This window comes from Lacerta agilis, chromosome 3, assembly GCF_009819535.1.
Source record: "Lacerta agilis isolate rLacAgi1 chromosome 3, rLacAgi1.pri, whole genome shotgun sequence".
Taxonomy (NCBI): Eukaryota; Metazoa; Chordata; class Lepidosauria; order Squamata; family Lacertidae; genus Lacerta; species Lacerta agilis.
In genome coordinates this window covers 65300923-65445101 of record NC_046314.1, presented here as the reverse complement: position 1 = coordinate 65445101, position 144179 = coordinate 65300923, and positions in this window count along the sequence as shown.

Below are 144179 nucleotides of genomic sequence, written 5' to 3'. Positions count from 1 at the left end.
GTGAATTCTGTTCTGACACTCTAGAATACATTGACACTGAATTTTTAGCTTGTTCACAATTGTCCCTTCAGGCTGAAGTGATATTTCTCTCTTCATTGTGAAATGTTGCTTGGTCAGTGAAAGTGAAACTTCAGCCTGAAGTGACAGTTGTGAATGAATTACAAATTCAGTGTGTAGAGTATCAGAACAAAATTTCACTACTGCAGCAAGACATCATTAATGCTTTAAATTCAATGATCATGTGGAGTTCATACAGATAACACAATAACCACTGGGGGGGGGGGGATCTCCCGAATAGAGAGGGAGATAAAAGTAAACATAAATGCCAGATATAGGTTTCTGGTCTCATAAATATTGTGAAGCTGTGTTCGCTAGTCACTTCATACACTATTCTTAGGGGAGTTTTAATCAGCACATGTTGTGCAGTGGCCCATACAAAATGCATTTAGCCTGGGGAATGTTCAGCTGATCAAGCCTTTTCTGTTGACATTCTCTCCCACACAGTAGATACAGTGAAAGAAGGGAAGATACAATCATCTCATAATATCAAAGCAATCAAACTGGAATTGTGCTGAATTTTAGGGATGCTTACTGTAAACTGCTAAAGGCCATGTAAATTAATTGACAAAAAAGTGCACTACCTCTAGCAGGGACCTCCTCTCACTTCAAGGGACATTGCATTTGATTGCAGTCATCAGAAACGTAAACCCAAAGTCCCCCCTCCCATCCTAGTCTCATATTTCCCAGCTTTGGAAATCCCCCAAAGAGTGATTTAGGCCCATAGCTGCTACAACGTCACTCATTGTGAAAGTGAAGAAGACAAAAAAGCCAGGCTGGGTGTATTATTGTTTTATCTGATGGAAGAAATAATCTGAGTGGCAGCCACCTATAGAGGAGGGATGGAGAACCTGTGGCCTTCTAGATGTCCAACTCCAATTCCCATATTCCCCAACCATTGACCAGCCTGGTTGGAGCTGATGGGAGTTGGAGTCCAACAGCGTCTGGAGGGCCACAGTTCTCCATTCCTGATCCAAATGAAAAAGCAGATTTATTATATATAAGCCAGCTCCAGGAGGCTTCTGTTTGTAGGAGAAACTACATATGAACCTGGGGAGATGGATTAGCCTTTTAAAGAATTAGTTGTAATTTGTATTTTGCATGTTCGGAATGAAGGGGTCTTTGGCATGTGGTTCAGAAGCTTTCCAGACAGGGATCTGTCCCACACAAATTCTTAAACTGTTTCCCTAGACCGAGAGCCAGTGTGGTGTAGTGGTTAAGACTGGTAGACTTGTAATCTGGTGAACCGGGTTCGTGTCTCCGCTCCTCCACATGCAGCTGCTGGGTGACATTGGGCTAGCTAGTCACACTTCTTTGAAGTCTCTCAGCCCCACTCACCTCACAGAGTGTTTGTTGTGGGGGAGGAAGGGAAAGGAGAATGTTAGCTGCTTAGAGACTCCTTCAGGTAGTGATAAAGCGGGATATCAAATCCAAACTCTTCTAAATGAATTCAGGGGGAGCAAAATGGACTGCTGTTCATAGAATCGTAGAATCTTAGAGTTGAAACGGACCCAATGGTCATCTAGTCTAACCCCTGCAATGCAAGAATCTCAGTGCTGTTGAAAGCACTGAAAGCACACACTACTACAGCGGCAAGAATGTTACTTGCCCCAAAATGGAAAGAAGCAGAAGTCCCAGCAAAGGAAGAATGGATACAAAAACTTATGGAATAGGCAGAAATGGCAAAACTTACTGGGAGAATAAGAAATCAAGATAACAATTTTTTTTTTACAAAAGAATGGAAATCGTTTATTGAATATTTACAGATAAATTATAAACAGATAAAAACATTGGCAGTATTATTGTAATTAGCTGCAGCTTTATAAGAGTATATATTTAAAGAAGATGAATAAATGAGTAAATTAAGTTAATATGGATATGCAGAAGATCTTAAAAATAAATTAAAGGAACCACAGAGAGAGGGGGAAGGAAGTCAAGTTTTGAAATGTCAAAACGATTGTAAAATTAGTGAAATGTATAATCTTGAAAAGTATAAATAAATAAAAGGGGGGAATGAAAGCACTGAAGACAGTGAAGATTTCTTCCTGGTTATTGGCTGAAATCTCAGAGTTATGGACAAAAGATATTAAAAGAAGCAGGAGGCTAAGAAGTAGTTCCTTGTTCAGCGAAGTCTCAGTGAGCTGAAAACCAATGAGCTGAGATCCAGTGGCAAAAGCTGGGCAAATGGCCTGAAGAAAGAAGGCAACAGAGACAGGATAATATACGCAGAACTGCCTTTTTTTTGTTAAACAACAGCAGAACTCTTCACCCTGGAATGGTTTTAAAGCTCCAGATTAGAACCCTGGGCTGTGCTCTCAAGCACATTCAGGACTGGCTGACTTCTTCAACCAGAATTTGCTGGAACTCAGTTCTGGCACCCCTCAGGTGGGCACCATTGCCATGCTAAGAGAACGAGGTGAGTTCTGACACCTCTTTCTATAAAAATAGCCCTGGCTGACATACTGCAAAAGCAGTCAGACTGCTGATATACAACAGCAGCTTCCTTCTTTAAAAAAAAGAAAAGAAAAGAAAAAGTTGCAGACCCTAGTCTGGAAACATCTGGAAACATATTATAATGCGGTTTCACATTGAAGTGTGATCGATTTTCTACATTTTCTCAGTAAATGTTGGTTGGCAAAAGAGTCAAATGAGCAGATTAAGGCATTTGCTTAACTAGACCAACTGTGTAGCTCGGATCTAAGGCGTGCAACATCTCCTTTCAGTGTCTTAGATGTGGGCAATCTAGCAGCTCAAATTTAGCAAAATAAAAGTAGCATGCTCTGAGGCGTGTAGCGTGCAGCTAACTTTGTTTCAGAGGGCTTTACTCTGACCTAATGAATTTAGCCCAGCACCATTTGCTTGAGGGCAGGCTTATCCCCCCCTTTATTTATTTATTTATCATCAAATATTTACATTACATCAAACAAAAACTCCAAAATCCACAAATCAATACATAAATCACGTTAACATGCTACGATAAGATATCATATATATCCCCTCCCTCCCACCTTACCCCCTCAGCTTCTCCTCCCCATGCGTGATCTTATGCTTACAATTTTAAGTTCCTATTACATTTCCAGTTGCATTAATTTTTAATAAAATTTTAATAAATCTATCATTTTTTTAAATTAATCTCTTATCTTTCTTTTCCCTTGCGCTTTTCACATCTCATTCTACTACAATTTTAATTCAGAGCAGTACTTCCCAATGTATTCTTTCAGTCCTTCCCATTCTTTAATTAAGTCTTGATTTGAGCAGCCTGTAATGTTTGCTGTTATTTTGGCCATCTCAACAAACTCTAATAGTTTGCACCTCCATTCTGCTAATGTCGGCATCTTTTCACCTTTACAATTCTTTGTGATCAGCAATCTTGCTGCCGCTGTAGAATATAGTAATATATTTGTCTTATTTTTTGGGATGCTTTCTGGTACTAGTCCCAACAAAAACAGATCTGGTTTTTTATTAAAAGATATTTCCAGAATTTTCTTTAGTTGTTCATATATTTCATTCCAGAAGGACTTTATTATTTTACATTCCCACCATACATGAAGGAAAGTACCGATCTCTTTTCTACATCTCCAACATATATTCATTTGATTTTTATAAATCTTGGATAACTTTTCTGGTGTAATATACCAATGATAAAACATTTTTATCATATTTTCTTTTATCGTGGAACATGCAGTAAAGTTCATTTAAATCCTCCATAGTTTTCCCATTTCTCTAATTCAATCACCTGGCTTAATTCTCTTGCCCACTTTATCAAAACCTCTTTTGTTGTTTCCTCTTTTAGTTCCCATTCCAACAAGAGATTATATACTTTAGAGATGGTCTTTTTCCTAGGCATTATCAGTTCTGTTTGAAATTTAGATGTTCCTGATTCAAAACCTTCCTTTTTGTCTTGCCTAAATCTTTGTGCCAATTGATGATATTGTATCCAAGTGGTGCATACATTTTTAACTCCTCATATGGTTCTAAATTGATATCATTCTCTTCAATTGTTGTTAATTCATAATATGTGGGCCATTTTATCTCTGTATTTTGCTTCTTTATAGCTATTGCTTCCAAGGGTGACATCCATTTTGGTACTTTTGGTTCAAGCAGCCATTTGTACTTTCCCCATATTTTATACAATGGTTTTCTTATAACATGGGCAGGCTTATTTTAATTGACAGTTACTGTACACTGCCTAGGAAAGCACAGTGAATATAAAATTGACCAAAGGAATAACAAAACTATTTTTTTATCATATTTATAAAACCGGGTGTTTCCTGCACAAGCAGGTGAGTTGGTAGGTCAATTTGCTTTGCACGTCTCACGAGTCCCTCAGCCTCATGGCAGAGAAGTGAAAACAACTGCTGGTTCATTAAAACAAGAGGAAATGTGCAACCCATCTCATTCTGCTGGATTTAGGGGGGAGTATCTTGTATCTATAGAAGACCAGTGCTTGCAGTTTCAAACAATGGGAGATGGCAGACAAGTGTTATTTTCATCCCCCTATATATGGAGCAAACCCCTGGTTGGGAGTTGGTGTGATGTTCATTAGTGATTTTTCTGACTTGCAAGCAGAAATGTCTTTGAAACTGTGTGGCTTGGCAGGAAGCAGCTCCAGAATGGCTCACTTATTTCAGGACAATTGATGCCCGGCTCTTCAGGGAGCAGGAATAAACGATACGTCTCTGAAACCTTCATGCTGTCTAATTTTTCAAAGCTGTAGTAAAGTACCATATGTTTCTTAATCTTGACATGCTTTTGTCATGAAAGAAATGATGACGCGAAGGGTGGAACAGCACAATGGACATTAATGCCTGTAGAAAATGCCAGTGAGGGCTGACATGAGGCAGGATAGAGGGACACCTACTGGGATATTATTGGATCAAATGGATTGCACGTGGATTAATACAAAGATGATCCTGTCTGACTAATCTCATAGCATTTTTATTTTTAGGCAAGAGGACAAAGGAGCAAACAGGAGGGGTCTACAAATATTATTTACCTAGCCAGTGTGATATTTTCACAGCAATGGTAAATTTTAAAAAGCTAATCGGCAGGGACAGCTGTATGGTACAGAAGGTGAACATGCTTGAATGGTTCAGGAAGTGGCTTAGATATTGATCACAGAAAGTGCTGGTGGGTGACAAAGCTTCAGTGCAGATTTAGGTGACAAACAGAGCTAACAGCTGAATGAGAATTGAGACCAAGTTTCTTCCTTTTATCTCTATTGCACATACAAGATTTGAGGAAACAGGGAAGAATAATGCAATAAAACAATAATTGTTATGTCCACCAGTTAAAACATATTGGCATAAGTGCATGGCTAGATTGTTGACTATTTGATTTACAAAGCAATCTCACATACGCTTCCTCAGAAATAATCTCCACTGAACTGAATGCAGTAAGATGGCATCATTTCAGCCTTGAAATGATGAACTAAAAGGCTGAAGGATTAATCACACTTAAATATCCCAATAAAACCTTATTGCAGATATTACCTTATTACCTCCTGCACTAATCCACAACAAAGGGTCCAAATGTAAAAAAAGAGTGGGAATAATGGTCTGTGTGACTCACCAAACCCAACCATCACAAGGGGCTGTTGGTAAGTCCTGTTGCTACAGCCATAGTAATCTCTTTGTGGTGTGGCTTATGAAAATCAAGATTATTTGGAGGAATATGAATTTTTTTTTGTCTTTCTTTCCCAAATAGAAGGCTATTGATGAAACATGGAAGTAGAATGACTATAATAAATATAGAGTCGTCTTCTTGCTATGCTATCATTTCTACTGCAAATTCCATGGGGCCTCTGAGTCTTTTAAGTGTCAAACTTCCTAAGTAAACAAGCATTTCCATTTGACTATATTACCTGGAAGAGAGCATGATTTACCCTTTTCTACGGTGTCCAGTATTGTCCCCTTCCATGTGTTGATTAAGCACAGAAGTAGAATGCCTGAATTTGGCTTATTGCTTATTTTGAAGTATTGTCTCACTTCTTATGAGACTGAGAGCCTGACTAGATATGGTTGTGTCAAACAGGTATAATGCATAGGTGGGAGAGTGAATATTGGAATTTGTCAACTTCTTTCCCCAGAAACCTCCTCTGTCCAGCCATTTTCCTGCCGAGGGGCGCTTATTGTCAGTGACCCAGCAGTCCATGTTCTAAACCAGCGCTTGTAGTTCTCCATATGTTCTTGGACTACAATTCCTATTATCCCTGTCCATTGACCATGCTGGCCAGGGTTGATGATAGAATGAGTCCAACAATATCTGGAGGGCCACAGGCTCCTCATATCTGTTCTTAAACATGGATCTGCTGCTGTTCTTAAACATGGACCAGCTGCCCCAAGGATTGAGGCTCAAGCTTCTGAGGATTCAGCCCAGAACCAACACCATCACACATTCATTTCTATACTACATGCTAAATGAGTTAAGAAGAAGAAGAAGAGTTTGGATTTGATATCCCGCTTTTCACTACCCGAAGGAGTCTCAAAGCGGCTAACATTCTCCTTTCCCTTCCTCCCCCACAACAAACACTCTGTGAGGTGAGTGGGGCTGAGAGACTTCAGAGAAGTGTGACTAGCCCAAGGTCACCCAGCAGCTGCATGTGGAGGAGTGGAGACACGAACCCGGTTCCCCAGATAACGAGTCTACCGCTCTTAACCACTACACCACACTAGAGCAGCAGCACATGCCTCTAATTAACACAAACAGCATCGGAGATGCAATGCTCACAGGTCTGAGCTGCAACTTGACCTGGCAGTGACATCTGTGAATGCATCACCTGACAGTCTTACGAATAAAGCGCTTGCAATGCAGCTTTACATTTCACACTGAGAACCAGTGCAGGACGTCATGCACGATAAATGGACACAGACTGTGGACATCCCAGATGGCAAGAAGTTACTGTGTGACACCATCAATCCATTCTCTTCTTGATCCCTTCCAACAAGTGAAGTACTTAGTGGCACTCCATCACGCTAAGAAAATGAAATGCACACAGAAGGATAAGCAGATTGACACTTGATCCAGTCTTTTAAACAAGGAGTAGATGTTCCTGTGCAGCAAATTATTTTTATGTAAGTAATTAATAATGGGGAAACAATGCAGTGTCAAGGAGCATCCCAGGGGGAGAAATTGTCAGCCTGGTTATTCATTTATTCTTTTCTAACTAAATTGATGGGATAGTCTGATGCCTTTCTGGATACCACACAGATGATGGAACGGCAAACAAGTTGCATTTAAATAATGAGCAAATCTACCAATTAGTCAAAACCTAATCTTCGTGTCTTAAAAATGATGAAGTGCACTTAATGTGGCCTTTGCCAATTTGAAAAGAGCTTTAAAAATTGTGGAAAAAACCATAGATATTGATCTAAACTTTTAGTCACAGATTCAATAGTACATTAATCTAGTGGGGCCTTTACTGAGACTGTGACTGTCACCAGGATTCATTAATTGAAGTTTAATGTGAAGTAACTGATAGTCTCTCCTCATATAAGCTTATGGTACACCTTTTTTAAAAAATGAGCATGTTCAATATACTGCATGACTATATATCTAGTCCAAAGATGAAGCTAGTGTTGGACAATCTGTTTGAACACTTTCTATTTATTATTGTTATTCTTTATTAAATTACGTTCCAAAGGAGTATAGTGTAGCAAATACTGGTGGCAAAACAAAGCTGTTAAAAATAGAATAAAAACACATTTTAAATATTTAGAAACAATTTAAACCTCTAAAAACATAAAAATGTTCGTTGCAAAGTTAAAAGCAACCTTGGACAATCTGTTAGGATGCTTACTATGGATGTAAAGGGGTGAATGAAGCTTCAGATTATGGCATAGAACATAGGCTTGCGGACAAATTGTTCTTTTCCCAATACAGTATAAGGATAGCAAGAGGTATAAAAGCAAGGTCAATGCAAACTGCAGTATTTGAATTATTATTTGCTGTTGGCTACGATGCTCCAGCTTTTGTATGATGAGGTAAGACCTCCAAAACCATTGACTCAGCTGCTGAGTGTTAGGGAATGTTTATAAACACTCCAATTGCCAAGCATGCTGTTAGCGCGCTGAGGCTAGGGACAGATGGTTGTATGCTTTTGGTGAAAAGGGGTTTCCCTGACAGAGGAGCAGGCAGTGCTCTTAAAATGACAAATGATTAATTGTTCAGTGCATGTAAACATGGTATAGGAGAATGACATGAGTTACACATGTTATGCATAAGCAGGACAAGTGTGTGTGTGTGTGTGTGTGTGTGTGTGTGTGTGTGTGTAAGTGGATGTGTGCAAACAACATCATGAGAGGGGCGTTTCTAGAACTAAGGTGAAATTTTGAAGCTCTCTTGTTATTTTTGCTATTGGATATTGCACGTTGCTTATGTAATCTTGCTATATTTATGTTATTTTTCGCATATAATTATATTTTTGTTTTGCTATGTTATTACAAATTTGTTGTTATTGTTTTGCTATGTCATTATGAATTTTTTTGTAGTGTTTGTTTGAAATGCATTCCTGTTTCTTTGTTGTAAACCACTTTGAGCATATTTTTTTTTTTGGGGGGGGCTCACCTGTTTGCCCTCTGACACAGAGCCACTTCACTTCTTACCTGAACTTAGGTCATTACCAAGAAACGTGCCTGGCTATTCCAGCAAATGAATCCTTGTTGGATGCAGGATTTTGAAGGGACTCAGGCATACAGCCCCCCCCCCCAAACACCCACTATGTAGAAGAGAGAATTTGGAGGATGTTTGCTGAATAGGAGTGAAAAGAGCCATCCTTACCAAAATTCCCACTGCACTACTGTTAAAAAGATAAAGGAACCTTCTGTCCCTTTAGATCTGGTCATCCTATCCCAAACAAGATGTGAAGATCTTGTAAATAGCAGGATGATAATTGCTTGAGCAAGCAATGGGCAAAGTCCACTGGGCTAAATGACCTTTAAATAACCCTTTCTGAGCAATATTTCACCTCATACTCTACCTCATGGGTTAAGATGTAAAAGCCCTCTATCTGCATCCTCAGAAACTCAAAGGGTGGTCGCTCAGGGGAGAGCATTCTTGGTGGCAGCCCCTAAGTTGCGGAATTCCTTCCCCCCAGGGAAGCACGTGTCACGTTCCTCATAGAGTTTTCATTATTTGATGGAGGCACAACATTTTAACCTGATCTTTGATGCTTGTGATATATTGTTTTAGGACCTTGTTGTGAATGTAATTTGTTTTAAATTGGTTTTAATGTTGTATTTTACATCATTGTGACCTGCCTTGGGACCAATTCGTCTATTTAGAACAGCTCCATTGGCCAGCTCTGAGCAGACACAATCTCTGGCACAATATGAACTCTAGCCTGGGTTAGATCTAATTCTAAGCCACAGAGCCTCTAGGGCTTGCCAATCGGAAGGTCGGCAGTTCAAATCAGTGTGTTGGGGTGAGCTCCTGTTGCTCTGTCCCAGCTTTTGCTAACCTAGCAGTTCAAAAGCATGCCAGGGCAAGTAGATAAATAGGTACCACTGTGAGAGGAAGGTAAACAGCATTTCCATGTGCTCTGGCTTCCGTCAGTGTGTTCTGTTGTGCCAGAAGCAGTTTAGTCATACTGGCCACATGACCCAGAAAGCTGTCTGTGTGTCGCACTCCATAGTCGCCTTTGATTGGACTTACCCGTAGATCTTTCCCCTATTTTTAACTCTTGAATTCCAGTTCTGCATCAAATCCTGGCCATGAGATACAAGCCATACCCTGACTCAGAATTCTGCTTGTGAGCCAGTTCTGAGCTTTAAAATTGATATCTTGATCTGCAAAGGACTATTAGTGGGCAACTTTAGGAACACTTGATATCATTTTGATTCTTATAGTCAGCCATGGACTTTACCCTTAGATCACCCTTAAATCTGTATCCTGACAGGCAAGTCCCTAACACTCTGTAATGAGGAGATTACTATAAAATATAAATCTTGATGGTGAAGTTTTTCTTCCTCATCCAGATGGGGGAAATGCAATTAGCCTATCATATAATGAAGAAAAACCAGGCTGAGTTATGACAAGGTTTCCAAGCGCTGTTGCTGAGTCATCTACTCTGATACCTGAATATGCAGATGGCAAGCAACTCATATTGGCAGGTGCACCAAGCTTCACAAGAAGATTGTATCCAAGTTCCAGCACTCAGCATTGCTTACTCATTCACTTCAGAGAGAAAATGGCAAATCAAGGAAAAATAAATGCCAAATCAGACTCTTAGAAGAGTGATTAAATTGTAAACAACTTTCAGTGAATTATGACAAGGATGTATCTCTTGGGTAATCCATATATTCACTCTGAAAGTTGACCAAAACTTTATGTGACAACAAATCATGTCCACAACTTGTAGACAAGGGGCAAAAACTTGTTGAAAGAAGTGAAAAGGATTGTTTGTGATCTTAAAAAATAATGTTTTTAGAGATGAGGAGACATATGATTTTGTTTCCATTTTAATGACAAACTAACTTATTTGCATGTCTCAAGCGAAATTTGAATTGGAACACAGTTGTCCTTTGAAATTTGCACTTATCTGAATTTTGTGTTGCAGTTCTTTTTTTAATGCTTATATTAGGGGAAAGTATACATAAAAATAAATATATTTGTGAAAATAACACACCAAAATGTATTAGGGGAGATTGCTTACAGAAATATGTTAGTCAAATCTCCCCACAAAAATGTATTAGGAGAAATTCACACTAAAATGTTGACAGATTTTCATAAGGATTTATATTGTAATAAAACACTGAAAATTGCTGCAGAAATGTGGAGAACTGAATCGAAGATTGGAAAAATTAACTTACCACCAGGTGCCTATAGTACCTCATCACACATATACAATTTTTCATACAATATTCCTATCTAAAGATTGTCATATCCTCATTTTAAGACTATGTCTCACATCTTGCCAGATTTCCAGTTAGTTTTTGGGCAATGAAGTTATTTTTCTTATTGTTTAAACCAAGTAGACAGCAAATGAAATATTGGATTTTTAATCTCTCTTGTGGACTCCTTAAGAGACAAGTGTCTTGACAAATGACAACTCTTCTAGGGATGATGGACGCAAGCAAAGAGTCATCTCAAAAGTGCCCACTGTAATCAAATAGCTTATTTCCCAAGCACACAGCAGCACCACAGAGCTATCCACTAAGCTGAACCTATTAACCTTGACTGGAACAAAACAATGACACTGCAGACAGAACCAGACATTGCCAAATACAGTCACCCTTTCATAATATGCAGTAATGTAATAGGTGACACGACACAATTATGTCACCCACTTCCCTCTTACCATTCTGTATTGTTGGATGACATTGCATTATGTGTTTCATTGCTATGAAGACCCGAGGGAGGGTCTTTTTAGTGGCAGCATCCCAGCGATGGAAATTCCTCTCCTCTGTGACTCGACTGGCGCCTACTTTTACAAGTTTTCAGCACCATTTCACTCAGGAATTTGCTGAGTCTTCGTGCCTGAGCTGTACGTTTATCGTTGTGTTTGTTTTCTGGTTGTTGGAGTAGATTGGTGTGTATTTGGGAAGGGATAGGGTTTTTAGCTATTTTATGTTTAGTTTTTGGTTGAACAAAAAAGAAGTCACAAGGGCAGAAAGGACTGGAACACTTTAAGAGATCTAGCAAACTGGGAAGCATCAGAGAGCATAGTTTGGGGTGGTAGGATGAAGGAAAAAGGAGAGGACCATGAAGAGGCCCAGAAGATGAACAGAGGGATGCAAAGTGATAAGTATTGGCTTGGTTAGGGAAACATTATAGAATAGGGATAGCTAGATGTAATCATATCTCTCTCTCTCTCTCTCTCTCTCTCTCTCTCTCTCTCTCTCTCTCTCTTCCTTTCTTCCTTTCTTCCTTTCTTTCCTCTTATGGGTAACTACTCAAAACTATGAAGTTCACTTTTTTCTAAAACATTTTTCTTAAATGTTGACTCACTTACACCTAAACTTTGGAAAGAAGTTGGATCTGAAGCCTTCCTGTCCACCCCATGCCTAAGAGCCAGACTACTCTACTCAGTATTGGGCTAGTCCGGAAAGCGAAATCCTGTTTAGTGGAGACAGAAGGATAAGGGAGATTTATCTACCTGGTGGCTGTGGTGAAGTTAAGAAAGAGGAGCTGGGTGGTTTGCTTGCACCCCTTCCATCTAATGGAGTGGGCTGTGGATGTTCACATCACAGTATTCTATGTTTTGTGCTCTGGTCTTGCTGCTGTAACGAAGACTGAATAATAAAGATTTTACAATAACTAAAGAAATAAAATACATGCTACATGCTATGGGGTGAAGAGGTGGGTTGTGATTTGCACTACTCTGCTAAGCACCTTGTGTTACACTGAATATGCTAAGATTAAATAACAGTAACCCTGAACAGGTGCGGGGGGCGGAGTGGAGTGGGGTGTTTGCAGACTTTTTCACTGGGTTTCAACTCATGCAGTGCCTCTGAACATAAACAGGGGGCTGCCTGCACCCTTCAAAGGTGAGGGCTCTAAGCTCTAAGCCGTATAAAAGGATTCAGGACTACTTGATACTTATGCTTCATTCTTTTATTGGTGGGTTATTTGAAAATGAGACTGCAGTTTTAATTTTGAATTTTTAAATTTGTATTTTAACCTGTATTGTATTTTAAATTGATTATTTTTATGTTTTTGCTGTGTTTTTAATTAGTGTTAGCCGCCCTGAGCCCTAGATGAATCCCAAACCGGAATTAAGATTGCCGGAAAAAATATCAACAACCTCAGATATGCTGATGATACTACCTTGATGGCAGAAAGTGAGGAAGAATTAAAGAACCTTTTAATGAGGGTGAAAGAGGAGAGCGCAAAATATGGTCTGAAGCTCAACATCAAAAAAACTAAGATCATGGCCACTGGTCCCATCACCTCCTGGCAAATAGAAGGGGGAAGAAATGGAGGCAGTGAGAGATTTCACTTTCTTGGGTTCCATGATCACTGCAGATGGTGACAGCAGTCACGAAATTAGAAGATGCCTGCTTCTTGGGAGAAAAGCAACGACAAACCTAGACAGCATCTTAAAAAGCAGAGACATCACCTTGCCGACAAAGGTCCATATAGTTAAAGCTATGGTTTTCCCAGTAGTAATGTACGGAAGTGAGAGCTGGACGTTAAAGAAGACTGATCGCCGAAGAATTGATGCTTTTGAATTATGGTGCTGGAGGAGACTCTTGAGAGTCCCATGGACTGCAAGAAGATCAAACCTATCCATTCTCAAAGAAATCAGCCCTGAGTGCTCACTAGAAGGACAGATCCTGACGTTGAGGCTCCAGTACTTTGGCCACCTCATGAGAAGAGAAGACTCCCTAGAAAAGACCCTGATGTTGGGAAAGATGGAGGGCACAAGGAGAAGGGGACGACAGAGGATGAGATGGTTGGACAGTGTTCTCGAAGCTACTAACATGAGTTTGGCCAAACTGCGAGGATAGGCGTGCCTGGCGTGCTCTGGTCCATGGGGTCACGAAGAGTCGGACATGACTGAACGACTGAACAACAACAACAACAAGCCCTGAGCCCGGTTTTTGGCTGGGAAGGGTGGGGTATAAATAATTTATTATTATTATTATTATTATTATTATTATTATTATTATTATTATTATTATTACATTAGGAAACAGAGTATGTCAGAGGAAAGTAGAATATTGTGTTTAGCATTTTACAGAGCTTCTTTGCGTAAAATATACCCTGTACCATGAGAACACAATAATTTAAGTTATTTAAAAGTATATTGTTAGAGATTTGGGGCTGGTCCCCCCCCCCCATTAAAATAAAAACCAGCAAGGCTGCAGAATCTCCTTAATTCAACTGTCCATGTATCTGGCTACTTTTGAGAAACCAGGAGGTAAGGTTTAGGCTGCAGCCCTGATCTTTTGTCCCATCCCAATGATGGGTAAATACTGTAATATTTCTATTCACCCAGCTTTCCTTCCTAAATACCATTCAGATCAATATAGTATTGAATGAATGCTATGAGCAAACAATATTAAGATGCTTCACTTCATGTCTGAAGGGGAAGGTGTGCATGGGGAAAGTCATAGGAAGTTGCCTTAGACTGATAAAGACCATGGGGCCCACTGGCTTCAGCCCGGTCCAAACTCATGGGCAGTTGGTCTCCAAGATTCCAGACAAGGGTCTCACCCTACCTATCTGGAGATGTCAGGGGTTGGGGTTGACCGTGAGTCTTTTTTATGCATGCACATTGATTTTAATTACATACTTGACTTCATATGGCAGATATTCATATGGCAGATATTAATTTGTGATATAAGATGTGTCTCTTGCCTTTTATTTATTTGTGTGTGTGTGTATGTGTGTGCTTTCAAAAAATCAAAGTGGCTTCCAAAAAACAAACATTAAAACACAAAAATCATTACCATAAACACAATAAAATCAGTACAATTTTGGTGGGAAATGTTCCTTAATTGGTAATGATTAAACCTGCCTAGGGCACTTTAGGGACAGGATCAGAACAGGAGATAAGCTGTGAAAGCAAAGGAAAGAGATCAGCGTACACATAATACTACCGGTATATTAAATGAGAAATATGCTGGCTATTATGCAAGCTGTCTTTGTATGCTAACTTAAAGAGGGTCTGGAGTGGGGTGTCTCCCACTCCCAGTGGGAGAGTTGTTACTTTTCTCTTTACATTCCTTGTATTTCTATATCCAGCAATTGGATACAGACAAATGGGAGTTTTGGTTTTTTGTTTTATATAAAAAAGCAGCAGGAAGCACACTGCCCTATTCAAGCATATGCAGTACACACATTACAAAATGACACAGCTTCTCTGAAATAAAAAGCTGTACAGAAAACAAAATATTTATGTAAGGTAACTCTCCTGTTCTATCACAAACTGATGGATTGCTTTGCAGGAATTATTTACATGAAAACTCACACCTAAGCACAATTTTTTCACTCTCCAGGTGACACCTCCTTTGACAATCTAACATGATTTCATCTTGAATGTAAAAGTATGGTTACACACACACACACACACACACACACACACACATTTCTATTATTATTATTTTTTGCTGACACCAAGCACTACTGAATATGCTGACATTTCATGTCCGATAGCTGGATCAATCAATCCTAACTAATTACTGTAAATAAATAAATAACTGGTCCATAAATCTGTGTGATCTAACAACACAGGGTGGGGGGATATAATTGATTTATGTAATCTGAAATTTCTGCAATACAATTTTGTGCAATTATGCTTGTTTACCTCTTTCAAGAGTGGGTGTCCCTGATGCATTTTGGATTTGTAGAGGAGGCTCCTGTTTTATTCTGCCCCAGTAGTTCCCCACAGCACAACTTGTGATTTATTAGCATTGTCTTTGAGGTCTACCAAATTTGTGGAAATACAATGCACCGAAGAGTGAAGACGGAACGGAGTTCAAAGGACTCATGAATAAAACCTAAGTGAATGATGCTTCAAGCTTCAAGCACAAACACTGAGTTGGCTAAATGCAAATAAAAACATTACTTTTGCTTGTCTCGTATACAGAGGCAGCTGCGATGGGATCTGGCTAAGTTTAGCATAGGACTGGATTTCATTCCAAACTATCATGCAAAATATATTTACTGAGAATACACATAATACGATATTAAATGAATGAGAAATATGGTGGTCATTATGAAAGCTTTCTTTGTATGCTGAATAAAACATGGCCTGGAGGTCGTAGTGGCCCGAAGGCTGGAATCTATAACAGAGATTGTGCCATATTGAGACTTAATGGGAGACAGTGGTGCTCAATCCTTTTGGTGCTGGGACTCACTGTTGCTAGATCTCAAGTGTTTATATGCTCATGAAGGCATCCATGGGGTTCGAACAGGCCTGCAAAAGAGCAACAAGGAGAAGCCTCCTATGGGAATTAAAAAATAGAAGCATATTGGACTGGAGAGAAGCATTTTTGTGGGGAAGACTGATCAAAATGGGGCCTGAGAAGTGCCAAGCTATGGGAATAAATCTTCCTGGTTGGCATTAGTGCTAATACAATAGCAAGAATCTTAATGACAGAGCTCAATGGAAGGGGCATTGCATGACAAAGGACACAGGTATAGAGCTGTCAGAGGGCACCACAGTGCAATTTTCTCAGTGTGGAAAGAGGTCTTTGGCCAAGAAGAATTCACAATCAGGTAACTGATGTCCCTCATGAGAAAAGGTGAAGGGGTAATTTAAGTGAAGACATACAATTAGGAAATGTAAATTTAAATTTAACCCAATCACCGATGGGACATGCTTGCTGGAGGATACATTAGTCTTACTTCCCTATATTTACTATAACTTAATAAAGGTGTCTATTTGCATCTGTTATGGGAAAGGTTGGTGGGAACCTCTAAGTGCTTCCCTTGGTGGAAGGATACTTAGCACTCCTTTATTCCCTTGCAATAGCATTGTTCTCGCTGCTCAGGAACTTAGTTCTGGGGCAACTCAACTGACCTTGTCAGCAAGCCTGCCTTTATGACCCATTTGCAGCATGAGACCCTCTGCACATATTCATAGTAGAAGGGTATAGGTTGTTGTTGTTGTTCAGTCATTCAGTCGTGTCCGACTCTTCGTGACCCCATGGACCAGAGCATGCCAGGCACGCCTATCTTTCACTGCCTCCCACAGTTTGGCCAAACTCATGCTAGTCGCTTCGAGAACACTGTCCAACCATCTCATCCTCTGTCGTCCCCTTCTCCTTGTGCCCTCCATCTTTCCCAACAAGGTATAGGTACATCTTTCCCAACAAGGGTATAGGTACCTCTTGTCAAATTGTTCAAATGCCCACTTTGATGGATGATTTATGTCCCCTACATTAATGGAAATCTCACCATGTCCTTCTGTCACTGGGAACCATTTCCTTGGAATGACATTTGTAACTGGAAATTTTTGTTGTGGGAACTATCTCTGACCACACCCTATCACCGTGAACCAATAGAAAGGGTTTTTAGTGGTTGGAAATACATGACATGGGTGGAAATAACTCCTTATATTTATATTAATTCTACCATACTTCCCCCCCTTTCCCCATCTTTCTGTTTCCCTCTCTCATTCTCCACTGACAGTGAAGTTTGTGCGATGCAGCTTAAGCTTAAGGTGAGGGGAGTGAAGATCTGTGCTTGATGCTGTATGTGCATGAAATGAGTCTTTCATAAGTGTTTCCATTGTTGGATTGTAAATCGCATGCAAAAAGGAGGCTGTGTTCATGATTCCCTTGCCCAACCCAATGGCTGGGGCAGAGCCCATGTAGTCCAGTAAGTAAAGCCAGCCAGCTGTTCAGTGGGAGGAGCGGAAGGGGTTAGAAAGAGTCAGTCTTCACTATTTCTACCTTACCAAACAGTTAGGAAGATTTCCAGTGTTTTTATTATTATTGGACTATCCATGCACAGCCCTAGCTGCTTCACTGACTGAATCAGGCCCCAAGGTTTTTGCTGTCACAGCAGTCTTTCTGATGCTTTCTGCTGAAAAACAGTTTTAACTGAAATAAACCTCCACTCCTGGTATGACCACAGTCAACAGTCAGCCCTTTTCCAGTGGATCTGATTATGCATGCACAGCATATCAACATACTGAATGAGTTAAGTAGGTACCAAGGCTGAATCTGTTGGAAAACATAGATCATCATTTTACTCACTCCCTTACATCATTTAACTCTGTGCTGGTGACCCTGGGACCTAGTAATATGTACTGCAACCAATAACCATAACTCTATGATCTGTATAGAATACATGAAGGATGGCAGCAAGGGTATAATTTATAACCTTCTGAAGTGCTGTGTTATTATTATGTGACTGTTATAGTGTTCGTGGAATGACAGACTCTTATTAGGTAGTCAAGCATGTGGGCTATAGTCTTGAAACCACTTTTGATAGCCTTGTCTTAGTATTACTACTCACATGTCAATGGTGTAGGGATCAGAGCTGCACAATATCAATTAATCTACCATCATATCTAAATAGTGTGTTTGCGCACGCGTGCGTGCTATTTTAAAGGAACTTCTAGATTTCTGGTTAAGGTAAAATATCTCTTGCTCTCAAATGTTCACCGTATCTTTGAAACTTCTAGTCTTCTCTAAGTTAAAATCGTGGATCACATCGATCTGGCTGAGTTGTAATGTTTAACTATGGTTTAGCGTGAGCCTTGGCTTTGTGTGCTCTCCTTTGTACATTGCTTGCGCAGCCAAAAACAGGACATGCATCATCAAAAGCGAGGACAAAAGAGAACATAGATTTGCATAAATCTGCTAATTTATATGCATAGATGCACATTTAGAAAGATTGCTATAAGTTAAGTAGTGATACAGTGCATCTTGCCATAGTGAGGAAAACTTTGGACCAAGGGACCTTAATGCTTGCTCAGCCAGCTGTCCGGATTCTAACTGTTGGTGGGCAACTTCAAGAATCCTGCTGTCCCTTCTTATGATTCTTTATCTTTAAAGACTCAGACTGAGTGGCCCTTGAAATAGAGGATCCTTTCAAAGAGAGCTGTCCTCTGTAAAGTAGGACACATTTGCTACAGCCTTGCCTTTGACATGCTTCTGGACTTTAAACAGTTTTGATGCTGATTTTGGAATTAGTTGATTTTGGATGTAGAAAGCAGTCCTGACATTTGCAGGTGGAAAATATATTTGCACAGGTAAAAAAAAATCCAGTTCAGATGTGCAACAAAGCAGCTATCCCATGTGCATGAAACCCTACTAAGTGGGCTTAGGGAATTTTTCTTTCCATTACCATTAGTTCTGATTCTGAGACAAGGGCTTATATTTTGTAAAGCACTTTGAAGTCTCATGAGGATGAATAAGTGATAAGTGAACAAACAGAAGTGTGTGGACAGAGTATGTAAACTTTGGTGTTTTGCTTCATTATTGTTATTAATTCTGATATGTCTGTAATAAAGGGGGAAATTGGAAATGCCAGATCTGGAGCAGGAAAAGATAAATGCTGCTCATTTCTGCAAGCACAATAACATAGCATGCTGCCTTTTGCTATCCTTAGGGGATGGAAGAGAATTTAATTTGGTTCTCATTTGAAAGCGAATTTCCATAATTCGCAGTCCCTGGACTTACAGGACATAGTTACTGAGCATTTCTCTGAATTTTGCAATGTACGTTTGCTTAGCAAAAACACACACAAAACTGTACACATTATGGGGAAAATGCATACAAAAATGCATATTTTATTACCATTTGTTCATTTTTTAAGGACAGCATACAAAACAAGCATTTTAGGGGAGGAAAATATGTACAAGACATGAGGAAAAGTGCATATAAAAATGTATATTATGCCCACACTTTTAAATTATTATTTCTGGTACAGAAAAAAAGAATTCTGCAGAAAGTGGGATGGAAGGAGCTTACAGTTGACATGGAATAGAAATAGGTTGATTCGTCCATCGCTAATAACCGCCAGGAAGCGTTTAACAGAAAATCTGTAGCATTTCCGTCTCTTTTTCCAGTATGTAACTCTGTTTTTGTTTCATTTCTCCCTTCAGCTCATTTCATTCCTGCAACAATACACCACAACAGCCACAGTTACGCAAAAAACAAATGGTACCTTTTATACCACAGGGCCTGGAACACAGATTTTCTTTTAAAAATCAAATGGCAAAACGTGGAACAGTTAGCATATGTGCTTCAGTCCCTTTGCTTCACTTGGGTGACACTTTAATCACTTTTTTATTCTGCCTTGTTGAGGGAAGAGACTGGAAGACATATGCCACTTCCCCACCTTAACTGTGCATTTTCTAGTTTGTTTGGATTTATGTCACAACCTTAATGGGATTTAAATGGAATTTTTATATGTGAATAATACTTGGCATTAATGCACAAACTTGGTGCTGCTTGCTCTCAAGATGATTTGCATAAAGGTTTTAAAATATAAAAGTAGAATAGCCGGGCTATTGTAAATTGTCAGGCAGAATGTGACACTGGCATAATAGGAAAGAGAAGGAACAAAAACTATGGAAGCGAGTGCTTTCCCCCGGGGTTAATTTTTCAATATTAAGGTACAGCAGGGGGCAGGGAGGAAGGAAAGCTGGAGGTGATAGTCTTTGGGGGCTTAGTTATTGGAGGATTAAATGGGTGCAGCGGGCAGTTCAACACTGTGAAGCTGGCAGGTTTCCCCTAAAAACACAATTCTCTTTGTATTATAAATGCTGCATATATATATATAAGCTGCAAGTACATTCATCTCATTATTTGCCGCCACTGCTACATATTTGGTAAGATGTAATAATTCTGCATTGTAATTGACTTCAAACTTGTGCATTACAATAGCAGGGCTTTTGTGAGAAGGATCTGCTGCTTGGCCAAACAGCTTGCGGTAGTGATTGATCTAATAGGATGAAGAGTATACAGAGGTTGTTAAGGACCAGGGCCAAGGGGCCAGCATTGTCAGGTAACTATTTATTTTTATTGACTGTATTTATTTCATTTATATCCCACCTTTCTTCCAAGGAGCTCAAGGTAGCTTACATGCATCTCCCCTCCATTTTATCCTCACAACAATCCTGTTAGGCTAGGAGACAGTGACTAGCCTAAGGTCACCCAATGAGCTTAATGGCTGAATGGGTATTTGAACCCTGGTCTCCCAGGTCCTTATCCAACACACTAACCCAGGCATAGGCAACCTTCGGCTCTCCAGATGTTTTGGCCTACAACTCCCATGATCCCTAGCTAACAGGACCAGTGGTCAGGGATGATGGGAATTGTAGTCCAAAACATCTGGAGAGCCGAAGGTTGCTGACCCCTGCACTAACCCATACCCTCCAACATGCGGAGGCCGAGAACCGGGGTGCGCATCTTCCTGGCCGTGCAAGAAACATGTGTTTTTGGGCTCCGTGGTCTTGTGTGAGGTTGCAATCTTGAGCTTTTTTGAGGTTCTGTAATCTCACGTGAGATCATGCTCTCATGCATTTTGGGCATAGCTGTCAACCTTTTCCCTTTTTTGTGGGAAATTCCCTTATTCCAGCCATAGCTGGAATAGGGAAGGTTGACAGCCTCCCCAGAAGGGAAGGCAAAAAAGGGGGGGAAGGTTGACAGCTATAATTTTGGGGCTCCATGCTGAGAGCATGTCACCCAAAAACAGGCCAACCACCACACAACATACTGCCAGTCTTGGAGCATCCTGACTCTATTGCTTCTTCCTGGTGGTGCTGTTCCCTCTTTGCCAGTCCTACCTGTGTGAGTGAGCAGTGATGGGAACTGTTCACCTCACCCCTCCCCCTGGGCTGTCATGTGAGTGAAATGAAGAGGGAAAGTAGATGTGCAGGAGTGAGATGCCTGTAATATGACGCCTTGTGCGAAGCCAAAAATGGACTGCCCCCTCAGCCCAAAGCTGGCTTCCCAAAGCTGGTTAAGAAAGCTACTGGGCTTTGGGAAGGCAGCACAAGGGCTCTGGGAGTCCCACATCTCCTTTCCAAAGCTGCACAAGAGCAAGCTAGGCTTTGAGAAGGAGATGGAAGAACTCTAGGATCCTGCTAGAGCCCTCATACCTCCTTCCTGAAACAAGGACTTACTAGGCCTTGGGAAGGAGGTGGGAAGGGCTCCCTCAGCTCACTGTCCTGTGCAGGGGAACCGGTCGTGCTCCCCTAAATCTGCCTCCGAGTGGCCATAGTTCTGGAACATTGCTCAGTGGTAAAGCACCTACATTCCATGCAGGTTCTGTCTCCAACTTCTCCAGAGGAGTTTTCTGAAAAGCCTTTTTTAGAAGGTAATGAAATGCAGACTCCAGAGTTCACAAATTTGATCGGAGCAACACTGCATGTGCCTGTAACCCTTTCCATGTAGGCTGTTTTTGTAATAATAATAATAATAATAATAATAATAATAATAATAATAATAATAATAATTTATTTATACCCCGCCCATCTGGCTGGATTTCCCCAGCCACTCTGGATGGCTTCCAACAGAATATTAAAATACAATAGTCTATTAAACATTAAAAGCTTCCCTAAACAGGGCTCTCCTTGGCTGTTTGTATGTCTTCATCTTTTTAAATTTCATTTCATTTCATTTTATTTCATTAGCGTCAAATACACAATCTCATAAAATACTGCCAGATAATCAGGTGCCCAACAACAGATTACATTCTTATTGAATACATTTTCTCTCACTGTTTTCAAATACATGAAATTCAGCATGGGAAGAGATTCTGTCTACAAAACACTGCATAAGGTATTGGGGTAAGCATTCAAACCTTTTAAGCTTGGGTTTCACTGACAATTATCTAGATTTAACAAGAAAAGACAAAAAGAGGTTCACGGTAAACTGGTGTTCAAGATGTCATCAACCAATTCCCACACAACTAATCCCCTCTCCCCTCCATTGTCTTTTCTTTCCTAGCTGGCAACCAACAAAATGCCCATCCCAAGTGCCATACGAGGCTCCCTTCAACTCCCTGCTTTCATTTAGCTTAACACCCCATATTCCAAGCAAATCTCCCTCCCCCCCCCTCTCCAAACACAAACAAACCCCCAACATGGTTCTTTACAGAGGGTTTTCTTTCCGCTGTTTCTTTTCATTATAAACCTCACACATGCCGATTCCTTCAAAGGATAAGTGGCATTTGCTACCAATCCCTTAACTTGAATTGTGACACACTGCACATTCTGACTTGGATAGATGTCGGTTGGGAGGTGATGGAGAGGACCTTGAAGTCTGAATAGTTTGATATTAACTTCTGCCCATACCTTTTAGAGTTTAGCCACCTACTGAGTGATACTGATATGTGAAGGATCAATTGAAGGAGCTGCTTTAGAAAGCGGGGGTTGGGCTCTAATGTTGACTTCAAAACAATTTCTCCTTTGACAGGGATAGAGAGGATACACAAAATGTATTAGAAGAGATCTGCTTGCTAATCATGGAAGGTACTACCATATTTTCATTGGCTGTTTATACAGGTCATAAGGCAAATGTGCTTCTTCTGAATTCAGGATTTATTATTTGCTTTTGATCTCTGTCTTATTTATACACAAATACCCCCCCCCCCCGGATGCATTGCAAATGATAATTCCATTAATGATAATAAACTGCATATTCCACCTTGAGCTCTTTGATGGAAAGAGATCGGATATACAGTACATTTAACCACAATAATAGCATTGAATTTCTGCCAGTTATGTGTTTACAGTGCGCATCAAATGTGACTTTTTTGGAATTTTTTTGATGAGGTTTTCTGATGGACTGAGGCATGCTGGAGTACTGTGCTGTGTCTGCATTTATATGGAACACATAGTATATGAAAGTTTTATTCCATTTGCATGTGAATCCTGTGACATGGAACTGTCCTCTGTGACATTTTCATACACTATGTACCCTTGCCTAATGTATAGGTGAACTGTAGCTTAAATTATTGTGAATGCCCCCTTTTTTGTAGAAATGGAATTTAACACTTTTAAAAAATAGCGTTTAAGAGGGAAGCGTTTAATCTTCTGGCCTGTCCTTGGCTTGCCCTTGTGCTTAGATATAGCACTGCTAAGTGATATTATGGTATTGTAAGATGAAACCTAGAGTGCCTTCTATTATCTCAACACAGATGGGTAAGTTCTGAGTGGGAAACATTGGTGGCCCATCCCATTTCACCACATGAAGCAAAACAAAAGCTGCCACTCCACTCATCTCCACTCAGTAAGCCTGGCTTATTGGGTATGCGTGGCTGCAGCAGCTGTGGTTTCCAGCGAAATCTCACGAGAGTGCCATGAGATCTCACGAGCACCCACCGGAAACAGCTGCTGCAGCTGCACAACCTCAGTGGCAAGAGTGGGTGGGGGGTGGTTCCCCAACCCTGCTGTACATCATAAAGGCTATATATGTTTTTGGGGATCAGGAGGCTTTCTAAACCAAAATAATCCTACTAATAATAACCAGCTTGCTCCATTCTTGCCAGGCCAGAGGTGAAAAGGGTGTGAAAGGAGTGGCAGCTGGATTTGCTGGTGGACCACGCTGGGACGGGAGGATGAACAGATCCACTCCTTCTGCATGTTTCTCAGAAACGAATCTTTTGCAAAGAAATTCATCTCTCAAAATCTAAAGAAGACATTTGCACAAAACTTTGGGTTTGGTATACCTTGCTTTGACCAGCTTTAGATACTGTCTGGAAGGTGAGTGGGTGATTTAATGCATACAAGGAAGGTGGGGTGAAAGAGGGAAATGTAATGCATATCAAGACATCTGCATGAAGAGAAAGAAGAGGTGTGTGTGTGATATTTTGATATATTACTGGCTCCCATAAGGAGCTATCTCAGAGATAAAAATCAAGTGAGATATGCCTTGTCAATTATGTGACAATCACATCAAATGGAGCATCATCTCATTAAAGAAAGTCTGAGCTGTCACACCTAATTGAGATTGTATGGCATGCTAAGCAGCAGGCCCAAGCTCCATTCCCAAGTGCCGGCATCGGCTGTTACCAACACTTTCTAGTTTCAAGGTTTTGAGGACTAGGTATGAATACTTCCACCATGAAGTATTGGAAAGGTCACTGGTGAACAGAGGATGTACCATACATCCTTATGGGATTTCTTTATAAAGTGTAATTTTTAAAACCAGACACACAGAGAAAAAGATTAATATGGTGGGACTGATAGGTGGGAAATAATATTAGGCAAGTGCTGAAAAATTTGCAAAATGCTGGAAAAGGTAAGGGCATGCTACAGAATAGTTGTGAAATGAGTCAGATGAGTCAACCTGTGCATTCCACATGTAGTCATCATTTAATTCCATTCTAGTGCCATATCTGTCCAAAATGGATCATACTGAGGTGCCACTAACTGCCCTTACATGCACCTGCTGTTTATTAACATGCATTCCCTATTAAGGCAGCAAGGCTGGGACTGCACGGATGATCCAGCAGGGCCAACCTAGGTTTGACCTTCACATTTTGGGCCTCCTCTGTAATATACATCACATGCATACACATTGCAAAGTGATCTTCTGTGTTAAATTTTGTGTCTCTGGAACCCAGGTTCTGTTTACAAGATAGCTATTTAGTTTTTCTTCTTATAGTGAGACAGCAGGATTCAGCAGCCTAATATCCTACACTGGTGTTTTGGTTTCCAGTAGTTCAATAACACACATCAAAGCTTTATTAGATTTTGCCATCTGATTAAGCGAGAACACCAGCTGTGCATTTCTGCCCTCTTCCATTTTTAGTTTTTCATCTCAATCCTCACTGCCTTTCTGAGATGACACCCATACTTTCCTGTCCTACATTATTCACTTTGAAGGTGAATTGGTCAATTCTGCATCTATTGCAGGTATATGATTTCATTAGTTTTACAGAAGAATACTTGTGATGAGTTAATCTGATCTGACTAATAGCCTTCATTTCCATGGCTCTTAAGAAGTGAGTTCTCATGCTTACTTTAAATAAAAGCCATGTATCAATGGCCTGTAGGCAACCCGTCATAGGTTTGTCTACCTCTGTTTTGGTGGACAGTTTAGTAATTGTTTAAGATGATAAGGTGACAGGTCTCTCAAAGCTGAGCAATAACAAGATCAGTCATACTAAAGCCTATTGAGAATTGTGCCTCATTAGAATGCAGATGGGGGAATCTCAGGTTTACAATCCTTCCGCCAGAACTGTAAGTGGAATGTGGTAAGCCAGGAAAGCATTTTAACCTATTCTGAGCTTCCTTTCTATGTTTACAATGAAATCCTAATTATTAAGAAGTAGAGATGGTGGAGAATTTCACAATAATCAAACTTGGTAATGAGCTCTCCAAGACCTCTTTTGTTCACTTACTAAGTGAGCCAGTTGGTTTTCCTGTGAGGTCTGGTGATGTGGAACTATATCAATTCCCACCCCAAAAATGTTTGGACACCATTGACAACTCTCTCTCCCTCCCCCCCCCCCGTGTGTATCCCCAGAAAATTCTTAACAATTATTTTTTACACTAACCACTCTGTTTGTTGTCATTGTTTTGGAATTACCATCAGATCAGATGCACTGACATGTGTATTCCATTGAACTTTTTTTATTGAGGTAATGATGGTAGCCATTAACATTGATTTTTATGTTTGTCACCTTGTCCCTTTTCATATTTTGCTCTCCATTACATGATTATATCTGTGTTAGGTTCTAATGCTTAATGGTAGTCACTTAATAAATGCATAAGCAAGTAAATTATGAATGTAAAATATATAATCACAAAATAGAAAATTCTTTCCAGTAGCACCTTAGAGACCAACTGAGTTTGTTCTTGGTATGAGCTTTCGTGTGCATGCACACTTCTTCAGATACACTGAAACAGAAGTCACCAGATCCTTCAATATAGTGAGGGAGTGGGGAGGGGTATTACTCAGAAGGGTGGTGGGAATGGGTGATCGGCTGATAGGTGTGGAGAACCTGTTGACGACTCTTAACGGCTGCAATTAGTCTTGCAGGGAAAGGCAAGGGGTGAGATGGCTAAAGATAGCTTTGTTATGTATAATGAGATAAGAATCCAATGTCTTTGTTCAGACCAGGTTTCTCCGTGGTTTTAAGTTTGGTGATTAGTTGCAATTCAGCCACTTCTCTTTCCAGTCTATTTCTGAAATTTCTTTGTATTAAGACAGCTACTTTGAGATCTTTTATAGAATGTCCTGGGAGATTGAAGTGTCCTCCTACTGGTTTCTCTGTCTTGTGATTCCTGATATCAGATTTATGTCCATTTATCCTTTGGCATAGGGTTTGGCCTGTTTGTCCAATATAGAGAGCTGAAGGGCACTGTTGGCATTTGATTGCATACACAATGTTGGAAGATGAGCAATTAAATCTCACCCCTTGCCTTTCCTTGCAAGACTAATTGCAGCTGTTAAGAGTCGTCAACAGGTTCTCCACACCTATCAGCTGATCACCCATTCCCACCAACGGTCAAGAAGGCGATTTCTGCACATGCTGTAGAGGGAAGTGAGGGGCAGATAGGTATCGTCAATGTGGGAAGGTAGCCCATCTAGGAGAAGGAACACTCTGATCCTAACCCACTACTGCCTTGTGTGACATCTTTGGGACAAGAAAAGGCTAAGGTGTAAACCCTACACAAATCCAGAATGGAGCCCCTAAGACAGTTGGATGGTGCCTTGTACGACTCCTTCAGCCAACCCCTGCAGTCAAGCTGGTGCCAAACATATTCTTCTACTTTCCTTTGGACCACATCAGTGAGGCTGAGAAGGGGGTCTTATCATCTGGGCAGCCCAGGGCAGCAGTGGCCCAGGTTTGTGCCCCCATGAGGTCATTTCGGTGCTGCTAATGCAGCAGTTTGACTTCATCCCCATTGTCTCTTAAAACCAGTGGATGTCAACAATGACTACACTTCAGGACATAGGAATAAATGTAGTATTACACAGGCTTTGTATCTGTGCAACAGGTAGTAGTCAGATACCAATTGATTCAATCTGCCCATCATTTTTATTGTATTCTGTTCTTGTATAGCATGTTATTTCCCTCCTGACTGGTTACATGGCTGACTATATAGAATTCCGTGTAAACTGTCTTTAAAAGATTCTTAGCTTGATACTCCATTTTCTTTAAATAATTACCTGAGTAAATGAAAGGCTTAAAAAGTGAGGCACTAATGACGGGGGTTTGAGCAAAATAGTGCTGGCTAAGATGCCACACAGAGTGAATCTTATTTTCTGTTGTTAATGGCACAATCAGCAATGGACTAAAACAAATCTGGCACAAAAACTTTCACTTCTGACCCAAAGCAGTAACTGAGGTTGCATTTTAGACTCTCACATGTACCAGAAACACAGCAGTTACATATATCCATTCAAACATAGCTAAGTTACGGTTATATTCAATATACTAATATAAGGAGTTTCTGCTCATGCAAAGCAGGATACCTGATTTTCACCACCAGAACCTTACTTACCATCACATCCCATACTGTTCTAGAATGCTCTCCAACCCTCCATAGCAACTTTTTTTCCGGGGGGGGGGGTCATAGAGGGCTGCAGGAGGTAAGAGGGAGCAGTGAAAAATTGAATGCCTTGCATTGTGCTAGCAGAAGAGCTTTCCCATAGTTCAAAGCTACTATTGGGTTTAACTCAATGACACCAAAGGTGAGATATAATTCCAGAATTATTTTGTTTAAGTGGTCGTGCTCATTAGACAAATGAATTTCGGTTAGGAATAAAAGCACTTCACAGCTTTAATTGAAAGTGTGCTAAAATGCTTTCCTTACCTCTGAGATTTCACAGCTGAGAACAGAGAAGCTCTTGTAACACCTGTGTCCTCACACTGAGGTTTCCTTCCTGTGACCCCCAGTCCCACTACTGTGTATTGCTGGAGGCTCATTCCATGTGCCATATCACCAATGAATGTACCTGGCAATAGCTTGACTTTCAACATCTTGAAAGCAAAGAGGGCATCAATGGTTAAAAACGCACGAGGAAACCAGGTGCACATTATGTGAGTTCTCAGTGGAAACCCAGCCAGTTCCTGCTCCCTGGCCTACATCAAGCCTCTTCCCACCACCAGCATTTCTTAGCTAGCCATAACTATGGTCTACAACAGAACCTGTGCAACTAAATGTTGCTGCTGACCAAACTTTGCTTTCCAATCTGAAATCTTAATTAGATCTCATGTTCCATTTCTACCTCTGGGTTAAGAGCTAACTATAGTTTGCAGCAACTTTGCTTGTGGATAGGAGAGGAGTGGATCAGCCTGTGTTCCTATTGGGCACTTCCAACCACTAAACAATGGTTTGACAATCGGGAGGACTATGTCTCAAGCAGGCCATTGTAAGCCAATTTACGTTTCTTTTTGGCACATCGTTTGACAACAAATACAATTGTATTCGGCTTTTACATCAATAGAGCACAGCCTATTGCAGAACAAATGAATACAGCATAGAGGGGCCAAGTAGAACGGTAGCAATTTGTAATACTGGGGAGGAAAGCTTGAGCCGTGATCCTTGGCATGAGAGCTGAAGTGCTAGAAGCATGTCCTTATTTCCACCAGTCTCTCCCCCCTCTCTAAAATAACTAAAATAACCTTCTGGGTCTAGTTGCTTCGTGGGCTTGATTTTTTATTGCTGCCTTGCTTTCTTCGTTTCATCAAGGGAAGCACTTGCTGCTAGGACTATTCAGTAATTGTATGTCTTAACAAGTTGTTTATGGTTCTTGGATTTGGAGATTTCTCAAGGGTATGTGGTTTCTGATGATATTCAGCAAATTTTCATTTTTGGTATCTTATCTTCCTGCCTAGAGGTTTGCGTTTCATCGCTGTAAGATGTGTTCCATAGTGCTGAGCAGGGTATTACAGGCTTACTATGATCTCCCCTGATTTATTTCCTAATTCAGAAAAACAACAGCCCTGGAAAAGAAAAGAAAACTCCAAGCAATACAGAGCAATATTTGTGCTATCCTCTTCAAGAGAGATCCCAATTATATTAAAAGAACGGGCTGACATCTTGCACTACTTTAGGCTTTCTCCTATTACAATACCAAAGTGCCCATGTCAAGAATCTGAGGGAAGCACAATATCCCCAAGGGCCCAAGTCCACCGAGAGGCAAAGCACCATGGGAAGATGCACTGGACAAGAAAACAAGAGACGTGGTTTCTATTCTTGCCATACCTGTTAATTGGTGATCTTGGACAAGTCAACTCTCCTTTTGCCCTCTTGGTTTATAATGAAGTTGTTAGGTTTTCTTAGCAGAGACAATTCTTTCTCATGGGCTTTTTTACAATGACTTTGTGGGTGTAGGAAAAAGGAGGGTCTATAAATCTATCTCAAAATGGATAGACTCTTCTAGTTGTTTCTCCTTATGAGGAAAAAAAAGGGGTTTCCCCACTTAATGGATGCTAGACTGCCCATCCTCCCTGACCGTTGGCCATGCTCAGTGCTCCCCCCCAAAAAATGTTTCGGGGGTACTCTCATTTTGACTCAAGAAAATCACCAGGAAAGGAAATGAAGCCACCACCAGAGGTGATAACAACGGAACTGACCAATCACCATGCTAGATTCCAACTCCTACTTCACACATTAAACGCTCGCTTCCGTCTGAGACGCGGGAAACACCGTGACAGGAAATGAGGCCACCATTTGGGGCAGCAACAGAACTGACAATTCACCATGCTAGAAAACAAACTATTTTTTTAATGTTTTAGTTTCTACTCCCGTTAGATTCACAAAATGTTTAGGGGTATGCGTACCCCGCGTACCCCCAGAAAAAAGCACTGGCCATGCTCCCTGCCTGAAAAGTAGCATATTGTATTAGGTGTTGATTAGCTAGGGAGTGGAACGAAGCTTCAATTTTGGATCATACTATGTGAAAGTTCTTTTAGCAACGTGATTTTTTAAATTAATCACCTCTTTGCAACCATTTCTGGTATCTGTGCCTCTGGCATCCAGATTCATATCATTTTGCTACATTTAGCTAACGTTTTGAGAACAAAAGCATATTGCTACATTTAGAGGCCATTAGGTCCCACTGTTTACAGTTCTCCCCTCTATACCCATGTGTGGGTATATGTGGGGACACATACCTGCCAATTAAAGCTAACAACTTTTGCCCCTGATGAAGCAGGTTTTAGTTCACAAAGGTGTATGCCGCAGCAAATCTGTTCATTTTAAAGTTTTTTTTTAAATAAGGCTGTGTTTTTATATAAAAACAACACAGTTTGTGCTTGAGTAGATAGAAATGGATACTGAAAATCTTCAGTAACTGGAAAGTCTGAGTGCCAGGTATCCCTTGCATCCTATCCGGACAGTTCAGGTCAGTGTATTGACCTGGGGAGTCACTCGATTTCTGTGGAGTGAGCTTTCTATTACCAACTGGATTGCTATCAGCAAGCAGAGGTCACTGTTTCCAATCTAGCCACAAGGAGGAAGGAAGATATACCCTATTCTGTATTATCAAGGAAAGTATGTCAGTGTCAGATTCAATAATGTGTGTGAGAGAGTTTGGACATACACTCTTTCGCCAGAATGATCTTCAATTATTTTCTATATATTTTCAAATTCCAAGCACTTTTTCCTAGTGAGTAATTAGTATAATAATAATAATAATAATAATAATAATAATAATAATAATGCTTAGCATTTATATAGTACATTTATGCATTCACAGTTCAATCTACACATGACTGCATTTGGTGAATCTTTCCCCCTAACAGTTTTGTTTTAAAAGCAAGGGCACTCAGAGGCAGAGAGAGAGACAAGAGGGGCTGCTTAACCCTCCCTATCCTGCCATTTGTCAGCACGGCCCATAAGTTGCTTTTCCAACCACAGGGGGAAAGACACAGGGTCCCTGTAGGGAAGAATAAGGGAAGAATAAGTAGGTAGTTGGTTCAGTAATTCCCCTTCATCCCATAGAAATCAAGTGATGCCCAGGACGAAATGCCGACCTGAACTGTCAATTAATATCTAACATTCAAAGCCTTCCATGGTTAGGTTTAGGTGTATTGAATGTATGTAGCTCTTCCCACAAAAAAAGCCCAGGAGCAATTTACAACAAGAATAGAATACCGTAAGAATATCAGAAGAACACACAGTCATATTGAAAACATAGAATAAAATTATCTAATCATTGATGATGTCCAAAGGCCTGGGGAAACAAAAATATATTTCCCTGGTGCTGAACTGATGACAAAGTTGGTGCCAGGTGGGCGTCCTTGAGGAGAACATTCCATAGATTGGAGCTAATGCAGAAAAGGCCCATTTGAATGAATGAGGATTCAGTCAGCCCCTCTCCCCCTCTCAAATTAGTGTTATGAGCAGTACTATTTTTCTATAAAAAGAGGTACCAGAACTCACTGTGAATGCCTCCCTCATAGTTTTAGAATGCCAATGGTGCCCACCCGAGAAGTGCTGGAAATGAGTTTCAGTGAGTTCCAGCTGGAAAAAAGCCATGGTTATGAGGGGAAAATAAGACTGGGAACCTCATGCTTCCCTTATTATGTATAGTTTGTTTGTTTGTTAGACAAAAATGCCTGTCCAGGTCTCCACAGTCAGCAGATGAATCCTTACTGGCAGTGTGACATGTTTGGCATGTGGTCACCAACAAGAAGACCTTCAGTGTGGTTGCCCCAGTATTGTGTAGCTCTATCTGATTAGTGATTAGACAGGCACCTGTTGGTCTTTGGTTTGGACTGCATATGCACTTTACTTTTTAAAACACCCCACCAAAGAATCCTGGGAACCATAGTCTATTAAGGGTGAAGGGAATTGTAGCTCTTTGAGGGGCTAAACTAGTTCCTTGGATAAAACCTTCATGAGTTACTGCCAGTCAGCATAGACATTACTGAGCTATATGGACCGATGGTCTGAAATTAAGACAAGCCTTTGATTCCTCTTGCAAACATGAAGAAAAAGGTTTATGATCTCCTCCCAATGCACATGGAAGTGTCCCGTGCCAAGACAACAGCTTAACTTCCTGACTGTCATCAGTTCTTGTCTACCTTGTACAATTAGATTGGGGGTAGTAGTACAAACCTTCCTCCCCACACCCTTACATCTGGCTACATACATCTTGATTCCCCCAAGTTGGTTGGGTGGCTTTTAAGAGGTCAAGAAGTATCCCAGCAAACACAGTGTTAATGTCCTCAAGGCATGGCTTGTGGGACTTTTCTTTCTTGGTTCCTTTCCTCCCTCCTACTTTTTTTTTTTAAATCAACATGAAAGCAGTCTGGTTCTTCTGTGAAGAGCTTTCCTTTTTTGGTTTTGTGTTTTTCGACACGCTTTTTATTGCGATTAAGGGATAATTGGATTCATTCTGAATCGGGGCAAATAGCAGAGGGTTCTTATCATAGAAGTTTCTCGTCCTGCAATTACATTCCTGCAATACCGTATAGCAGTCATGGAAGCTTAGCAGCCGTGGCTTTGCCTGCCGTGCTGTACTCTAATCTGGGCGGAACACAAATAGATCAAGAAATGCAGCTTTGTAGATTGTTTTCAGTGCTGCTGTATATTGCTCAGTAACCCCCAGGTCACTGTTGGATATATATAGAGACAACATATAAATCTATAAGAATTATTTCCACAAGGCACTTACCTTGCATCATCAATAACGCCTCTTCCTTCTGCTCTTTTCATTTGAAGTTGCACAATTAGGATAAAAATGAACAACAATGCGGAAGACAATGGACGTGCCCAATCTCTCTCTCTCTCTCTCTCTCTCGCCTGCTTTTGAAAGATTCCCTCTCTTCTGGCCTGAAATTCTCTACGGTACTCTTTTCCCCCACACAATAATACCACACCTCTCCTTAAAGATGAACTGTTAGGGTAAGGTAACCCTAGAAAGGATGCGCCTTCTGGTCTAGCTATCCTTATACCAGTTTGAGTTTTGATCTGAAATAGGCATGGGAAATCTCTGGCCAGGCAAGGCCAACAGGCAAGGAAGAGGGTCCTAATTTGGTCTGCGAGGGCTGTTTTACTTAGCCACATTGCAAAAGGCACGTGTGTGGTGAAGAATGTTCTTCATCTGTTTGTGAAGAACGTGGACTGTATCCAACCAATGTGTTCCGTCAGTGCAAGGATTTCTGTTTACACAACAGGACTTCCCCCTTTCCTCCCCCTGCATGTGCCCCAAATCTGCTCCAGAGGATTGAGGGAACCCCTAGAAGGCACATAGGGGCAGGAAAGGGTTGGAGAAGTTTTGCTGCACAAGTGGAAATCTTTGTGCTGATAGGATGCATTACTCAGCACTATCATGCCATTAATATGCCACGTGTAGTTGTGCCAATATCCAGAAGAATCACAAAACTTTGTCCATCAGCTGATTATCTTCACAGCCAGGTGGTTTGCACAGATTGGCTCCACACGTGAACTCCAAGCAAGAGTTTGTGGCTGGAGCCCAATCTAGCCAGTTGGTGTCAAATTTAAAAGGTGCCAAATGCAAGACCAGTTGCAGAGGAACAATCCAGAGTGCACTTTAAGGCTCCTGATTGTTCCAATGCAGCTGCAGCTTAACCTGCCCTGCACCTGATTTCACAGTGTGCTTGTTATATATTTCAGCATCACCTTAGAGTAAACGATGCCCAGTTTTTCCCGCCATCAAATCACACATCAAATTCTCCACTTAGATGCTTTGTCATTGCCTCAAGCTTAGTGTGTCCAAGACTAAACTTCTCATTTTTCATCCTTATTCCTCCTCTCTTTCCTTGCACATTGACAACATCACCATCCACCTGTTGATCAGGCTCTGTGTTTCCTGTGAAGCATAGGTGTGGGTAGGATTTTGCCTGCATCCTGCTGCTTGGCACTGCCCCTAGGGCATATGGGATGCTTAGGGTTGCAGCCTTAAGCAGCTCATCTTGCTCAAGGCAAATTCCTTTTAACAGGGTTCTCATGACTCAGAAGTTCCACCTGCCTGTCATTCACCGAGCGCTGATACCTTGCAGAGGTGATAATGTGCCTCTACAAGTGATGACCTGCTACAGCAATTTTCAGTAACCAAACTCTCATGTAACAGATGCATTTTTCATGAGAAATGTATCAATAAAATGTCTCCTAAAGTTGCAGCCTAACCAGCTGAACTTCTCCAGGGTGCAGGCTCATTGACAAAGGAATAGACTGCCTCAGAGGGTGATGGACTCTGTTTGTTAGAAGTTAGAGGACAGCCACCTATCAGATATGAGGTTGCATTGGATTTTGTGTTGGGAGGAGGTTGGGCTGGGTGACCTTTGAGGTCTCTTCAAACTCACTGATTCTCTGAACTTTTTCCTGAACCCCATTCTTGTTCAGGGTGCAGAACATCCACCTATTGATTCTAACAGTATTGTTGAGCCTGAGTTTCTGTGAAGTCTGCTTGGCAGCAACATGATTCTGATGTTAGGTTGACTGCATCCATTAGGGGCAAAGGGATGACACATTGCAGGAGCTCCTGAGCAATTGGTGGGATAAACTGCAAGATGCAGATCCTTGAGAACATAAGAAGGGCTTACTGATTCAGGCCAATGGCCCACCTAGTTCAGCATCCTGTTCTCAGTGGCCAACCAGATGCTTGTGAGAAGTCTGCAACTGGGCATGAGCACAACAGCACTCTGCCCACCTGACAGCAACTGGGATTCAGAAGCATGATACCTCTGGTGGTTGAGGCAGAAAATAGATATTGTGGCCGGTAAACTCCTTCTTGGTTACTGCATTTTTGATGGACAATCTAAGCATCCTGCACCAACTCTGGTTTCAAACAGAGAGTTTGCGCTGAATTCTAATGGGAAACCACCGTGTTTCCAAATGTCAAAGGCACATGCCTTCAGACTTATTTTCCAACGGCACTCATTGGAAGCACACTGCCTAATCTGCATAATTTGTGTAAACTCTGCATAATATTTGCTTATCCCTTCGATGGCTAGTGCTAATTTCCCCCATTCACCTGAGCAATATTTGCTGCTCCAGGGATCACTCTTGCACTAATGGCAGTGGAAATGGATGGAGACAAATGCTTCAATGTCAAGTGAAGATTGCAAAATGTATATGCAAGCTTCGTAGCAACTTAGTGACACAACAACAGAAAAAGAACGCTGTAAATGTAATGTTGAGGCTTAAGCATTCATTACCGGGGCTGAGGCTGACTTGGAGAGCTCATGGTTTGCATTCAGAAAGCCCCACATTAAATCCCCAATATCTCCAGTTAAAAAGATGTCAGAGCAGCAGCAGGTCTGGAAGAAACCTTGTTTCTTCACAACCACTCACTGCAGACAATCCTAGGTTATATTAGCCTGACTCACCAAAAGGCAGATTTATGAAAGCAAAATGTGTTTACTTTCAAACTAGATGTAAGAACCATTTTACCCACATTTGTTTTGTCTCAAAATTATGCTTATAATTGGGTTCAGATGCATGGGAGCAGATCCATTAGGCCCTGCATGATTTACAACCAGAAAGAGGTTGGGGGCCAATGAAATAATGTCAATGAAGAATGTGGCCCATTCACTATGAATTCCTGTCTGATCTCCATTCCAAGGATATTTTGTTATTTTGCACCGTGTAATCTGTTGAGGCTGTTTTGCCATGAAATTGCAAAGAGTCAAGGGAGATTACATGCTATTTAGACTCACATTTGATTTTCCATCTCTTTTTGACATGAAAGGTTCTCGCATTATGAATTCATACCAATAATGCCTTGGTGTGGCAGAGAACATCTTGGTGCCATAACAGGCATCTGTTGTCTTAAGCAATAGTAACTTTTACTTCTAAGGCTTTAGTTTCAAGTTCACAGAAATATTTCATGTCAAAAAATGATGGACCCCCAAATAAAGTATAGCTGAAAATATGCTAAATGAAAACACAAGTGGTAACAAGTAGTACCCTTGGGAAATAATTTCAGATATGATTTAATTGAGATCTATGTTCTTTAAGCATTCAGTTGTTGTTTTTGGGTGAACTTCACATTACACCTATTTTTGTTTTAAAAAACTGTCTGGATGAACAAATCACATTAGGCATTAACAACAGTTTAATTGTGACTAATTCCTATACTGATTTCCTGTGGTCATAGTGACGTTACATCTGTGTTCATACTAACCCCACAAGGTAGAATAAAATAGTGATATGTTCAGTCATGATCTTCATGACTGTACCTTTGTGTCCTGTGTTCCATCATCCATCTATCTCTATGCTACATTAGGGAGGGAACACAAAAGTTTTTCCAAAGTGGATTTTCATTTTGCAGATTATGTCTTGTGATTGCTCAGATTAGAACTTGGAGCTCAATGAACCAAATGCAGCAGTTGTCTCTTGGAACAAAATATAATGTGCATATAGAGTCCTGTAAACCTCCTTCAGCATTCTCTGTTATGCCAAGTACTCTCAACAATAGAACTTTTAAGGTAAGTTTTGATAATCAAGAAGCTCCCCAGGAGAGACAGACAGTACGTTGGAATTCCCAGATGGATGCAACATTATGGTCTATCCATCTTGTTTGCCCCCACCTGATCCCCTCCCCACCACTATACTATAGCACAATGAATTTTCAAGTTTTGCCACAAGAGTAATGCAGACAACCAGTTCCCATGCAGTGGATACTTCAGATTAACTTTCTTTATTATTCTTGAGGGACATTTCATCCTTCAGACACAGGTGCAGAGGCTGAAGTGTATTTGCTTCAAAGTCAATCCCCTTACACCATCGAGCAGTACAGATGTCACAGTTATGGAGCACATAGGTTCAGGCACATGTGAAGCACTGTATACAAAACACACAGATTGGGATTTAAATTTACGTATATGGTGCTTCCTACACAGAAATGTGACCAAAGTAGCTCACAGTGCACAACAAAACATATCAAAACTATGTATTAATGAAGATATCAAAGCAATTAATAAAGAACAGACACCCCCCCACACAAAATCAATCAACAAAACTATTCAGTAATGTGATGTTTTAACATTCTATCATGTAAGAAAACATTAAATAGGGAACATCTATCTCTTCCACTTTTCTTTATTACAATACTCACTCTGATCTGATCCTGAATGGCTTCTCCAAGGGGCACCTGTGGATTGATGGCTGTGTACTTTTCAGGGGGACATCACTCTCTCACTCACGAACACTTTAATTACAATTACTTAGGGCTGCTGGGGCCAGAAAGAATTACTGTATGGCCTGGCTAAGGACCCTGCATTGTCCACTGGCAATTCTAGACACAAACAACACTTTGGAACCTGCAGAACTTTTTCTGTGCTCCAAAGCTGATGTGATTTCATATGAGATTTGTACTGAACAATTATTGCATTTTAAACATCCTTGCCTGAATTTGAAATTTATCACAAACTCAATTAAGAGGTCCCCCCCCCCCCCCGGAGCCCTTCATTGTAAACATTGGCAGCTCATCACTGAATCAGGAAGATGCCAGATGTCTCACTTAAAGAAAGAAAGAAAATGATTCTAGGAAGTGTGGATGATTTTCAGCATAAGCTCTGAAAAACTAGGTTTTGAAAAATTGACTGAAAGCTTCCCCCCCCCTTTTGCTAAAGCACACTTTTTATGTAGAAAACACAAACACACACTTTTACAAAAAGCAGAAAATCCAGGCACTTAGTGTATCTCCTGCTGTTGGCAGTTTTGAGAAACACACACCTTAAAATAATTTTCAGCCTGTTTCAAATCAACATTGCACTTGTTCTTGTTGAAAACAGATGGAAAGACACATTCTGTTGCACACTATCGTCTCTTAACATATCCAGAGCAGGACTTGGAGCAAGGTATAACACATAGTAGGGAAACATTGTTCTGAACCTAATTGGCAGTGCTGGTTTTATTTTAGCTATTAGGTTTCACAGTCTCTTGGACATGTTGAGGGCTGTAGTTTTGATTAGAATAACAAACTCTTACTGGGACTGATGGAACATTATTTAGATTTGTCAACCTATTTCTACAGCTATCACAGCAGCTAAGGGTTTGTCCTTGTATCATTTTATATATTTACAGCAATCCTGTGAGGTAGGTAAGGTTGAGAAATAGGGCCTTGCCCAGGACCACTTAGAGAGGGCTATATCAGAGAGAGCTGTATCACATAAAAAACTGAAGCCATTCCCTGTTCTCTGATAAAAGCACTATATGATTTTTGTTTGATGCATTCAGTACTTTATGTCCACATGTCAATCACTGCAAGCTTACACTTAAAACTGCAAAATGTGAAATGCCTTTGGGAATTATGATCAAACTTAAAAATAAACAAATATTTATTTAGTTTATTCAACATAAGTTATATACCGCTTGACGGTAAGAAAACCTTACACAAAAATATAAAATAAAACATTCTTGAAAAACAGTTACAAACAGGTATTTCAAAACTGTCAAAATATGATTAACATCAATAGTAGCTAAAAAGTGAAAAAACACATGGAGTTTCTACAGACTCTTAAGCTCAGCACTACTTCAGACTCCTGTGTAAGATAATAATCCAACTGGACTAATGCAGCACAGAATAGTAATGATGATAATAATACTGAACCATAAGATTGCTACCTTCACGTAAGGTTGTCCACCTGGATGCCATGTGATTTGCCACTGCTACCCTGATAACTATTGTTCATAAACAGACTTAATAAATGTCCCCAGGATGTACTTTTTCCTGGTGAGCCTGATGCTACACAGTGCAACAGTGAAAAATAAGATTGTAATCCTATACCTATTTACCCATGAGGAAGTGAACCACATTCAGCTACATGGGGCTTACTTCAGAGCAGACAAATACAGATCGCACAGTTAACTGACAGGATGCCTCTCCCCTAAAAAGATTAGGGTAAATTCACTTAATCTCACAAGTATTTCTTAATGCTCTTAAAGCAGCATTCATGCATTGACTACAATATATAGACGAGCAGTTAGAGCAGGGGTAGGCAACCTAAGGCCCGGGGGCTGGATGCGTCCCAATCGCCTTCTCAATCCGGTCCGCGGACAGTCCGGGAATCAGCGTGTTTTTACATGAGTAGAATGTCCTTTTATTTAAAATGCATCTCTGGGCTATTTGTGGGGCCTTCCTGGTGTTTTTACATGAGTAGAATGTGTGCTTTTATTTAAAATGCATCTCTGGGTTATTTGTGGGGCATAGGAATTTGTTCATACTTTTTTTCAAAATATAATCTGGCCCACCACATGGTCTGAAGGACGGTGGACCAGCCCCCGGCTGAAAAAGGTTGCTGACCCCTCAGTTAGAGAAACTTCTGGCCATTCCCCCTGCCCCCCCTGAAAAGAATACAGAGAACCAGTGCTTTTTTCTGTGGGGTATGCAGGCATAAACATTTTGTGAATCTAAGTTTGGCCTCATTGAGAGGCAGTATTTCAATATGAGTAGGAAAATGAGAGTACTGTACCCCTAAACACTTTTTAAAGAAAAAAAAAGCACTGCAGAGAACTATACTTCACTTAAGATGTGTATCTTTTGTAATCAGTTCTTATAATCAATATAAGCCCAGTTACTCAACATCCTATCAGAGCCAGGCAGAAAAAGATGCCATTGTGACAAAACATTCTGTGCTTTTCATCATGTACAGGAATGCACACCACGAACACACAACCCCAGTAGGGAACGGGGATAAATTTAAACTATATAGATAATGAAACTGTAAACAGAAATGCTTCCTACACATGGCTACACTGACATGGGTCTACAGGGGACAGTGATATGGAGTAAAAGAGTTCTTAACAAATAATGAGGTTTCTGTTGCACACTGGATATAATAAAATGCATTGGAAATAATAAGCAGGATTATTGTCCACAAACAGACAGAATGGTGTTTGAATACCTAATGTGGTAAGATGCAAAACCCCACAGTGGCTTAATATGGGACAAAATCTGTTTCTAAAGTTGACAGGGCTAACATTCCAATGTGATCGCACAGTTTCCCTCATCGCAAGAGGTGCACACTTAGGAGTATGCAGGCAACACACTTCTGTTATCTCTAGGAACAAAAGGAACCCATTCTCTGAAACAATCACATTCATTTTTGCTTCAATAAATCTGAATACTTGGGATGAGAAAATTCTGGGTCTCTTTGGATAACACAATTAGCATTTAAATACGTCACTGTGAAACTTTGGGGTGTTTCATTCCTGGATTTATTAATACTACTATTCTTGTTTCTGAAGGAACATAAATTATATGACATTCTCATTGCGAACGTTTTACCTCCTAAGATAAAAGAGCCTTTTTCATGTGAGGCGATTCAAGTCACTTAAAAGGAGCCTCTGCTGCTTTTGTATGGAGCAACGGTCACACCCAGTGGCCAGTTAGGTTAATCACATACATGTATTCCCTATGGATATATCAAACAGCTCTCATGAAGCATCACATCTTCTTCGCGAATGGGAGCCTGGGATAAAGTGAAGATTAGTAACAGCACCCCACAAAAAAGCAACAGTCCTTACCATGTGTTTCTTAGGCTGTCTTCCCCAAAGACTCCTAATGGATTGAATGGAAGTGTCAAGGGCCATTCAAAAAATTAATAGAGGAAAGTCACTAGCATGCCTTTGGATTCTGTCACTTGTTAAATTAGAATCTGTTGCTTATAATAAGATTCTGACTTGAGAGAATCAGCCCAGGACAATTTGAAGCAAGAGGTCTTGCTTCATCATCTTGTCAAATGCACTTTTAGTTTGGGGCAGCCTGCAACATTTCAACACATGGCGGATTCTTCTCCTTTGGGTGCTGATAAGGGCTTTCAAAGAAATTATCTTTCTTTTTTAATGTTAAAATATAACACAGTCCTGTTTATAGTGGGACATTGTGATTTATAATCTCAAAATACCTTTTATTCCTATTTTCTCTCTTCCAGCATTACTGCAACCTCCAACACAACGGTATACTTATGTTGTTTTGTTTTTCTTCTATTTTGTGTTTAAGACAGTAGATTCACGTGTGTGTTGCTTAGTGAGTAGGAAGCTCACTAAATGAAAAAGGAGTGGGGAGTCATATTTAGTGAAACATGAATTTCCTTTGCGCTATTGCCACTCCTTTTCCCTCTGCTAACCCTACTCTCTCATTATGTTTAATACTTCCTGCTCTTCCTGTTTCTTTCTCTTCACCCAGCAGGCTGCTGGAAGGAGGAAAGATAGCGCCTGCCAGAGGTTTGAGCCAATTGCTTGCAGAGGGCTCTCCCCTTTCCATCACTTTAACCATCTGGCTCTCCACTTTCCCCCCTCTTTGCTAGAGGTGTGAATCGATTTCTTGCAGAGGACTTCCTTCTTCCTTCCATTGCTCTCTCCAGTTTATCTTCCCCCCCCATCTTCCCTCCCTTCCTCTAGGCTCCTCCCCTCTCTCCATATACATGTCATCACACTGAGGGCTGCAAATTCTGCTTTAGGCCATGCCCAGAGTCCATATATATTGCTACATTAGGTGTCTGCAAGTGTAGTAAGTTCTGATCTGTGCCACTGAGCCTGTTTAAAACAAAGAACCTGTAGTCATGCAGATGTTCTTGGATTCTGACTCTCATCAACCTCAGCCAGCATGGCAAATGACCAGGGATGATGGGAGATGTAGCCAAGCCACAGTTGAAAAGCCACAGGTTTCCCAGCCCTGGGATGAATATGCCATTATGAAGCTGTAAGGCTGTTTACAAAAAAAAAAAAAAAAGCTTATTAACAAAACAAACAAGGAGACATTTTCTGTGGAAGCATTACTCCTGTAGCCAGCCTCCCTTGTTAGATGGGACAGCCACATTTTGGGTTGGGACATTTTTGTGGTGGGAGGAGACACCTGCCAATCTCCCCACCTCACTGGTAGAGAGGGTGTGAGGGCCAGACCAGGGGAAGAGAAAGGCTAGGACTATCCGTCTCGCTCTTCTCCATGCAGACAGTGTATTAACTTGCATAATGGACTTTGTAAAGGCAGGGGCGTAGCAAGGCTCTTCGCCACCCGGGGCGGCGTGCGCAGAGGCACCCCCCTGGGGGCAGGGCGCCATGGCGCGTGCGCCGTGACGTCACGACACACGCGTCACGGCGGGCTGGGCAGAGCCGCAGTGCGGAGGCGAGGGGCGTGCCAGAGAGGGAGGGGTGTGACCCCTCCTCTCTGGCCCGCTCCTCGCTCTCCTCGCCGAGCCAAGCGCTGAAAAAAGCCCTTTAGAAAGGGCTTTTTTCAGCGCTCAGCTTGGCAGGGAGAGCGAGGGGCAGGCCAGAAATGGAGGGGTCACACCAAGTGTCACCCCCCCTAGGGTGGTACCCAGGGCTGCCCCCCCGCCCCCTCGCTCCGCCCCTGTGTAAAGGTCAAGTTAACAGAAATTTCAGCATGAGCATCAGGAATCAAACAAATGACATACAGTGGTACCTTGGTTTACGAACTTGATCCGTTCCAGAAATCCATTCTTAAACCAAAATCGTTCTTAAACCGAGGCGCACTTTGCCTAATGAGGCCTCCCGCCGCCGGTGCCCTTCCACCATTCAGATTCCATCCTTAGACTGAGGTAAAGTTCTCAAACCAGGACACTACTTCCAGTTTTGCAGATTTCGTAAACTGAATAGTTCGTAAACAGGGCTGTTCTTAAACCGAGGTACCACTGTATATGTTTCATGAGGGGGGGAAATGATGCTTAGGATACTGTGAGCAAGGGGATACCAAAGGCAATGCAAACCCAATAGTTGATGTTATAACTAAGAAGTTAAAAAGTAGTGTGGAGCTTGTTCTTTCAAAAATTCCGTTTTAATCTTGTATCATGACACCAATAAAAAGAAAGGGTGGGGATTTAGAAACAGAGTAAGAACACACTTGCAGTGCAGCCACAGTGGAGCATTTAGGGAGAGTGGCACCAAGAACAATATTCTTGTCAATGAGACTTGGTTCTTAGCTTTATAATATATTTACTGCATAATAGACTTCTTTTCATAGACTTACAAAAATGTTTGATAAATATGCAAGAAAGCTTTCTGAGTGATAGGTTCACAATATACCTTTTCAGCAACAAGCACCCAATCTTGCTCTGCTCAGCATCAAAGAGGCAGAACAAACAAACTCTTACTTTTTATTGCAGGCAAACAAACAAGTTTCTTTATTGCTGGTTGGTACAGTATAGAGAACCTGACTGGAACTGAAAAGCAGAGGAAACTGAAGTCCAAGAGGTAGAGTCTGAAGTTCTCATATTTAACCCTTTAAAAGGTAAGGTTATTATACAGGCTGCCACCCCCCTCCCCACCTCAAGATCACTTAAGTAGGCTAATCATAGTGTGATTGTTATAATGAAAATTCCACCCACTGCTAGTGAGCAGACTTTGGGGGGCTTTTCCAAATGAGGCTTTTGTTGTGAACATACTGGTAATTTTAAAGAGATCCCTATCCTTAAATTGTTCCAGTTCTAAAAACAAGCTCATTCTTTAGATAGAGGTTGTCATTACCTGCCATGTCACAAATTAAAAGGACATTTAAAAAAACCTTGGCGGAGAGCATAGTTTGGGATGCACACGTCCCTGTCCCCCCACCCCATTGTCTGCAGGGCTTACCTGAGGAGGAGCCTCTTCCCATAGCAGCCTGCCAATATCTCAGGAGCCCCTTCCCCAAGTCCCCCCCTTTCTTTTAGCACAGGTGTGTCATGCAGTTACAAATGAGAGGGCCTTTTCTCTCTGGCATCCTGACTTTGGAGCACTCTCCAATAAGGAAACATGGCTGGTGCTGACATTACACCAGCTATTAAAATATTTTTGCCCAGGAATTTTTTTTAAAAAATGTTTTAAATTGTTATTTCATTTATACGGCAAAATACAAAAGCTCCTATGTATGAGAAAAGACAGAGTGGAAACAAACCAGAGACATTTTCAAATTAATTCATACAAACTATAAGCAATTTACCAACTGCACACTCAATATGTAATTTTATTTTAATTTATACTCCTATTTTATTTTAGCACTATCAAATATCCAAAAAGCACACAAAAACACCATATCTAGCACTTAGATCTCATCTCGTAAAGGAATCCCATTTTCACTTCTCGATAATATCAGCGTTAACACTTTAGATATCTATAATTTGCATAATAGTATTTGATGAAATAAGACCAAGACAGAAACAACACCTGTTATTCCAGCCTCTCAAATTCACTCATCTCTAAACTCAGATAAGTTGATTCTGCTTCATTCATTCTGTTTTTATCCTTTGCAGTATTTAATAGCGGGAAAAGGCCTTTCATTTATAACTGGTTCCTTTATTCTTCTAAGACCTACTTTTGGCCATCACCAGCTATCCAGCCCTGTATGTGAAGTATTACATGGGAATTGAAAGGTTTGTACCTACTTTGCTGCAGAGGACCCTTTCAAAATTCACCACCTTCAAGGTGAGTCGCAAAGGTATAATGAAAATGGTGTCAAACTTAGCCTTTTCTATGAAACATCCATCCATCGAGGCAGGGGGTACTCTGTACAGAAATAACTGTATTTCTAAAGCAACTGTTAATTTCTTTTTTGGGGGGAGGGGATTGATAGCTTCTTCACAATTCAAAGTTCTCTGGAAAAAGTGTAATGTCAGATGGTAGAAGATGGGGAATTTTAATCTAATTTTTGAGGCCTAGGTATCACAGACGTGTTAAATGTGTGTTTGGGTTGTACCGGGTTGTACCATTTCAGAAAACACATAGAATCATAAAATTATAGAATTGTGGAGTCGGACGGGATCCTGAGGGTCATTTAGTCCAACCCCTTGCAATGCAGGAATCTCAACTAAAGCATCCATAGCACCAAACTCTGCTTAGAAGCTTCCAAGGAAGGAGAAGGAGCCTGTTACACTGTTGAACAACTCTTACAGTCAGAAAGTGCTCCTGGTGTTTTGTTGGGATCTCCTTTCTTATAATGTGAAGCCATTGGTTCAAGTCCTACTCTCTGGAAGTTGAAAGCTGCTTCAGACTGCCTTGGTTCTCGAACTTAATCCATTCTGGGAGTCTGTTCAGCTCCGCGTTGGATGTTCGGCTTCTGAAAAATGTTTGCAAACCGGAACACTTACTTCTGGGTTTGCAGCATTCGGGAGCCAAGCAGTTTGAGTACTAAGGCACCACTGTACTCATGTTCTAATTCCAGAATAAACCAGAATGCTGGGTAGGTGAAATACAGGAGAAACAAAATCAAAAGAACAATTAAAGAATGGAATAGGAGAAATTTGCATATCCTTACCCAAAGCCGAATGAAAGCTGTTGTTATTTTAAGAAAACATTCCCCCCGTAGACATTTTTGGAATAGTGCGAATGTGTCTAGCCATTCACAGCAACTATTCACAGTATTGTCCTTCCTCTGATGTGGCATTGTGATGTCATCATGTTACGTAATCCTAATTCGGTTCCATGATCACTGCAGATGGTGACAGCAGTCACGAAATTAGAAGACACCTGCTTCTTGGGAGAAAAGCAATGACAAACCTAGACAGCATCTTAAAAAGCAAAGACATCACCTTGCCGACAAAGGTCCATATAGTTAAAGCTATGGTTTCCCCAGTAGTAATGTAAGGAAGTGAGAGCTGGACCATCAAGAAGGCTGATCGCCCTAGAATTGATGCTTTTGAATTATGGTGCTGGAGGAGACTCTTGAGAGTCCCATGGACTGCAAGAAGATCAAACCTATCCATTCTTAAAGAAATCAGCTCTGAGTGCTCACTAGAAGGACAGATCCTGAAGTTGAGGCTCCAGTACTTTGGCCACCTCATGAGAAGAGAAGACTCCCTAGAAAAGACCCTGATGTTGGGAAAGATGGAGGGCACAAGGAGAAGGGGATGACAGAGGATGAGATGGTTGGACAGTGTTCTTGAAGCTACTAACATGAGTTGGCCAAACTGTGAGAGGCAGTGAAGGATAGGCGTGCCTGGCGTGCTCTGGTCCATGGGGTCACGAAGAGTCGGACACGACTGAATGACTGAACAACAACAACAAATCCTAATTGAGCAGGTGGAAACAGCAAAGGTAAGAAAAGTGGGAATTTAGGTGAAAAGTCATTTTGCCTAACTTTCATACTAAATGTATCTGCATACAAACTTTGAGCATAGCCCTAAGAACGTTGAGGTTCTGAGGGAGTGAATTTCCTTTTAGTGCTACTCTGCACAATTCAAATCTGAACACGCAGAAAGACAGAAGGCAACTTTTAGTAACAGTGAAAACAGCACACAGTTTCATCCCTAATTTTCACTGTATACAACCCTTTGCCACCACTCAGTTGGTTATATTTCTCATAATGAGTAAGTTCATCTATACTGTTTGCATAATGGTGTTCTTTATTTTGATCAAGTTTGCTCTTATTATTCTTGATCTTGTTACCCATAGAACCACAAGGGTGCTTGCTACAGCTTGAAAAGCATATGGTAGCACTTACAATGTGAATAATAAATTCTGAATGAGTAGCTTGAGATTTTAATTGTGTCATTTCAGCTTTTCTTGGGTTCTTTCATTCTAGTAGAACTTTCACATATGGATATCAAATGCATTAGCAGCCACCTTCCATTGCTCCATTCAAAGCTCCATCATCAGTGGCTGTCATATGTTTGGAAGTGAACCCTCTCTTATTTCCAATGTACAGATAGGATGCAGTTGAAATTCTGAACTGGTTTTTTGGGCCATGCTTTGGATTGCATGAAGCTGAACAAACTCAAGTTTAATCCAGGCAAGATATAGGTACTGTTGGTTGAAGCGTCTGGATAGGGTTACACTCCACTGAAAGAAGCAGATTCTCAGCTTGGGGGATATGTTGAGTCCTCCATCCACCAATTCTCCTAAATACCCACATAGGGCAGTGGTCTGGAATGTTGTTTGCCAACTTCACCTGTTCTGCCAGCTGTGTCTTTACCTGGAGAAATCAGATCTAACCTGTGGTCTCAGTCATGTCCAGGTTGGTTTACTATAACTTAGGCGTACTTGGCTCATTCCTGCCAATGTACCTCCTTGCTGGCCAATGCTCCTATCGTTGCTGGAACCCTTGCACCCTGGCTACAATAAATCCCTGCCCAGTACGCCCTGTCCTCCTCTTTGTGGTGTCAGCATCAGGGCTGTCTTAAGTATATCCAGCGCTGTGGTGCAAAAATCCCTCCGGCGCCGCCCCCCCATTTCCCAGAGTTGCCAACCTTTTTACAGTGCTACCGGCAGCTTTGTGGGGCTGGAGGAGATGGGCAGCAGCTGGAGGGCAGCTCCTCTGGTGGGGAAGAGGCGGAGGCTCCAGGCATGGTGCTGCTTCAGCAAGGCGGGCGAGGGCGACAAGCTGATGCCGGGAGGCGCCGCGCCCAGCCTCCGCCTCTTCCTTGGCACCCTCCAGAACTTGGCGCCCTGGCGCCCTGTGCCACTTGCCTCTAGGGACAAGATGCCCCTGGTCAGCAGCGCCATTGCCCCCCTTCTCCTCTTACAGTCTTCAAATATTTCTTTGCTGCAAAAGCTGCTGGTGACTCCTCTAAAACATTGATACATCTTATCTTTGCTCCAATTCCTTATCCCTGCTCTCTCTCAGCAGTTAAAGTTTAGACAAAGACATTTATTTCCCTCCCATTATGCAATAAAGTAGCCTACTGCCACCTCCAGGAGTTTTGGACTACAACTCCCATCAGCCCCAGCCAGCATAGTCAAGGATCAGAGATGGAGGGAGTTGTAGTCCAAAACATCTGGATAGCACCAGGTTGGGTAAGGCTGCTATAATGCACCATGCATTTCCCACTATTTCACATTGCTGCTGCATTAAAAAAACAAAAACAAAACTAAATTGGTTTTGTAGAAGTATAATGCTTTTAGATGCCTGTTTTAGTTTTAGTGTAATGAGATGTTACAATTTTTATATATTACTTATTTTATTTATTTCTATTCACTTTGATATCCCGCCCTTTTGGTCCCCATACCCTACTCATTTTATTATGCACACGGGCAACCTTGGGAGGACTTTGCCATAACAGACATATTTAAAAGAAAGAAAGAAATGAAATAAACATTTGGTCACATGATACAGTCATACATCGTGTTATGTATGCTGCGGGATGCGTACGTTCAGGTTACGCACCACGGCGACCCGGAAGTAACGGAATGTGTTACATCTGGGTTCAGCGGTTCGCGCATGTGCAGACGCGTCAAATGATGTCATGCGCATGTGGAGAAGCGCCGAATCGCATCGCGCACGTGCTCAGACACAGCGTTTCATGATACGGACATCACGGGTACCAGAGGTACCACTGTATAAGCAACAATTCATAAACAAATGTGAATTCAAAGTGGTGTATGGATAGAATAATTGAAATGATTTCAGGAAGAAGAAGAAGAAGAAGAAGAAGAAGAAGAAGAGTTTGGACTTGATATCCCGCCTTTCACTCCCCTTAAAGGTAAAGGGACCCCTGACCATTAGGTCCATCCGCGGACGACTCTGGGGTTGCAGCGCTCATCTCGCTTTATTGGCCGAGGGAGCAGGCATACAGCTTCCGGGTCATGTGGCCAGCATGACTAAGCCACTTCTGGCGAACCAGAGCAGCACACGGAAACGCTGTTTACCTTCCCGCCGGAGCGGTACCTATTTATCTACTTGCACTTTGACGTGCTTTCGAACTGCTAGGTTGGCAGGAGCTGGGACCAAGCAACGGGAGTTCACCCCGTCGCGGGGATTTGAACCGCCGACCTTCTGATCGGCAAGCCCTAGGCTCTGTGGTTTAACCCACAGTGCCACCTGCATCCCTTAAGACCCCTTAAGGAGTCTCAAAGCGGCTAACCATCTCCTTTCCCTTCCTTTCCCACAACAAACACTCTGTGAGGTGAGTGAGGCTGAGAGACTTCAGAGAAGTGTGACTAGCCCAAGGTCATCCAGGAGCTGCATGTGGAGGAGCAGGGAAGCGAACCCGGTTCACCAGATTACAAGTCCACCGCTCTTAACCACTACACCACACTGGCTCACAATTATAATTGTTTGCATTAATTATTTTAATTAAGAGTAACAATACAGTTTGTCTGTTCTTCCGCATTCCCAGTTTTAAGGCATGAGAAGAGAGAAAGGCTTTTAGGAGTGGAGCTTCCATATTTACACACTGAGTTGCTTGTCTGAGTCCTCAGATGCATCAGAATACCCAATTTCCTCTTCTTGCCTTCCTCTGCTATCAGCTTTCGCAACACAGCTTCCCCTTCATGTAACTGCTCCATGTTATCTAATCATTGCCACTGCCATTTTATTTGAGAATAAAATACTGGGGGGGGGCACCTAATGCAACTAAGCTATCTTTTTAAAATTGACCTTAATTTTAAAGTTTAAAGTAATACCATTTTAATAGGTAATTTTTTTTAAAGGCTAAATTGTGTGCCAGTTACCAGGACCTGGGCAGAGAATGGCAAATCTAACTTAAATAAGTGGTGATTAGGGTAGAGACATAACCTCCAATGAGAAGTATGTATCATTAAAAACCCTCCTGCTCTCTAATCACAACTAGCTTTAAATGGTCTGCAGGCAGCCTGCTTCATATTGTTTAATGATTGCTCCATTGACCACATTCATTGCACTCTGGCTGTACAATTTGTTGATGGGAAAGGTGCCAAAATAGCCTGCCAGTGGTGTTTTACTCAGCCCATGCCATATCGCTAACAAAAATATCTAGGCATGTGTGTGTGTGTGTGTGTGTGTGTGTTTCCCCTTGGGAAGCTTCCTCTACCTCTGTTGTGTTGCTGGTTCTATGACATTTAAATAAATAAAAAAGTTTATAGCTGACAAACATAAATACATGCAAATGGTCGTAAATTCAATCTAGAACCCCAGTTAATGTAGAAATAGATATTTTAATACAGAACTAGATGGACTGGTGATCTGACTCCATATAAAACAACCTCCTAATTGCCAGCTACATCTCATTTGGATTCACTGATCTGGACTTCCTTCTGTCTGCTTCCAAGGGGAGTGAGTGAGTACTTCTTATACATTTTGGCATCCATTTCCAGACAGATAGCAGCCATTTTAAACTGCTGCAAGAAAATCAACAAAGTGCCTGCATCGGTGCGACTGGATCATTAAGTTCTTTAGATGTGGACACACCATAGAAGTACAGAGGAGGCATGCACCAAACAGTGAGCCATGCAGAAATCCAGGGCTATCCTTGGCTGACTTAGGCAAACAGCCGAAGAACCTCCTTTCGGCCTCCAGTATACCAGGCTTGTTTGGGGCCACAGCAATTCTCTGCCGCTTGATGTATGAGAACAGTGAAGCAAACATAGGTGACCTGTAAAGAGACACACACTCTATGTACTTGTTGTTTCTAGATTTAATTGTTTCATTTATTTGAAAGAATAGAAACAAATGTGAAAAAAGAAAAAAGGGCAGAGGATACAACAATTTGTGGATCCTTTGCTCTACCAGTCTCTTGTTTGTTTTCATGGGAGGACAAGGCAGGCAGAGAAATGCTAATTAATTGAATGGTGGCCTTCCTTTTAAACATATGTCCAAACCGGTTAGGTTAATTTGTTGTCACAATACTGTTTAAAAGTTTTCCATTGTTAGCCTCGTGCATAAAAAAAGCAATTGAAGTTAAACAGGGGCAAGCTAGAGATTACATGCAAATATGTGTAATGAGTCCTGACTTTTTAATAGGAAAAGGAGCTTTCCGAGGCTGTGATTTTGAGTGGATAAATGATGGGAGAGGGGTTGTTAACCCTTTCCCCACTAAATTCAAAATTCTATCCCAGCAGCTTTCCCCCTTCACAAGTCAGGATGGGCAGATCTGTCTATTTCTGGTCTGTGTAACTTAACATGTATTTTATTTATTTAAATGATTTATAGTCCACTGTTTGAGAACTATGCTCCACAAAGCAGTCCACAACATATATATATAAAACCCAAGTTCAAATTCAATATAGTGTAAAACCATAGAAAATATCAATTTCCTAACCATTTAGATATCAATTCCATCACAACACAAAAAGAATAACAAGCACTGAAGAAGTAAACGAAAACATAATAATGTCAGCCTTGGTTTATACCCTCTCCTTATCTCAAACAATGTAGACCACTTTGAGAAGTGGTACATATCAATAGAACCCCATAGATTTTTAACAACAAAATGTTGAGCATTCACACAACTCAGGAAAACAGCAGTTTAATAGGAAAGCCTACTTAGAGTATTATGGAAACATCTTCTAGGGAAGCACTGCAGGTTCTTGTGATCTTTCATGGTGTTCTTGGTTCAATGACATCATAGGAACCAACTCTTATGGGCCGAGGTCCCTTTGTCTCCCCAATAAAATATTTGAGGGGGCTAGTCCCCTCCAAAATTGATGGGCATTGCCATTCATATGGTGTGCATGTGCCACTTCTTGTGATCAATTACATGGGGTGGGGCTTACTTGGGCCCCCCAATATTTTATTCAAGTTAGCACCCCTGTATGACATCATGCAGTAGATCAGTGATTCATTTTGATTTGCACCGTAATTTCCATGTATAGGTAATATGGGGACATCAGAGCATATTGTTGCAACTGCTGAGTGCCAGGGGAGTTGCTGTGGACACTACTGGATCGTCGGTGTTGCTACAGCTTTTTGTTTCAACAGCTATTGTGGTGGTATTAACTTTGCTGAGTGTACACAGGCTAGCCAAGTCCAAGATGCTGGCAATAGGCTGTCTCGAATTGTTAGGTACAACTGGCAGAATGAAAAGGCAAGATCAGTATGGCAAGACCATAGGATCAGCCTGCTTGGTTGTCTTCCAACCACAGTTTCTGCTTTTTGTAGCATGGTTGTGCCCCAAGGCTGCATTCAGACAGCATATTATTCAATTTCCCCAGTGTTTCCTTACCTGCTAATTTTTGCATTTCTTACAATATTTTGCATGATGTAAATTCCACTTCTGGAAAGCTAGTGGAATTTAGCAGAAGTTTAGCACTCATTTCTGTGTTAATTGTTAACAGAAAAAAATCCACTTGCAACCCTGGAAGCTTGGAATATTGTGGGAGCTTTACATTGTAATTTTCCTGTGGCTTTCATAGATCAGGCTCCCATCATTCACATAATGAAATTTGGGGTGTTATTTTGGCATACTGCATGGTGAATCATAGGGGGAACAGAAGCACATATGCACAGAAAGGATGGGGAAGTGGTGATGTTAATCCAGTGACGTTAATTGTGTCACACCATGCCCACTCGTGTGAATGAAATTTAGTGTGACATTGCAGTATATTGATCAAAAAGCCATAGTTTCATAATGCATCAAGTAAAAGGAATATTAGAAATGAGGACAGATGTGCTATGATTATATCCTGTAAAATGAATGCAATAAAGACCATTTCTGAATGAAGCTTAAATGCTCTAAAATAATTTGAATTAGTTGTGGATTTTGTGTGTGGAAGGTCTTGCTCTGTGGCACATGGCAGGAAGGTGATGGCAGGTGGTTTTGTTGAGAAACAATGGCCATAGGGATACAGAGATGATCTGTGCTGAAATTTAGAGATGGAAACCTGCAGAAACCTGACCTTGAGAAATAGCAGGGTCATAACTGAGAGCTACCTTATTTGTTACTGTTGTTTTAGTATACATGCTTTCAGTGTGGACTGTATTAATAATCTGCACTTACAGCTTTTCCCATCAATTTTTGGGAGGTTGAAAACCTTGTAGAGAGAGGTAGTATTTATGGGGACTCTCTAGAGACAGCTTAGCTTCCACACTTACTCTCAAAAATGTGTAACCTTAGTGAAATAAAATGTATAAGCTTAGAAAAATAGTAGAAAGTATGTAACAGAAAGTTTCTACAATCTGTTGGATGAGGGAGAAAGTTGGGGGGAAATGACTTTTTTTCTATTGTATCCTGGCTAGGTTAAGGTTCGCAGGGGCGGTAATTGTTTCATGGTGTCTCGTTTCACTCATGTGGGACTACTCTTGGTTTGCTCTGGAGGCTGCAGCTGGTGCAGAACATGGTGGCTAGATTGCTTGTGGGCGCCATCTGCCACCAGCATATAACACCTCCCTTGCTGGATTTGCACCAGCTGCCAATGTGCTACAAGGCCAAGTTCAATGTACTGGCACTAACATGCATACAATTCAGAATCAGGTTATTTGAGAAACCACCTTATACCTTACATACCCAGTAGATCGTAGAATCATAGAATTGAAAGTTAAAAGGGAACATGAGGGGCATCTAGTCTAACTCCCTGCAATGCAGAAATCTTTTGCTGTTCTGGGGCCTGAACCCATGATCCTGAGATTAACAGTCTCATGCTCCACCAACTCGATGGCTCAGTCTGCAGAAGTGCACTCCATAGTAACTGGGACCAGGGCTTTTAATCTGGCTGCCCCTGTGGAATAGCATTGCTGTTAACATATGCTGGGTGCCCGCTACCAGCACCTTCAGGAAACAGTTGGAGACATTTGTGTTCCAACAGGCTTTTACAGCTAAATAAATGGGCCTTTGCCATTAGTGTTTTACTTCTAGGTGAGCGTATATAGGATTACAGCCAGGAGACTGATGCTCTTTAACCCATCGCTTTAATGAGAGTTGAAATGGTTCCATCTTGTATCCCATGCTCTTTAAAATCCATTTGAAATGGCCAGAGATTTCTGGTACACTGTCATGTGATGCCCAGCTCTATATCTCTTCTTTCAGATTCCAGTGAGTCAGTGGAAAACCTAAATTCTAATAACGCCAATGGATTTGCCCCACCCACAAAGAGACGTTTCACTGCTACTGTCTTTCTCCTAGCTCGATATTGCATAAAAGTAATCTATGGTGCAATTGTGGAATAGCAAAATGACATCTGTCATGTGTCAACTCTGCCCACCCTCCTTTTTAGAGGAGATTGGTTTCCATTATGCCGCTGCCATGGCTTGTCTGCTTTTCAAAAGCAGTGCCTTTGCCATTCTCATCCTGTTATCTGGATGTTCCTAGTAAGGAGGTAAAGTTTGAGCATTACAGTGGTAGCTGGTAACTGCTGGAGCTGGTGATGTAGTGGACAGCACAGGACAGCACCCTCCCTTGCAGAGATAAAGTGGACACCTAAGCAATTTTCAGACACAATCATCAGGCATTTAGGGAACAGCCACTTCTGAGAAAAGTTGGACACCTAGAAAATTTACATTTCTAAGATTCAGTTTCAAATGCCTAGATGTACCTGTGATGTTTTGATTCTGCTTATACCGAGAGAGATGGACAGAAAGGACTCTGGGGAATCTCTGAATGATAGAAATTGTATGAAGATGACTCTATGAAACACAGATCTGCTGTACTCTTAACTTTGGGTGCAGAAAAAAACAACAATGGCAGGGTCTTCCCCCACCTAGCCCTAGTGACCAGATGCACCTGAAACTTTTCAGTCTGCCTTCAAGTGGATTTCTCTCAGGTGGTTTTCCCTGTCTTGTCCACCTGGATGCTTGATTTCAAGTGGGAAACGTACAGGGAAAATAACACCCTTTGGAGATCCCATGAAAGGATAACTTCTTAACCGCCTAAGCAAGCCAAAATCAGAAAGAAAGGGAGAGGAGCCACCAAAATAGGTTTAGGAAGAATGAATGAATGGATACAGCAGCAAAATCCTGAAAGACAAGGGGGAAAGAAAGAGGTTGGCAGAAAATAAAAGGTTATTGTGAACCACATGGAGCTCAGAAGTCTGGGCAGTGCCAAATTGAAAATGGGATGGGACACAATTATGAAGATTACAACTAGAGAGATGAGTAGAAACATGGGGATGCTTTTTGCAAGGAAATGGGATTGTAATTAGAAGAGGAAATGGAATCAAGAGACAATTTCTCAAATGTGAAATGAAAAGGCCTTTGTGAATGGTAAAACAAACGTTAAGAAGCCAAAAAAAGCCACAAAATATTATTTATGATTTATTTATATTTTTAATGCATGAAATTGATACTTAAGTACATTTCAGAGCCAGTAATTAGAATATTCATTTCCTTCTTATTTCTCAGTTAGTGCATCCTGAAACAACAAAGAGGATGCTAATGCCATGATATACACATCATAGTTTTAAAATGTGAGCCAAATCACCCCATTACAGTGTTAACTGGGACTTTCTAACCTGTGTAAAGTTAAGCAAATATGAGTTTACTGAATTGGTGCATACATTCGACACCCCAAGAGCTCATTTATGCAAATATAAGGGCTTCACATATGAGATCTTTAACTCTTTTATTTCCCTAGGAGCAGTTGCCACACTGCATCACAAGCTGCTTTTGAAACTCTTCCAAATGGTGAAAAGTGAGGAATGCTGTTCTTAGTTGGGGACAAAAACCAAGATAACACTCCAAGTACAGCCTTGTGTTCCATGGCCTAAATTTAACACACATAGACCCAAGGATAGAAGTGTGGGAATACCTGTCCTTCCTATAGGTTTTTGTATCCAGAGATAACTGTGTCTCATCAGTTCTTTCAATTTCACCTGGTTTCTGTTATGTCCACTATGCTCTCCTTCAACACCAAGCTCTAAAGCTCAGCCATCTTGGCTTGGAGGCTTCTAGCATTAGTGCTATCAACACCTGTACATGGTGTCTCTTTCCACACGTGTCTTACCCTCTGGTGGTTTGGCTTCTTTGAATGGCTATCTGTGTCCATGTGCTTCCAGTATTTAGTTCTACCTACCCACCCCCTCCACTTGGATGATCACAACCATTTTCACCTTCAACCTCTAGGGATGGTTTGGGCAGAACTGGATGCTCCTCATCTCCTTTTGGTTTTCCTTCACCAAATAGGTTAGGTCCCCAAATATGGAGAAGGATTCACTCTGTGGTCTAACTAGAGATATATACCATGTAATGGGATATAAGTCTCTTCAATGCTCGCTTATTTATTTGCCCCAAAGGCAGAGTGCTGATTCTGTTTTAAACAGGCTTTATGATATACGGGTGATCAGTAGAGCTGCTTTTGCAAAACAGAAGTTATGATATTTGAAGATTTGTGCTTTGATCTCACGGAAATGCTTAGCTTAGCTACTCAGCAGGCAGCACAGAGCTGCATGAACTTAGTTAGCACTGATCAATACCTGTTCTGTCGTAAACCAACATCAGACAGCTCATATCATCCGTGAGGAAGCCCGTAATATAGCCTGCATCACAGCACTGAGCTCTTCTGTTATGGTCTCTTCAAGTTTATCAAGCATCTGCAGATTCCATTGCTATAGGTAGAGAATTCTGAGCTGTCCCATTTGCAGTGCTCAGAGGACCCGGACTCTTAGAAATAAGGATCTGGCTGCAGAGTGAGTTCAGCAGATACAGAATTTAATGTTCAAGTTGTTTCACTGCAGAGGTAAAGGTAAAGGACCCCTGGACGGTTAAGTCCAGTCAAAGGTGACTATGGGGTTGTGGTGCTCATCTCACTTTCAGGCTGAGGGAGCCGGCATTTGTCCACAGACAGACAGCTTTCTGGGTCATGTGACCAGCATGACTAAACCGCTTCTGACACAATGGAACACGATGACAGAAGCCAGAGCACACAGAAGTGCCGTTTATCTTCCCACTGCAGTGGTACCTATTTATCTACTGGCACTGGTATGCTTTCAAACTGCTAGGTTGGCAGGAGCTGGGACAGAGCAACAGGAGCTCACCCCATCGCACTGATTTAGACTGCAGGCCTTCTGATCAGCAAGCCCAAGAGGCTCAGTGGTTTAGACCATAGAGATCTCCTATAGCAGGGCAAGGGAGCCATATGATACCTTGAAGCTTTCAGGAAGGGGAAAGTGGTAGCCTTGCAGTGTCACTGCAACAGATGGCTGGAGGGTGTGTTGCAGCTCTCAGGCAGGCCTTCTAGGGTTGGGTGACTAAAGACAGTCCCACCTGACCTTATGTGTCTGTTGTCTGTGCTCTTGATCCTCAGTCTGAGCAACTTGCTTTTCAGTAGAACCTCTGCCTTGATAGATATTTGCTTTGCTGCTGCCTATCTCTCCCAATGTGTATTCATTCTGCCTGGTTATTTTAACTAGAATGGTTAAGGCTCTATATTTTCACATCCTGATATTATTAATTTCAAATTGTCTTTCTGTTATTAAATTATTAACAGCCTTTCTTTTAATTTAAAGCATTATCCAGAAAGGCAGGTAGGTAATTGCTATCAAGAGAGTATAGCACATTTAATGGGTGTCGGAAGATGCAAATAGGAAATTAATCAAGCTGGCAGTATTTGGGCAATTAGAAAGAGATAATCACCCTGCCCCTTGGTCAATAAGGATCCATTCCTTAATCCCAATGATGTTTTAGTTCAGCAACATCTGAAGCACCACAACTTAGAAATCCTTGATATATATGAAGCTGTTGGGAGCTGGTCACTAGAGGTTTTGGAGCATGGTGTTATCAGTGATGAAACCCAACTCTATTTCTTCATAACATCTGAATCAAGTGTAGTCATCCAGGAACTGGGCTGCGAGCACTAGTGGGCTAGATGAGGACCAATAAGCTGAACTTGAATCCTGGCAAGACAGAAGCTCTGTGTGTGAGTGGTTCCCAGTTCTATGAAATAACCCAGTTGCCTGTTCTGGGTGGAGTTGCACTCTCCGAAGGAGCAACTACGTACCTTTGGGGCGTTCCAAAACCCATCTTTGTCACAGGAGGGCCAAGTGGCTAGGAGCGTCTCACAGCTTTAGTTGGTGCAACTGTGATGACCATTCTTGGGTCAGGATAGCCCAGGAATTGGTAACCTCGAGACTGGATTACTTCAATTACTGTAACTCTGTCTGGGGCTTCCCTGAAGGTTGGTCCAGAAGTCCAGCAGCAAGACTGTCAAAGAAGGGGTGCCCTATCAGCAGCATGCTGAAATAACTGCACTGGCTGGTTTAACGCAGCATGCGGGGACTCACCAGGCGGGTGGCTTGGTTCGGGGGTGACTCATGGGCCTTAGTTTGCTGGCCTCTGCACTAGGGCCTTTAGGATGGTGGCACCTGCCCTTTGGAATGCACTTCAAATGACCATCAGGCAGGCATCTACAATACTGACATTTAGGCACCTCCTTAAATTCACACAGGCTTTCCCTAAGAGACGATAGAGCTATGCTGATGTATTAATCTGATCTACTGATTAGTGATGTATTTTGTATTTGGTTTTATGCATTTAGTTTTATGGTAGATTTTATGTTGTTCACCATCATGATACCCCCCCCCCCCTAATGTTGACAGTATGGACATTTTTTCAAATAAAAAAGAAAGAAAGTTACAAAGATTAATCCTGGCACTAAAGTGAAAATAGTTTCCTTTTAGGTCTGGCTCCTGGCTAAGATCAAGTTTTGGTTTCCTCTCCATAGCCACAATGCTGCTGCAGAACTTGCATATATTCAAAACAGTGATAGAATCTCCCCTTGAAACAAGTAATACACATAAGTCTTGAGAATCATCATGCTGGAAAGAAATCAAAATGTCATCAAGTCAAAACTCCTGCTACATCTTATATAGTACTTCTCAGATTAATGATTAATCCACACAATAACAGTGTCACAGAGAGGAGGAGCAATGGTAGAGGCTTAAGTTAAGAACAAAAGTGTTAAGGGAGCAATTGTGGGAAACAGCAAGGAAGGCAGAGAAAGAAACATAGAACAGGAGCCATTTTGTATATAACTGAAAGGGCTGTACAGTTCAAATAAAATCCCTTTGTTTCACATTCAAGTATCGTATTTAGAAGAGATAGCTTAGTGCAGTAGTTAAGACTTTCAGATCAGAACAAGGGAAACCTGAGTTCACATCTCCACTCAGTCAGAAAATCAGGGTGGCCTACTTTACAGAGACAGATGTCTGTTTCAAAGGCTACCAGAGGACACTCCTTTATTTGAAGGCATCCTCTCTTTGAAGGGCTACTGGCTCCAAGTTTGGTTTTAAGATTTTATTATTATTTTTAAACCAAGAAAGGAGAGCAGGACCCTGGTAACTTGGTCGGTTTTCCCATTTGGTAAGATTTACTGTGTTTCTATTTCAATTATAGTGCTTATTTCTAAATTTGCATCTATCCATTTAAATCAGTCCACATATGTTGTGCAGATCTGTGCCTTCCTTTGTCTTCTTCATTTTTTGGCAATGCCACCCTAAATGAAATTCACTTGGACCAGTGTCTGTTTCTCAGATTGACCTACCTCACTGGGTTGTTGTAAAGATAAAATGGGGAAGGAGATGGAGACTAGAAGAGCCTCAGAAGAAAAGATGATTCTTGGAAAGTAGGATGGAAATGTAGTGTAGTTTGCCTGCATCTTGTATCAAGTTTGCAATAACAAATATATCAGGAGCTATACAGGTGCACCATTCATGCTTAGCCTGAGTGGTTACTTACAGGGGTGGGGTGGGGTGCTGAAAGGCAGCAGAACATCACCCAATCATACGCATGATAAATTTAGGTAGATAAAGTGCAGGATTAGACTCATCCAGGTAACACATGAACTAAATCACCCAACACAGTTTGTCACATTTTGCTGTTGTAGAATTTGTTGGAAGTAATCCATTGGAGCAGTCAAATACAACATTCCTTGTTTCCCTAGAATGAACACAGACAGGGGGATGTTACTCCAGCCAGTATAACTTCCTGTTATACCTGGTCTAGAGCATCATCCCGCTGCATGTGACAAGGTAGGTGGGCGTGACCCTTACAGACCCTACAAAGGGGCCAGTCACGCAGCCATCTTCCTCTCTTGACTCCTTCTTCTCTTGGACTGCACTGCTGGCTCTCAACCAGCAGCACATGGGATAAATCCCCATACGGGATGAATCCACACCTTTCTCTGTAACTGTAACTACAAGCCAAAGTCTGCCTTCAGGGATCATACTGTGAACTGAATGTAAGTAAACTCCTTATTACTATATAAGGAAGATGGTTGTGTCTTTATTCTTTTTAAGAGGGAACAAAAAGGACTTACCAGGAACAAAATTCAATCTGGGCAAGCCAGACTGCATTGCTTATCTAAAGAGATTCAAACAAATCTGCAAACTAGCTTCCTACTGTATAGAGGGGAATGTGCTCTGCTACATGACTCACTAGCATGAGTGAGGAAGGATAATATTTAATGAATATATCCTCTCCTACTATCCACAACATTCCCACAAAGGGTTATGGGCCCCCAAGTTGAGTATTTTTTGGTGTATAGCACTGGATTGAGATTCTGAGCTGAAGAGTATTTTCTTTGTCTACTTCCTGGTAAGCACATGGTCTACTGTTCCCTTTTTAAAGAAATAGAGCAGGGGCAGATGTGTGTGAGGTGATTGATAACAATGGTATTGGGGAAAGAGGGCTTTACTTCTTTGCTACACCACGGTCCAGATCAGAACTTCCCCATTTCCCAATGCCTACAGTTTTTGATGGAAGCAAATGGGAGATCTGCTCAGTTGCACCGATTGCATATGGCATGATGTATGTCTGAATGCCAATTACTATCTGCATCTCACTGAAACCAATGCAGTTTGAATAAACGGCACATACATTCAGATGATGGGTCCACTACTGTGCGCCTGGATGCGCATCCAATCCCTACCCATGCAGCAAGCAAGCAAGATGTGTGAGGAAGCCTGCATATATCTCATTAGGGATTTGTGATGCAATAAAACATCATCTTACCAACTTGTCTTCCCCTCAAAGAGGCATTTTTAATTGGATCCTTGCTGTCTTCGCCCTTGTACTGAGTTCATCACCATGGCATGTGAATGAATCTGATCAATGATGCCCCGTAATTAGAGGTGTACGCAATGCAACCTAACAATTACCCACAATCATTCCTCCAGATCTCACAACAAGGGGACCCTGTTTTAAATCCCGGCTGCAGGTTTCCAAATATTTGCTCTTTCAATTAGCAGATGGGGAGCCTGCTGCTAATGAGTGAGCAGCTTCAGAACTTCTTCTACAGCTAATTCCTGCCCATACTGAAGCAAATTATGTGCAGTGATTCTTTATCAAGGTAAATAACACCATGTGCCACTTGGCAAAGTGCCTAACAACAACAGCAACAGAAAAAACCTAAGAAGTATTTTTAAAAAAAGGTATCGTACCTTGTGGGATTTTTTTTTTTGACACTACCATAACGAATGCAGTGCAGCGAAAAGCTAGCAGCAGAAGGCGATGCTTTCTTATCTAAGTGCTCTGGAGGATATTTGCTGATCAATCCTATGAAAGGATGATATGCTTATGTGTGTCCAGGGGATGAAATAACAAGCCTGGGGGCAATAAGGCTCTCATATCATCTTTGTGAATTTTACAAATACAGCATGAAGCTCGGTGTGACTCAGCCTGAATGGAATTCTTAACACATGCATTTTACATGATAGTTCAATGCAAGCTTCTTCTTTTTTTCCAGGCAGTTCTCTAATACCATGGGATGTTGGTTTATGGGCATTTTTTTTTTAAATCACATTGGTATATGGCACAACACATTTTGCAAACTGTTTGAGGCAGGCTGTAAAGCTTAGAATATGAGAATTTCAAGGCTATTTGATTTGCATCCTTTAGTAAACATTCCGGGTATTTTCTGAGCACTGGTGAGAATAAAATATAATGATAAACTTTAGGAACCCCTGAAGACATGTGGATAACAGCCCAGACCTATGCATGCCTGTTTACTTAGTGGCACGTCCCGCTGAGTAAGTGTCAGGTTGCAGCCTGAGTCTCTTCAGATTCTAAGCAAAGTTACATTTCAGGAAAGTTTAATGAAAACCAATGAGTGAAATCCAATGCTGCCCTTCCACTTGTGAGAGAGCTTTTGACCCAGTAGAGGTGTCCACTAGTGGAAGAGAAATGGGGGGTTATTTTTGCTGATTCCCCCTTCCCACCGCAGCCCCTTGCACACCCCCACACCAGATTTGTTAGAGAGTTAGGATCTACCAGAAGAAGCTCGGGGGGGGGGGGGGTTGCTGTAGGGGAAAGGGAGAATCAGCAAAAATCACCTCCCCTGGAACGAAGGTCACTCCACAAGCAAAAATCATTCCACATGCAGAAAGACGGCATTGGGTTTCAGTCACTGCAACCTTTTTCTGAACAATATATTTTGCACCAGATTATTTAACATTGGGGTTCAGAATTCTGACTGCCATTAAGGTCAGTTAATCCCTTCTTTCTCTTCACCAAGGGTAGCTAACCCATAGCTCTCCAAACCTTGCTGGACTCCAGCTCCCATCATTACCAACCATTGGCTGTATTGTCTGGAGCTGAGGGAGTTTCGGACCGATAATCAGTGGTGAAGCTGCATGCTCTGGCACTGGGGGTGGAAAGCACGTGGGGGCATGGCTAGAGCACGCCCAGGGGTGTGGGTGTGTGTCTTGGGGGTGTGGCACACTGCCCGCGAGGGTATGGCACTGGCACGGTGGGGGTGAGCAGTGTGTGTCCAGGGGGCAGCCGCGATGGTATCCCCTCCCCGATGGTGCCAGGGGCGGTGCGCTCCCCCGCCTCCGTTCCTCTGCCAGTGCCGATAACATCTGGAGGGCCAAGGTTAACCACCCCTGCCCTACAGGATTTGAATAAGGCCCACTGAACTGAGTGAGAATGAACTCTGGGTAAAAACTGTATAGGATTGGGCTGGATGCACATACACACCTCATTTGCACTTGCTTCTTCTCCTGTCTTACCAGTGTTGATAGTTTGTTAGCCTTTTGCTATGTTCATGCCTGTATCAGTGTCCTTAAAATAAGTTGATAATTCTGTAAGGCATGTGGTGTCCAACCTTGAGAGGTGATTCCCATCCCCCAGTGCTTTGGTACTAAACTATAACCTTTTCTTTTTCTTTTGTAAATAGTCCTCTCCTTCATTACAAGTCTTGAGTAGTGTCCATCCAATTAAGTGAGGCTAAACCCAGCATTCTGCCATATAGGACTGTGTACATTTTGCTGCCTGTCAGCTTGTTTTGACACATGGGCAGGGTTGTCTTAAGCATATGCGGCGCCGGGGTGCAAAGATTTGCCTGGTGCCCCCCCCCCCCGTTTGCCCAGTCCCAGGCGTGCAGGAGGGCAGAGCCAGCTGGACACCTCAGTGTCTTGCTGGCTTGGTCACCCCTGAACTTGCCGCAGCAGAAGAGCCCACTGCGGCGCTCTGACTGACGGATGGGCTCTTCCCCGGACTCAACTCTCGGGCCCCAGACTTGGCCTGGTGCCCCGGAGAGCCCAGCACCCGGGTGCCCTTCACCGCTAGCGCCTATGGGTAAGACGGCCCTGCACATGGGTCATACAATCCCACAAGCACCTCTGGCAGTGAAAGCACAACAAATTAAATAACAATTTGCTACCAATTAGTGACATCTAAAATTGGCTGCCTCAGGTGGCCACCTCACTCTGTTTGATGGTAGAGCCAGTTCTGCAAAAAAGAAAAGAAAAGAAGAGATAGACCACTTGTTTCACTGACGGGACTTGGAATCCAACAACCCCTGGAGAGCATCACGTTGGCTATTCCTGATTCATAGTTTTCAAAGGGATTGAGGCACAGTGTCTTATTACAAGGTTGTAAGGTAGTGGCCCAGTTTTAGAATTCCCACACAGCAGGTGGGAAGTCAGAGGCTGAGAAAATAGTGGCTTGCCTAAGGACACAGGAACTTAATAAATCCATGCACAGCTCATCGTTGTCAACTAGCTAACTAGTGAGAGATTCCATAACCTCCAACATTTCTCTAAAGAAAAGAGGAATGTCCCATTCCATATTGATAATTTTATGATTTATACCCCACACATCTTACTGGGTTGCCCCAGCCACTCTGTGCAGCTTCCAACATATATAAAAATATAATAAAACATTAAACATTAAAAAAAACTTCCCTATACAGGATTGCCTTGAGATGACGCAGGGGTCGGATAACTCCATACCCTCCAACATTTCTCCAATGAAAATAGGGACATCTTATGGAAAAGTGGGACATTCCAGGATCAAATCAGAAACCAGGACAGCTTCTCTAAATTAGGGATGTCCCTGGAAAATAGGGACACTTGGAGGGTCTGAGATTCTGGACAGGCGAATCGAAGGGTGTCTTTGCATAGTTAAAATGTGGCATTCTCTTCTACAAGCTGTAGTGATGCTGGCAAACTTGGAAAGTGGGATTGGACCAATTCATGGAGTAAGAGGCTATCAATGGCAATTAGTCATAATGGCTGCATGCTATCTCCAGAATCAAAGGTAGCATATTTCTGAATATTTTGTTTATTTGCTTATTTAAATAATTATAAACCACACTTCCATTGATAAAAAACAACATGACAGTGTGCAGCATGATGGCATGTGACTAGAATAACATCAGTATAAATTACAATTGCATTAATGAAAATTTAAAGATTGGTCGCTTGTTGTTGTTTTTTAATTCAAGTTCCAAAGGTCTGTCTGAACACAGGACATTTTTTAAAAGACATCTAAAAGAAACCAGGGGTGACTCCTGCCAAACTTCTATTGGCAAGGAGTTCCACAGGGCATGGCTTGCCTTACTAGTTGGGAATTGGTTGGCCACTGTGGGAAATGAATTCCATCAGGCCTTTGGTCTGACCCAGCAGGGATCTTCTTATGGTTGTTTACACCGTGACTCTTAAAGTTGTATGTGTGAAATGTTTTTCATGTGAAATTGTAATGTATTGCAGTAGCAAATGGGTATTTGCAAGCACGTGTGTTATACAAGCTTATCACTGAAAAGGTGTGAAGTCCTCCCTTCCCCATTCCTAATTATCCAAACATTTTAGATAAACCTTGCCTCAGGCTAGTTTGATAAATGAGATTGCTCTCCATGAAGCTTTTAAAGGAACAGGGTTTAAACTATAAGTAATTCAACAAATTACAAAACTGTCATATAAGGAAAAAAGGCATATGTGCAGAAACACAATAGCACCATCTGACATATTTGCAGCCCCACGTTTCTATAAATATAAAGATATGTTAGTTAGCAGTGAATTTATTCATTTTAAAATAGTGAGAGCTTGCCATTGTGCAGCTGTTCATAAAAGCTACTGTCCCTGGATACAGCCATTTAATGCATTATCTTGCCTTCTGGCGATGCTCAGTACCCTATCCACCGCAGGATATAGGTCACAGCCTATTGTGACCAATGCCTATTATGAAAAGTTATGATAGTTATAATGTTCAGGAGGGAGGATTGGTTTAGTCTTTCCACACGAAGGAAATTTTGTATGAGAGGCAGCATTCACGCACGTGATCCATCTCACACTTGCACTCCCAAGTAGTGCAGAACCACTGCAGGCAGTACCAGGTGGGCTCCCCCCCCCCCGGCTATTATTTGCTAGCCATCAACTCATGCTGGGAAAGGAGGATTCCTAATCCAGTTTTCTTGCTGGCTCAGTGCTGGTTTGTCCCCTAACTCTTTTCTTGCATCTCGCTACTGGCCTTATTATCTGAGGCCCTCTGGCTTTCCTCATTTTTTCCTCAGGTCTATGTAGAGATGGGGGAGAATTTCAATTCAGTTCACATGCACTTTCCAAAACAATTCATAGCTATCCTCTGAAATTTGCACTTATTTGAATATTGCAGTGCAGTATTGTGTACAAAAATCCATATACTTGGGTAAGATGACCATTAAAATGCACGTTTTAGTGAAAATAACAAATATTGTTTAAAGGGGGGAATGCTTTGCGATCACAAACTGATGTGGGAAATAGACAGTTTTGCTCACCCCTAGGTTTGTGTTCCTCTTCCTAGAGATTTCCTCCTGAGGCTTTTCCTTTCTTCCCATATGCTCTGCTTCCACTGCCCCGCCCTTTGCTAATGGGAAAGAAGCAGCGCTGCTAGCTACAAATCAACATTTTGATTTGGATAATTAGCAACATTCTTCAACTTACAAGAGGAAAATTAAGATCCTTCTTTCCATTTATATTGTTAGCATTTGTTTTCCTTTCTGTTTGCGACAAGCGCTTTCAGTGACATCTTGCTAATCCAATCACTCTCATTAGGATTTCTCCTTATGCTTGATGAGATTGATGCTGCACTGGATTCTACTTGCTTTCTGCTCCCCTCCTGTTTTTTGGACATCTTTCAGTGGTACTCGAGTGGGGAGGAGGGAGACCTCTAGTCACGAGAGAAACAACAAAACAAGCTTCATTTCCTAATGTGGCAAGGAAAGGTTCCAGCAGAAAGCTTTGGAGCTGCTCTTTGGAGGCATGAAATTTCTCTGCTTACAGCAAATAAGCCAGACAGTTTAATTTGCAACCTTCCCTTCCCTTTAGTCTTATTTTTAGAGATTCGGTGCCTGGCTTCCACAAATCAGGTTAAGCTGTGCATTACAAGGTAACTGGTTGACCTTGAAGCAATCCTTTTTGAGGGAGAGGTGACGGAGGGTTTGGCAGGCAGAATTTATGTCACCCTGGGGAATGCAGAGGGAGCGCATGAGCATAAATATAATGTGGAAATGGGAGCAGGAATCGCAGATGGATCAGTTGGATAAGACTTGGGCCTGTGTTTTTGAGTAAGTAGGTCAATATGATAGCATCATCTCCTGTAGAAATACAATTCAAAATCTAGTTTAGGGTGGTATGTAATGCCAGCCCGGCTTCATCACAGAGATAAAAAATTATCTCCATTATGCCACTGAGGCTGCAGAGTAAGTGGAAAACCAGGCATATATTATGAGGCTGAGAGGGTTCTGAGGCAAAAATCAAAGGATGATGGGATAGGTCACCGGAGACCCATTCTTACTAAGCAGCACAGGGTGAAAGCTGTTGGAGGGCCTGTGCTCTGGCTGAAGCAGAGAACTTACTGAAATATTTTTATTAGAAGCATGTTATTCTAAGAGTGGCAGCCTGGCCCTATCTGCTATTGCACTGGATGTGAATAACAGAAGAAAGGAACACAGGACTGGCTGCGGCATAGCAGAGCTATGGCACTATGCCAGTACCACTGGCCCTGGATGTTCTGCTGTGAATCAACACTGCTCTACCAGCCATTATTCCACCATAAGATAGGGTTACCATATGTCCATATTTCCCCAGACATTATCAGGATTTCAAAGGTGGAATTGACATCCAGCGCTTTGCCTTGGATCTTAGGCAAGTCAATCGAAAAAAAGCTTAAGAATTTTGGGGTCTTCCTAAAAAGGGTTTTTACTTTTTGAAATATGGCAACCTGATGTGGTTGAGATGTGGATAGAAGTTCAATACCGACACTCCCCTCCATGCATTTACTGAATGCAGAGAGTGGGGTTGCCACTGGTCCCACTCTGATGTCTGTGCACTCAATACTACATTCCTGTCGTTGAAACTGCACCAATGCACATACATAAGGCTTCTTCCTGCAACTGGGAAATCTAATTGCCCCAGGTGCATCTATGCATCCTCGTCTCCATGTGTTAGTAGTCATGCATAGCGGACAAACATTTGCTTCTGAGTCTTTGACTCGGAGTCTCCGTGTGCCATTTCTAAATTACATTTCACGTATACTAATGTGAATTAGCACTCAGAGAACTAACAGGGGATAGAATAAATTTTTTTTAAAACAAATCATTATGAAAGACAAAGACTAATATGCATGTTGTTACAGAAATATAAACCTGATTACACAGACAGTATTTAAACGCAACTGGAAGCTCTGAAGTCAAAGCTAAAAGGCAATAGAGGGAGGAGGGTCCTAGTGTCAAACATGAAGAGGGAAAGATGATAGAGGCCAGGCAGACATGCATAAAGGTGAATTAGATTAGGCATTAGAATGCATTGCAAACACATGTTGCTGCATAGCAGTGCAAGTAACTGCATGAGGGCAAGAAAGGGAGAGAAAGCAAGAGAGGGAATTGGAACATTAACTGTCCCAATGTGGGGGAGAAGCTCTTTTCTTTAGGGGTTGCAGTATATAAGGAAACTGTCTTCACTGCTAGTTCCTTGAGTGATTCCATACAAAATCTTGGTGGTCAGATGCCCTGGGTCTTAGTCAATAAATAACCAGTGAAAATGATCAACAAACAGCCAGAAAAGAAAGAAAGTGATGGAGGACTGAAAGTAGGTTTCCCTGAGCCCATATTGTGTTGTGCTGATGGGAGAGGTGTGTGTTATGTGCCTCTCCTGGAGCACTAATTAATGGGGGAATTAAAAATAACAGAGGTGGAAGGGATGCAGGGAACACTGGGGAAAAGGAGGGGAATAAGGGAACCAAGCGGACTAGGAGCAGATCAAGACTGAAGCAGCACGGCTTAAGAAGTAAACTCTTAAAGGTTCAGCCCCTTGATCCGATGAGGAAGAGCTGGGTGCCAGGGACTGGTGCAGGGCTGAATTTAAATCCCCTGGGAGCAGACCTGAGGGAAACCTGATTGTTCCCCCAGGCCTGCCCCCGGAGAGCCCGGCCCTCCATGTTAGCTTGCCATTGGACAATTCGGCAGGCTGACATGGAGCAGGATTTCAAGCCGGGAGTGCAAGCCAAATCTCATGCTCCGGCAAGAACAGGTCCCTGGTGTGCAGCCCTGCATCATTATTGGGTTGGTGGAAGGAGAAGCTGGCTGTCCTACAAAGCCGCTACACCCCAAAAGGGGGTTAGTGGACTCAGGGGCAGATTTTTCAACAACATTTTTTCCAGGATGGTGAGGAACAATTAGTGAGCACTCTTTGGGTTCTGTCAGTCAGCCAGCTACCAATCCACCTAACTGTTACCTCGTCCAGCCCACATTTGGCCAGCTTCCCACAATAATACCACTTTGTCAACTTTGTCAATAGCCTTACTTAATGTAAGAAGAGGTCAACAACACATGTTGCAACTTCCTTGGCTTGCATGCCAAAGCTTTTACTTCATAGACCTTCTCAGGCAAACCAGAGATTGTAAAGGTTCAAGGGGAGTCCCCAATATTGGGGGGCACAATTGGAAACAGTAGCATTTGCCACTGCAAAATGGCCACTGTGAAGACCTGGCTGGTCACACAGAACAAGTAACTTGCCCAAGTAACTGAGTACAAAGCAGAGGTGGGGGCTGAGCCAGGAGTAGTTGGCAGGGAAGGGCAGTGGCATACAGCAGGTATCTTGGCACTAGCAATGCTGTGGCTTACTGGGAGGGTGAGACGAAAGGGTAGGAGTACGGTCTGCGCTGTGGAGACACACAGCCTCCACCACAATTTCTGAGATGTCCCATATTTACAAGTTTTTAAAGGAAGTTGAGCTGAGTGAGAACTCCATAGAGATGAGGTTCTGGAGAGCTGCCCAGATATAATCCATCTATATGTGGGATTTCATCACAGGATGGAGCTGCCATAACTGCATCACTGGGTCAATTGCAGCCATGTGGATCAGGGTACTGAACAGGCTTTGATAAAGCCTAGTGACAGAAGCAGTTTCATATATTAGTTGAATTGTGGTCTCATACAACTGTGGTCTCATACTGTGGCCATTTTGCAGTTAGGGTTGCCATATGTACGGACATAGCCAGAATTCAGCTGCCAGAAACAGTGTCTGGTCGGAAATCGCTAAAATGTCAGGGGAAATCTGGATGTATGGCAACCCATGTTAGCAGTGTAGTTTTTTTTAGCAATTTCCCTTAACATTAGCTAAATTAAAAAAGAAAAGAAAAAAAGGCTCAATAACTTTTGTGTCCGGATTTTCACTTTTTGAAATATGGCAACCCCAACATATGTGAAATAGTAACTCCTATGTTATAAAAGGACTTTGGTAAAGCGAAAAATGCCAGCCTTCTTTTTCCAGTCGTATAAGAGCCTTCAGAGCTTATATTCAGACTGAAGAGAAAGGAAGGTGGGTGTGAAGCATGATACTAACCCTAACACATTACATAAATTGTTTGAACTAGTTTAACATGGTGTGATAATTTGTGTGTGTGTTTGAGCACCCACATACAAAAAAGTTATGCCTAAGTGAACTTAAAAGACACATTTTACAAAAGGAAAAGGGGAAAAAAAGTTGCTACAAAGCATTTTGCACAAACCAACAGAAAACCTGAACCTGATATAATCGTTCTGAAAGGGACAACTGCTAGAATCCTGCCTTTTAACTCAGCTGGCCCATTATATCTCTGAACACTGGCGCTCACAATGCCTTTTTCCCTCCAATTTCTGAATTGTCAAACAGGAGACACAGTGCCAGAGAAAAACCTTATACAATCTCTTGTTAGCTAACTGCAGTGTTTTGTTCCACAGTTACATGTCTGTACAAGCCATCATTGTGTCATTCATAATTACCACCTGTTCAGTGGTTCCCTTCAGGTTTCATCACCTTTGCAGCTTTAAGCAGCCAGCTGCAGGAAGCAGAGTCGGCTTCCCTGGAGCAACAACCGTCAGACTCTAGGTTTCAGGCTATAATTGCTGCCTGTGCACAAACATCTCTGCTGCTTCCAAAATATAAAATATCTGGGGCCATTCACTGGCTTTAGAAAGGAAAATGGGAGCTATCAAGTTTAGTTTCTGCCAGGACTTTCTCAATGCTGAACTCCGTGCCCATGATATTTACTTCTTCTTTTAGTGTCACATCCTGCCAGTCAATTATATAAAGGGTTGGTGCAGTGCAACAGACAATAATGTCAGCTGTAAGCCAGGGAACCCCCAGCTCAAAGTTTACCTCCGTCATGGATTTGGTTGGTAGTTTTAGGTGAGCCACTATTTTCTCAACCTCAGTTCCTGCCCCAAATCTGTATAATAATATTTGCCTTCCTTACAGACTTGTTGTAAGGCAGGAGTCAGCAAACTTTTTCAGCAGGGGGACGGTCCACTGTCCCTCAGACCTTGGGGGGGGCGCACTATATTTTGAAAAAATAATAATGAACGAATTCCTATGCAACACAAATAACCCAGAGATGCATTTTAAATAAAAGCACACATTCTACTCATGTAAAAAACACCAGGCAGGCCACACAAATAACCCAGAGATGTGTTTTAAATACATTCTACTCATGTAAAAACACGCTGATTCCCGGACCGTCCGCGGGCCTGATTTAGAAGGTGATTGGGCCGCATCCGGCCCCCAGGCCTTAGTTTGCCTGCCCATGTTGTAAGGATTATTGAGGATTATTGAGATAATACATGAATCATGTTGTTTCAAATGATGTATATTAATTTTTAAAAAAAACTGAAGGAAAAGTGGTAGAAAGGACATGGGACAAGGCCACAAACCCACCACCCTCCTCCCACGGCGCAAGGTTTATAACATAGACCACAGTGCCGCACAGACAGAGAGAAGAGTAGTTGTCTGATCTTGGTAGAGAAAATGGATCCAGTGGAAAAAAACAAAGCAATTGTTTTAATTTGATCTAGAACCTGGCCCTAAGGCAGAGGTTTGGGGACCCTGGAGCCTGAAGAGCACGTGCAGGTCTGATTTTTGGGGGTGTGTGGGAAGCCCGCAAGGAGAGAAAAAGGATGAAAAAACACATGGGGGAAAGTCAAAATGGATGGATCAATGGAAAGAGGAGCAAGGAAACCTCTTTGCAAGCAAATGAGGTCTGGCAACAGCAATTCGGTCCTTCACCAACGTCGGGGTAGGTGGGAAGGGACAGAGAGAACAAATGGATTGCTAGAAAGTGGAGATGGCTTCATTTCCACCCACTTGTGGCTCCACCCCTAGCATGCAGCCTCCAACAGATTGCCCCTGATTCTCTCAGCAGGAAAATGTGCAAGAGAACAGCACAAAAAACAACCCCGTTGTACAGTTCAGCTAACACAACAAAGTACATTTTAACTCAGCAGGAAAGTAAAAAGGTACCCCCAAGTGGGGCAGCCAAGCAGGAGTCTGTGGGAGTCCTGTACTGGAGTATGAGGACCCATGGTACTGTCTATGAGGCAGCGTCAGGCCTGCACTCATGACCACATCATGTTACTGTCCCCCTGGTCTGTAGGTCACAGGCCAAAAGACATCAGGGCCTATAATGACATTCACTACAGCAGCACAAACTCTGGACTCGATTCATGGCAGAGTTGACTCATGGTACACTTTCCCCAAAGGCTGGGGAACACCAATATAAAGTAAACAGTGTAACTGTAAGGATCTGGAGAGTACAAATATCTCATGTGGGATTCTAGGGTCCATTTTGGAGTGTGTGGTTCCCAGCCTCTCTCATTTTGGAATGGAATGACCATAGATGAAATCCTAGCGATGCCCCTGTCAGCTGAATACCACTGTTTATACTAAGTGGAGGCAGTCCCTGTTCAGGTCAGTGATCACTGAAGCGCTATCCCTGAAGCCAGTTCCTGGGTATACCTACCACTGCTTCTGGATGCCACATTGTTGGGTCCTAAAAAGGTAGAAGTAAGTTTGTTGCATTTTGTCTCATAGGCAGCCAGCTCAAAGGCTGCTGGGTCCACATCCTCCCTGGGGAACCATAAAAACTGTTTATGGGATCAGATTAATGGGCTCTTAGTGTGGGAACAGACATCCAACAGGAAGTTGGGCCCACCCAGGATACTGTGATGATCAGAGTGAGCTCTGTTGCCAAATATGTGGTAATGCTGTGTTTAGCTTTTAATTCCATGGATGTTTCTACTGACTCAGCTATCCATAAGGATATTTCACTGCCTGTGTGGCTTAAACTTCTTTCCACCCTAGATCACAGGGCAAGTTGTATCCAGACAGTGGCAGATTCCTTCCCATGTTTGGATCTGCAAGATAGTCTCTGAAAAGTCCTAGTTTCCGGGATGCTTAGCAGGAAGAAGAAAGGGGGAGGGGGAAAGGAAAGGAAAGGAGGGCATCATGGTTAAGGAGGGAGGTTTTTGCTTCTGTTGTTGTATCTCCTTTGTAAGATGCAAGTTGATTTCTCAGAATCCAGGGTATTCATAAATCCATCTTGTTTAGGTAATAGGGGAAAGTTCCAGAGAAATTCAGAACAGCTCTGCAGTGAGCTTGCCAATTCATTCATGGTTTGTTTGCATTTTAAAATTATCTTTATTGTCGATTTCAACAAAAAATAACAAATAAAACAAACCAAAGAAGAAGTAACTTTAATACAAAACTCATTAATCATCCTGCATCACTGGGCCGCAGGACCAATTTACAAAATAATCAACCCCACAGAAGAGCTGATCAAGAAACATATACAGTCATACCTCGGGGTACAAACGCTGTGAGTTGTGCGTTTTTGGGTTGCGGACTGCGCCGAACCCGGAAGTACCGGAACAGGTTACTTCCGGGTTTTGGCGCTCGCGCATGCGCAGAAGCACAAAATGATGTCACTTGCATGTGCAGAAGTGCCAAATCGCATCACACATGTGCACAAACACAGCGCTTCAGGCTAAAAATGCTACGGGTTGCGAACGTACCCCCCACACTGATCACGTTCGCAGCCGGAGGTATGACTATATTCTCAATCCTTAGGGAGGATTTCAGCACTCTCCCCTCAGTACAAGGAAATCCACCTCTGCTTTCCCAGATGGAATATGTGGTAGATCAGTCTTTTTCAACCTGGTGCCACCATCCCTGACCACTGGCCATGCCAGCTGGAGCTGATGGAGTTGTAGTCCAAAACCTCTGGAAGTTGTAGGAGGCCAGGGGCGTCGCTAGGGGGGTGCGGTGGGGGCGGTACGCCCCCGGGCGACAGGGGCCACAAGCGGCGGGTGGGGGGGACAAGCGGCGGGTGGGGGCGACAAGCGGCGCCCCTCCCGCCACTCCCCAGGCAACGCCGGTCACCCCGGGAGCAGCAGCGCTGCACGGATGGGGTGCTCCCTCGGCCGTGCGCTGTTGCTCCCGGGGCGACCGGAGCCGCATGGGGGTGACAAGCGGCAGCCCCTCCCGCCATTCCCAAGCGCTGCCGCTCCCTCTGTCACCCCAGGAGCAACAGCGCACGGCCGAGGGAGCACCCCGTCCGTGCAGCGCTGCTGCTCCCGGGGTGACCGGCAGCGTGGGAAGTGGCAGGAGGGGCCGGCGCTTGTCAGCCCCACGCGCTGCCGCTGGCTCCGTCCCCCCGGGAGCAGCAGCGCACGGTGTGTGCGGTGCTGCTGCTCCTGGGGCAACGGAGCGAACGGCGGCACGTGGGGGGGACAAGAGGCAGCCCCTCCCACCATTCCCACGCGCTGCCGCTCCCTCCGTCACCCTGGGAGCGGCAGCGCACGGCCCGACGACGGAGTGCGCCTGCACGCGCAGGCGCACTCTGTCATCGGATCGCTGCTTCCACAGCCTCCTTTTGAGCCGGAGAGCTTAAAAGCGAGCTCTTCGGCTTAAAAGAGGGCTGCAGAAGCGGCGCCGGCACCCCCGGAACCGCCCTGGGGGCGGAGCGTCATGACGTCACAATGTGATGTCACGACGCCCCGCCCCCGGGGCGTTTCCTTTGCCGCCCCGGGTACCGCGGAGCCTTACTCCGCCACTGTAGGAGGCTACTGTATTACATAAAAATATAGGTCCGAAACATATATTATTCCCAGATTGGGGGATAATAGATAACAACAGCCAGAGGCTTTAAGTTGTAGATACAAGGTCTAAGCAGGGACCGACTTCCGGCGAGGACGCCATTGCGGGCGGTCGAGGGTCGTTTCGGCAGCGAGACGACCCTGGCCTGCCCCGGGGGTAGGAGCTCCGCTACCGCACAGCGGGCTCCGCTAAACCGCGGGTCGAGCGTCCCGCGGCACGGGCTCTCCAGCGAGCCCACTATGGCGCTGAACCCTTCTCCCATTCCCCTTGTAAAAGGGGCGCGGGAGTGAAGGGACAACGGCGCCGGGCTGTGGAGGTAATGCCCCAACCGGGCAGGCGAACTGGCGGCTGCCGCCTGCACTGAGCGCGTCATTCTTACCTGATTTGAAGGAAAAAAAGAAGAAACCCGTAGGCTGTGAGTACGGAGTTAATTGGATTTAAAATTTTTGACAATTGGCACTCCGGGAGGAACGTCAAAAGGAAGCCCGTTCCTCCCTTTGTTGAATGAAGAAAATAACATTGTTTCTAGCTGCTGCTGCAGTAGCGGATACAAAGTTTCTATGGAGCTTTTTGACAAGCGAGATCGGCTGAACCCCTTTTAGGGGAACTAAGATGTTGGAAATATTTCTTCTTTGAAGTTGTTGGATTATAATCTTTTCACCCTGATCCGGGGGGAAATGGCGGCTGAAACTTGTGGTTAAAGATGGAAAAGTACTGAAACTTGATACCCTCTGCCTACTTCTACCATGCTTGGTTTCGTTTTTAAACTGGCTTTAGATCCGGGTTTGACCCATGAACAAAGGATTATTCTTTTGAAGTTAGAACTGTTAAACCTGAAATTAAATTTGTTGAAGCAGAATGTCGAGGAAAAGTTATATGCAACAGGAAAGACTCTTGAGGACTTTGTTAAATTGGAAGAAAACCTTGCTAGGGAACCTGAGGAAATTTTTGAGAAACAAAATACAGTGACTATGCAACTCCGAGAAGATGGAAAATCCTGTTGGTGTGAGAGACCCAGGGTTAGAAGACAATTTATATCCAATTTCTGGGGTGAGAGCCCAGAAATGAAAGGAAAAAGATTTTTGAAATTACAACTTGAAGATGACTGGAATCTTGAAATGGAGATGCTGGAAGGTGATGATTTGTGTTCCCTGGAGTTCCCTGCAAGGATGTTTATGGACTGCGTCTTGACCTTTGGTTTTAAAGAAAAAGAGGACATTCTGGACAATGATGTTGGAGGGAGATGGAGAAATGTCTGGGGGGTGATCCCGAGATGGCGAAGGAAAATGGTTAGAAGAGGGATAGGGTGAGAATATTTAAAATATAACTAGGATGGCTCACCATGGTACCCTGAAGTCAGTGTGTCAAGAATTTAAGATTTTGAACTAGTGAAGAGATATGTGAATTGTTTATCAGCAGCAGTTTAAGTAAAATAAGATGTAAGATTTGAACTAAGAAGTAATAGGTTGTATTATGAAGTAAAAATAAACATTAAGAAGTCTGTTTAGATACTTTGACGGTGATGATTTAAACTTTAGAGATGAGAAGTTATTAAAGTAAATTAGAATTGGAAGCAAAGGAGAGAAAACGGGGGAAGTCCCCCTATGTAGATTTGAAACAAGAATTTTTTTTTAAGTAGTAAAAGGAATATTGGTGTTCCAGTTGAGGTTTGTATTTGTTTTTTTATTCTGTTTTGATTGTTGTATTTGTTGTTGTATTTGTTCTGTTGTATTGTCTTTTATTGTGTGGAAAACCAATAAAATTTTTGTAAAAAAAAAAAAAGTCTAAGCAGGGACCAAATGACTGCAAGCTTAAGTCTGTTTGGTTCAGGTGTCCCATCTTTTGCAAATTGTGTATCAGTAGATGTAAGGGACTTGAGTATAGCTAGCCATACACATCATCCCTTCATTAATCCCTGTACATTCATGGGTTCTAGCAATCTGGATCTGATCACAACAAAAAAATAAAAATAAAAAGGTGGGGGCTTCCTGTACCTCTGACACCACAGGCTCTGAAATCTATGCTTTCTGATGCATGATACATACAAGCAGTCTGGTCTTCAAACAGCTGGTGAGCTTGTCACAGTGAGCAAACAGTGACTGCCAGTAGGCAGAGATAGTCCAAGTTTTAGCAGCCTGTTCATCGCACAGAGCTGGGGAGCAGAATGGCAAGAGCTTCCTTTGCTGTTGCCATGAAAAAGCATGACTTTTAAAATATTGCCTATAAACTATTTACAGAGCATTATAAATGTCAATATTTGCAATGATTAGAAATAAAAGGTGGCTCTGACATTTGCCCTGGTGTGTAACTGGAACCTTAGACTTGCTGTACATCTGGTCTAGAAATGAACAAATACTTATGATTTGCATGGCGGTAGGGTCCTGAGGCCCTAGCATTATACCGGCCATGAAATAAGATCCTGGCCCCCTAGCCAAGGGTACCTATACTGCACAGTCAAGCTTTTTATTTTGGGGAAATTCTGCATTTCTTATGCGGCTCTCAGATGTATTTAGACTCTAAAAACTAGACTCCAAAGGACAACTAGAAAATACCAGAAATAGAGTTGCATGCCGCCTTGCAGATCCATTATAAAATCATTTATTGCTAACCCAGGGCCATATCTGAATTAAATGAGGTTTTAACCTCTGCCATAATTAACCTTGGTCTTTTGTTAAACCCAGCTGCTGCACATTTAAAAATGCACACACACACACACACACACACACACACACACACACACACTGGAGAGCGGTATCTGGAGCAGGCAGTGTGCCTGTTCTCCTTCTGCATGTTTCAGAATAAGATCCAAGCGTTTGGCCTCTGTATAATTGTGCGTTCAGTCACTGAATATGAATCGTGTTTAGAAGAGCTGTGTAACATGTTGACAACTCACTGCACATAAATATGGATTATTCCATTCTAGCAACAGCCTGGCCAAAGCAGAATGAAAACTCCTTTTTGTTCTATTGTTTTTGCAATGCCAAAACAAACTATAATAGACTTTCTATAAAAGAAAGATGTAATGGCTTAACTGGCAATTGGAAAGAAACAGAGGCCTCAGAAGGAGAAGCTCTACTCCCAAAATACCTATCTGTCTCTTGCTTAGATTTAATCAGTTGTTCTTGCCTTTTGCAACCATTAGCTCTTGAACCATCTGCTTCTATCTAACTATCTAAGCAGCAAACCAGGCAGGAAGGGAATGGTTCTGTTTAGCTTACAAAAAAGTGTAAAAAGGAGCCCTGGAGGAATCGAAGAGGATTACAGAACAGCAGAATAAATTTTTTGCCTCAACTTTCACTGCAGGAGAGTAATCTGTCACTAAAACCAGCCCCCTGGACTGGTAGGTGGACCATATCACCTTAATAATTGTTTTTAAATGAGGAAGCCAAGCTTAGCTTCTGATGAAAAGTGTTAGAAAACCTGATGCTAGTAAAATATAGAAGAACAAGCCTCACTGAGGAAGAACCAGCTTGGCTTCAGTGGTTGGAAATCTTGCTTCATATTATGTTTAGAATTCTTTGAGAATATCAATAAGAATGAAGATAGGAAAGAATAAACAGTTTACATTTGGGTTTCCAAAAATATTTAGGTAAAGTCCCTTCAGGCAGCTCCAAAAAACCCCTTCACAATCAGGATAGTCCCTTTTATAGACTGGTAACTGATATGAAGCATAAAAGTTGAATAAATTAGCCATTTTACACTAAAGAAAACAATTTCACAAGGGTCTGTAAACCTTAGCTTCACATATGTACAGGTGGATCAAATTTAGCTTTACCCACACTTTGTTTAGAAACTAAACTATGCAGGGCACATGATGGAAGTTCACAAAATTATGAAATACTCTCTCGAAATAGGGGTCACTCAGTGAAGCTGAGTCACAATTGTTTCAGGACAGATAGAAAAAAAGCACTTGGTAAATACACAGTGAAATTTACAGACTGAAATCTTTGTCACAAAATGTGCCCAGAAGGCTTTAAAAATTAGACAATTCATGATCATCACCTTTGATTATCAGATGCTGGTGACAAAACCCAGGTGTAGTGGTTAAGAGAGGTGGACTCGTAATCTGGTGAACCAGGTTCGCTTCCCCACTCCTCCACATGCAGCTGCTGGGTGACCTTGGGCTAGTCACACTTCTTTGAAGTCTCTCAGCCTCACTCACCTCACAGAGTGTTTGTTGTGGGGGAGGAAGGGAAAGGAGATTGTTAGCCACTTTGAGACTCCTTAAGGGGAGTGAAAGGCGGGATATCAAGTCCAAACTACTCCTCCTCCTCCTCCTCCTCCTCCTCCTCCTCCTCCTCCTCCTCCTCTTCTTCTTCTTCTTCTTCTTCTTCTTCTTCTTCTTCTTCTTCTTCTTCTTCAGGTAATGGCTACCAACATCATATCCTGCCTGTGAGTTTCCTAGGGCAGTGTTTTTCAACCTTTTTTGGGCAAAGGCACACTTGTTTCATGAAAAAAATCATGAGGCACACCACCATTAGAAAATGTTAAAAAAATTAACTCTGTGCCTATATTGACTATATATAAAGTAATTCTCTTGAATTTTTCAATTTTTCCCACGGCACGGCAGGCAACATATCGCGGCACACTAGTGTGCCGCGGAACACTGGTTGAAAAACACTGTCCTAGGGACATCTGGCTGATCATTATCTTTAAGAACAAGGAGCTAGACTAGGTAGATCTTTGGTCTGATCCAGCAGGACAATTATCTTTTAAGTCTAATTATTTTCATATGACTTTTGAGAATATAACATCATTCTAAAGGGGGGGGGAGCTTTAGCCATCCTTTAAAATCAGAACCTTCCTTTTTTTCAACATCAAGTACTCTTCCTTTGATAACTTCAAATGCTCTTTCTTCACTCCGCATCACATTCCTCAACATTTTTTTTTTTTTTTTTTTTTTTGCTTTGCAGTCAAACAGAGAAATGTCACTCTGTGTGTTGTGGTCAGTTTTATAGTTCCCTGAGATATGGCTTGAAAATTATTACTTCTGCATGATTGTTGTGCTTCTTCCCCCCCCCCCCACCCCCCTCTCTTGTTTATTTAGTAGCTGACTTGCTTTTTAAGTACAGTTAAAATGTACCTTGTTGTGTTAGCTGAACTGTACAACGGGGTTGTTTTTTGTGCTGTTCTCTTGCACATTCTTCCTTCTTGCTTACTGTGAAATAAATGAAAGGCAGAGTTTTGCAATTCATAGCCTTGAAGTTCTTTGAGGAGTTTCACCTGCAGGGCTCAGAAACGGAGCATTTGCAAACAGCTTAGAGAGAAGAGGGAAAGAGAAAAGACAATAAACAATATGATTTGGGGGTTTTCATGATTCCAGCTAAATGACAAGGCACACGAAGTGGCATCTTAATGACGGAATTGCAACAGTTATGTAATTTAAAATACATACTGCTATTTGTAGCCTTGAAAATTGCCACTGGAAAAACAACAGGTCATTGAGCACAATTCAGATAGCACTTTTTAATCTTTAAGTGTATTAAATTCTTGAAACGGATTGTGTGTACTGTCCCTGAAGTCTAGGGTGCAACCATGCAGGGATCTGTCACTGTAGGGAGGAGGCCTCAGAAGTCTGAGACTGGTTGTGTAATGTTAGTGTTATGAGTGTAAATTGGACAGAAGAGTCGAACTGCTTACTGCTGGTGAATGTGCAGAGCAGGAACGGGGAACTTGTGGTCATCCAGATGTTGTTGGACTAGCATTCCCATCACCTCTGACCATTGGCAATGCTCACTGTGGCTCATGGGAAGCTGAGTCCAACAACATATGAAGCGCCACAGGTTCCCCATCCCTGGTGGGGACTACAACGTATTCTCCCAGCAGTAGTTTTCTTGGGTTTATCAGAAGATCACATTATCAGCAGAAAGTCTGCCAGGGAAGAGGGGAAGTCTTTAAAAGAATACTTATTTATCTCTTCATTTCTTCTGTATTTCTATTTTGGAGTAGGGAGGGCCTCATGTGGTGGAAGGAAGACCTTCAAGTATCCTGGCCCTATGCTGTTGAAGGCTTTATTGGTGATTATATCAGCACATTGTGTTCAGAAATGAATTGGAAACCAATGTACCTGGTGCAGCAGTGAAGTCACATGATAGAAAAAACCCTAGCTCTGGGCTAGTGGCCAGTGAGAACTGCAGGTGTATCACACTTTGATATGTGCAAGTTGATTTTTTTTGTGTGTGTGGAAATGTCTAAGGCAAGATACACAGCACCAGACTGAATCAGTGTGTGCATGACATGCTCCAATCATGTATAAGAGGTTACTGACAAATCCTTTGGAAAAGAATAGTGATTCATGCACAGGTATGTGTGTGTGTGTGTGAGTGAGAGAGAGATCAAACACAAATGCAGATTGACCCAGTAATGAAAAACCATATTATACCCTGCATTATCTTGGAGCAGCTCTTCTTTTCGGAACACATCCAAGCCGATAAAGGCATCTTACCACACTCATTAAACCGTGCATGGTTTGATGCAATCAGACTTGCATAATTTGCATATGGATCAGTTTAATCTAACTCACCCATTCTCATACCTATTGTTAATCACGCCTGCTCCCTTTTTCTTCCAGCTCTCCCACTCTCTCTTCTCTCAGCTGCAGCCCTTTGATGCAAGCAGATAAACAAATATTTGTAAGGACACAGTAAATTCACAGTGTCTCATGCCTTGCTGATTATTTTTATTTTAATTTTAAATTTATACACTGCTTGATTGTAACAAAACCGCTAAGCAGTTTACAGGAAATATTAAAATTATCAGAAAAACAGTTATAAGCAAGCAATTAAAACATTTTGAAATAATTATAGCCTGCAGTGAACTAGAAAGAGATTAAAGAGGGTTGAAACACATCAACATCTACCTGCTGACCATATAGGCTTTCCAAAACAAAACTGCTTTAAGCAGGTGAGTGCACCTGCCTGATCTCAAGCGGCAGAGAGTTCCAAAGTTCTACCACACTAGAAGAATGATTCCTTACAAGCACAGAATGAGTATTATGTGTCAGCTGTCATGGTGCCAGTTCTGCAGTTGGCATTCCATATGTTCTCATTCGTGTCTGTCTTTGCTGATTTAGGAGAAGCTGTACTACAGAGAAAGTGAGGAATACAGATTGGGAACCTGTGCCAAGGGCCTAGCTTTACCATTACCACTCACAAATTAAGCAAGACTTGTGCTTTCGATTTATCCAAGAGGGCAGAATTATCATGGAGTTGTGCCTGCACATTGGTTACAAGTTGTCTACTAAAACTGTTTCTCCCTCACCCCCTAAAATTTTGCAGTGCTAAGTTCCAGTACCCCGGAAACTCTTGCCTTCAAAAAGAGCTGCCTTCCTTTGACTACTAGACAACTTTTGTTGTTTAGTCATTTAGTCATGTCCGACTCTTCGTGACCCCATGGACCACAGCACGCCAGGCACTCCTGCCTTCCACTGCCTCCCCCAGTTTGGTCAGACTCATGTTGGTAGCTTTGAGAACACTGTCCAACCATCTCATCCTCTGTCGTCTCCTTCTTCTTGTGCCCTCAATCTTTCCCAACATCAGGGTCTTTTCTAAAGGTAAAGGGACCCTTGACCATTAGGTCCAGTCGCGGACGACTCTGGGGTTGCGGCACTCATCTCGCTTTACTGGCTGAGGGAGCCAGCGTACAGCTTCTGAGTCATGTGGCCAGCATGACTAAGCCACTTCTGGTGAACCAGAGCAGTGCACGGAAATGCCGTTTACCTTCCCGCCAGAGCGGTACCTCTTTATCTACGTGCACTTTGACGTGCTTCCGAACTGCTAGGTTGGCAGGAGCAGGGACCGAGTAATGGGAGCTCACCCTGTCACGGGGATTCGAACTGCCAACCTTCTGATCGGCAAGCCCTAGGCTCAGTGGTTTAGACCAGTGTTCCCCAACCTTGGGCCTGCAGCTGTTTTTGGCCTACAACACCCATCATCCCTGACCTCTGGCCTTGCTAGCTAGGGATGAAGGGAGCTGTAGTCCAAAAACAGCTGGAGGCCCAAGGTTGGGGAACACTGGTTTAGACCACAGCGCCACCAGCGTCCCTTACTAGACAACTAGCAGCAGCCAAACTCATTGGAGGAGGTGAAATTGCCAACTAAGATAGGAGATGAAAGCTGGTGTATCATTCAGTACTTCCATAAGGAAAGTGATAAAGGGGGCAGTAGACACTTCTTCTTCTTCTTCTTCTTCTTCTTCTTCTTCTTCTTCTCCTCCTCCTCCTCCTCCTCCTCCTCCTCCTTCCCCCCCTCTCTCTCCACCACCTATCTATATCTATCTATCTATCTATCTATCTATCTATCTATCTATCTATCTATCTATCTACCAATCATCTATCTATCTATCTATCATCTATCTATCATCTATCATCTATCTATCATGTCTAATACAAATAATAGTCTTGCTTCCAATTACTCCCAAATTGTTGGATCAACATTTTGGCTGTAGCCACAATCTAGAACAAACACCATTGAAATCAGTGTAGTCTCTGAGTCTTGGAGTAGTAGCACTGCTCGATTCTTGATTTTTGAAGAAACAGATGATTTGTTTCTGCAGGAACAAACCTGAGTCGGCCAACACTATTTACCCATCCCAAACAGAGATTATAGAGATTAAAGTGAGGATTTGGTTCACGAAGTGAGACTGAGAGCTCAAGAAAATCCATACTCAAAGCTCATATCACTGGCCACAGGATGATAGCCAAAGGCTGTAAGTATGTATACATGATGAATCAACCCAATGATTCTATTATCATTGTCCGGTAGAAGTCAGATAGGATGTTTCAAGAACTATCAACCTGGTCTGCACTGGATCGGATGCTAAACAGTAAAGAAAGAAGACAGAGAGAGAGAGACAATAGCTTTGCATTTCCCAGGTGCACTTTTTTTTAAAAAAGAAGCCCTCGGATTACAAGCACAGAACAGGTTCCCAACCTACGCTACGTTCATTCCCTCTCTGCCCCATCTGTTCCCCCATTTGCCCCCGAACAGTATGCATGCTGACACAGACACAGAAGAATTCTGCCTTTCCATAGCACAAAGAACATTGTTGTCAGTTCAGATGAGCAAATGCCAGGGAGATGGCAATGTTTTCAGTCCTGGCAAATACAATCATAAGTTCGGTTTATTAATATTGCAACAGTTGCACTAAATGAGATCACTTGGATAACAAAACATTTATCAACTAAACGCTGCCACCTATTGAAGTTTTGCAAACAGCCCAGATGATTGGATAAGATCACAAATTCACTCTGTCATAAGCTTATGGTTTTTGCTGAAATCTCTCTGAAGGAGGGAGGGGATAGAAAAGAAGGGAAGAATGATAACCAGCAGAACGAAACAAGACATCTCTTTCGTGCAGTCTGTTTGGAAGGTGTCAGGCTAAATCCTGGAGAGCAGCATCTAAACAGAGCAGAGCGGGGTTTTGGCTTGGCTTGTTGTGGAATTTTCAAGTACAGCAACTGGAGAATGCTTCTTCTGATCAACTGTGTAAGCCGGCTGCAGTATATTACAAAGTTCCGTTTATTTCCCCACAAGAATGGCCAGGATTTTAACCTAGTTTGTGCTGAAAGCCTCAATTAAGAGAGAGGTGGGAGAGGAGAAAAGCAAGGCACCCTTTACTTCTCAGGATAAATGCCTTTCTGAAAAGAAAGAAAAAGAAAGAAAAGTCGCAGGCATTGCTCTTCCCATTTCAGAGCATGCTGTCATGCACCAGGGTAATACCATTTAAGCTAACATGATTACATGGGTTTAAATCTCTGGTAAGCTAGATCAGAACCTGATACTTTGACTGCAGCTCAGGATGCATATTCAAGATAATTGAATGTGGAGTATTTACCTGTGCACACACTTTGTGAGGCATGTGGTAGTGACAGAGCAGTAAAAGGGTTGGCTTGACCCATCTTTCCAACGCCTGTTTCTTGGTGAGGTAGGGCTTTCAAGTAAAGAACCAAGGAGTAGAAGCAGCTCTTCCAGATTAAGGACAATGGAATCCAAGAATAGAGCCGCATTTGTGTTATGTGGAAGCTGTGATCTTTCAAACTATTTCACGCGTGAATGAGATTTGCAATAAGCGCGTAAAATTGTAAAACAAGTTATTTTCTCTCAAAACAACACTTCCTTTGCAGGGGTATCACATTCCTAGCACAACAGTGTTTTTCCACAGGGAGGCATACAGTTCTCTCCAAAGCTAGCACACTCACTGTTGTTCTAACTGCTGTGTGGAGGAATGTGGTTGTGCATATTTCGGGATGGACAAATCTGTCAATTTCAGTTTTTCTCAACTTGTAATCTGAAATTCAGTTCACCCTATTTCTGCATCAGTGCGTGATTTCTTTTTTCTTTTTAATTGAATTATGCTGATTTTTTCAAGTATAGGCATTTTTGCATGTAAATTTACACACATTGCAAGCAATTTTTGCAATGCATTTCCGTACAGCATTTTCATCATCACCAATATATGTGCATGTGCACATTTCCATAATAGGCACATTTTGGTATGCATTTTTAGTTGAAGAGTCACATCCCAAAATCTGGATAAGTGTGTCCTGGCTATCACTCACACCATGATGGCAGAGGCTCTTACTTGAGAGTAAGGAAGATTAAGCCACAGCAGACACTATGCTCTGGCGAAGTGATAGACAAGCCAAGGCTAGCTGGGCTGGAAGAAGTGGTCCAAATTAAGGAGTCTACGATCAGGAAGAGGAGTTCAAACTGCACAGAAGGAATGGAGTTGTTCCCGTGGACTGTCATGCCCACTGCCAAACTTTTAAAACATCAAGTAAAACAATTCAGAACAAAACATTACAGGGAAAAGTCAAATATAAAGGATACATTCAAAGCAACATGATTAACAGGAAAACTAAAATATTCTCTTAAAGATTTCAAAACAAAACATTACAAAAGAGGTCAACTACAGAATGCACATTTAATCTAGCAAAGGTAACAAACTTTACCTGAAACTTTTCAAAAGAAAACATTACTAAAGGAAGTAACATATAACATACACATTTAAAACAGCCTAATTAGCAAGAGAATAAAATGTTATCATTGGCATAGTACATATCTGCTGCTGCTGCCGGTCCTGCCAATGGTGATTCATGGTAGGTGGTGGCTGTGGAAGCTCAGGCTTGAGGACCTAGGTCTGCACTAAAAGACAGCCAAGATGGTCTTTGGTTTCATCTGCAGCTTCAGCCAGAGTCAATCAGGACCCAGCCCTCCCGGACCAAGTGAGAAAAGCCCTGCAAAGCAGGGAGCAGGTCTTCCAAGACTCATGACCAAGATGGTCTCTTTGTTGTGAACAGCACTATGGCTATTTCCCCTGCAGCGAGCTTAGCACCAGCATAGCCCTAAAGGGGGGGGGGTGAAAATCCATTTTGAAAAATATTGTCTGGAAAAGCCCATAGACTTACCTTCATTATTCAAGGGATAAATGGTTTTTCTGACACTCAAGGGCTGTATTATCCTCTTCTTGGATTATCCTTCACCCCTTTAAGCCTTCAGCTTTACTGAGATTGGAATGGCTATTTCTGAGGGACCAAGGAAAGTGTTTTGTTGACGAGGATCTTATCTGTCCTAATATGGAATTCAGGAACCATAGACATGGGATAAAGAGGCTGCAGTGACAACTCCAGGAGAAAGTCCAAGGGCGATTCTGATAAATTTCATGGATGGCAGCAGCATCCCTGTATTCTTTAGGCAAAGGGAACATGGGTTAAAAATGGAGATATGCTCACTTTCCAAGAGCTAACTCCCGTTGGAGAATAGGAGTTTTTCTTCTTCTTGGGGTTGCCAGGAAAGCGTCGAGTTAATTTGCTCTTGGATTTGGCCTGTTTACAAAACTGACACAGAATTACTGCCAAAGGCTGAATGTTGTCCTTGCAGCATGTCTGGAAATACTAGAGAGCAAGATGCACAATGTCAACACACTCACGATGTCAGTGCCTTATGTTCCTTATGATATCTCATCACCATTGACACCATGAGTATGCTCAGTGCAAGAAGTGATTATCTTTTTTTTTATTAAAAAAAATATTTAGGGTATCACCCTTCCTCCAAAGGATTTCAGCTAAACATAAGCTTAACATCAGGACTAAACATCAAGAAGAACTTTCTGGTGGTAAGAACTGTTCAACAGTAGAATAGAAGTTTTAAAGCAGGGGTCATGAATGCTTTAGTTGAGATTCCTGCATTTCAGGGGGTTGGCCTAGTTGATCCTTGTGGTCCCTACCAATTCTATGATTCTAAGCAAAAAAGAAAATACATCAATCCTCAATAAAGACATGTACAAGTGTGTGTGTGTGTGTGTGTGTGTGTGTGTGTGTGTGTGTGTACGAATGCTACAGCAGTGCCCTTATCTCCTATGGCAGGGACCTCCAACTCCCAATAGACTGCTGTCTACTCACAGTATAAAAACGTGGCAGTGATCTACCTACCTATGGACTGAAGTTGTTGAGCTTTTTTTAGGAAGCTTTCTTGTTTTTTTTTTTTGAATGGTGATCACAGAGGGGCCAAAGATAGGCCAGGATCAACCAGGAGAGCACCCCGCGATCAACCAGTGGATCGCCATCAACCTGTTGGACATGACATGCCTGTCCTATCGCATCAGCAGATAGTCTCAGTAAATATTCCGAGTGGTAATGGGATATCCCACTGGGATAAAAAGGCACCCACATGTCACTGTTCTGCTTGCTCACAGACAGTCCTTTGCGCCACTGCTCTGCTCAGTCCAGTCCTGGCATCCAGTGAAATGTGGACCTGTTTAAGGGGCCCTTTCCAGTGATGGTAAGACTAGTACAAGCTAGTACAAACAGGAGCTGAGTAGGAAGAGCAAATTGTCTCTCATGGCTGATAATGGGAAATAAGCTTTTTTAGATACATGGATCCCAGGCATTTATGGCTTTATATGCTAGTACTAAGGGACCCAGGTGGCGCTGTGGGTTAAACCACAGAGTCTAGGGCTTGCCGATCAGAAGGTCGGCAGTTCGAATCCCTGCCACGGGGTGAGCTCCCGTTGCTTGGTCCCAGCTCCTGCCCACCTAGCAGTTCGAAAGCACGTCAAAGTGCAAGTAGATAAATAGGGACCGCTCCAGCAGGAAGGTAAACGGCGTTTCCGTGCGCTGCTCACCAGAAGCGGTTTTGTCATGCTGGCCACATGACCCGGAAGCTGTCTGCGGACAAACGCTGGCTCCCTTGGCCTATAGAGCGAGATGAGCGCCACAACCCCAGAGTCGGACACGACTGGACCTGATGGTCAGGGGCCCCTTTACCTTTACCTTATGCTAGTACTAACATGTCAAATTTGATTTAGTAGCTCACTGACAGGGCAGTGCTTTCAGGACTGGTGGCACATGGTCTCATCAGGCTGCCCCACTTATCAGCCTGGCAGCCACATTCCATCCTAGCTGCAGCCTCTCAACCACCTTCAAGGGCAGCTCCATGTAGAGTAGTGTGCAGTAGTCCAAACTGGAGGTTACAAGAGCATGGGCAACCGAGGCCTGTGTATTCTGACCTAGGAATGACCATAGCTGGCGGATCAGCCTAATCTGGGCCTAAGCAGTCCTAGCCACAGAAGCCACTTGAGACTCCAGCTAGAATCCAAGAGTACTCCCAAATTATGAAGCATTTTCCTTAGGGGAGTGCTGTAGCTTAATGTTTAACGGGCATTAACACAGTGTGTTTGAAGGATTGCAAGATTTTGCATTAGAAAAAGAAGGAGACAGGGGAATGCTCCCCCTCTTAGATTGGAGGGGGAGCATTCCCCTGTTCATTGACATTTTACAAAGCATCTTGTAAGCTTGGACTTCCCCTTTCTGACTTAGTATGCATGGTCAAGAGAAACTGCAGGTGGGAAGGGTACTACTGCCAGCTAAAAATATACTCTTTAATGATAACCATCTTAAATTTTTAAATGCTAACTCATTGTGTAGAGGTGAGGCAGCTTCCACTGAGTTGCTGAATGTACAATAGCCTTTGTTACATGAAAGGGGAAGAGTGATGAGGTGGGGGGGGCAGCTTGTTTACGAAGGCAGCTAAGTAAAAAAAAATGAGCTGGGGTTGGGTTTTTTATTTTTTAAAAAAGGGAAATAATCTCTCTGGAAGGGTCTGACACTGTACCTTCTTCCCTGCCTGCATCATTTGTAAAGTGAATAGCTACATTTTATGGACGGTTCGGAGTGATGCCTAGGGAAATTGAACACCAATGAAATCAGCCCGGGTGTAAAGAAATGTGTGTGCATTTTCTGGCTGATGGATTAGTAAACCACAAAAGTACCAAGATCTCATTAATGCAAAATTCTCGGTCTGGGGCTCGTGGGGATGGAGAAGTGCTCCGAAGAGACAGAAAGATGTGCACTATTGTCAGAGTGGCCTCCTAAAGCAATGGATCATGGGAAAAGAACAGCCCTCTAACTGTTCAGATCACCTTTCCCTGGAGAGCACCCAGCGTTTCAACTAGCATACGAATCAGGAATGGGGAGATGTGAAGAATGGCAGTTTAGCCCAACTTTTGACTTCAGCTCCTCTGACCTGGGAGAGGTGGTGCAGAAATAGAACAATTACCTTTCCTCCGTATTCTTAAGCTGCAAAACATGTATGTTTCAGAGGCACAGTATCTGATCAGACACTGCCTGGATTAGGATCTATTTTGAGAGCTGGCATGTTAACCGTGATTCAAAGCACCAGACATTTAGTGTATTCTATGCTGGTAATTGAAAGAAACCACTTATTTGATCTTGCATTATCTGACAGGGCAACTTGGTGTTGAAGCATCAGGGGTCCAATTCAAAGAAGTCCCGTGGGTATGGTCTAATTGTGCCCCTCTTCAAATTAGTCACCCAAACCCACCAATAAGAGGGGCCAGGCCCTCCCAATATTCACCATTTGGACAATGCAAATTGACACACGGAACAGAGCCACTGTTCCCATCACCAGATGTCCATAAAAATTCATAGCAGGCTATTAAATTTAGCAGATCCCATCTTAATTAGATTAGCTTCTGCACAGCATGACAGACGAATATTTCACTGATAGAGAAATTATAAACATTTCTGGTGGGAATTCTTTGTGGAAGATGTAGTCTCTTTTCTCCAGTGGGGAAAGGGCCCAATAATGACACACCAACATTGGCATGTTAGAACATAAGCAACACTTTTATTTTATTTTTTTATTTTAGCAAATTGATGTTCCCCTTTTATTTTTCACAAGAACATGCAGGCTTTGTGCATACCTTTGTGTGTTTGCATATCAAGCCCGGGTAACCTAACAGCATACACAATAGTGAGGAATGATAAGCAATTCTTATTGTCAAATCCCATTACCAAACTATCACCATACAAAGCTGTCATTTGTCGCCATGACAGTTCAAGAGTTATTATTTTTACCTACATAATGGAAACAGAATTCTGCATTTTGAATTGAGTGGATTTTGTACACTATAATCTAGCATCTTTCTATTGCTTGCCCTTTAAGGTCATTGCTTCTTTTTAAATAATAAAACATCCCAACCTTGTGCTAACAATTCTTCAGTAAAATACAAAGGATATAGTGTTTGAATGGTAAGCATCAGAGTCTGTTTGATGGGGGTGTATATTTGTGACAGAGTATACTAATTCCCTACAACTGGTTCATTCTTTCATCCTTCACAATGCCCATCTCAGCTTGCTTGGAGTATCACACCTGTTCACCTTACAGATAGGGAAGATCAGAGGTTGTGAAATAAGTGCTTGGTGGTGGGTGGATGGGAAGGAGTGAATTAGGTTGGCCAAACTGCTTCCTGCACATCTGATTGCACACTAATGCAAGATGTCTTACTTAGCTGCAAACCCCATCTAAATCAATGTTAAGTATTTTCGAGTAAACACACTGAAGATTAGGTTGTGTGAGACACAAACTAAGAGCACAGAACCCTCCAGCATAGGTGCGTTCTTAAGGTTAGTTTCAGGATGCAAAGAGCAGCCATGACATTTTGCTGCCTTGAGGCAAAGGGACAAGATAGCCCTTTCCACATATAGAAGTCAGCTGGGTGGGAAGCTGAATCTCACTTCAATGCTGGTGATGGGACAGCATCTTCCACTGCATCTCAGGATGCCAGGCCAGCTTAGGTGGTGCAGAGCTCTGTTTCCCAACACTTCACTGCCCCCTTCCGCCTGCCCACCAGCACCTGCTGCTTGAGACAGCTGCCCCCACCTGCCTAATGGTGGGGCAAGTCCTGGCACCCATACTATGCACATACATGCACTAGTAAAGACTCTGCAGGTGTATATCATCACAAGATAGCCATTAGTCTAAACTGCTTTAAATTAAAGTTCAACAAATCAATGAATGGTATCAATGGCTATTATCCATGATAGTTAAGTGGATATTCCATATTCAAAGGCAGCAAATATCTGATGACCAACAAAAAGGGATAGGTATCACCATCACTGACTGCTATTAAGCTTGATTTAAAGTTCATATCTCCTTAATCTTCTGACCAGTTTTTCCTATGGACATTCAATGAATTTGATCTTTGCAAATTCCGGAGTTGCCCTGATTCACACACCCTGGACTAATGTGTGGATCAGAAATTAAGTTATTCTCTAGCTCCTGCATTTCCCAAATTTGCCACCACAGCTCTTGGCTCAAAAACAGAATAAAAAAGGCTTTAACGTGTGCATTTTGAGAGAAAAACACTTTTGGAAATTTTTATTTGGAAGAAATGTACTTAGAAATGTGTATCTTGGGAGACCTTTAAAAATATTATTTAAATATGTTTTTTCATGCAGATTCTTTTTTTTTTAAAAGCCACAGATCAATGTGGAAATGAAATGGAAAAAACCCAGGGGTAGAAGCATGTGGAAGTAATATGTGCCAGAAAGAGACTCATTCATCCATCCCTACTTTTCATATGATTTGCCTCTGAAATGTGTGAAGAGTCTTACGTGGAAAGGATTGCTGTCATCTTCAAGAAGAGTTTGGATTTGGATTTGATAGCCCGCTTTATCACTACCTGAAGGAGTCTCAAAGTGGCTAACATTCTCCTTTCCCTTCCTCCCCCACAACAAACACTCTGTGAGGTGAGTGGGGCTGAGAGACTTCAAAGAAGTGTGACTAGCCCAAGGTCACCCAGCAGCTGCATGTGGAGGAGCGGTGACGCGAACCCGGTTCCCCAGATTACGAGTCTACCGCTCTTAACCACTACACCACACTGATGAATGTGCCCGTATGAATTCACCTTAAGTACTTAAAAGATCTGTTGCAAGTAATTTCTTCCAGTCCCCCCTCAAAAGTCTATATTTATATCAGCAGAGACCAGTTTTTCTGACATTTTGGGGGGTGGGGGCAGGGAAGAGAGGCAAAGAAAGAGTGAAAATGTCAGGCAGGACTCCCACTCAGATCACCATTTTCATATAATAGCAAAGGAGCCCTTCAGAACACAAGGATGCATAAACGCAGAGCACGCATGCTGACGGCTGATAAAAAGAAAAGGCCAGCATTTGCTCACACTGCAGGCTGATAGCATTCACATCATACACCATTTGTTACTAGGCAACTGATTAAATATATGTGCTGGTCCTTCAAGCAGTGCTTGCAATTAATTAACCAACCCATTTTCATTTTGACTTCCTTCCTTCCCCCACTCCTTTTCAAATGCTGACAGCTGAGAAGTGCTGGTTATCCTCCTAAATTGGGGCCAGTAGTGAGGTGGAGTCATCAGTGCACAGGTAGCAGTCACCTGTGAATAAACTTGGAGAGTTTAGAGGGCATCTGAACAGCACAAAAGGATCTCCTTCCCCCTCCCATTTTCTGGAATTGCAGGAGACAAGTGAGCTGCAAAAGCTGTAGGGCACGTGTCTGGTGAATGCCTACAGAGCACCATTAAATGAATCTATTGTATTTGGAAGGACACTAGTAGATCCATACTTCGCAAGTGTTGCTTTCCTGTGGATGCTGCAGGGCTTGCCAACAGGAGGTGAAAGATCCAATCAGAAAATGAGATTGATCCAAAAGCAAGACTGGATCAAGGTCAAATCAAGCAGTATTGTCCAAAAATGGTGGGTCGCAATTATGGGTGGACTTAGGGATTTGGAGCAAAAAAAGCTCAATATGTAAGAACAAAAATGCAACAGTGAAATGAACAGACTGACTGGGTGGTTGATGGTCTACAGCATGGCATGACAGTGCACCATCTCCTCAATTTAGAAGTTCCAGATTTTTTTTTGGTGAGAGGGACTCTTTGTTTATCTCAGAAATCTTGAACCCTTGGGTGGTTCTTTTTGGTGGCGCTGTGGGTTAAACCACAGAGCCTGGCACTTGCTGATCAGAAGGTCGGTGGTTCAAATCCCCGCGACAGGGTGAGCTCCCGTTGCTCGGTCCCTGCTCCTGCCAACCTAGCAGTTCAAAAGCACGTCAGAGTGCAAGTAGATAAATAGGTACCGCTCCGGGGGAAGGTAAACAGCATTTCCGTGTGATGCTTTGGTTCATCAGAAGTGGCTTAGTCATGCTGGCCACATGTCCCGGAAGCTGTACATCAGCTCCTTCGACCAGTAAAGCGAGATGAGCGTCGCAACCCCAGAGTTGTTCGCGACTGGACCTAACGGTCAGGGGTCCCTTTACCTTTACCTTTATAAACAACATAATCAAAGAATCCCTGTGGTGTACATTAAACAATGCAAAGCAATGATCAACATACAGATAAAACCAGCAAAATGTGAGCATTCTAGGTTGTGTCTTGCTTCTCAGGCACACCGGCAGTCCTTTACCCAATTACATCCCTGCATGTTTTCAAATCAGATAAATCATCCTAGTGCAAGTGACTCTGAGTTCCCAGGGTTCCATATAAGCAGTTAGCCTTCTTAATGGCCAAAGTAAGAAAAATGGGTGGGGAGGAAGATAAACAAGTAGGAGAAAGACTGTGTAACAGCCATTCTTGGGAGCAGTGACAGCGTCCTGGGACAGTGTACTTGCGACCCAGATTTAATGGTAGAAAAATCCACCACCATTGGGCTTTTTTTTTTTTTGCCTGCTAATTTTGTAATATACTTGTCCTATTAAAGGACTATGAAAGGGACTGGAATTACACATGGAGAATAGCTAGCTATGAGGATCTGGGAAGATCTGACTGTTTCTATTACACTTGATCAAATGCAACTGTCAGCAGCTTTGGCAGAGATCACCTCTGATAAGGAAAAGGAAAGAACTACATTACGGGAGGGTTCAAAGGCAAAAACGTTCGCTGCAACCTGCAATTAAATGGAACGGCTATTGTTCCGCTTTCTGACTGGGAAAAGAGCTTCAGTCTTGCTGCTCAGCTTGCCTTTAATGAGGACTTCCTAAATCAGAGCAAGCTTCCTGCTCCCTCTCAAGAATCTAACTGCATTCAACATAATTTAGGTAATGAATAGATTTATGTGCAATATTATTTCCAGTTGTGTTCCTTTCTTTCCCCCCACGGATTCCCTGGATTTTCCTTTCTCCTTCCCCCCTTTTTGTGAATCACTTGGTCCTCAGAAGTACTCTAGTACCAGAGTTGAGTAAGTGACTGATGGATGTGAATTTTAAAAGTGAAAAACTGCAGAAATGTAAAAGGTTTAGGTAGATTAGGTCAAACTCTCAGCTGGATTAAATTGGAGTAGCTCTTCAACATTGGCAAGAGAACCGTGCTAGATATGGAACCGTGCTGGGCTTTAAGAGGTGATGTTCTGGCCCACTGCACTGAATGACTCAAAGGGACTGTTAGAGATTTCAGAGTCACCTACGTGCAGAAAGGAAATGCAGCTGTTACCTCCAAGCAATTAAGCAATTAACTAGTTGGCAGAAAGCCCAGATTGCTCTCTCTCTGACCCTTAGCAACCACCTGTGATTGGTCAGTGGAGTACTTAAAGAACTCAGCTCTGTCTGAGTGTGTGTGGTAGGTGTTAGTGTGTGGTGTTAGGTTGATGAGAGAGAGAGAGACAGAGAGGGAAAAATATTTTATGTTTTGTTTCTTTTATTTTGTAAAGTCTGTAAATAGTAACTTATGGATGCTAGTTGCTTCAATCAATAAATACTGTATATAGTTATCCAGTGAGTTGCTGAGTTCTTGCGTTGAGCTGTCTAGTCAATTTCACAACAGCCAGAAGCTTCCAGAAAAGTCTGCGTCTAACTCTGCGGTGTCCAGGAATACGTTATACTCCTGACACTAAATCTTCAAAGGTTATGATTGTCTTAAGAGGGACCACAGCCTAGTGCAAATGGACTTGATTGCTTCCTATATGTATTGCTAACAGAAATTCTTTAAGCTTACAGGGAAGTTTCAAGTAGCATAAAGATATTCTGCCATAAGAAGAGCCCTACTGGTTCAGTCCAAAGGCACATCGAGTCTAGCATCTGATTGGAACATCCAGATTGCCCAACCAGCTTTGGGAAGCCCACAAGCAAGTCATGATAGCAACAGAACCGGGGTCTTCTAGAGCCCAGTCATTCATTTATAACAGGGTTTACCCTATTAACCTGAGGGTGAGAGAGTGTGCACAAGCCCCAGCAACATCCCTATAACCCGCTGTGTGTTCAATGTGTGTCTGCATTGGTGACTCCTCCTGTGCTCACAGAGGCTCCTGTACATTTTGGAATTCTGACTTATTTGTTGCAGTCACCCTTGAACCCACAGAGGGCGATGGGAACAGGATGGTGGTGCCAGAGGGCTCATGCAATCTTTGCATGTTTAGTTAAGCTAAAAGTGCCAAAGAAGTAATGTGGCTTAGGGCAAGGTCCATTATTCGGGAATATTCTCTATCCACAAGCAACAAGAGGAAAGAAAAGATTTTGCATACTTTCGTTCCACCTTCTTTCCAACGTTTGTGTAAATCAAGCTGACACTGTTGCAGCCAAGAAGTCCATCAGCTTCACATGACATGAATATTTACATCAAGTTTCAGCATTAAGTATATTATTCCACAATGAGGTTAGTGTAAAGGAGAGGCTTTGCCTTGTACAATGACTTAAATCATTTTAAAGTTCACAAGCATCTCTATAGGGTAAATTTAGTTTTCAGGTGGCATTTCTGGCATTAGTAGACATTTTAAGGAAGAGCTTTGATAATATGGCAGTGTTTTGGAGACTCAGACCATTCATGCATTCTGTTCCAATCTTGCACAGGAATTGCTTAACAGATTTGCCTCGTTAGTCTGATACCTCCCAACATTTGAAAAACTCCAAAAGGCAGTTTTGTTTCATTTCCCTTGACCTCAAGGATCCTTACGCTGGAGGTAATATCAATAAAAGGGGAAATGCTAGTTGACTGCTGGACAGAGCTCTTGCAGCATTGGAATCAATTCTCTGATTCCATCACAGATTGTTAGGCTTAATAGGAGGACCAGTATCCTGGTGGTGGTGGGTTCTGTCAAGATCTCATGAGATCTTGCTGAAATCTTGTGTTTTCCGCAGTAGCTCATGAGATTTCAGTGAGATGTCACAAGATCTCACCAGAAGCTGCTGCTGCTGCCACCGCCACCACTTCTCTGCTGGTGGCAGGGGTAAGGCACCTGTGGGGGCTGCTGCCCCTTGGTGTTGCACTGCCCAAGGCAGCTGTCTCAGCCCACCTCATGGGCAGGCTGGTAGGCAGAATTTATTAGGAACTTGGTGCCTGTAGGAAGGGACATGCCTTATTCCAGGGGTCAGCAAGGTTTATCTTGCCTGGGCTGGATCAGTCCTACAGAGATCCCTTTGTGGGCTGGATCATGCCCGAGCCCACAATTTCCGGCACCGCGGAAGCGAGTCCCCGTGCCACGCTGTGCTGGTTTAGCGCTGCGCGCGAGCGGGCAACTCAGTTCGGGGGTGGCTTGTGGGCCGGTCAAACGACCTCCGTGGGCCGCTTCTGGCCCGTGGGCCTTAGGTTGCTGACTCCTGCCTTATTCTCTAGGCCTAATGTTGGGCAGGAGACCAGACTATGTCGCAGATTGTAGTCGCCTGTTGCAGAACATAATGGTGGTGCTACTACTCACTGCCACAATTGGCATACTTGTCCAGGGCCTTCCCTCTGGTGCCAGGGGGCATAGACTTGGGGGAGCAGTATATAACACCTGACCAGGGTGAAGGGCTCAGGACTGGAACCAGCTCTGCAGCTTGTTATGTTGTAGATGTTTCCAGGCGTTAAATCAGCAACATAAAATGCCGGCTCTATGCATCATAAACTTTGTAAACAAGAAGTGTCATAGACCTAAAGCCAGTTTAATATCTGATCTAATCCAAATCACACTCTTAAATGTAAAGGGGAAGTGTTTTTTAGAAACCACCCTACTGTATTTTGAACGAACAATAAATCTCAGTCAGTATATCTGTACATCATCATCAAGATTTACTTTCAGATAACTTTTTACAAGCTCTATCTTTTATGTAGTGTTACAAGAAACTCTGCTTTCATCTATCTGCTCATGTTTTGAAAGCCAATTATTTTCTTTTCTCTTGGAGCCAAGGTCTTGCAATGTGCTTTTCTCTGATCCAGAAAGCTTATCTCTTGCAAAGTTTATCTTAACTGGCAAGAACCTCACTTAGGAAACCTCTGTGAACTGAAGCTGAATGTTTTGGGACACTGAATGAAACTGGTATCAAAATGAAACTTGTTGCTCTCCTTGCTCTTCCAATGCTTCCCCCAAGGATGATGCCGTGTGTTGGAGAAGGGTGTATATATAATGGATGAGGTAATGGGTTTTGTTGGGTGCTGCTGTTCCTGTTTTTCACCACAGCTCCTGTATACCTCACACACTGATCCTGCCAGCCTGTTTGGACTAGCAGCAATCACCATGGGATTTGGCAAAGCCCATTTAGATTGCTAAGTATTGAGCATGCCGTTTGCACCAAACACTCACAACAAACCCCTTTGAATAGAAACAACCATGGAGGTAGTAGGTCAAATTCAAAAGTACCAGGGATATAAGCCTTAAAGCACATAGTCTGTCACACAAAGTGCTGGAGTCAGCTCGTCTAAGCTTGCATGCATGCATGTATCAATGAGCAATGAGAAGTTCACCTGAAAGATACAAAGATTGTGATGTCTGCCTGTTCAGACACTCCTTCCTACATTTGTTAATCCAGGAAGGAGTGTGTGGGGTGGGAGAGAGTCAGGGAACACCTGTATTCCTTTCTGCAGGCCCTTGCATGTATGGCTTTTTATCGTGCGTTCACAATGTTTTATCTTTAATTTGCTTTTAATTATGCCTTCTCTCTTTTTCATCTTCTGAGTCCTGTGCCAAAGCCTCTTGCCAGCCCCAATTTCCCATGTTGCTTATGAAAGTAAATTCAGTCAGGATGAGAAATAAAATTGGCTCACCAAGTTCAGGCATGAAGTGTATCTATTGGGGTAGATGAAAATCTTCACCTTTGCATGCATTGATAGGATTTTTAAGGGGTCTCTCTGGCAAAAATGGAACGTATGCATCTGTTTTTAAGTACTAATTACCCATAGCGGTTAAACAAATTGCTTAAACTTCAAATTTTTAAATTTCATTTTAGAAACAAAAAGCAAGAAAACCAAGCCTTGTAAACAACAGAAACTTAAGCTGTGGGCTATCAACAAATAACTTGGAGCACCTGCAGACTCTCAGTATTTTGCAAGTTGGAGTCAAGCACCTACTGGCAAAATAAAGGTTTACGCAGTTGAAGTGGATTAAAGGACTGTATTGCCCTAGAGCAAAAATCCACTTTAAAAAGGAAACAGGTTTTTTTTTGGGGGGGGGGGGTTGGTGTGGTTAGGAAAGTGATGGGGAAATACCTTGAAAAGTGTGGAAGCAATAAGTGGTTGGTTGAAAGACATATAAACACCCCACAAGCACATTGGGGTGAATGCTCAAGAAAGACCAAATCTAGGTTGTATACACATTACCAGCTTAAAATGCAACTAGGTTATTCCCAATTTGGATCAAATATGGCTTGGGGAAAATATCAAAATGCAGTATTTTGTAAGAAATGACATGATATATATGGGTTGTGGCTAATGTGTGTCCACTGCTTCCCAAAGTAGTGGTAGGAACACACTGGATGCGGAGTAATCAGGAGTGTGGCTAGAGTATGAATGATGAATGCTCAAGGAACACATTGTCTCAAATTGATTATTTTTTTGTTGTATATTTTCCAACAATTCCAAAATTTGAGTCAGTGGCACAGATGTTGTAAAGGTGGAATGCAGTGGTAACTCAAAAACTATTTTTTAAAAACTCTGATCTGTCATGGGAAAACCCCATTGAAGAAGATAACAGAGGTACCCAGTACCCAACCTCACTGCTGGTTGCGAAGGGCCTCCCATGACAATTCAAGCTTCAGAGCTCAAAAAATGTAGGTCTGCCACTGCTCACAGGATTACAACTTTCCAGGAAAGAGCAAAACAGACATTACCCATAGAGTATTCCCTATCACATGGGTAGCCAATGTGATGCCTTCCAGATGCTCTTATACTACAACTCCCATAATTTATGGTCATTGTCCATGCTGACTAGGGGACCATTATGTTTTCTGTAGCTACACTCTTATTATCCTTTTCTGTAGCTACACTCTTGTTTCCCCAACAAGGAGGGGGAAACTGGGGCAAGGCATTGGGGCAGCCTTTAGGTAGCAGCATACTTGCTCAATGATACCTTAATAAATACCTGCTGAGCATCTACAACCAGAAGGTGAACTGTTGCAACTGCTGCCTGTTGCTGCCTGTGCATCTCTCTTGGGTCTTCTTAGCCAGCCTGCCTATAGGTACAAAAAACATGCACAATGGTGTAGCTGGATCATAGGTTTGCCCCAAAATTTGCTCCATCCTTGTTCCTTTATGTGATTGTTGATTAACTCTTACAGAGATGATGGTTGTAAATACAGTCCTTTTTTTGGTAGAGACTATCCCGCAATATCTATCCATTCATTTGTTCTTTCTAAATAGCTTTAATGATTTTCTCACATGAGTAGTGAATTGCTCACGAACAGACACCAGAGGAAGACACCTGTCATTGGGGAGTTCTCTGAATGGCCTTCTAGCTGGATGGTTTGTGTAGCTTATAAGCCCTGAGGTAAGGAAACAGGAAAACAGATTAATAGACATAGCAATCTTCCCCAAGATACTTACAGATAAACACAGCCTTGGGCATTTAGAGAGCTGGATGCACTACACCTTAAAAGAGGTTACTGAAAAGCATGGCTGTTTTAGTTTAAAGTATGCAGCGGAAGACATGCCGTTCTTTAATCTTGCCGCTTCTCGCCAACAAACAAGTCCAAGTACATGTCCCCGTCTTTAGAAAGAGCTACGTGGAAACTGGAAACAATCTCGGTGCTGCTTTAAAAAGAATAAAGATCCCCCCCCCCCTACCTCTTCAGTGCTGAAAAGGGTTTGGATTGAAGCCAAGCACATTTGCAGTATGTGAGGGGCACACAGGGAAAAGAGAATTGTCTAATGTTGCAGGGAATGGGGGGGGGGGGTGATGCACGCCACACACACCCAGCACTTCTCCCAAAACACAGGAGGGTCTTTGACAACCTGGTGGCCACCAGATGTGTTGGACTACAACTCCCATCAGCCCCAGGTAGTACTGTTGAGGGAAGCTGCAGCCCCAAACATCTGGAGGGTACTAGGTTGGGAGAGACTGAAACAAAAGATAAAAGAAATGGGATGGTTTGGTGATGACTAGTGACTGCCTTTCCTCTTGCAGTGGACAAGGGTGTACTTCTAAGTATAGGCAGTAATTATAATCTGTTTGGAGCCTGTAAGCAGCCAAGAGAGAATATTTATGTTAATCAGATGTTTACTCCACCTGTAGAAATCCAGATTTCAGGCTGCTGGGCATCCAAATCCTATATACTTATTTGCAAAAATGCAGAGAGTGTTTTGAAGCAATGTACATCTGTAATCAAAACTTTGGCTCATCTCTTACGAAACACAGTTTTGACAATACACTTCCTAAAGGCTTCGATCTTACAACGAGTTGATGCATGTAAGCTTCTTTCAGCTAAGCATAAGGACAGAGCAAAACGTTATTGGAAACGGAACCACCACACTGGAAAGCAACATCATTTCTATTTATTTATTACTACCTTAGTGTTTCTGCCTCTGGTGGGGGCAGCATTTTTCTCGGTGGCCATCAATTGGTAGTCACCATTCCCTCATCCAGCAAATGCCCAGATGTAGTGGCATTCTGAGTAAAAAACAACAACTATTAACAGTTACTGAGAAAGCTAAAAGAAAAGTTCTACCACCAGCAGCTGCCGCTCAACTTTTAACCTTTTTTTTCCTCCCAGCAAAAAAAAAATTCCGAGTACCTGCCTCAATCTCACCACCACCTGTGAATGGGGCTGCAAATTTTGTGGTGAAACATTTTGCTTCTACCCTATGGTAGAACATAGGCAAGTTGGCCTCCTCCATTTCATTCCTGTCCTGCTCTTCACCTATCGAGGAAAATAGAGTGAACCAAGGAACCGTTCTTCTACATTTTTAAAACAAAAATATCTAACACAAGCCTATCAAGGGGATGAGGTCAATTCCGATGGGAAGGGATATCATTGGAAATGGCCATGGCTCAGTGGTAGATCACATGAAGCTCAGTCTCTGGTGCCACCAGTAGGGCTAGAAAGTACCCCCGGGAAACTGCTACCAATTGGTGTAGATTAAACTGTGCTAGGTTGGACCAGTGGTTTGACTTCTGTATAAGGCAGCTTCCTGCTTCCTATCATCAGCTCACTTCAGTCTCTGATTGACACTTTAATCCTCTAAACAATCTGCAGATGAAAGCAAGCTTGGGGCTGACTGGTCGCCCCAGGAAAACAGTTCCTGCCAAGATGCCTGCCATCATTTTGCTTTGTCCATCTCACTCCACTCTCTCTCTCTCTCTCTCTGCCCTACTCTTCTTTCCCCTAAAAAGGAAGTGCTGGCATGGCTAGTTTAACCTTTTGCAAGAGGAAGATCAAAGAACCTCATGGCACAATTATCACAAGCAGAGAATATTCATGCTGCAAATGCGCTCTTTCCCCTGCCCCCCTCCCCTCGCCAATGCACTTATGTAGGGATTTTATCTTTTCATCTTGCGAGGGCTGTTTGTTTTATCTTCCTATGGTATCTGATGTGTCTGACGGGTGATTCTTATCTACTTCATCTCCGCCTGCCCTGTTCTGAGGCAATTTGCTCGAGCCTCTTTTTTTGTGCTTTCGAAGCAGAGGCAGAGTTTGGAGTGCAGGTAGCCTGGTCTCCTGCCTGCCTGATAGCATTACACTGGAAAAGAGGAGGCATCTCTGGAAATGTTTTTGAGTTGGGAAGAAAGAAGAATCTCTTTAATCATTTAGGCTTGCAAGAAACCCAAGACGGACAGGGGCAGCAGCATCTTAATCAGGACTGTCCTAGTCAATCAGTGATGCTTCAAACAAGAGCGCAGCCAAGCCAGATGGTGAAAATATTAGCAGGGTCTCAAATGAAAGGGCTGTCCTTTGGCCAAACATATGCATAGACATTTCAAGGCTGAGAAGGTGGCTTCAGGTTTCTTGGCTGAATGCCTGAAATGGGTAAGCAGGCTTTAGCAACGATGGAGCTACAAGGAAGGCAAGGGTTGGCCAGTGTATGCTCTCAAACTGTTAAGTTTCCTCCGCCTTGCTTTCCCAACCATCACAGAGCAGCAATTTCCTTGGAACAAAGACCAGCCCTCAGCCACCATTTTGCTGTTCCTTTGCCTCCTGTACAAATTTCTGCTAGTGGATGCTGGATTTGCATCTTAACGCTGAACTATGTATTTGTTAATTATATTTAGGATCGGATCCCAGATCAGCCTTTCATATGCAGGAGACTTCATACATTTTGGACTTCAGTTCCCTTTGGCCCCAGCATTGCCCAATGGTCAGGGGTGGTGCTTTTTTCTGGGGGTACGCAGGGGTATGCATACCCCTAAATATTTTGTGAATCTAAAGGGAGAAGAAACTAAAATTTCAGTATACCTCAAGGAGCGTCTCCACCCCCATCATTCTGCCCGGACACTGAGGTCCAGTGCTGAGGGCCTTCTGGGCGGTTCCCTCACTACGAGAAGCCAAGTTACAGGGAACCAGGCAGAGGGCCTTCTTGGTAGTGGCACCCGCCCTGTGGAACGCCCTCCCACCAGGTGTCAAAGAAAAACAACAACTACCAGACCTTTAGAAGACATCTGAAGGGAGCCCTGTATAGGGAGGCTTTTAATGTTTAATAGATTATTACATTTTAATATTGTGTTGGAAACCACCCAGAGTGGCTGGGGAAACCCAGCCAGATGGGCGGGGTATAAATAATAAATTATTATTATTTATTGTCAGTTCCGTTGCTACCCCCAATGGTGGCCTCATTTCTTGTCACGGTGTTTCCTGAGTCTCAGGTAGAAGTGAGCATTTAATATGTGAAGCAGGAGTTGGAATCTAGCACGGTGATTGGTCAGTTTTGTTGTTACCACCTCCGATGGTGGCTTCATTTCCTTTCCTGGTGATTTTCCTGAGTCAAAATGAGAGTATCCCTAAACATTTTTTTTAAGCAAAAAAAAGCACTGGTCAGGGGTGATGGGAGTTGTAGTCAAAAACAACTGGAAAGCAGCAGGTTGGGGGAAGCTGTCCTGGAGCCTTACAAACTGTGTTTAATTGGGTGGTGATGGATTTATTTCACTCAGAACCAGAGCAGGATGGAGTCTTCAGACACATTTCCATTTAAAAAGCGAGCTCTTCATATCCTTCCTTGAGATGTTCAGCTTTCCTGGACTGCCCTGACCTCATTGCCACTTGGATTTCCTTTCTTCTGGTCTGGCCAGAACAACACTAATTTATCACTGGTTCCTCCCCAACTCCTTCTCCTATCTTTGTTTAATGAAGATGGCAAGCCATCTGGGCAGAGGCTGCTGGCATTACATATGTGTTATTAAAGACCACAATCTACTGCTTCTAGCTGGGCATTTTATTGTTGTTCTGCATGCGCATTGTGCCGCTTTCTTTCCCTCTGGCCATTCCCCCCTCCCTTTAATTTGCCTCCTGTAATAGCACTAGTTTGTAATTTTCATTGGTATCATCCAGCTGAAATGTTCACCTTGCGAAGGTCACCTCTCCTCAGCCTTTTCTATTAGAGAGCTGATTTCCAATACATTTTGCTCTCCTTCCCTATCTGGCCTCATTTCATGGCTCGGGACCTTGTGATTTGTGGGGCTTAAAAGATCCCACTTAGACAGCTCTCTGAGAACCCTGATCTAAACGTTGGCGTTGGCCTAACTGCCTGCAGTGTCGCAATAACACCGTGTTTGATGACGGCAGTCTGGCATAGCAGTGAGTATGCCTCGTCTCCAGCAATTGCTTGCTGAGGCAGCAAGGCTTCTGAGGAGGCTGTTAATGATGGTTTATATTGCTCTGAGATCCAGAGTTCTTAATCGGTAATCACTATCCTGCTGTGCTAGGCGAAGGCCTACTTCTCACAGGGGCTGATTTCCTCTGGAGACATTACAGGCTTTTTCCACAGGAGAGTTTACTATGTGTTGGCAGATGCTGGCATTCCCATTTAATCTGCATAGTCCGTATGACATTACCACTCCAAAAAGCACCAGGCTTGATGCTTTTTCCACAGTAAATTCGGGTTTACCTGATATGGGGATAATCCAATAAATTGAGGGAAATCAGGTTCCAAATTGCTCTGGTGACCACCACCACTCCATTCTTTGGAATATGCATTTTGCATGGTGTGCTTATGCCACGGCAGCTGATTATCTCTGTGCAATTGTCCTATCACATACATAGATATTTTGTGGGCACTAATGATAGCACCTTCCATACCTACGTCTTTATGTGTGTGTGTGTTTTAAAAAGATAAAGCAGCCATACAGTGTTGCTTTTACTGCTATAGAATTTCTCAGCAGCTTGTAGAGGTTCTGAATTATTGTAGTGGCAGTATCTACCATGTGTTAGCAAAATGCTGTCCTTCCATTTCAGCGTTCAGACTTCTTGCAGATCACTGCTTATGTTTTTCCATGGCTTTTCCTTTCCTTTCCTTTCCTTTTTAATGATCAGTTTACAGATACCCCCAGGCTCCTCTGCTCAGTGATGCGTACTTCCTCGAAGACTCTCTTCCGCACTGTGTGCTTCTGTACATCGATAATCTGGGCAGAAAACAACACCATACAAATGAACAGAAAGAACCGGGCCACTGTGGCAAAGTGTGCAGGTGCCGGTGCTGGAATTAAATTTAGAAAAGGTTTGTGTTGAATTGCAAGAAAGGCAGAGCAGGACAGGGAGGTGGGTTGAGGAGGAAGAGCCAACTCATGGAACAATAATGGATCAGGAAGGGGGGGGGGGAGACCACATCTCTCATATGGCATCTTAGCAGGCACCCTGTGTCAACTTGTACACAGCACCTACCAACAAGAACCAATCACTGAACCTTACAAAGGGTGATATCCTGCTGAATCATGCTCACAGTGGAACTACTAAACTCAAAGGACTTAAGTTCATTAAATTCAGTGGGTTTGTTCTCAGCATGATTTAGTCCAGTGTTTTTCAACCTTTTTTGGGCAAAGGCACACTTGTTTCATGAAAAAAATCACGAGGCACACCACCATTAGAAAATGTTAAAAAATTTAACTCTGTGCCTATATTGACTATATATAAAGTAATTTTCCCACGGCACACCAGGCAACATCTCGCGGCACACTAGTGTGCCACGGAACAGTGGTTGAAAAACACTGATTTAGTCAAGTAAAACCTAGATTCCAAGTGTGGCCCCAGGAAAAAAAAACAGCAGACAGAAAATGTTAGTGCTTATTTGATTTAGGAGTGGTCTCCCACAGGGGCGGATGAAGGGGTGTGTGGTGGGTGCGGTGCACCCCGTGTGTCACCACTGAGGGGGTGGCAAAATGCTGGGCGGCACTCACCTCGGGGCCTGCAGCGCATCCAAGCCATGCCTCTCTCCTGGGAAAGACACGGTGGCTTGGGTGCATGCAGGCTCCACGCTGCCCCAGGCGCCTGAGCGGCTTCCTCCACTGCAGGTCTCCCATGTCCCAGTGCAACGCTCTAACCACTACACCACACTGGCTGTCTATGCAGAGCTACATACCAACACATATAGCACACCAGGGCTATCAGCCAAGTGACCAAAGACAATGACAATATCTACAAGATAATTGAAAGCAGTCACCCTTTCATTAATCCCATGTTTTGATCTACTTCTTATTTTAACGTCTTACTTCTTTATGTTCTATTTTACGATAGCTGTTTATTATTATTTATTTATTTTTTTAAAAAGATTACAACTCAGGCTTTATTGTTGCTTTAAGGGCAATTGAAATCACAGAAAAATTGCTTAATGCAGTACTTGTCAGATGCTTATTTGTATGCTTATCTATGAGAAGTAGCGCAGGCTTCGTGCATGTGATCATGACTCCCTCTATTGGATGATCCAGCAGCCAGACATCAGAATCTGCAGGATTTTTCTGTGTGCTGTATGTGACAGGCTTCTCCCGAGTTTCCTGAGCTAGCTCAGTATTTTTTTTCCAATGAGTCTTTTTGACCCCTTGAAAAAGTTCTAACTTTCACTGGGGCTGTTATCTCAAGCATGCAATGGTGTACACATGAAACACTTTGAAGGGAGGGGCGATGGCACAAATCAATTGCTTGTCAGCCTGAAATAGGATTATAGAGCTAGACATGATGGTGGATGTCCTGTTTCTTAAATAATTGTCCAGTCCCAATCACATATAAACCAAGAGAAGGGTTGTATTTCACTTAGCTCCCTACAGCTTCCCCCTTCCGTGCTTTTCATTTGGTTGAGCTCACTTCTGATTTGGGGGCTCTAGGAGATATAGACTGCAAGGTACAACTGGGTAAAGGTCTTGCTTTGTATCTTCCATATGTACACCCCCTTCCCTTTCAAAATCAGGACATCACCCCCTCTGCTTTTTATGCAACCCAGGCAAACTTATTTCTAAACAAATAGGTCAGCAGCATTCCCTACTCATTTGGCTCAATGTGCCCTTCCAGGCTGGGATTTTCCACCCCGCCACCCCATAGGTTTATTCTCAAACAGATACAAAGGCTGGTAGTAAGAATGAACCAGTGTATTAAATAAATAAATAAAAAATTCCTTCCAGTAGCACCTTAGAGACCAACTAAGTTTGTTCTTGGTATGAGCTTTCGTGTGCATGCACACTTTTTCAGATACACTGAAACAGAAGTCACCAGACCTTTATATATAGTGAGAGAGTGGGGAGGGGTATTACTCTGAAGGTGAAGAAGTGTGCATGCACACGAAAGCTCATACCAAGAACAAACTTAGTTGGTCTCTAAGGTGCTACTGGAAGGATTATTATTATTATTATTATTTTGTTCTGACTATGGCAGACCAACATGGCTACCTACCTGTAACCAGTGTATTAAATAACACTCAATTTCAGGGGTTCCCAAACTGTGGTCTATAAACTAAAAAGGTAAAAAGGTAAAGGACCCCTGGACAGTTACGTCCAGTCAAAGGCAACTCTGGGGTTTGGTGCTCATTTCACTTTCAGGCCGAGGGAGCCAATGTTTGTCCACAGAAGCTTTCCAAGTCATATGGCCAGCACGACTAAACTGCTTCTGGCACAATGGAATACCATGATAGAAGCCAGAGTGCACAGAAATGCCATTTACCTTCCCACCTTATTTCATTTATTTCTTACATTGTACCGGTATTTTATTTTATTACAATTTGCATCCTATGGAATGCAATAAAATATAACAAAACAATACAAAATTAAAAATCTTACAGCATCTAGCACAGCACATTGCAACTACCAGAACAGAGAGAGAGAAAATATTAACTAACCTGCCAAAACCCTCAACAATTTTCAATTGGTCCACCAAGGCCACCTGAACATTCACACCATACATTTAAAGCACAATGATACCATGGCTTCCCCAAAGAATTCTGAGAACTGTCATTTGTTAAGGGTGCTGGTAGTTATTAGGACACACACACACACACACACACAACATTCCTGTGCCAGAGCTACAGTTGCCAAAGTAGTTTAACAACCAGTGCCTCTTTCCAGGGAACTGTGGGAATCATAGTTCTCTGAAGGAAATAGCTTCCAGAATTCTTTGGGGGAAGCCATAACTGTTTGAAATGGCACGCTAGTGCTTTAAATGTGTGGCATGAGTGTGGCCAAAGCTGGACACAAAAACACCCCCCCCAGAGTGAGCAACAATCTCTGTACCATCCAAAAAACAAATATTTACTATTGCAATTTTACCCATTTGCTTGCTTGATATCACTCTTTCTAATCATGTTAGCACAAAGCAACTTTCCATAAAGCACATCCATATGCATTATGTGCCCTTCAATATCTCTTATCTTCTGTTCTGTGGTCTTGATGTGCAGTAGCAGCAAAATGGTGACATTTCGTCACTGTTATCAGTAGGATTTTTTCGTGTGGAGCTGCATTGCCCTCTGCATTTTTTCTGAAGGAACTTCAGCTGGCTTAGACTGTGACAGCAAGCTAAACAAGTGATGTGTCCTTTGGGAATAAAGTTAACTCCTCCTCCCGCAGAGCTTCTCCAGCCCCACAGCTCTGTGTTTTATCAAGTTGCCATTTTGTCTGAAAATTGATGCACGTTACTAGACACTAAGACCCAAATGGGTTCCAGCATCCTTCAGCCCATGTTACTGACTAGTCTCTGACCTTATATGGTTAGATCACAAAACTCTTGTTTAGCAGCTTTAAACAACTACAGAGAAAGGAATGGCTTCAAACTCCTCATGCAGATGCCCTACTTCTTCCTGGATTAGCAGAGCTGGGTTATTGCTATTACAAGAAAACAACGCACGATGCAATTGCAAATCATTCTTGTATAATATGCTGTTCATCTACCTCAGCAACAATACTATTCATTTATTTATGTTCTGTAATGGCACCATTGTTTAATTTTATATGGATGATGCTACTATAGAGATAAATGGAACTCCACACATTTCTACCAACATTGTCCAGTAATAGGTTACTGAGCATTGGAAGACCCTCAGGTGCCAGAGACTGGGGGGCAGAGGAGATCACTCGATTCCTCCCCTTCTTCCCAACACAAACACACCCCTCTCCTCCTGAGATGCCAACATAGCTCTGATACAGAAAGAAGTGATTTATATCCAAAATAGAGCCTTAAAGGTCTGTTAGAAACTGTAGAGTTTATTTGCTGAGTTACTATGCAAATTTGACAATTAAATCTTAACTCATCTCCTGAGGGAATGATGGGGAATTACGAAGGGAAAGGAATTTGACATGATTAAAAAGAGGCAAAGGAAAATACAAGGAGAGTAGGCAGTTGATCATTTCTGCTGTGCGCTGTGAGTATCTCAGCCGTCAGTGGAAATTACTTTAGAGAGTTCCAGGTAGAAACCTAAAGAAGAAAAGGATAAAAAATACTACCCTGTAATATAAAAACAACCACAGCGTAAATCAGCTTTTGTGTCTGTTTGCAGAATTGAATTAATGAAGGCATCTTCAAGGCCTTGCCTGAACTCCATAGTTCCTTGTTTCTCTTCACACAGTCATGTGGAAACAACTAGATTTCAAGAAAGAGGGAAAAGGAAAGAGTGGCTGCCTTTGGTTAAGAGCAAGCTAAGGTTTCTTTCTTTCTTTCTTTAAAAAAAATGTATTTTATTTTATTTATTTGCTTATTTTACTGCCTGCACTTTTCCAGGCTGCGTAGCTTGAGCAACAAGCTCGTGTTTTGACAGCATGTCTCCTGGGTCTCCCCGCTGAAAAGGCCAAAGCTCCCAGCACAGTAGCATTCTCTGCCTTTAAACACGAGATGAACGCTTCTTGCTTTCCTGTGCTGCATGCAAATAAGGGGCTTGCCGTGCTACCCACTTTATTGGCAGGGTGTCTTCTGCATGGCAAAGACTGGTGCATGGGATCTACCCAACAATGAGACTCTGGCTGCATTAACGTTCACCACCCTGGCTCCACAGGTCCCTTGCCGTACTCATCACCTATAGCTGCCTTCACCAACCTGGTGCCCTCCAGATGTTTTGGGTGACAATTCCATCAGCCCCAGATGGCACAACTATGCTGCTTGGGACTGTTGTTTGTAATCCAACGGCATGTGCAAATCAAAACCATGCGCAAACTCCCGAAACCATGTGCAAATAATCCCAAATCCACAGTTAGGCAATACCTTTATTAGGACCAATTTAAATGCAGCAAAACAGTGAAAAATCATTCATGTTGTCCAGAACTCTTTGTCCGATTGACAGTTAAACCCACTGTCGCTTGCTTAACAACCAGCTTGATGAAGAGTTCTGGAGACCTTGAAAGGCTGCATTCTATTTTGCAACATTTTAAGTTGGTACTAGTAAAGACAGTGCCAAATTGTGAAATTTGGAATGCATCCGAATAACAGTGATTTTTACACAGCCAATCGGATTTGCTGTGTGATGATGTCATCAAGGGGAAGCACTGACCTCACACTAAAGTTGATTTGTGTGTTCTCTGCAACGTCCTCAGGTTGGCAGATCTGCTTAGCATCCTGATCAATGTTATGAAGGCCTATTTGGAGCAGTGGGAGGGCGGGGTTGGGATGGTGCTAAACTGGTGCAGCTGATCAGGGCTGTGAAGGCAGAAGTGGTTTTAGGGTAGCGCGAGAGGCAGTGTGTGTGCCAAATGTTAGTGTCACACAGGATGCCGCTGAAATTTGAGAGACCAAGGTCTGACACTGGTGAAGGGGCTTACATCTGAGAACTGCCACTGCTGCCTCAGGGCCAGATATATAGGCTGGGTGGGCTCAATTACTCTCTGTGTTTGTGAGCTGTCTCGCTACATGATTGAAACAGCCCTCTCATTATCAGAAAGGAGGAAATATTTTTCTGCTCCCCTCCATTTTGGCTAAGCTACTGCAGAACCACATATTATCTTTTTTTAGAATGTAAGAAAAGCCTGCTGGATTGGGCCAGTGGCCCATCTAGTCCGATCTCCTGCTCTCCCTTCCCTGGGGCTGCACACATACCATCAGCTCCCAGTTGGTATGGAAGGACTCTGTCGGCCTTTGTTTTATAGACTATATTTGTGTTGGTGTTTAAGTTGTAAACTGCCTTAGGTGCCTTGGCAGAAGGGTGGTATATAAAGCCTATAAATCCATAAATAGAAATTTTAAAAAATGCCTTTGGAAATCCTGCAAGCTGGACATGAGTACAACAGCACTCTGCCCACCTGCAGTTCCCAGCAACCGGGATTCAGAGGAATGAAGCCTCTGACAGCAGAGGGAGAACATTGCCATTGTGGCTAGTAGGCATGGATTGTTGTTGTTGTTGTTCAGTCGTTCAGTCGTGTCTGACTCTTCGTGACCCCCATGGACGCCAGGCACCCCTAACCTCCACTGCCTCCCGCAGTTTGGCCAAACTCATACCAGTCGCTTCGAGAACACTGTCCAACCATCTCATCCTCTGTCGTCCCCTTCTCCTTGTGCCCTCCATCTTTCCCAACATCAGGGTCTTTTCCAGGGAGTCTTCTCTTCTCATGAGGTGGCCAAAGTACTGGAGCCTCAACTTCAGGATCTGCCCTTCCAGTGAGTACTCAGGGCTGATTTCTTTAAGGATGGATAAGTTTGATCTTATTGCAGTCCATGGGACATTCAAGAGTCTCCTCCAGCACCATAATTCAAAAGCATCAATTCTTTGGCGATCAGTCTTCTTTATGGTCCAGCTCTCACTTCCATACATTACTACTGGGAAAACCATAGCTTTAACTATACGGACCTTTGTCGGCAAGGTGATGTCTCTGCTTTTTAAGATGCTGTCTAGGTTTGTCATTGCTTTCCTCCCAAGAAGCAGGTATCTTTTAATTTCGTGACTGCTGTCACCATCTGCAGTGATCATGAAACCCAAGAAAGTAAAATCTCTCACTGCCTCCATTTCTTCCCCTTCTATTTGCCAGGAGGTGATGGGACCAGTGGCCATGATCTTAGTTTTTTTGATGTTGAGCTTCAGACCATATTTTGCGCTCTCCTCTTTCACCCTCATTAAAAGGTTCTTTAATTCCTCCTCACTTTCGTAGGCACGGGTAGCCTCCATGAATTTGTCTAACCCTATAACAGAGCTATCCATACACCACTTAACATTTTATATAGGTTTTTTTTTGTACGTGTGTTAAGTTTCTGGACAATTCATAAACATATTTTCTCTGCATAACCACTTCTGAATTATTCAGTGCATGCATAAACCTTGATTTCACATGGCATTACAAATAACGCAAACACGAGTTAAATGCCAAATAGCAAATTTTGTGTTCTCGACAACCTGTTCAGATATCTTGTTTGCCGCAGCCATTGTGTAGCATGAAGAGAAACAAAAGCAGCTGACTCCAGGTTGCACGGTTGTGTTTGTGTGTGTGAACTGACACAAAGAAGCACTGAGGAGTAGAAAGGAATTTTTAAAAATTCTTTGAGAAGTGGGCTACAAACAAACAAACAAACAAACAATGAAAGTAGGGACAAGTGGGGTTGGAGATAAGTCCTTGAAGAAAATGTTCATATCCACATCAAATTCTCTCCTCTTGAAGAGCATCATTAACAATGGAAACGCTGATGTAACCTTCACCTTGGCGGCAAGAGGGCTACATCACATAATCAATTTAGAGAGCATTATTCGTATAACAAGCATCAATAGAGGGAATCGGAGAATATCACATTAACGGCTAGAAACAACACACAGACCAACCATAGTCAACAGAAACACCTTTGAAGTTCTGAAATAGACACTTAAGAAAATAAAAGATGGCTTGTTTTCAAGAGCAGTGATGGCTTGGTGGTGAACTTGCAAAATATTTCAAAGTGTGTCTGGATTGTTGTTGATACAATACGTGCAAGAAGTTTGTGTGCCGCAGATGTTAGTGACGGGAGTGGATCCATTTGGTAAACCATAGTTGTGTGGCATCTTGCAGCTTCAGGATACCAACAGACAGGAAAACAGCATAAATTCAGACTTCCTGAACCATCATTATTCCTAATGAAAATTACCATTTGGAAACACTTGCTGTTCACTTGGCAGGACACCAAACCAGCAGCCTGCTGCAAAATTTACACCAGTTGTAATTAAACCCCATGTGACTTCAGCCTTAGAAAACAATTTGGTTTCATGATATAACCTGCACGCATAAGCAATTACACTGTTTGTCCCACTAGCATTATTTGACTCGTAGGTTTCCAGTGTTACAGCTTTGATTTAGAATGTGATCACATTTTGGTCATTCACATATTTCTGTTAATTTGCTGCTCACGAATAATCTCACAGATCAATCCTCCACAAAGGGTTGTTGTGATACACTGGTGTGGGTGCAAACATATGGATAGGCAAAAGGGCCTTCCATGGCAAAAGGGCCTTCTCACTGTGAGAAGTGAAGCTACAGGGAACCGGGCAGAGGGCCTTCTCAGTAGTGGCACCTGCCCTCCCATCAGATGTCGAGGAAATAAACAACTATCTGACTTCTCCCTCCAATTTCAGAGGCAGTATGGCAATACCAGATGCCAGGTCTGATAAGTGGGGAGAGTGCTGTTGCTTTGTGGGCTTACCATAGGAACCTGGTTGACGACTGTGAGAACAAGATGCTGGACGACATGAGCCTTTAGTCTGACCCAACAGGGTTCACCTTACGTTCTTATATGCAAGTGTGCTCCTCAGCAATCACCCAACGAGAATCCTCTGATCCGTGCAAAAGCACAGATCTACAGATCCTTCCTTCTGATAAGAAGGGGAAGGCCCATGGACATGTTGTTGTTCAGTCGTTCAGTCGTGTCCGACTCTTCGTGACCCCATGGACCAGAGCACGCCAGGCACGCCTATCCTTCACTGCCTCTCGCAGTTTGGCCAAACTCATGTTAGTAGCTTCGAGAACACTGTCCAACCATCTCATCCTTTGTCTCCCCTTCTCCTTGTGCCCTCCATCTTTCCCAACATCAGGGTCTTTTCTAGGGAGTCTTCTCTTCTCATGAGGTGGCCAAAGTACTGGAGCCTCAACTTCAGGATCTGTCCTTCGAGTGAATACTCAGGGCTGATTTCTTTGAGAATGGATAGGTTTGATCTTCTTGCAGTCCATGGGACTCTCAAGAGTCTCCTCCAGCAACATAATTCAAAAGCATCAATTCTTTGGCGATCAGCCTTCTTTATGGTCCAGCTCTCACTTCCGTACATTACTACTGGGAAAACCATAGCTTTAACTATACGGACCTTTGTCGGCAAGGTGATGTCTTTGCTTTTTAAGATGTTGTCTAGGTTTGTCATTGCTTTTCTCCCAAGAAGCAGGCGTCTTCTAATTTCGTGACTGCTGTCACCATCTGCAGTGATCATGGAACCCAAGAAAGTGAAATCTCTCACTGCCTCCATTTCTTCCCCTTCTATTTGCCAGGAGGTGATGGGACCAGTGGCCATGATCTTAGTTTTTTTGATGTTGAGCTTCAGACCATATTTTGCGCTCTCTTCTTTCACCCTCATTAAAAGGTTCTTTAATTCTTCCTCACTTTCTGCCATCAAGGTAGTATCATCAGCATATCTGAGGTTGTTGATATTTTTTCCGGCAATCTTAATTCCGGTTGGGGATTCATCCAGTCCAGCCTTTCGCATGATGAATTCTGCATATAAGTTAAATAAGCAGGGAGACAATATACATGTTAGTATTTCACCCCCTCCCTTTGTGAGAATCGTGTGACTTATGGTCTGAGAGAAGGGGGAGGGAACTGAGTCTTTGATCTCCTAATTAACTTCTCTGTGTCAGACAGAATGTGACCTTCACTGTGTGTGTTAGACAGGGTTCGTTCTGTAGATAAGATGTGTGGAAGAAAACCTAGCCACACAGGCTGTATAGTTATGTATATATTGTAGCTTGTAGAAAAATAAAGAAGAACTGTTTCAAGTTAAAATAGCCAGCGCTTTATTCGACCTCTGAGGAAGTGAGGGTGCTCATGACAGACAGTCTTGAGTCCAGATATTTATGATTGAGCTGTAGGTGTTCCAGTCTTATCGCCTGGCCCAGTCGGGGCACGAAGTGGGGCACAAGACCTGGATAGATCCTGGCTTAAATCAACATATGGTAGCAGAGGCGGGTGGCTTCGTTCCTCCTATGGTGGCAAGCGGCTGGTTGGCGTTCCTCCTGTGTTGCAGAGCGGCTGTGTTGCAGATGAAGGCGGACGGTTTGCTGTTTGGCTGCTGAGAGCTGCTGCTGTGTTTGGTGAGACAGTTCGGCTGCTTCATTTCGGAGCTGTTTTCAAGCTACAGAATTGATTTACAATGGTATGCTGTTTAGCTGCCAGAACAGATAGCAGAGACGCTTTTCCAGATTCCTGCTAATTGCGCTGAGTTTGGGGGAGTGAAGTTAAAGGGAGTTAAGGCTTATTTTGTTGCATGAAGAAGTGGTGTTTGCTACAGTTAAAAACGCAAGCATGTCTTCTGCACAGTTTGGCCAGATATCTCTCTCTTTTCCTCCTCTCACGCCAGAGACTTACCCTACCTGGCAAGTTAGAATGAAAGCGCTTTTACAAAGGGAAAGGCTTTTCCATACCATTGAGGATGATCCCCCACAGGAAGATGATGATGAATGGCCTGCCTGGCATGAAGCTGATCAAAGAGCCAGGGGGACTATTGTTCTGGGCGTTTGTGATACCCTGTTGGTTAGTTTAGAAGATGCTGAAACGGCAAGAGCTGTTTGGGACAAACTGCGTAATTTGCATCTTAGGCAGGGAGCAGGGAGCAGTATTCTTTTTTTCAAGAAATTGTGTAGACTGGAGTTGCAGAAAGATGGCGATTTGCCCAGCCATCTGTCCCAATTACAACGCCTTAGACAAGATCTCATCCAAAGAGACTTGACTTTTTCTGATGCTGTTTTCTCCATGCTAATGATTAATAGCCTGGATGAGTCATATGATGCTATTGCTTCTCAGTTATCAGCATTGCCTAATGATCTTTTAACACCGGATCATGTATCTAGTGTGCTCTTAAATGAGTTTGACCGCAGACAGACTGTTAAAGAAAGCCGGGGCAAAGCTGCTGAAAATGTTTCTAAGTCTTCAGCAGGAGAAAGTGAAACTACTGCAAAGGCACTGAAGTCAGTACGTTGCTATGGCTGCGGAGAGCTAGGTCATTATCGGAGTAATTGCAAGAAAGCTTCAAAGAAGAAGGGCAACTTCAAAGGTGGTGGAGGACGACACAGACCTCAAGGGCCAGCTGCACAAAAGGCTTTGATCTCTCGTTGCACTGATAAGGACGCATACTCTGTCTTTGTTGTAGATTCTGGGGCGACGCGCCACGTTTCTAATGATAAAAGCATTTTCATTAATTTGGAGCAACGGGAAGGCCGAATTCAACAGGCCGATGGGTCAGAGATAAAGTCTCCTGGCCAGGGAACGATTTCTCTGCAGAATCTTAATGCAACAGTTAAGAATGTTATGTATGCACCTCATTTGCAGGACAATTTGCTGAGTGTTTCTCAACTTACTTCTCAAGGTCTCAAGCTGGTGTTCACAAAGTCCCGATGTGACATTATTAGAGACAACAAACTCATTCTTTATGCCAAATGTGTTAATGGTTTATATGTATTGCCTTTTGTTACAGGTGCAACAGCTGGTACAGCTAAGAAAACTAAACAGGCCCACTGCAACATATCAATTGATAAGAATGAGAAGTTGCATAACCATTGTATTCATGATTATCATCGCTTGTTTGGCCATCTTCATTTTCAGGCTTTAACAAAAATGCAAGATTTGGTTGATGGTATGAAGGTTAAGAAGTGTCCTTACCACATGAAATGTATCTCTTGTGCAGAGAACAAAATCAAACAGGCCTCCAAAGGTGCAGAATCAGGAAGGGAGGTTACAAAACCTTATGAAGTAATTCATGCTGATTTGGTGGGACCTCTAGCGCCCTCTAGAGGAAATTCACGGTATTTTCTAGTTCTGATTGATTCATTTTCCAGATATGTCTGGGTTTATGTGTTGCAAAAGAAATCAGAGGCTTTTCAGAGATTTCAGCAATTCTGTGCATGGCTTAAGAATGTGCACAATGAACATGTACGCTGTTTTTTTACTGACCGGGGTGGTGAGTTTTGTTCAGAAGAATTTGAAAGTTTCCTCTCTGAACAGGGAATTGAACACTTGACCGCCACACCCAGGTCACCATGGCAAAATGGCCTGTGTGAGAGAATGAACCAAACGTTGCAACAAGGGATAAGAACTCTGTTGCATGATTCAGGCCTCTCTAACCTTTTTTGGGGGGAAGCTCTGTCTTGCTTCACTTATGTCTATAACAGGAGATTTCACTCAAGTATTAAGAGTACTCCGTATGAGATGCTGTTTCAGAAGAAACCATTTGTAAAACATTTGAAAATTTTTGGTTCAGAAGTCTGGGTACACACTGTGAAAAATGACAAATTGAGTAAGTGTGGTCAACATGGTATCTTTCTAGGATATGAGAAAGGTTCTTATCGTGTTCTGATGACAGACACAAAAGCAATAAGGTTGACCAGGAGCATAGACTGCAATCCTAAATGGGACACAGTTGGTATTTTCCAATGTTACCCACTGTCTGATGATGGAAATGTAAAACCAAAACCAGAAAAGAAAAGGGTTAAGTCTGATGATGCTGATTCTAGTGATGGTGGAGAGTCTGATCCAGATACAGACCTTCACAGTGCCCAAGCCTCAGTTAAAGATGAACCAGAGGCTGGTGCAGATGAACAACCTTTGTTCACAATAGATCCTCATTCTCCTAAGGAGGAAGTGGATCCAGATGATCAGGAGACCGTAAGAAGGTCCGAAAGAACCACCAAGGGAAAACCACCAAAGCGTTTTTCCATTGAGTTTGCCAAAACTGCTGTTACTGCCAGTAATTCAGATTCTGTGTTTGAACCAACCAGTTACAAAGAGGTTCAAAACATGTCAGCCAAAGACGCAGAACCTTGGCTTAATGCTATGAAATCTGAATTGAATTCCCTCAAGCAGAATGAAACGTGGGAATTGGTTCCACAAGAACCAGGCATGAAATTAATAGATAGCAGGTGGATTTTCAAAGCCAAAACTGACAAACATGGTAAAGTGGTCAGACACAAAGCTAGACTAGTAGCTCGTGGTTTTTCTCAAATTCCTGATCAAGACTACCACGAGACATATTCACCAACAGTTAGGTTTGAAAGTGTCAGACTGTTGATGAAACTTGCTGCTGAGGAAGGCATGACAATTTCACACCACGATGTGAATACCGCATTTTTATACGGTGTTCTAGATGAAAACATTTATATGCAACCACCAGATGGTGTACAAGTAAAGCAAGGAATGGTGTGCAAGTTAAAAAAGTCTTTGTACGGCCTCAAACAAAGTTCTCGCTGTTGGTATACCAAACTTACTGAAATACTGTTTTCCTTAGGTTTTGAACAAGGAAAGGCCGATTCCTGTGTTTTTGTAAAAGAGCACAAGCAACAGAAGTTGTATTGCATCTTTTATGTTGACGACCTCTTATTTTTCTGGAAAAATGTAAATATTTACAAAGACACACTCACGAAGTTGCAGAAACATTTTGATATGAAAGATCTGGGAGATGTGACTAATTACTTGTCATTAGAAGTTGAAAGGGATGACAAAGGTGATGTTCTGTTACACCAGACATGCAAAATTAATGATTTGGTCCAGAAATTGAGACTCACTGAGTCAAATGCAGTGGACACTCCCATGGTCACAGGGTACCAACATGACACAACTGCTACAATGTTTCCTGATGTCACATTGTTTCGGAGCATATTGGGCAAGCTAAGTTTCATAGCTAGATGTACCAGGCCTGATATTGCCATTAGTGTAAATCTGCTCAGCAGATATTCAAACAATCCCACAGTGCAAGACTTTAAGGCGCTCAAACGCATTGTAAACTACCTTAAAGGTACTATGCACTATCGCTTGCGTCTTTCTAGCCAGAAGTCAGGTGGTCTAGAAATTTACACGGATGCCAGTTTTGGAAGTGATGCAGTTGATGGAAAAAGCACTTCAGGTATCTGTTATATGTACAACCAATGTGTTTTTGATTGGGCATGTAAAAAGCAAGCGACTGTAAGTTTGAGTTCATGCGAAGCAGAGCTCAATGCATTAACTCACTCACTTATGGACATTGAGTGGTTACTGCAGCTATGCCAAGACATTAGACTGAAAGTTACTTGTCCAGTTAATGTATTCCAGGACAGTAAATCTTGCATAGCACTGATACATTCTGAAGGTTGCAAGCAAAGAACAAAGCATTTGCAGATAAAATTACAACGCGCCAGAGAATGTATTCAGAAAAATGTTGTGAAGGTTTCATATGTACCAGGGAAGGAAATTCCTGCTGATGTGTTGACTAAGGCTGTGAACAAGGAACAACTTGGTATATATGTTAAACAGTTACAGTTATGTTAGATTCTCCCAAAACTCGGGATGAAATGGGGGAGTATGTTAGTATTTCACCCCCTCCCTTTGTGAGAATCGTGTGACTTATGGTCTGAGAGAAGGGGGAGGGAACTGAGTCTTTGATCTCCTAATTAACTTCTCTGTGTCAGACAGAATGTGACCTTCACTGTGTGTGTTAGACAGGGTTCGTTCTGTAGATAAGATGTGTGGAAGAAAACCTAGCCACACAGGCTGTATAGTTATGTATATATTGTAGCTTGTAGAAAAATAAAGAAGAACTGTTTCAAGTTAAAATAGCCAGCGCTTTATTCGACCTCTGAGGAAGTGAGGGTGCTCATGACAGACAGTCTTGAGTCCAGATATTTATGATTGAGCTGTAGGTGTTCCAGTCTTATCGCCTGGCCCAGTCGGGGCACGAAGTGGGGCACAAGACCTGGATAGATCCTGGCTTAAATCAACAATACAGCCTTGTCGTACTCCTTTCCCAATTTTGAACCAATCAGTTCTTCCATATCCAGTTCTAACTGTAGCTTCTTGTCCCACATAGAGATTTCTCAGGAGACAAATGAGGTGATCCGGCACTCCCATTTCTTTAAGAACTTGCCATAGTTTGCTGTGGTCGACACAGTCAAATGCTTTTGCATAGTCAATGAAGCAGAAGTAGATGTTTTTCTGGAACTCTCTGGCTTTCTCCATAATCCAGCGCATGTTTGCAATTTGGTCTCTGGTTCCTCTGCCCCTTCGAAATCCAGCTTGCACTTCTGGGAGTTCTCGGTCCACATACTGCTTAAGCCTGCCTTGTAGAATTTTAAGCATAACCTTGCTAGCGTGTGAAATGAGTGCAATTGTGCGGTAGTTGGAGCATTCTTTGGCACTGCCCTTCTTTGGGATTGGGATGTAGACTGATCTTCTCCAATCCTCTGGCCACTGCTGAGTTTTCCAAACTTGCTGGCATATTGAGTGTAGCACCTTAACAGCATCATCTTTTAAAATTTTAAATAGTTCAGCTGGAATATCATCACTTCCACTGGCCTTGTTGTTAGCGAGGCTTTCTAAGGCCCATTTGACTTCACTCTCCAGGATGTCTGGCTCAAGGTCAGCAACCACATTACCTGGGGTGTATGAGACCTCCATATCTTTCTGGTATAATTCCTCTGTGTATTCTTGCCACCTCTTCTTGATGTCTTCTGCTTCTGTTAGGTCCTTTCCACTTTTGTCCTTAATTGTGGTAATCTTTGTACGAAATGTTCCTTTCATATCTCCAATTTTCTTGAACAAATCTCTGGTTTTCCCCATTCTGTTATTTTCCTCTATTTCTTTGCATTGCTCGTTTAGAAAGGCCCTCTTGTCTCTCCTTGCTATTCTTTGGAAATCTGCATTCAGTTTCCTGTATCTTTCACGATCTCCCTCGCATTTTGCTTGTCTTCTCTCCCCCGCTCTTTGTAAGGCCTCATTGGACAGCCACTTTGCTTTCTTGCATTTCTTTTTCATTGGGATGGTTTTCGTTGCTGTCTCCTGTATAATGTTACGAGCCTCCATCCACAGTTCTTCAGGTACTCTATCCACCAAATCTAAATCCTTGAACCTGTTCTTCACTTCAACTGTGTATTCATAAGGAATTTGATTTAGATTGAATCTTATTGGCCCAGTGGTTTTTCCTACTTTCTTCAGTTTAAGCTGGAATTTTGCTATAAGAAGCTGATGATCTGAGCCACAGTCAGCTCCAGGTCTTGTTTTTGCTGAGTGTATAGAGCTTCTCCATCTTTGGCTGCAGAGAATATAATCAATCTGATTTCGATGTTGCCCATCTGGTGATGTCCATGTGTAGAGTCGTCTCTTGTGTTGTTGGAAAAGAGTGTTTGTGATGACCAGCTTGTTCTCTTGACAGAACTCTATTAGCCTTTGCCCTGCTTCATTTTGATCTCCAAGGCCAAACTTGCCAGTTGTTCCTTTTATCTCTTGACTCCCTACTTTAGCATTCCAATCCCCTATAATGAGAAGAACATCCTTCTTTGGTGTCATTTCTATAAGGTGTTGTAAGTCTTCATAGAATTGGTCAATTTCAGTTTCTTCAGCACTGGTAGTTGGTGCATAAACTTGGATTACTGTGATGTTAAAAGGTCTGCCTTGGATTCGTATCGAGATCATTCTATCATTTTTGAAATTGCATCCCAGTACAGCTTTCGCCACTCTTTTGTTGACTATGAGGGCCACTCCATTTCTTTTACGGGATTCCTGCCCACAGTAGTAGATGTGATAGTCGTCCGAACTGAATTCGCCCATTCCTGTCCATTTTAGTTCACTGATGCCTAGGATGTCAATGTTTATTCTTGCCATCTCATTTTTTACCACATCCAGCTTTCCAAGGTTCATGGTTCTTACATTCCAGGTTCCTATGCAATACTTTTCTTTACAGCATTGGACTTTCCTTTCGCTTCCAGGCATATCCGCAACTGAGCGTCCTTTCGGCTTTGGCCCAGCCGCTTCATCAGCTCTGGATCTACTTGTACTTGTCATCTGCTCTTCCCCAGTAGCATGTTGGACGCCTTCCGACCTGAGGGGCTCATCTTCCAGCGTCATATCTTTTATATGCCTGTTGTCTTTGTCCATGGAGTTTTCTTGGCAGGGATACTGGAGCGGCTTGCCAGTTCCTTCTCCAGGTGGATCACGTTTGGTCCAAACTCTCCACTATGACCTGTCCATCTTGACCTGTCCATAGCTTCCCTGAGTAATTCAAGCCCCTTCGCCACGACAAGGCAGTGATCCATGAAGGGGCCCATGGACATAGGGATAGGTAATCATTGATGAACCAGTGATTTGATCTAGTTATTATCTTGGGCATAGATTCCCACACTGTGGTTCACAAGGTTCATTCAGGTGGTCCATAGTATGTCTTTGGATACATAATTGAAGATGGGAGATAGTACATCCATTCATTAAATATTTACATTGATTGTTAATTGTATTTTATTATTTCTTTTATTTCTCCTGTTGCTTTTTGTGTTACAATAGCATAAAATATATCAGAAATTTTAAAAAATCAATAGACATACAATTAAAGATCACACAGCGACGTGATCACTTTTCAGGTTGTGGCAGAATGCCAAACAGTACAACTACGGCAGATAACCTTACTATGGAACAATGCAAGCAAATGATTTGGTATATGACTTTAATGGAAAAATCCACTCTGAGACTAAAATTGCATAAAAAATACAAGCAGACTCTGACAAATTTACTCAATATGTAAGTAACTCGGCCCATCCAAGGACTCCACCTGCCACAACTGGACTGTTATGGATTGACCTTCTGAGATAACTTATGATTAAAAAACAAAAACAAACGCAATATAGCAGAAAATGTAAAAACAAAATACAAACAAATAAACTGCTTAACTTTGTTTACCCAACACTTTCTAGGGGGAGGGGAGAGAAGAGTTAATGGAATCTTTTTGTTGTCAAAAATGTAATGTGTAAGTACTTTGGAAACCAGTGTGTGCAACAAATGTTTGTATATTGGAAAATCATAAATTAAACTTTTATAAAACCAGACAGCATCTAGCATAGCACAATGCAATTGCTACAATAGCCAGAAAAATCATTAAGTGGTCTGCCAAGACCCACCCCTCAGAATTTTCCAAGTACCGGTATTCCATGGGAGTTTGGAAACCACTAATCTAGGGGCTACAAATATTCATTGATTAACTAGCGATTAGGGAAGTTTTCAATGTTTGATGTTTTGTCGTGTTTTTAATATTCTGTTGGGAGCCGCCCAGAGTGGCTGGGGAAACCCAGCCAGTTGGGTGGGGTATAAATAATAATAATAGGGGGGAAATTCTCACACCTGGAAAATGCTTAACTTGTGCAAATATCTACCATCCCGATAGTAGATATTGTTTACTGCTTCTTCATTGATATTCCATCTGCTGGAATGGTTCTTTAGCACTATTTCAGAACCACCAAGCTTCTTTTTCTTCCTCCTGTTTCAATTAGTCACATGAACTATTCCTTTCTCTCAGTTACTCTATAGCAATCAAGATGATGTCACCATGACACTGCATTTGTCATACCACGAATCATCAGCTGCTAGAAATCACAGCCAATCAGACGTTGCTATGTCATGGAGGGCAAGTTAAATAAATATGTCAACACTTTTGCAAAGAGTGTGTCAAATCACCTTAAAGAAAATGATTTAAAAGGCAGGGTGGGGGGTGGGGGTTAGTGCCAGCTCAGTCCTGGCTGTAATAAATACCTGCTTTCCCTCCGAAGGTTCTGAAGAAAAACGGCTGAAGCAAATGGTTTAGTTCTTTATCCCTCTGAATCCTGCATGCATCAGGACTTCTTTTCTATGATACAAGAATATACCCAGGCATATCACATGTTTGTCGCTATCAATCAGTGGGCATAGAAAGTCTTGATGGGAGTCGACATACCTATGTTACTGTAATCTCTCATGCACTGGCGATAGGAGCAATTTGCAATAGGCTAAAGAATATGTCTGATTATATAGGGCTTTTTTTTAGTTGCAAAGTGGGGGACTGAGACTGGAAGTCAGACTGTATAATGAGTAAGGATGCTGGGGGAATTCCCTGTTTCCTGTTTGTGAACTGACCAGATCTGCACCTCCCAAACTAATGTGTGGGTCTGAGTGTAGTCATCCTTTGGATTTTGCATTTCTCCGTATTTTCATAATGCATTTTAAAAATAAAAGTTTTACAATAAGGTATTTAGAATGGCTTATTCTGAGAAAGAATTGATTTAGAAAGGTATGTTTTATTTAAAAGTTTGTTCAAAATAGTATTTAATTGTGTTTAAATACGAATTGTTTGAATAAATTTTTTTTAAAAAAAATCTCAGATTAAACCAGAAACAGGAGGAATGGCTATATAAATGAATATATGCAAAAGTGATATGGACCAAACTACACTAGTCCATCCGTTCAAATGGACTGTCAAAATGGTCAGGGGCTGGAAAGAGAGAAATATGCATGGGCTGAAATGATCAAAATAGGTACAGCTAGTAATCTAATAGGCTTCATTGAGGCACACAAAAAAATAATTTAATAGGGAGTGAATGGCTAGGCTTTAAAAATTACTTAGCTACATTAATTTCCTTTCAGTGGAATATCATTGTTTTCACAATGGACTACAAAGGACCCGTTGGTCTCTCTGAATGATACATCCAGTACAATATTATTATTATTTTAAATCCTAAATGTACAGCTTGATGTTATTCATTACAAGAGTGCCAGCTAATTTTCTTAGCTTTTAAAAAAGTTCTTTTCAAAGGGGTAGGAACAATATGCTCTTTAGAAACTACTGTTCAAAATAGAAATCTAAGCTATTTAAGCAAGTTTATATAAAAAAAACACCTACTCACATACAATGTGTATTCCATTAAATGGCTTCTTCATAGGAGTCAAGTGTGTTTATCAAAAGAACGGGCATTTCAGTCTTTCTCCTGCACATTCTGTTTGTAATACTACAGTGATTTTGAAGTAGGCATTCAGTTTTATTATCTTCCAAAGCAACTACTCTATTCTGAACTTAAAAATGGAAAGCGTAATGCTAGTGGTCAACAAAAGAGGTTTAAAGACTGTCTCAAGGCAAATTTTTAAAAATGTAGTATAAACACCGACAACAGGGTAACACTGGCCTGCAAGCACTCCAAGTGGAGAACAGTCTTTTCCAAAGGTGTCATGGACTTTGAAGACACTCGAACTCAGGACACAAGGGAGAAACGTGCTAAGAGGAAGGCACATTTGGCAAGCCCTCACCATGATCAACTTCACCCAGAAACCTATGTCCCCAATGTGGAAGGATGTGTGGATCCAGAATTGGCCTCCACAGTCACTTACGGCCTCACTCTTAAGACTGTGTTCATGGAAGACAATCTTACTTGGCTACGAGTGATCTCCAAAGAAGAAGAAGAAGAAGAAGATTTTGAAGTAGGCGTTCAGTTTTATTATAGTGAGGGCGTCAGATACTGTCAGGAACATTGGCTTTATTTATTTGTTTGTTTGTTTGTTTGTTTGTTTGACCGACCGACCGACCGACCACATTTCAAGGCAAAACCCTCCCAAGGTGACTTACAAAGAAGAATGAAACTTCTTATACATAGCAGGATAAGAACAGGATAAGAATCTGTCTGACATGAATGAAACTACCTGGCTTGCAGTACGTACACTGGCTGGCAGCAGCTATAAAGGGTTTCTGACAGGGTCTCTCTTAGTCTGTACCTGGCGATGCTGTGGATTGGATTTAGGACCTTCTGAATGCAAAACAGATTCTCTTCCACTCTGCTACACCCCTTCTATACAATTTAGCTTCAGGGATCCTATGCTTCCAAATCAATTTCTAAAATGAATTTACCTGCATTGCTTCCAGCCCAAGCCCCTAGCAATCTTATTTTTAACCACACACCTTAGATCTGTTCTGCCATGCTAAACTACCAAAGTTGTTCCCAGGGCCGGATTTAGGTTTGATGAGGCCCTAAGCTACTGAAGGTAATGGGGCCCTTTATATGTCCAGCTGTCCTTTGTCAACAACAAATTGTCACTGTTTTTTGTGTTGAATATATGCTATATGGCAATTTATGGACCTAATAGGTATCTAAAGCCATTTGTACATAACAAAATATGTATTTTATCAAAGTAATTGATATAGAAATGAGCAAACCAGTGATATTTTAGGGAGCAGGCTAGTAGGCTGGGCCCATTACTTACATCCTAGGAGCCTAAACAACACAAAACACTGTTGCTGTATATAGGTTTTATTTTATTTCTTTTTTATCTTATATTTTGGAAATGTACATCCAGGTTTTTTCCTTTATTTTTGGGGGGGCCTCCCAAGAGAGTGGGGGTTATACAAGCGTATATAGCTTGTTTAGCTTATACGTAAATCCAGCACTGGTTGTTCCCAGTCCTTGCAGCAGGGGCCAGGCACATTTTCAGCCCCAGGGCCACATTCTCTCATAAACAACCTTTCAGGGCCTGCATGCTGAGGTTGGGCATGGCTAGAGGTAAATGTGGGCATAACCAGAGACAGAAGTGGACAGAGCTCTTACAGCTGCCTGCACTCAAGCTATGCAAATGTCAGGAACATTGGTGTTTAGAGTTAGCATTCCCACAGAAGACGAATCCCTTTTTGGAGGAACACACTTTGCCCTGGATATAATCGCATGGAGACTCTGAGTTTAGGAAAATAAGAAAGCCATCATTATTGCAGGAAGTAGGTGTTTGACAGAAAAGATCCTTATTCTAATTAACTAAGGAGGAGAGGCAAAGATGCTCTTTATTGTAAGGAGGAGATGCTCTTTAATCCTAGCAGGAGACACACACAAAGACATTGCATCTCCTTAGGTAAGAATGAGGAAGAAGAAAGTACGAAATGAGGTCAGCAACTCTGAGAGTATCGTCTATTGGGCAACACAAGAAGGGAAGGCTAGAGTTTCCTTTCTATCAACCCTGCCCAGTGTGGTGTAGTGGTTAAGAGTGGTAGACTCATAATCTGGGGAACCGGGTTCGCGTCTCCGCTCCTCCACATGCAGCTGCTGGGTGACCTTGGGCTAGTCACACTTCTTTGAAGTCTCTCAGCCCCACTCACCTCACAGAGTGTTTGTTGTGGGGGAGGAAGGGAAAGGAGAATGTTAGCCACTTTGAGACTCCTTCGGGTAGTGAAAAGCGGGATATCAAATCCAAACTCCTCCTCCTCCTCCTCTTCTTCTTCTACATGGCAAGCTGAGTTGCATCTCAACACTGCCAACAAGAAATTTCTACTCTCACACACACCTCCATTCATGCAAAGGAGGAAACATTCTACCCAGACAAAATCTCTCAGGGGAGGTACAGGATAGAGATGGCTAGGAGCGGGGCTTGGTGAGGGGGTGTGTGTTGTAGCCTCAAGGCAATCGGGGGGGGGGGGGCTAGACAGAGAGACCTTGAATGCGGCATTTGGTCTCCAGGCCCTATCCCTGCCGTATGCCTTTGAGGTGTCTACAGCCCCCCACCCGTGCCATCTCTTCATCACATATGTGAGGTGCACTGTCGGGGACAAATTCAAGCCAGTTGAAAGCACTTGGGAAAGGAGTGGAGCAGGGGAAGTGTGGCTTCAGGAATCCCCAGAGCCCCTGAGCCTGAGGTTACCGACCCCTATCTTACATCATGGGATATGAGTGCTCCGAAGGAGGGTCGCAGCAAGGTTATACTATGCTACGTAAACAGTTGTCTCCTGTCATGAGACGCTCTCTCCAAGGGACTGTTATAGGCAGAGGTGGAGCCACTCTAAAGGCTCAGCACATGTATTAGTAACAGAATCCATGTCTCAGTCAGAACATCAACCGGTATTTCTTTATCTCTCTTTCTCTCTCTCTCTCTCTCCCCCCCCCCAATTCAATGCTTGGGAAAGAATTATTGAAATGAGACTGGGAGCAGATGAATACCCTGAACGTGCTTCAGCCCATTACTTTCTGTTAGACCATTTGCCTTTAACTCTCACTTGAGCGACTGTTCGGCAAAGTTAATAGCCGCGAGCTCTTCGGGGAAGGTTTATAAAACCATGTCCAAGAAAATAAATAGAATGAATGAGCAATCTCTGGAGAAAGCCTTGACATTTAAGGAGGGGGGGGGGAGAGAATGTAAATGTGTTCCAAAAGTATCTGCTATGAAATAACCAAAGAATATGGGGGAGGTGCGATGTGATGGTGTATTTTTATTTTTTTATTTTATTTTGCAGCAATTAAAAGAGGAGAACAGTTTCCCTCCAGGGAACCGCACCCAAACCAAGATGCGTACAATATACAGGAACCGAAACACGTCTGACCCAAAGTTGCTCTGCTCATAAGTTTCTTATCACACCCTGCCTGCATTTCAATGCATTCCTGCCGCTGTAGAATCAATGGGCTTTGATATGTGGAAAGCTGGAGAACAGCTTTGAACTCCACTGAACCCAATTATATCTGGCCATTTAAAAGTGCCACTGCTTGGTGATGGTAGGATTCTGCTCTTTGAACTAAGAAACAGAGTTCAAGGCCTACTTTGAGTGCAGCAGCAAATTCATACTCCATCGGGGTATTGCTTTCTCAACTGAACTGGAGTCAGGAAAGGGAATGTGAATGGGGAATTGCATGTATTAACATAAAGGTGTTGGGGCAACCGAAGTGAGGGAAATGGAAAACTCTTTCAGAGTTATTTCTAAAGAAACTTTCGGCTTCTTAAAGAAAGCCATGCTTCTCTGAGTGCTTGAAATATTGGAATTAGGCGATCATCCTGTGACAAGCCTCCTAGGGCCAAATTGAACATCCTGGATGGTTCAAGTGGCAGGCTCAAATCTGATGTATCGTGAACACAATGTACCACCCACAGTAGTCACATGTCCCCCCAGCATGCCGTGGTAAAGGTATGGGTGGACTGCTTACAAGCAGTGAGTGGGCAAGTGAGTCAGCCTCTGGAAGCCTCATTTGTGACAGATGACATGCACAGTTTGTGTGGGAGGAGGGCAGTAGATATCTTCACATTTTAAAAGGTAAAAGGACCCCTGACAATTAAGTCCAGTCGCGAATGACTCTGAGATTGTGGCACTCATCTCACTTTAAAGGCCGAGGGAGCCGCCGTTTGTCCGCTTCTGCAGAGAGTTTTTCCGGGTCATGTGACCAGCATGACTGGCGAAACCAGAGCAGCACATGGAAATGCCGTTTACCTTCCCGGCGGAGTGGTACCTATTTATCTACTTGCACTGCGTGGTTTCGAACTGCTAGGTTGGCAGGAGCTGGGACCGAACAACAGGAGCTCACCCCATCGCAGGGATTCGAAACGCAGACCATTTGATTGGCAAACCCAAGCGGCACAGTGGTTTAACCCACAGCACCACCCACGTCCCTATCTTCACATTCTAGGATCAGCCAATTTGTAGTTACTTAATTTAAAGTAGCCATCCTGCTTTTCTTTACAAAATTTAAGCAGCTTACTAAGACATTTTAAAAACACAAAATACAAGAAGAGTAAATACAAAGTAGCAAACAAGAGGATGTTCTGCAACAATGTTGAACATTTCATTTACATTGATTTAACTTTGAAGTTTCTTAACATGAAGAACCTAAGCATTCTTGGAGAAGAAATACCAAATATCTACGATGGTTAGTTTCTTGGGGAAATTCAAATAGGTGCAGAGGTCTGGTTCTTTGGGCTCCTCAGTAAAGCTGATTGGCTTCTCTGCTCTCTAGACCAAGCTTATTTAAAAGATTTCTTATCTCTATTTGGTAGAGATCAAAGAGAGAGCTGGAAGTCACTTGGGAGAGGTGATCACTTTCCATGGTGTACACCAGAGTAGACAAGGTGGTGACCTCTAATTAGGGATGGATGAAAGTGTCCATTTTGGTTTCTCTCAATTCCCACTCTTAAGTTTAGTACTCTACATTTCCACATCAGTTTGCAAATTTTTATTTTTTTCAAAAAAATGAAAATTCATCAACATTTTAAGGTGAATGTTTCATAATGTATATATATTTTTGTAAAGCAATTTTCCCTAATATGATGAATTATTGTATGCTATTTTCATTAATATATGCAATGTACCCAATTATATGCATTTTTTTTCATCATTACTGGGCTGGAAACTGCAAGATTTGGAGAAGTGCAAATTTCAAATGTTGGCTCTGTTTTGGGTGGCCTATTGTTTCAGGTAGGCTCACCTTCAAATGTGAACTGAATTTCTCCATCACTGCCTACAACTCTTACCTTTCCTGATCATTAACCACGCCTGCAAGTTGGAACCGAACAACTTCTAGAAGGCACCACACTGGCTCCCCCTGCTGTATATACACATTTCATTTATGCGTCTGTTGCCTCTGGTCAAACAGGTTTTTCAGATAATACAGAAACCTGAAAAACCTGTTTATCTGAGGTATCAGCAAAATGAGCACATAGTCTGAACTTCCCTACAATCCTTCTCTCAAACTGCCTTCAACTCTCAGGGGTAAAGTGACTGCCTGCCTCCAGCTACTGGTTGGGTAAACATGACTGGGGAGTGTTTACTTTCCCAGCTGCATTTCTTGCTTTTGCAGCCCTGGACCATTTCACAACCAATTTCAGGTGTGACATTTGAGTTCCACTTTTCATTCTCCTCCCTGGCCAGCCATTCCTGACACTTTCCTCCTGCACATTAAATTGGTATAAGAATGCATTATTTAAAGCCTTTCCTATCTCTGCACTGTGGAGATAAAAGCACAGGCTTTCCTTAGGAAAAACAAAACAAAACAAAAGCCTTGCGATGGCATTCAATTGCTCTAATAAAGAAAAAATATATAATGCCTGTCTTTGGGCTGCTTATCCTCAGAGACAGTTTGCACGAGAACAAGTGAGAATGACTTGAGGTAATATTCCCCTAGCCCTCGCTGCTGCATCGGAGGATGGTAAAAGCCACTGAGGCATATTATGTCCACACTTTGCTGTGTGAATTCGCCAGAAGGGTTGTGAAATGTTTCCAGAGCAACCAAGTGTCTTGCATAAAACTCTCCTTCTCAGTGTGGATAAAGGAGCTAAAAGTATTAGTGAGCGTTTCAAAGATTTATGCTACTTTCCTGCTTTCTACTGTTGTGTGCTTGAAGGAATCATTCATGCTTGACAGCAGGCCAGAAGTTAGTGGAGGAGGGAGGAACCCATCATTTTATAAGTTGTGTTGTGCATCTATTCGGCCAATTGTTTCTTTCCCAAATCTCCATAAGAATAAGAAGAAGTTATTATAACTTTTAAAAATACAACCCTGTAATATCCTGCAGTAGCAACCTCAGGTGGGATTATGAGACACGTGTCAAGAAAGGAGGTATTATGGTGGTTTGAAGTTGCAATTTGGTGTATGTAAATGCCAAGTGGGGAATTTTCACAATTTACAACAGCACCCCCCGAATAAGGAAGCATTGTACTTAATAGGGGGTTGGTTCTCATATTCCTGAATGGCTAGGGTTACTGATGTGATCATACATAGCCTTAATTCAAAATCCACTTTGCTTGCCCTCAGTGACATCTAAGGGGCTACATGTCATCATGACATCATCACTTCTTCTTCGGCGATCACTCAAAGCCGAGTAAGATTGTCTTCCATAAAGGCTGTTCTCCAACTGGAGCACTCGCAGGCAAGTGTTTCCCAATTGTTGGTGTTTACACTACATTTTTAAAAATTTGCCTTGAGACAGTCTTTAAACCTCTTTTGTTGACCACCAGCATTACACTTTCCATTTTTAAGTTCGGAATAGAATAGTTGCTTTGGAAGACGATCATCAACATGACCAGTCCAACGAAGCTGATGTTGAAGAATCATTGCTTCAACACTGGTGATCTTTGCTTCTTCCAGTACACTGGTATTAGTTTGCCTGTCTTCCCAAGTGATGTGTAAAATTTTTCAGAGACAAGAAAAGATGCTGTAACCAAGAAGGAAAAAATGGCACTAAAGCCGTGAGCAGGCATGAAAAGGGTGACTATTCTCAGCATTAATAGAAACTTGGAAATATTGCAGACCCCCTAGGTTCTGTTTTTGCACACACACATACATACACCCAACTGAAAACAGGCAAACATTTGGCAGAGTCCTCTAGGGCTGCTTCACACAGTACAGTTTTCCTTATCACAAGCAATCTGATGTATCACTGCAGTTTCTAGTGGGCAAAATAGCAAGTGCAGAAAAAATGTACTACTGTTATCATGGACATTTCTGTGGGTTGTATTCAGGTTATCTCGTCCATGTGAGCACCATCATATGCCATAACATAGAGAAGAGGAGAAAAGTAGAAATAATATAGTGTGTACTTGTTCAGAATTATTATCCAATGGCAAGAATGCAGTGATATTCAAGACACTGAACTTAATAAAAACATTTGCTATAGCAATAAAAGGTCAAATCAGAACAAGGTTGCACTCAGTTTCTGCACCACATGAAGTTATTTAATGAGTATTTTTTTAATTTAAGAAAAGACTTAAAGGTGGACGGCTGAGTGACTGACAGGTTCTAATAATATCATCTCTACAGTCTTGTTAGGGGTATAAGAGATTAGCAAGCACCTAGTTAGAACTGTCACTCAAAAAAATAAAAAAGGAAATAAAATGTTGAACATGAAAAATCAGAATTCTAGGGGATGACTGTCGCGGGCCTTCGCCCTGTACAGCCCACCCCCGGACGTTTTACGGTCTATGAGTGCTGCACCAACGACAAACAGTTCCCAGCAGCAGCCCTTCAGACTACTAGCTGGATCCTGCTTACTTCATTCACCACAGACGAGGATATTGTGAACTAAAAAGATGTTTATTGCGTACAAAGCTTGTGGTTGCTGATAAAATAACGGTTGTTCAATAAGCTTATAACAGTTGTCCTATACCGGCCTAATACCTCTAAATATTAACTAAATATCAATAACAATGCGTTTCACAATCTCTTTATCCTCTCTGCTAACATCCACCTAAGACTCTAAACTCCCAGCTCTATCTCTTGACTCACACTTCAACTCCCCGCACTTAACTTCAACTCCTCCTGCCCACACTTCAACTCTAACTTCAACTCTCACTCTCCTCAACTGCCTTACTGCCCACTGGGAGGGGTGTTTTATACCCAGGCTAAGCCCGCCCCTGAGGGTTCTAACTGTCAGAGAAGTTAACCCCTACCTGGCATTGGGCTAGTTCTCCACATACCTCCCTCCTTTTTAGGTTTGTATCAGAGGAGTTACTAGCCAAAGTATCCCTCTGATACAAACAACATTTTTAAACATTAACATAAACAATACATTTTATAACTCTTACCTATATTACCTAACTATGGTATAATATTACATCTTCAGTAAAAGTACATATAGTTGTGAACATTATATACAATAGTTCATGCAGCATTAGGCCTTTATTGCAAGAAAACCCGTAACTGTCCATTAAACTTTGTCTTTGGGTCTTCGTGATAAGGCGTCTGCGATGCTGTTTAGGATCCTTTCACGCTCCTTATCGTCCTTACCCGTCGCAAGAAGTATCTTTCTCTGGGCACCAGTCTTTTCTCTGCCATACGTGATGGGATGTAAGCTGTCTTACTCTGCCAGGTGACACAGTCCCATTCCGATCCCTGCACTCGAGGCGTCTGTAACGATTGTGGATTCCCAGCTGGGTAGAGTCCTTGTTTCTCAGGATCAAAAGCTCTTTTAGTTCAACCTCTCCCTCCTTCAGGATCTCTGTTAAATGTTTAAGCTCGCAGACTTGTACACACATCTCCAGGTCATCATAAGCTGCATAAACACTGGTTGTCTGGCTTTTAAATGCACTGGGAACTATTTTCAGAAGTTTGCGGATATCTTCTTTTTTAGTCAGCTTGCTGAAGCTTTCTAGGCAAGCGTGATCACTTAATGAAAGTAGGCTAAAAAGCTCTGATTGCTCATTGCTCATAGCAATCTCCCTTGTTGTCAGTTCATCTTTGGTCTGTATTGATTTATCAGTTCCCACTTCGAGCAATTTTAAGATTACTTTTGTATGCCTTTGACGTGGTAGCCCTGTTAATGCTGGGTAACTACATTCATTTTGGACATTTATTTGTGTTGCATGAGCAGCAGGGTACCCATCCTCCCACCACACAATCTCTAGTGTAGGAAACACGTTCACTTTCATAGAAAGTCGATGGGACCCCATGTCAGCTATAACTTCCAGTACGTCTTTCTTTCTATCTTTCCAACTGATGAATAGTTTATCATAAGTTTGACTAGTTGTTCTAACTGATCTCACAGATAGGTCACTGGTCACATTGCAGGTAGACACTCCTTTACCAATGTCACAGGCTTTTTCAACAACGTGACTACTGTAGTCTAGATTGGGTTCATGGTTTAGTGACTGGGTTGGGTTTATCATATTCTTATGCATGACCCGCCTCCCTTCACCATGCTGAATTATATTGTTTATATCATACATTTTTGAAATGATCTTAAAAGGACCTTCCCATGTCAGTTGTAACTTAACCCCTTTTACTGGTCTGATTAATAAAATATCCTGTCCTGGCTCAAAAGATCTCACACGTGCCTTTTTGTCATACCAAACTTTCTGTTTGTGCTGAGCAACCTTGCACTGTTCTCCTGCCAGTTCTAGTGATCGTTTGAGAGTGTTCTGCAATTTAAATAGGTAGGCAACTACAGTAATTCGCGCTACAAGGCCATTGGTCTGTGGGTGGTCAAGGGTATTGGTGATATGTTTGATCCCACACCTCTCCCACAAATGCTGCATCAGTTTAGAGGTAAATGAGGCTCCAAGGTCTGTCACGATCTGTTCTGCAAACCCTAGCCGACACATATAACTTATTAGAGCTGAAGCCACTGTTTCAGTCTCTAGGTTTCGTAACGTTATTTGCTTGCCCATCCCAGGCCAAAAGAAATTTTGGGACACCCTTTGTTTGGTTCTGGTGATTCCCAAGTGACCTCCAAAGATACTGCCATGTGCATGTTGTATTATCTTGGTTCTAAATTCAGTAGGGACTATCAGTTGCCTGTGGATCTCATTACCCCCTCTATTAGGCTTTAAAAGAATCTCCCTGTATAGCAACCCATTGTTGACTATAAACCGCTCCGGGCTTTCAGGGGTTAATACTGTATTCACGGCTGTGGCTTGAAAATATTTCTGTAAATCTGTATCTAGTTTCTGCTTGGCTGCAAAACTAGCTGCTTGACTATTTGTAACTGGCATTATACTTGTATCTTGTGTCAGTTCAGCAATTGTACCAGGCCTTTCCTCCTGAGGTAACTGTCGCAGTTTTTGTGCCCTAGTTTTCACAAATGCACTCTGTACATGGTCAAGTAGATCCCACCCGATTAACATTGGAGCTGGGATTTCTGGTGAAACTGCTACTTGCCATTTTCCAGACCATTGTTTATATGTCAGATTAACTAATGCGACTGGCAAGATTTCTGGCTGTTTTGATATTCCTTTTAAACTGAGTGTTTTGCCTTTAATAAAGTCTTCTGGCTTTAACAAATCAGGATGTACAATACTAATCTGAGACCCTGTGTCTTTTAAGCCTTTATATGGTTTACCATTCACCCAAATTTCTTCTCCTGTTTTGTGTAATAGCATGTCATCTTGTTGAATTATATAGCACCTCACAACTTGGGCCACTGGTAACTCATCAGCCTCTGACTGGGCCTCGGTTGCCGTGGCAACCATGTTGGCAGTTGGCTCTGTCTCCACAGTTTGGACACAATATGTCTGCTTCTGAGGGATATTATTTGCACTCTTAGTTCTGATTTCAGTTCTACAGTCCAGTTGTCTATGGCCTTTTTTCCCACATTGCCAACAGATTAATTCAGGCCTTTTACCCTCACTATATTTATTTACTTTTCCCTCAGTTCCCCCCGTTGTCATAGGCGTGTTATGGGGAACATTTGCATTGGCGGGAAAAATTTTCTTGGCAGTTTCTGTGGTAAACTTTGTGGGCTGTTGCGTTCTCTTAAACTTATTTGTTTCCCACTGCTTGTCCTTATATTTTGGGGCATCATAAGCGTGTTCTCGGATTTCATTTATTTCATCTGCCAGATTAGCAGCTTCCAGGATGGTTTTAGGTCGTCTTTCTTTAATTAAATACTTCAGATGGGTATTAATCGTGTCATAAAATTGTTCTAATGCGATCACCTCTTTTATTTTCGCCACAGAATCAGCACCCTCCTGTTCTAGCCACTTGTTTAAATAATTTGTAGTTTTAGCTCCTAGTTGAGCAAATGTTTCCTCACGCACTTTTTTTATTGTTCTAAACTTTTGTCTCAGTTGTTCTGCAGTAATTCCGAATCTAACATAAACCAACTGTTTAAATGCTTCAAAATCTTTAGATTGATCAGATGGCATTTGAGAATAAATCTCTGTTAATGTTCCACTAATACGCGCTCTCAGTATTTGCATTTTCTCCTCATCTTTTACTTCAAAATCTTCGCAAGCCCTCTCAAAAGAAATGATAAATGCTTCAGGGTCGTCTTTATCTTTGAAGTCAGGGAATCTTTTTAAATCCACCCTGCTAGGATTTTGTGTGGAACTATTGTTGTTGTTTCTATTATCTACAGCTGATAATTCAAGTCTTTTCATTTCTAATAAATATTCTCTTTCCTCCCGTTCTCTTTCTCTCTCAATAGTTAAGGTCATTTCTTTCTCTTTCAGTTCTCTCTCAATAGTTAAGGTCATTTCTTTCTCTTTCAGTTCTCTTGCCTCTCTTTTGCTTCAGCTTGTAATTTTAATTCTCTCTCTTTTGCTTCAGCTTGTAATTTCGCTAGCTCGAATTTTAAATTATATTCCTTCTCAAGTTTCCATTTTTCAAATTCCTCTGAGGCTTTAAAACTCGTCCCCTCAGCAGGATTTTTGTTAACTGTTTCAGTACTGGTTTCTTCCATCTGGGAAACCCCATTTTCTTCTTCAGAGCTTTCTACTTGTGAGTCCCTAAGAGCTGTTTTAGTCTTTCTAGGTGGCATTTTCTATTTATTTGGTGGTATTATTTCTGTACTTAAACCAAGGATGTTTCAGTTAAACTATTTCTTCAGGCTCAGTTTCCACAGTTTAGGTCCAAAGTCACGCCTAAAGTTACCTCAGTGCACTTTGTCCAGCGTACTTTTCCAACCTCTCACTATAAACCTTCCTGCCTGAAATAGTTTCAAACGCAATGTATCTTTGTAACTCTCTCACAATCTCACAGTCTTAGGCGCTATCACACCACACCCTAGGGCCAGGTAATTCCTCTCTGAATTCCCCTTCTCCCTTTCCAGGTGTATGCGATCCCCTTCCTGACTAGATTGTAGAGTCTCACTGAAGTTTGCTTAAATCCTCTTTAAGCCTCACACTTCACACAATGCGTCACCCTTAAGTCCTTCTTGTACCTTGGCACTTCTTGCCAACACTTTAGATCTTTGATCTCAATGTGACCACCACTTTATGACAATCTTTCGTCCCGACGCTGCCACCACTTTAATGTCGCGGGCCTTCGCCCTGTACAGCCCACCCCCGGACGTTTTACGGTCTATGAGTGCTGCACCAACGACAAACAGTTCCCAGCAGCAGCCCTTCAGACTACTAGCTGGATCCTGCTTACTTCATTCACCACAGACGAGGATATTGTGAACTAAAAAGATGTTTATTGCGTACAAAGCTTGTGGTTGCTGATAAAATAACGGTTGTTCAATAAGCTTATAACAGTTGTCCTATACCGGCCTAATACCTCTAAATATTAACTAAATATCAATAACAATGCGTTTCACAATCTCTTTATCCTCTCTGCTAACATCCACCTAAGACTCTAAACTCCCAGCTCTATCTCTTGACTCACACTTCAACTCCCCGCACTTAACTTCAACTCCTCCTGCCCACACTTCAACTCTAACTTCAACTCTCACTCTCCTCAACTGCCTTACTGCCCACTGGGAGGGGTGTTTTATACCCAGGCTAAGCCCGCCCCTGAGGGTTCTAACTGTCAGAGAAGTTAACCCCTACCTGGCATTGGGCTAGTTCTCCACAATGACATTCACTGATCATTTACTATTGTTTTCCCATTGACTATAGTCAGTTGAAAGTTGTCACTTAACCACAATAGCCACTTGAAAGGATCCTGCGTAGACGTTCAGTCTTATGGAATGGTTCCAGCAATATGATCAGTTGAGTCTTAAGGCAGACAGTACCTTTCTGGATTTAGGCATGGTAGCAGGCAGATTAGAAATACTTGGCTCACAGCTCACTGCATAGTTGAGCAATCACACAGGGCCTTTTAAAGCCACAACTACTATTCAGTAAGCTGTTGTCTGTTTTTGTGCCTCAAAATCAGTTTGGATGACTTAGGTAACTGGCGCCATCAAAATTTCAGCTTCTGTTGAGAATTCGTGTGGATCGTTGTAGGGGATGGTTGCAGATCAAGCACCAAAAGAAAAGATAAATACATGCCATTTCCTTGGGCATCCAAATTAAAACATAAATCTACTTGTAATGCTACAAGCCCATTTTGTATAAAAAGGGGATATTTCATGAATTAACTCCAATCTCTCTCCTTGAATTTCCTCAAATTTTTACAGTTTGGTGATGCTGTTGTTGATGTTCTGCCTTTTCCTTTCCCTTCACTGGTGCAAGAGTAGCCTCAGATTAAGTTGAAGCTGCATGTCCCTTAGTTTTTCTGTTTTGTTCACTGCTCCACCTTGATTATTTCAAAACTCACTGACTTTGAAGTTGTGCAAAGTGTTCAGATAACTAGATGACCATAAGCATGTGCCACTGCTAAATCTAGCTTTACAATGATAATTTCCCTTTCCACATGCCTTCCATTTTCGAAAGTACCAAACAAAAGCAATTTCTCTGCCCCCACCTCCCTCACACAGTCTGTTCCACTAGCTTCTCACTAACAGCTGAGATGCTACTGGTATTTTAAACCCCACCTCCCCCTAATGAAAACCTGGCCACTGCCTTCCTGAGTTGCGAGGAAGGAATAATTACATTTGCACTGTCTGCTGCAGCAGGGTTCTTACTTTGTCTAGTACCCTACTTTATTGCATACTTAATGTACCAAATCCATCCCTGAGCATATAATTAGAACAGCTAGGGGTATTCTGGTAACATTGCCCATATAATTTGTGCCTTGCTTAGCTGTAATTGAGTAAACATCAGATATTATTGAAGGGGCCTTTTATACATAGATTTTCAGGCTGGATAAACATGAGAACATGAAATCAAGACTCTCAACTGCATGTCATGCAAAGGATATTCTGAGTCATTTTCTCCTTAATGAGAAAAATGAATCAAGTCCAGCCAGTCTCATTTTCAAGCAATTTTACAGTCTGGGCTATTTGTAATCCAGTTTTCTGGAAAAGGGACCAATTTTAGGTAATAATTTACAAATCATCAGACCTAATTCCTTTTAAAATGATATGCTATATTACCTGAGGTCTGGTTGGCCTTCAGATAGCAGAGCGGCAAAAGATGTGAACATATCTGCCACCTCCAAAATCTTGGGGTAGAGAAATCGCCATTCTCAGGGCAGTGTCTATCGCCCAGAAAGCAGCTTAGGAAGAGAAAATGACACTATAATGTAAACTTCATTTGAACACCAGGAGAAGACAATAAGGGCCATCGGGGTTAGATCAGGGATCAGTTCTGGTCACCTGACCTCAAAAAGGATATTGTAGAACTGAGAAAGTTTCAAAGGGATGGAGTAGCTCCCTTATGAGGAAACATAGCAGAGTTTGGGACTTTTTAGTTTAGGAAAAAGGTGAGTAAGAAGTGATATGATGGGAGTTTATGAAATTACACATGGCATAGAGAAAGTGGAGAGAAAGAGGTTTTTCTTCCTTCATAACACTAGAACTTGTGGACTTCCGATGAAGTTGAATGTTGGTAGATTCAGGACAGATACAAGAAAGCAAGTTCTCTCTGCTTGCAGACTTCCCACAGATATCTGGTTGACCATTGTAAGAACAGGATTTTGAACTAGATTAGCCGTTGGCCAAGCTTTCTGTTCAAGGAAAGTTTAAACCTCACTGGTGACTAATAATAATAATAATAATAATTTTATACCCTGCCCAACTGGCTGGGTTTCCCCAATCACTCTGGGCAGATCCCAACAGAATATTAAAACCATGATAAAACATCAAACATTAAAAACTTCCCTAAACAGGGCTGCCTTCAGGTGTCTTCTAAAAGTCAGTTGTTTATTTCCTTGACATCTGATGGGAGGGCGTTCCGCAGGGCGGGCACCACTACTGAGAAGGCCCTCTGCCTGGTTCCCTGTAGCTTCACTTCTTGCAGGGAGGGTACCGCCATAAGGCCCTCAGAGCTGGACCTTGGTGTCCTGGCTGAATGGTGGGGGTGGAGGCGCTCCTTCAGGTACACTGGGCCGAGGCCATTTAGGGCTTTAAAGGTCAGCACCTACACTTTGAATTGTGCTCAGAAACGTACTGGGAGCCAATATAGGTCTTTCAGGATCAGTGTTATATGGTGCCTGTGGCTACTCCCAGTCACCAGTCTAGCTGTCGCATTGTAGATGCCGCTTCAAGATGTTGTGGGAAACTTTCCCATCAGTCAGTTGTCAGGGACATTGGGAGCTGTAGTCCAGTAATATCTGGAGGAGCACATGCTTAATCTATCTTCTCATAAATATCAATCTTTGTGTTGTTGGAATTTTCCACAGCATTGGGGTTTCTTTTTTTCTTATGCTAAGAGGGTAAGGAAATAATGAGAGTGATGAACCCTTATCACTCCAAATGGTTAAACCTGCACAAGTATTTGTCAACAAGTTTGCGAGCAGGTGGATCCTTATGTGTGCTTATGAATGCTTCCTTTGTTGACAGAAGGAAAATTCACAAAAAAAATTCGCCTGCAGAAAGTCCCTATGATGGTGACATTTTCTGGGAATTGTAACGTGATTACACAAGAGGAGCATGTGACATGGTGGTTAAGAGACCAAAGTGTAGAAGTCCCTGGCACAAATCACAGCTTAGTCTGCATAACATCAGGCCACTCTCTTACTTATCCTCAGCCCCACCTCTCCTAAAAGGGAATATAAAATTATATTAACACTATGTATCAGACTGTGTTTCATCTTGCCCTTTGGAAAATGGCATATGGGGGAGTCATGATCACAACAAGTGTTGGAAGCATTCACAAAACCCATTCATCACAATAAATTTCACAATAAAGTCAGCTCGCTTTTCGCCACAAAGAAACCCATTAAGTGAGTACGTACTTTGATTAACAACACAATGGCATTAAGATTTGCAAATGAGCCTCTTTCTGAAAACTACATAACGCAAAACTGAATCAGCTCCTGCATACGCTAAAATGGAACCAAGCTCCAAACAAACAAACAAACAAAAACTTATAATCTTTAATCACTTTCAATATACATTGGCAATGTAACTGAAGCAAACTATAAACAAGTATTATTATAAACAAGTAATCAAAGGCACAGTCCTATATCAACTTACCTGGGAGTAAACCCCCTTGGATTCAATGGAAGTTACTTCTCGGGAGATAGGTGTATGATTGCATTATAAGTCTGTTGCAAACACTTGGCAGTAAGTCTCAGTGAACGCACTGGTACTTCTAAGTATATATGCTTAGGATTGTACTGTAAATCCAAATTTGTCTGTTTTTGAACCTGAGACTTGAAGTAACATTTCTTGGAAATACAAAGCAGTACAAAGCTTCTTTGGATACACAGAAGTACAAAGCTCCTGTGCCTTTCATAGTTGTGTGGAAGTAGGAACTTCCAAGTGGTGCCGTTCCCCACCCACCCCGAATCCCTGCAGCCCTTTTCCATGCTGCTAAAATCTTATCAGTCTGGCTTATAGAATCACAGTACTCAGATGAAAATGAAAATTAGATTTTATTTTACAGGAACTGCATATAGGTGGTGGTGGTGGGGAGAGTACGAATTTAGCATAGAATTTTAAACTGCAAGCTTTGGTAAATTTGCTAATACTGTAAGTGCTAAAACACCAGTTTTCGCAAATCACCCACACATGTATGCATGCAGAGGATGTGCGTGCATATTTTAATGAAGACATATACCGTTTCCATTAAATAAATTGTATAGGAGAGGCAGCAATTTACTGTCTCAAACTACAGTATTGTACTGGAATCTGGCAGTGGGTGGGTGAAGAGGACTAGCTGTGGGGCAGGGAAGTTGCAGTGGGGAATGCAGTGGGGGGAGCATTTTGCACCCTTCCCACTCTTTTTTCAGCTTCCAATTGCCCCTTTCTGTCATTGTTTTTCAGCAGAACCAGGGGTCTTCTTCTCGTATGTGATTGACTGTAACATGTAGCTTGTCCCCAAGTGCATTTACAGTCTGTGTTTGACATCTAAGCCCCCAACAGTAGTTATCAGTTGAGCAGGAGGAAGAAATTGAATCGACTGTTCTCCTGGATTAACTCCATCATGGTGTCATGAGCAACATAAATCCGAGTGAACCAAAGATTCCATCTGAAAGAACAGAAATAGTTTTGGAAATGCTAGTGCATTAAAAAAAAAGTCAGAAGACCCTTTGTAGGGGCTGGAGGGGGAACACTTTTCTTCCTACCTTTTAAAATTTGTAGTCTTAAAGCTGCACATGCAAAGCACACACACCCCCAAGAATCATGGGAACTGTAGTTTAGGGGTGCTGGGAATTATAGCTTTGTGTTTATTGTGCTTGTACTGCTGTTCTTTGTAAGTATATCTATATCAGCCTACAAGTTCCATAAGCACCAGACAGCACATGTGGTCCAAAACATCGGGCGGTTACCATGTTAACCACAGCTGGTATATACAACAGATTAACATTTCTACCCCCTTCATGGATCACTGCCTTGTCATGGCGAAGGGGCTTGAATTACTCAGGGAAGCTATGGACAGGTCAAGATGGACAGGTCATAGTGGTGAGTTTGGACCAAACATGATCCACCTGGAGTAGGAACTGGCAAGGCACTCCAGTATCCCTGCCAAGAAAACTCCATGGACAAAGACAACAGGCATATAAAAGATATGACGCTGGAAGATGAGCCCCTCAGGTCGGAAGGCGTCCAACATGCTACTGGGGATGAGATGGTTGGACAGTGTTCTCGAAGCTACTAACATGAGTTTGGCCAAACTGCGAGAGGCAGTGAAGGATAGGCGTGCCTGGCGTGTTCTGGTCCATGGGGTCACGAAGAGTCGGACACGACTGAACGATTGAACAACAACAACAAAAACATTTCTACCTGTATTTTTGAACTCTCCTTGGGGTCATGGCTACAGGAGCCACCACGATGAGCCCCTGCACCTCCCAGCTCACCAGCGCAGTTTCCCTTACACTCATTTTCAGAAAAGTGGCAATGGGAGGGGGTCATCTGCTTCTCACCCTTCTCCTCTTCCCTCTCAATGCACTGGAAAGGAAAGCGATGTTAGGATCAATAGAAGAATAAATTGCCGCACGGTCTTTATTGTGAAGGCAAGATTTCTACAGAAAATCCTTGTAATCAGAAAAAGAGGGAAGATGAGATTAAACTGATTAAACTGAGAAAGTCAAAAAAGGACAACTTGAAAGATTAGCTCTAGGACGGCTGAAAAGCATAACCCTCCATGCATGTTAAGTAGAATAGTCACTCTCTCTTATCAGCCCTTCATCTGGTGACCTTCTGTTGCATTAGCTCACAGCTACCTGATCCAAGGCAAACAGCGAAAATTGAAAAGCCCGCATTCCAGTGATTACAACAGGTATCGCTACCATGGCAGTGAGTCTTTGTTATCGTTAGGGAGTCTTGCCCGCCGCTGCTTGCTGTGAAAACAAGAGGACCGGGAAATAATGACAAATCAGGATTGTGCTGAGAAAGGAAAGAGGAGGTGAAGCACAATCACAGGCAAGCCCCTTTTCATTTGTTTCTGTGTCTAACGTTAGACCAGAGGAAAAGGGCACGGAGGAACAACAATCAGAAATCTCCAAGGATATATTGACAGTTCAGCTTCAATAGCTTGCACATATACATACACCACACAGGAGGACCTGCGTGAAAGGTTGCACTGCGTAAAAAGAAAGAATTAAAGAAATAAAACAACCTCAAAATATGTTTGTTTGGCTGGAATTATGATCTTTATGCATCACACAGTTCGTTTTACACCTAACAATTTCCAGAGGACAACAGGCAGCTCCAGCTGTTGCAGAGATGGTTCAGAACAAAACAAGTCTAAAGCCTTATCACATTATGCGTGCATTTTTCTCTTCCTTTCCTGGGGAGTTAGATTTACTATTGAACTAAAAAAAAAACCTGGGCACATTTATAGACTACAGCCAATATGCAGTGAAATCAAAGAACATGCAACCAATGCATACATTACCACACTGAGCAATTTTAATTTAAGAGTATAATTATTTCCCAAATAATGGAGTAAATGGATGGACCCTGTTCCAGACATCTTCTTTAGCAGAGGTATGCTATGTGTCTACAAAGGAGAGGGGCTTTTCTGTGGTGGTTCCCCAAAACTGGAATGCACTTTCTCTGGAGGCCCACTTGGCAACAGCATTATGAGATTTTTGGCACGAGCTGAAGACCTTCCTATTTTGCTCTGGCAATTTACACTTTATGTAAATGATATTTATAATTCTGTTTTTGCTTTGGTATTTTTATGCTTATACTTTGTCTTGTATTTCATTATGCTTATTTGCTGCTTTTATTTCTATGTTGGGTGAATTAATCTTATTCACACATTTGTATATATATATATACACACACACACACAATATTTTGATGAAGGGTGAATGAATGAATTTATTTTTACGGTCACAGACCAACTCACTAAGTCAACAATACAAAAGTGATACATTA